Source organism: Bufo gargarizans, chromosome 9 (genome assembly GCF_014858855.1).
Source record: "Bufo gargarizans isolate SCDJY-AF-19 chromosome 9, ASM1485885v1, whole genome shotgun sequence".
Lineage (NCBI taxonomy): Eukaryota > Metazoa > Chordata > Amphibia > Anura > Bufonidae > Bufo > Bufo gargarizans.
Genome location: NC_058088.1, coordinates 103,212,355 through 103,356,533, shown reverse-complemented (window position 1 = coordinate 103,356,533; position 144,179 = coordinate 103,212,355). Strand labels below are relative to the sequence as shown.

At 44.8% G+C, this 144,179-nt stretch overlaps 2 protein-coding genes across 4 annotated transcripts in view; one reads left to right on the top strand and one right to left on the bottom strand.

Moving 5' to 3' along the window:
• Positions 1 to 11,397, bottom strand: part of ZC4H2 (zinc finger C4H2-type containing) — a 19,157-nt gene extending 7,760 nt beyond the window's left edge. For both annotated transcript variants that reach the window (XM_044306586.1, XM_044306587.1), the window contains exons 1-2: positions 11,238 to 11,397; positions 2,377 to 2,548 (exon numbers count right to left, since the gene is read on the bottom strand). In XM_044306586.1, the coding sequence (XP_044162521.1) occupies positions 2,377 to 2,548; positions 11,238 to 11,290 (225 nt within the window). In that variant the 5' untranslated portion in view covers positions 11,291 to 11,397. The remainder of the gene's footprint in view (positions 1 to 2,376; positions 2,549 to 11,237) is intronic.
• A 41,108-nt stretch (positions 11,398 to 52,505) lies between these two features.
• Positions 52,506 to 139,225, top strand: ZC3H12B (zinc finger CCCH-type containing 12B). 2 transcript variants are annotated; one of them, XM_044305621.1, is made up of 6 exons: positions 52,506 to 52,779; positions 128,787 to 129,600; positions 132,406 to 132,545; positions 132,857 to 133,091; positions 133,969 to 134,075; positions 134,697 to 139,225. In XM_044305621.1, the coding sequence occupies exons 2-6, from the start codon at positions 128,951 to 128,953 to the stop codon at positions 136,127 to 136,129; spliced, it is 2,565 nt and encodes an 854-aa protein (XP_044161556.1). In that variant the 5' UTR covers positions 52,506 to 52,779; positions 128,787 to 128,950; the 3' UTR covers positions 136,130 to 139,225. The 2 variants fall into 2 exon arrangements, with proteins under 2 accessions (XP_044161556.1, XP_044161557.1); XM_044305622.1 differs by lacking the exon at positions 52,506 to 52,779 and adding an exon at positions 107,317 to 107,344.
• The last annotated feature ends 4,954 nt before the right edge of the window (positions 139,226 to 144,179 follow it).

The window sequence follows — 144,179 nt, the reverse complement described above, 5'->3', positions numbered from 1 at the left end:
AATGTTGGAAAGTCCAGAACTGTGTAAACACATTATATCACCCGCTGATCCAAGGAGTGCTCTCAGTAAGAGCCAAAGGAATTCCAAGGAGGCATTTGGCCTTTCCACTCCATTGCTATAATTATCTCTTTTTTTTTGCTATTAATCTTTACCCCAAAGACAATAATGTTAATGCTGATAACCTGTACATGACACATGGCTCTGGGGCACACAGAACACAATACAGCTCTACACATGCACTTGAATGAAGTCATACAGTATCTAGTCATTTCCTTTAAGCGCAGACTGGTTCTGATAATGGTGTAAAATATGAAGTGAGGGTCCAGTTGGGGACTTAGGCCTCATGAACACAACCGTATCTGTTTTGTAGACCATGGATCTGCAGAACTTGGATACCAGCCATGTGAATTCCGCACTTTCCAAGGGTCCTATTCTTGTCCATAAAAAGGACAAGTATAGCACATGCGCCATCTTTTTTGCGGAACTGCCACACAGACATATGGATGCGGACAGCACATATTGAAATGAATGTATCCACATCCAATCTGCAAAAAACATGGATCAGATGTGGCAAAAAATATGGTTGTGTGCATGAGGCCTAAGAGCCTTGACACTTCCTTGTTTCCTGCTGTACATGACAAGGGTACGGCCACGTGTTTGGGTTTCTTGATGCAGTTTTGGAGTGAATAAAAAAAAAAAGTTATATCTGTCCTATACTTTCTTTTCATGATCCAATCATGACTTTAGATCCCCAAACTGCATCAAGAAACCTGAATGTGAGATCAACATGTACTGACCTAATCTGATCCCCCTCCTAGCTTACAGTGGTGTAGCGTGGGTTGCCAGAACCTGGGGCAAGCCAAAAATTGCACCCCCTACCAGCCTGTGGACATGCCCATTTTTACAGATAATGTAATAGATCAGTTGCAGTCCTATGTAACACCACAGATAACACTGATAACTCTCTGAATACAGATAACGTAGTAGATGTCAACTGCAGTCCTATGTAACACCTCAGATAACACAGTGATAACTCTCTGAGCACAGATAATGTAGTAGATGTCACCTGCAGTCCTATGTAACACCACAGATAACAGTAATAACTCTCTGAGTACAGAGAATGTAGTAGGTGGGTGTGAGGCCCCAGAATTCAGAACACGCACAGTGTGACCTGAAGTCTGGGGCCGGAATGTGGCAGGGTGGGCCATATTCTCAATCTCCTCCCCCAACCCTACCGTGAAACAGATATGTAGATGGAAATTATTATTACAGTAGAATACTGCACCATACCTGTTACATCCAGTGACGTCTCCTGTGATGTAGACTTTCCTCAACGTCTTTATTCAGAGATAAGACCGCCATGATACCTTCTTTCAGCCGTTCCTCACTTTAATATCATCCTCATTTTCCTGGTGTCTCAACACTGTCATCCTGCTGCCCCCCAATACTGTGCTATAGCCAGACAGATAGTCCCCCATTCCCCATAATATTATTCCCCCTGTATATTATAATGGCCCCCTCTGTATTAGTATTATTATTAATATTAATGACCCTCTCTGTATTATTATAATTAATGTAATGGCCCCCTCTTTGGTATTAATGTAATGGCCCCCTCTTTGGTATTAATGTAATGGCCCCCTCTTTGGTATTAATGTAATGGCCCCCTCTTTGGTATTAATGTAATGGCCCCCTCTTTGGTATTAATGTAATGGCCCCCTCTTTGGTATTAATGTTTTGGGCCCCTCTTTGGTATTAATATAATGGCCACTCCACTCTTATTAGTATGAGGTCCTCGGTCCTCCTCTCTCTGCTCCTCCCCCACCCCCATAGTGCCCCCAATACCTCTGCAATTAGGGTACGGTACAAAAAAAATACTTACCTCTCTCCATTACAGCTTGTGGCGTCCCAGCGCAGGCGGTCACGAACGCCTCACTGTGCCTTCCCGCAAGATCCGACACAGGAGGTCACAGTAAGGTAATCGAGTCCTGCGTCACTCTACTGTCTTATAGGCTTTAGGCCTAGTGGCCTGAAGCCTATGAGGCATAACGGAGGGGAAGTGAGGGTCCACGCTACGCCAAAGGTTTCCTAAGGAATCCATAGCTAGGCTCAAAAACGAATAGAAACCTGTCCAAAAAAATAGGTCACTGGTCTATCTATAATATAGCATGCATTAAAGTGGGTTTCTATTAGTAGACATTTATGGATCATTCAATGTTACGTGCCATGCACATGTACGGGTGGCTAACCCGCATTTCTTTTCAGTTTCTAAAGGCACATCCCAGTTTTTGGGCAAGTCCCAGCAGTCAGGCCTACATGTATGGATGAAGAGGTCTTCTTTGACAAACCATCACTGTATGTATGAAGTAGAGCACATACCACATTGATATCAGCATGTATAAGCCTCAGCTCTTCTACATGAGCCATTTTTTCCTGAAGTAGAAGATCCATTTCTTGCTTATACTCCTTCAGGTGCCTCTCCTCCGACTCCAGAGACTCAAACTCTGCTTTCAAGCGAGCCTTTATCTTCTCCATCTGAAGAGTCTTGTTCCTAAAGAAACAAATAATGCTGCAATTATCCTATGAAAGACCAGGTCTTAATAGATGGATCATAATAAAGTTGCTTCCCACCATAGTCACCTGGATGAAGCATGAGCTCACACTGGGGAGGATGTATAAAAACTAGCATTTCATAGGCCAATACTAATCTGAAGTATGTTGGAGCAAAGTGCACCACATTATTAACAGGTGAATGTCTGTCACATATTGGGCTAAGGAAATAAAACCTACACCTTATTGTTATTAATCTGTTTTTTGATGTTGTTAAAGCAGAATGTTCCCATGTTAAAACCAGGGCAGAACTTTCTACCTATGGTCACCTTTCAGGGGTTGGATAGGTGATAAATGTCTGAATATTTGGGGCCCAACGGCCTGGACCTCAAGTAACTACTAGTTTGAATGGAGCAGAAGTCGAGCAGGCACACCGCCACTTCATTCAACGTCTTTCCCATAGATTCTGAATAGAGGTATGGTGGGCATGCACAACTGCTGCTCCCTTCAAACTTCCCCTCATTGTGGTTGTGCAGTGAGGAGGAATTGGGGTACTCAGGATGCCCATTATAATGATTATGAGGGCCCCCCATCAATTTGACATTTATTACCTATTCTATGGATTGCTGAAAAATGACGACTGTGGGACAACCCTAATCCAGTAAAGGTATACACATCGCATCCAGCCAGAACAAGGTCAAAGAGAAGAATCAGACAATCTCAGAGCTGTATTAGTGGCCAGTAGTTTCTCCAAATATTTTATGGCAGAAGGAAAAGATAAAAACATTCTAGATCTTTTCCGGAAGACACTAAAAGAACACAGGTCTATAAAAAAGCCCATACATAGATCATTGTACTGGGGAAAGCAGTTGCACAATAGGAATTTGACTTTCTCTGGATGCTGCAGATCAGACACGTCGATTGGATATGACCCTAGGCCGCCAGTTCGGTATTACTGCTCTAATGAGTGGCCTGGAACAACTGCCAAAAGAGCACCATGGCCATGCTTCCCTTCACTCACAATTGAAGGGGTTATTCAACCCTTATAATGACCCCCCCCCCCCCCCCCATGCCCGGGCCCCTCATTTAAGTTATATTTAACCTGCTCCCCGACACCCGCATCGCTCCTGATCTCCCTGCACGGCCACTGCTGCATTTCCCCATCGCAGGGTTCAAAACATCCCGCGAAAGGGTGGCAGGTGGATAATCGGTGGACCTCCAATAGCAGGCTGTGACCGAGACGAGCCCCCCTTCCCGTATCAAAAGATGCGGCTGCGGACGTGCAGGGATCAGAAGTGGCGCGGGTGCCGGGGAGCGGGGTAAGTATAACCTATATGAGGGGCCGGGCATTAGGGGGGGTCATTTTAGGGGTTTGATAACCCCTTTAAACATTTTCACATTTTGGAACCACTGAGACCCCTTGTTGTAAATAAACCCAGTTGGAGAATAAATGAACTAGAGCAGGAATGGTACCTAATACTTGCATCGTTACACAATGTTGAGGCAGTTCTACCACATGCTGTTACTGTTGGAGAAGACCAAAAGAGCCTGAGCATATCAAGAACCGGAACATAAATCTGCAGCTGTCCAAACAGGCATAGTCCGAGTGTCGGCCACACACACAGTACAAACCGTACATGCGGTCTCGTTATGGTATGTATATTATGGAAGCTAAATGGTATATAAGGCAGACTTACAGCGGGGGGCATCAAGAAGTTGTACCTTTTTGCACAAGCACTATTTGCACATTTTTTTTTCTCCTTTTTGTGTTTTACAGATACCATGTCAGCAGGTACAGGCTGCTTTAGACATGCTTTGGCTTGGTTGTCATTTGATGTAGACAGCAGCCAGGGACGTGCTGGCGTATCAGCAGGGAGGCCGTCTGCAGCCCTATATGTTAGTTTGAAGTGGTTATCCCACAAATTCAAAACAGTTTTTTTTTTTAATGAACATTTCTAGAAGGCTTGCTTCCCTTTCTGTGGTTGGGCAGCAGCTCATCAAGCACCTACATCTCCCAGAATGCACTGCAAATCTCTTGTTAACCCCTTCCCCTCTGCATAGATTATAGTCCCTCACATATACAGTAGTCCCAGAGAAAAATATAGTATACAATGCCTCCACAATTCCCTTCTCTGTCTAGAGAGATGTGGCTATATGTTTCTATGAATTTAGAAGTAGGGATAGATGGATGGATGAATGAATGGTGCCTGGGCCACTTCACTATGAGATCACTACGGCACTGAGCTACTAGGAAGAAAGCTAATATGTTAGTCCACCACTGAATGCAGAAGTTGGACCAGAAGAAAGAAAATAGCAGGGACACGACCAGACAGGAAAATATAATGTACCCTGTACAAGAAAAAAATAAAATATATACCGTATTTTTCGCCGTATAAGACGCACCGGCGTATAAGACGCACCTAGGTTTTTGGGGAGGAAAATAAGAAAAAAAATATTTTTAACCAAAAGGTGTGCTGTGGGTTTGGTGGGTTTGGAACTAGGTGGTCTGTGGATGGCACTATTACTGGGGATCTGTGGATGACGGACACTGTTATGGGGGGATCTGTGGATGACGGACACTGTTATGGGGGGGATCTGTGGATGACGGACACTGTTATGGGGGGATCTGTGGCTTGCACTGTTACAGGGGGATCTGTGGCTGGCACTGTTACAGGGGGGGGGATCTGTGGATGGCACTGTTATACATGTGTCATCCACAGACCCTCCCCGCCCATAACTGTGCCATCCACAGATCCCCCGCCGCTCCAGTATACTAATATAATATGTCTTATTCAATTAATAGTTATTAAATATGCCTCTTTATTCCTAAAAGTACCTTAAATCCTAAGCGCTTCAGTACAATGCCGGCAGGCCGGGCAGCCGGCGCGGCGCGTCACTCACTGACGTCACTTGCCTGCGCCGCCTGCTTCATTCATAAAGTAGGCGGCGCAGGCACGTGACATCAGGGAGTTACGCTGCCGCCCGCCCGGCCTGCATTGTACAGATGCGCTTAGGATTTAAGGTACCATTAGGCATAAAGGGGCATATTTAATAACCATTAATTGAATATGACATATTTTATTAGTACACCGGAGCGGCGGGGCGGGCCTTTAGTACAGTGACTGCACCGCCCCGCCGCTATTGCCGGCCCCAGCTCCTCCTCCCAGTCCCTCCCCGAGTCCCCGCTCGCTTTACATCGCTGCCAGCGATGTAAAACTGACTGCATTCGCCGTATAAGACGCAGGGGCATTTCTCCCCCATTTTGGGGGAAGAAAAAGTGCGTCTTATACGGCGAAAAATACGGTATATATATATATATATATATATATATAATTTTATTTTTTTATTGGATGTATATTGCAATAATACTGTCAAGGCAATGCCCAATGCATTTAATAATAATACTTTTCATGGGATAAAACTTTAAAGGTATTTTGTTGAGATAAAACACTGATGGCTATTCTTCATTCATGTGATTGGGAAGGATCATACCCCACCAATCATATATTGATGGCCTGTCTATCTGAAAGGACAGACTGTTAGGGCTGTTTCCCACGAGCGAGTCCATTGCGGGAATCACGATCCATGTGTGAGTGTGATCCTCCGCTCTGGACTTGCAGGAGCGCACGGCATTATACTGATTTATAATGCTATGTGTGTGTCTCTGCATGGCCTTTTTTCCACAGAATCATAGTGACATAAAGCTGTCAGTATGATTCTGTAGAAATAAGGTCAAGCAGAGGCACACAGCATTATAAATCAGTATAATGCCGTGCGCTCCTGCAAGTCCAGAGCAGAGGATCACACTCACACACGGAGCATGATTCCCGCAATGGACTTGCTCGTGGGAAACAGCCCTTAGGGTTGTTTTACACGAGCGTATGCCGTGTGGGTAATCCGCTGCGTGAAAGAGTGCCAAGCCGCGCTCTGGACAGCAGAGACACGGAGCATTAACATGACTGATAATGCGCCGTGATCTTCTTACTACAAAATCACAGTGAGATAAAGTTGTCACTGTGATTTTGGAGTAAAAAGATCACAGACAGGCACGGAGCATTATCAGTCATGTTAATAGTCCGTGTCTCTGCTGTCCAGAGCGGGGCTTGGCTTTCTATCACGCAGCGGATTCAACACACGGCATCCGCTCGTGTGAAAGAGCCCTTAGGCCCCTTGCAGACAAGCGTGTCCGGATGAGTCCTGGTGCATTGCGGCAAACCCGTGCGAGTAGGTACGCAATTGCAGTCAGTTTTGACTGCGATTGAGTTCCAATGTTCAGTTTTTATCGCGCAGGTGCAAAACTGACTGTGGTACCCAGACCTGAACTTCTTCACAGAAGTTCAGGTTTGGGTTAGTTGTAGTGTAGATTGTATTATTTTCCCTTATAACATGGTTATAAGTGAAAATAATAGCATTCTGAATACAGAATGCATAGTACAATAGGGCTGGAGGGGTTACATTTTTTTTAAAATAATTTAACTCACCTTAATCCACTTGTTCGCGCAGCCGGCATCTCTTCTGTCTTCTTTTGTAAGGAATAGGACCTTTGATTACATCACTATGGTGATGGATCATGTGACGGACCATGTGATGAGCGCAGTGATGTCATCAAAGGTCCTATTCCTCACAGATAAAGACAGAAGAGATTCCGGCTGCGCGAACAAGTGGATTAAGGGGAGTTAAATTATTTTTAAAAATTTTAACCCCTCCATCCCTGTTGTACTATGCATTCTGCATTCAGAATGCTATTATTTTCCCTTATAACCATGTTATAAGGGAAAATAATAATGATCGGGTCCCCATCCCAATCGTCACCTAGCAACCGTGCGTGAAAATCGTACTGCATCCGCACTTGCTTGTGGATCCTTGCGATTTTCACGCAATCCCATTTATTTCTATGGGGCCTGCACCAAAATCCATATGCGTTACATGCAGAGGTCATGGATTTGTTGCCAGTTTTACCCTATGCAATGAAATTTCTGCTGCATGTGGACGAGTGCTGGTAAAGCATAAAAAAGCATTACTCGCACAGATCCTTCACCATTCCGCTGCCAAGTCCATTGGACCACCCCAAAAAAGCTGTCTGCAGATGAGGTACTGGCTTACTTAATATCTGAGTCATGTCTCAAGGCCTATTAAGAGGGTCAAACATTGACTTATAGGACAGTTGCCTTACATCTGGTGGCATTGGAGGCAGAGCTTGATAAGAGACCATTTGCATCCCTTTCTTCCCAGAATTCCAGATGAGCATGTATGGCCGATAAGTCTCCTCACGCCGATTAAGGTGTTCTCTCCCCAAAGAGTCATAGTACCCCCCAAATAGAAGAACAAGAAAGCGGAGAGAGGGGCAGGGGACTGGGCAGCACCGGTACAGGAGCAAGCAGGGAACCTGTGAGGTACATACTGCTATTTGACCACCTTCAGCACTATAGTACATCACAGAAACCCCCTTTAATGATAGAACTCCATTCAAAATACCTGAAAATTAACATTTTATAGGATTTGCTGTGCAGTATGGTTTACCATGTAAACAGTCCTGGATACATTTTGCCACTACTAGGTTATGTGAATATGACCTAATAGGATATATGGGAATTGATGTATAGACGACTTTGTAAAATATATGCACATACATAAAACTGAAAGCAAAAAGTAGAGCCTTGAGGCGATTCCCGCTGACTCTGGTATAGCCATCATAATGGGCCAGTGAATACTAATCAGTGAAAGCAGATGCACTGAGGGCCTTCTATTGTCCCAGATGCACTGACTCTTGACTCCCAGCCATTGTCTATGTACAACAGACAATTAGAAGCCAATGAAAGGGGTGAGTATCCCTTGACTGGCTGCATTGTGACAGAAGTGAATATACTCCCCCATTGCTCCAGTCAAGAATTAACCCCTTTAGGCCTCTTTCCGACTAGCGTGACGGATTAGGTCCGGATGCGTTCAGGGTGCGTTCAGTGAAACTCGCACCATTTTGAAAGCAAGTTCAATCAGTTTTGTCTGCGATTGCGTTAAGTTGTTCCTTTTTTTTCCGCGTGGGTGCAATGCATTTTAAGGCGTTTTTACGCTCGTGATAAAAAACTGTTGTTTACAAACAACATCTCCTAGCAACCATCAGTGAAAAACGCATTGCATACGCACTTGCTTCCGGATGCAATGCGTTTTTCACTGAAGCCCCATTCGTTTCCATGGGGCCAGGGCTGCGTGTAAAAAAACAAAATATAGAACATGCTGCATTTTAAAATGCAGAACTGATGCGTGAAATAAAACGCTCATGTACACAGACCCATTGAAATCAATGGGTCAGGATTCAGTGCGGGTGCTATGCGTTCACGTCACGCATTGTACTCGCTCGTGTGAAAGGAGCCTTAGTTGAAGTGACTTAACCCATTAAGTGAATTCTCCCACACATCAATGTATTTTTACTCTTTATAATAAATAATGGTATTTAGATACAATAAGGCCTTAGAGGTGAAACTGCACTACTGAAATCGCCCTCAATTAACTGACTATTTGGAAAGATTTATTAAAATGTCTTTGTTGTCCTTGGCAACCAATCACAGAGCAGCTTTCATTTCCCTAAGCATTATTAGAAACGAAAGCTGTGCTATGATTGGTTGCTATGGGCAACAAAGGCAGTTTCTCCTACAAAAGATTTTAGATGCTTGACAATTGTGTCTCCCTATTCCTAGAGTATATAGGGGGAGATTTATTAATCTCCCCACGGTCTTAATCTGTCCTGCAGTGGTGTGAGATCAGTCACAAAAGCTGAAACCACCTCCCACTGTTTTCAATGGACCTCCATACCGCCGTTCATGCGGCCGCTGATGACTTACGTGTTGCTTTCCAGACCACACCAAGAACGGACATGTCTGGAAGCAGATTCTGAACGGACACAATGGGAAACGGCGGTGGAGTCTGTGGGCGGTTTAGCTCCATTCAATGGGGCTAAACCACAAGGAGGGCCCTGGCGCTGAAACTGAAAAACCGAAGCAAAAACTGTCAAAATCCACTGTGTGAACCTAGTGTAATAATTGTGACCCATGTCCGATGTGCAGCTTTTTTCTGCTACACGTGTTATTAAAAGAATTGTGCCGCAAAGGTCACACCCACAGCCTGCCTCCTCCTGCACACGTTTTTGGAAAAGTGGCGGAGAAAGCGAAAACCAAATTTGCAGCTTTTCTATGTCAGAAAAAATGTCATAAAGACGTAATAAATCTCCCCTATAGTGTACCTTATAATACCGCTTCATTATTGTATAGGAGATGATCACTGATGGTTTTTCACGCCAGGAAACAGGCGTAAATTTTGCCGAAAAACATCCTCTGGCTGCAGTAATTTGTACGCCAGGTGCACAGACTGCCGTAGATACGCCTAATTTATGATGAGGTGCACAATTCCTCATAAATTAGACAAATCTTACAGCAGCGTAGGGGGAATCTAAGACTGGCGTAAAAATCCGGTCTTAGTAAATGACCTCCAATGATTCTCTAAGAGGACAAATGATCGCAGCGCTGATCCCGCGTTCCCATACAGCAGAAGCGATTGCTGCATGTAAACACCTTCCGTTTTTAACGCAAGTCCCATTCTCTTCTATGGAGCCAGAACTGCATGAAACACGTGCAATATAGAACATGCTGGGATTTTTCCTGAACGCAGATACGATGCGTGAACAGACCAATGTGCACAGACCTATTGAATTCATTCATTGGAAACGGGTTGTTTTATCAGGAAGCATCTGGATTTCCGTAAGACCCATCCAGCTGAATGTGACTGGTTTTCAGTTATAGAAATTTCTGCAACAAAATCCGCAGCATGTGAATGCGCCCTTAGGGCTCTTTCCATCCGGATGTGTGTAGTCAATGGATCCGGACTGAATCTTGACCCATTCATTTCAATGGGGCCGTGCACATTGGCCTGTTCACGCATCATCTCTGCGTTCACACAAAAAAATATCGCAGCGTGTTCTATATTGTGTGTTTTTTCATGGGGCTTGTGTGGAAAAAAAAAAAAAAGAAGGCATCTGGATACAATGAGTTTTTCACTGATGGTTGCTTGGAGATTTAGATTTACAGTATTCAGTTTTTCTTCACGCGAGTGAAAAAATAAATAAAACGCATGCAATCCAAATACAATATGGACATAAAAAACGCAATCGCAGAAAAAAACTGATGCTTTTTTCCTGAACAGATGCTGACACATCGCCCGCAGGAAAGATGCTTTAGAGTTATTTTTCAGAAAATGCTCTGAATTAGGCCTGAGAAATCAACATTGATCAAAATAAATAATAAACTAATAAACATATAAATAAAATATTCAAAACAATAAACATCAATGAATACAAAGTAAATTAATAAATATTCATTCATAAAAAATAACTATAAATAGAAATAATGGGAATAAATAGAAATAAATATACATTAATAAGCAGAAATAAATACATAAACGAAATTAATAAATACATTAATAGATAGTAAATAAATAAAAATAAATTAATGAATAAATACAAATAGCTGAAGAAGCCTGGGCTACAGGATGTACGTGGGGTGAAGGAGCTGAGTGCAGGTATACGATGCGGCAGCTGCCCCCCATGCCGGGGTGTCCTTGTCACCTAGGTGGAGGTAGGTGCACAGGGCTCATCACTACCTGCCGCTGCTCCAGAGATTAGAAGGAACAATGAGTGTCCTCACCTGATCTCCTTGATGCTCTCCAGCTTACACATGATCTCCTGCTCATCGCCCATACTCGGCGCTCTACAACACAACTGTGCTCCGAAACGCAGAAGAAAATCCAGCAAAACAATACAATGGACAGAACTGTAAGCGCAGGCTGCGATCCAGCAAGTGACGCTCCCAGGTGCTGCCGGGAAATGCAGTCCGCTCTGACATCTCCCTCCAGTCCGTGCGAGCCGGCGGGACTACATCTCCCAGAAGACACCGCGCGGCTCCTCTCCCCTCACTTCCTGCTGCCTCTCAGCCTTGAGCAGAATGTCCCAGGGTTAATCAATTTGCCTGAGCTAATGATGTGAAGGGGCTGACAGGAGAGGGGGGCGGCGGATCATCATATATTAGTCTTCCTAATGAGTGTGTGCGGCCCTGCAGGGGGAGAGTGTTAATGTCTTCCGTCATGCTTCACCGCTCCCCCCATTCATCACTGGCTTATTAGTGTGAGGGAAGAAGTGGATGGGCTAATGGTGGCATGGAGGGCACTTCTGGAGAGCAGTCAGTCGTGCGTGTCCTAGTAGGACTTGGCTGGAGGGTGTGAAGGTGGCGCCCTCTGTAAGATGGCGGATGGAGGTGCACTATGGACCCCTCCATGTTCTTCATCCTCTGTACAATTCCTGAGGTTTATTATTAGACTTCACTATGATAGGTATTAAGGCACCCGGAGCCTATCGTGCCCATACTGTACCCCCATGTGTCCAAAATTATATAGGAAGACATTGTTTTTCTAAATTTCATGGGGTTTCTAAGTGTGAAAGGTTGAACTTGACAGAGGAATGCTTATAGGAGGCCCACCAGTGCCAGTTTATGGTTGTAGGGGGCATGCCAGTGTGCGTGTTCATGCTTATAGGGGGTATACGAGTGCCAGGATATGGTGTACATGTTTATGCTTATAGGGGGTATACAAGTGCCAGCGTACAGTGTGCGTGTTCATGCTTGTAGGGCGTACCAGTGCCAGCGTACAGTGTGCGTGTTCATGCTTGTAGGGGCGTACAGTGTGCATGTTCATGCTTATAGGGGGTATACAAGTGCCAGCGTACAGTGTGCGTGTTCATGCTTGTAGGGGCGTACCAGTGCCAGCGTACAGTGTGCGTGTTCATGCTTGTAGGGGTGTACAGTGTGCATGTTCATGCTTGTAGGGGCGTACCAGTGCCAGCGTACAGTGTGCGTGTTCATGCTTGTAGGGGCGTACAGTGTGCATGTTCATGCTTATAGGGGGTATACAAGTGCCAGCGTACAGTGTGCGTGTTCATGCTTGTAGGGGCGTACCAGTGCCAGCGTACAGTGTGCATGTTCATGCTTGTAGGGGGTATACAAGTGCCAGTGTACAGTGTGCGTGTTCATGCTTGAAGGGGGCGTGCCAGCGTACAGTGTGCATGTTCATGCTTGTAGGGGCTTACCAGTGTATAGTGTGCTTGTCCATGCTTATAGGGGGCCTACTGATGCCAGCATACAGTGTGCTTGTAGGGGCTTACCAGTGTATAGTGTGCGTGTTCATGCTTATAGGGGCGTACCAGTGTATAGTGTGCTTGTTCATGCTTATAGGGGGTATACAAGTGCCAGCGTACAGTGTGCGTGTTCATGCTTGTAGGGGCGTACCAGTGCCAGCGTACAGTGTGCATGTTCATGCTTGTAGGGGTGTACAGTGTGCATGTTCATGCTTGTAGGGGCGTACCAGTGTATAGTGTGCTTGTTCATGCTTATAGGGGCGTACCAGTGTATAGTGTGCTTGTTCATGCTTATGGGGGTATACAAGTGCCAGCGTACAGTGTGCGTGTTCATGCTTGAAGGGGGCGTGCCAGCGTACAGTGTGCATGTTCATGCTTGTAGGGGCTTACCAGTGTATAGTGTGCTTGTCCATGCTTATAGGGGGCCTACTGATGCCAGCATACAGTGTGCTTGTAGGGGCTTACCAGTGTATAGTGTGCGTGTTCATGCTTATAGGGGCGTACCAGTGTATAGTGTGCTTGTTCATGCTTATAGGGGGTATACAAGTGCCAGCGTACAGTGTGCGTGTTCATGCTTGTAGGGGCGTACCAGTGCCAGCGTACAGTGTGCATGTTCATGCTTGTAGGGGTGTACAGTGTGCATGTTCATGCTTGTAGGGGCGTACCAGTGTATAGTGTGCTTGTTCATGCTTATAGGGGCGTACCAGTGTATAGTGTGCTTGTTCATGCTTATGGGGGTATACAAGTGCCAGCGTACAGTGTGCATGTTCATGCTTGTAGGGGCTTACCAGTGTATAGTGTGCTTGTCCATGCTTATAGGGGGCCTACTGATGCCAGCATACAGTGTGCTTGTAGGGGCTTACCAGTGTATAGTGTGCGTGTTCATGCTTATAGGGGACCTACCAGTGCCAGCATACAATGTGCATCTTCATGCTTTTAGAGGGATGTAGCAGTGTCAGCATACAGTGTGCGTCTTCATGCTTATAGGTGGCCTACTGGTGCCAGCATACACTGTGCATGTTCATTCTTGTAGGGGCATACCGGTGCCAGCATACACTGTGCATGTTGATTCTTGTAGGGGCATACCGGTGCCAGCATACACTGTGCATGTTCATTCTTGTAGGGGCATACCGGTGCCAGCATACACTGTGCATGTTCATTCTTGTAGGGGCATACCGGTGCCAGCATACACTGTGCATGTTCATCCTTGTAGGGGCATACTGGTGCCAGCATACAGCGTGCATGTTCATTCTTGTAGGGGCATACCGTGACCAGTATTACACTGTGCATGTTCATTCTTGTAGGGGCATACCGGTGCCAGCATACACTGTGCGTGTTCATTCTTGTAGAGGCATACTGGTGCCAGCATACACTGTGCGTGTTCATGCTTGTAGGGGCTTACCGGTGCCAGCATACACTGTGCGTGTTCATTCTTGTAGAGGCATACTGGTGCCAGCATACACTGTGCGTGTTCATGCTTGTAGGGGCTTACTGGTGCCAGCGTACAGTGTGCGTGTTCATGCTTGTAGGGGCTTACTGGTGCCAGCGTACAGTGTGCGTGTTCATGCTTGTAGGGGCATACCGGTGCCAGTATACACTGTGCGTGTTCATACTTGTAGGGGCTTACCGGTGCCAGCGTACAGTGTGCATGTTCATGCTTATAGGAGGTCTTCCAGTGCCAGCGTACAGTGCGTGTGTCCATGCTACTGCCATGTGCATAGATCTCTGTAGCTCATGTACACTGATGTATTAACTCCTTAATGACCAAGCCTGAAATAGCCTTATAAGGGCTTTTTCACCCCCCAGCGTAGCCGGATCAGTGAAGGGAACCATATATACCTGATCCCCACTGCTGGGTTTCGCCTCCTTCGCTCCTCCAGTGCTGCTACAGCTCCCAGGTCTTATGTCACCATCGGGGTGAAATACGGGTCACGTGGCTGCAGCATTGATGTGTCCCACATGCATGATGTCACTTGATCACGTGACACATGGGACATAAAATTATGGTGTGTTTTTTATAAATAACCCGATAAGTTAAATCTTCAGGTTATTACGGTCATGTGAATAATAGTGTGTTTTATACTAAATATTTTTTCATTATTTTTGTAGATTTTTTTTTATAACATTATTTATAAATCACATTATGCAATTAGTATTTTCAACTTTTATTGTAAACTTATGTATTGGCGTACTCCTGTATGCTGGTACATTATGCTCCATGTCCCTATGGCACAGGATGCAACCCTGTACTGTACTGTAATAACAGGATTTCGAAACAGACAGACCTGGGTGCTTTGTAGGTCCCCAGGGCAGGCTGCAGATGGTTCCCCCAGTTTCCAGTCGGGTCACTAGGAAACTAGCAATGCCACAAGACGTTGCTGCGGACTGTGGACCTGTCTATATGCTCTGTTAATGAAGGAATCCCAGTTTTTAGACAGCATGGAGAGTTTCCCGCAACCCTGCCAATCAGCTGTTTAAAGAGGCCTCGGCACTCGGTGAAGCAGCTTTCCAAGCACAGTACTGTACATTGTATAGAGACTGTTCTTGGTATTGTAGCCCAGGTCCATTCACTTGAATAGAGCTGAGCTGCATGTAGACTATGGCCCCTTTCACACGAGCGAGAATTCCGCGCAGGCGCAATGCGTGGTGCGAACGCATTGCGCCTGCACGGATTCCGGACCCATTCATTTAAATGGGTCTGTGTACATGAGTGGTGGATAGGCCATCAATATCTGACTGGGGGGTTCGACACCCTGCATCTTTGCCAATCAGCAGTTCTGCGATAGCTCAGTCACCTGAAGTTGGCACCAGAACATCACAGCTCTATTGTGTTGTATATGTAGCTGGTGAACAGGAGCAGCGCTGCGGTACCCACTACACAACGGACAGAGCTGTGACGTTCCAGCATCAGAGCTACTGCAGAACAGCTGGTCGTGTGCTGTCAGACCCCTGCCGATCAGATATTGATGGCCTATCCTCAGGCCAATATTAAAGTGCCAGAAAACCCCTTTAACATATTTAGCAGCTCATACATATGGATTTCCTAATAGGCTTCTTTTTTTTTTCAAAGATTACAAAAAATAAATACAAATCAGTATTGTCCCCTAGAAGTGTCAGTCTCTCCCTCAGAGATGGTGTCGGTATGTTGATAATTCTGTCCCATTGCTTCCACAGGAGAATATGGAGCATAAGCCCACCTATGTGAAAGATCCAGCCCATTGTATATAGCGTACCTCAACAGTTCAACTACTCAGAGAGAAAGAAGAAATACTGAAGCTGATCGTCTTTCGGTGGGAAAATGGGCAGGGGATGTTACAGTAAGGGCTCATTCAGACGACCGCAAAACTGTGCAACGGGTCCGGACCCATTCATTTCACTGGGGCCGCAAAAGATGCGGACCTCACATCATGTGCTTGTCTTCATCTGTAGTTCTGTTCCGTGGCCCGCAAGAAAGATAGAGTAAGTCCTATTCTAGTGCCGGCCATGTGCGGTCTGCAAAATGAGGAATGCACACGGTCGGCATCCGTGTTTTGCGGATCCGCAATTTGCGAACTGCAAATCACTACGGCCGTCTCAAATGAGGGCCGTAGTCCTAGTATGAGTACTTTCCAGTTCCCTACTTAGGGAGCCTCTTGAAAACTGAACTTGGACCACCCTGCTTCTTTCTGAATAGGAGGCTGCACACAGTGGGAAGCATTTCATAGTCATCCTCAGCTTCCCCTGCAATTAGAAAAACAATAGCAAGCACAGGAAATCACTCAAATGTGAAAAGGCTGGCACTGTATGTAGTCAAAGTGCAGCCCTTCCAGGTGCCCAGCAGGAAAATACCCAATTCACAGATGGAATGTGTCACGTGAGACAAAAGGCACAAGGTCGTCTTCTGCTCCGTTATGCTGATTTGTTCACGTTAAAGTCATATAGGTCCACTTTTCCTGGCATATTTTATAAGCAAACATTGGAATGGATCCCAGCAGAAATAGAAACCCTTGCTGGTCACAAATGGGAGCAAAAGGAACGGAAAAAAAGCAACTAAACTCTGATCACAGCTAGGAGAACGTGGAAAAATATCCCAAACCACAAACGGGACTTGGTCCCAATACAAGAAAAATGCTAAATAATAATAATCTTCATTACTATAGCGCCAACATATTCTGTGGTGCTTTACAATAAGGGGGTTCATGTACAAACCCTGCTCACAAGAGCTTATAATCTATGCAGAGATAGGGGTGGCACAGGAGGTAAAAGTACAATGGTCCGGCTATCGGTCACCAGCCGATATCTGTAGTGCTTTGATGATCAGTAGGGATGAAACATCCGAAGTCGATTCGCATAAAACGTAATTCTTAGGCTGAATGCACACGGCCATGAGCGGTCCGTGGTATCCCGGCCTGGATTCCTGCTGACATTGGTTGCTATGACGCCGTGCGCTTCATGCCGCCGCTGCACTACAGTAATACACTCGTATTGTGTATTACTGTAGTGAACGGCATCATAGCAACCAATGACGCCGTGCGCTCCTGCTGTCAGCAGGAATCCAGGCCGGGATACCACGGACCGCTCACGGCCGTGTGCATTCAGCCTAATACTGCGCGGCGCAGGAGCTCTGTACAGTATTAGAATGTATTGGCTCCAATGAGCCGAAGTTATTGCTGCGTGAAGTCTCGCGCAATAACTTCATAAATTAATTCGTACTGTAAAAAAACATTTCCCGAACTCGGGTTCGGTTCCAAGTGGTACTTTGGAACCTAACCTGAGTTCGGGAAATTGTTTTTTTACAGTACAAATTAATTTATAAAGTTATTGCGCGAAGTCTCGTTAGACTTCGCAAAGCAATAACTTCGGCTCATTGGAGCCAATACATTCTAATACTGTACGGAGCTCCTGCTCCGCGCAGTATTAGCACAAAGTTTTATGCAAATTGACTTTGGATGTTTTATCCGGAGTCGATTCGCTCATCCCTAATGATCAGGTTCAGAAGAATGGTGTTGAAGGTGTGTGTGGGGGGGCGGAGAAGAGTTAGATTAGGGGATGTTATAGGCCACCATAACAAGATGTGTTTTTAGGGAGCGCCTAAAATTGCGTTGTGAATAAACCCAATTGCTTGGAATAGGGTGTTCCAGAGAACTGGTGCAGCTCGGGAGAATTTTGGAGACGGGAGTGAGAGTCCAGATAGGATGGTAAGATGATGTAGGGGGTGCAGCACTGTGGGGGACAATGAACAGTTTAAATTGAATCCTATAGTGTATAGTCAACCAGTCCTGCCATTACTGGGAGAGATTACCAGGAATAGTATTTTTTTTTCTCCCCTACTCTGATCTCTACAGCCCCAATATGCACTTTAATTTGGGTTATTTTATACTGTATATTGTTCTCAATGAAGGTTATGTATTAGTGGTGATGGTTCTGTGATTACAATGAGAATTCTCCATTACTACATGATATTGGATCTACTGACGGGTGGCTGGTCAGATCTGTGATTTGATTGGAGAGGGGGAAGTTTAGTAAAACAGAATAGATCCCCACAGAGGGGGGCAAGAAAATATTCCCAAACCACAAACAACAACAGATCCTTGCATAGGGACCAGAGAATTCTTTCCAAAACTAAAGGCCCCTCTTTTCAGCAGGGCTGAATTGTCCAATTTTAATGCCTGATCCCTTTGTTCTCCTGGGAAGTAAGCCACCACTAGAGGTGTCCAGCAGCATCTTTTTCCTCCGTCCTCATTGAAAACACATGCATGCTTGGCCGAGACTAGCTTGTATGTGCATGGAGGAATCGGGCTGAGCTAGTAACCCTTTCGCTAACAGCGCCGTACATGTAGGGCGTTGGAGTGATGGGTAAACATGGCTCCCGCTCGCACGTGCAGGGGACGCCATGGCCGTGGTCAACACTCAAAAAACCAGCATCTTCCTGCGGCCAATGGAGCTGCCAGCAATTGACTTCTCTAATTGAAGTCTCTTTAGAAATACCCAGCATATTAGAGCTGCAATTCTTATGTTGGCCAGCAGGTGGCAGCCCAACATAAGAAATAAGCAATTCACATATTACCGTGCCCCTGTATGGAACATCCGAAGCCGATTCACATAAAACGTTGTTTCAATACTGTATAGAGCGAGCGCTCCGTACAGTATTAGAATGTATTGGCTCCGATGAGCCGAAGTTGTTACTTGGCGAACTCTCGCGAGACTTCGCATAATAACTTCATAAATTGATTTCTACCATTTGGAACTGAACCCGAGTTCGGGAAATGTTTTTTTTTTTTACAGTAGAAATCAATTTATGAAGTTATTACGTGAAGTCTCGCGAGACTTCGCAGAGTAATTACTTCGGCTCATCAGAGACAATACATTCTAATACTGTATGGAGCACTCGCTCTTTGCACTATTGAAACAAAGTTTTATGCGATGTGTTCTAGCCTCAAACACTGGCTACAGAAACATAAAAAAAGTTTAAAAAAATATATAAAAATATAAAATCAACCCTCTTTCCGTAGACAAAAAAAAAGAAATACATAAATAACTAAAGATATAAACATCATGGGTATCACCGCGTCCGAAAACACCCATACTATTAAAATATAAAAATATTTTTCCAATACGGCGAATGGCATAATGGAAAAAAAGTATCAAAATGGACGATTCGCCTTTTTTTCATCACTTCTTACAAAAAAAGTAATAAAATGTGATCAAAAAAGCACACACACACTCCAAAATGGTATCAATAAAACTACAGATCGTCCTGCAAAAAAAATGAGCCCCCCACACAGTAGATATAACCATAAAAAAAAGTCTTGGGGGGTCAGTATGTGGTGATTTATTTTTACAGTATTTAGACATAAAAAACCTTTGCATATGTGGTATTGTAATTGTACTGACCCAGAGAATGAAGGGCACAGGTCAGTTTTGCCGCAAAGGGAATGCTGTAGGTGAGGAATTGAATTTTTTTTTCCAATTCCACCCCATTTGGATTTTTTTTCCCGCTTCCCATTACATTGTATGCCATATTAAATGGTGGCACTAGAAAATGCAACTTGTCCCGCAAAAAACAAGCCCTTATATGTATGTGTGAAGTTATGGCTCCAGGAAGCTAGGGAAGAAAAATGGAAAAACGTATCCTAAGGGTTAAAGGTGTATGGGCAACATAACAATGGGGACTGATTCCAACAGAAAGGACCAGGCAATAGATCTAAAAACCAGAAACAGCACTCATCCCAGACTGATTGAAAAGGTTATCCGTGAGGTATAGATAATACTCACTCTTTTCAAGCTTTGCTTGTATTTTTCAGTCCCTTTATTTTTCTGACTGCAGGAAAGGACTCCGCAGTGTCAGTGGCATATTCCCATCTGGTCTGTAATGGTGACATAAGGATAAGGCTCCATTCACACCATGATATTTTTGTTCCACATCCAATCCCCATTATTGGTGGATTGGATGCGGACCCCTTCATTTGAAAGGGGCCGCTAAAGATGCAGAGAGAACACAGTGTACTGTCTTCATCTTTTGTGGCCCCATTGAAATGAAGGGGTCCGCATCCAATCCACCAATAATGGGGATTGGATGTGGAACAAAAATACATATGTGTGTTCTGCGGCTAGGGTTGCCACCCGACCAGTAGCTCACCGGCAAGGCCGGTATTTTAGTGGCCCTGCCAGTGGCGGTAATTTTTTTCTACCGGCAATATTAATTGCCAGTATTTTTCTTTACGGACCCATTGTGGGGCGCTCATTAGTACAGCCTTTACCCCCATCGCCACTTGTGCTCACCTCCTCCATTAGCTTGTGCTGTAGGGACCGCTCACTGCTGACTGGATGTAAAGGACAGGACCTGTGAGATCATCACCCTAGAGCGCAGGTCCTGTCCTGTGCTTCCAGTCAGCAGAAAGCGTTCACTAAGCAAATGGAGGAGTGTTTTTTTGTTAGTTTTTTTGCAAAAGCAGAGAAGGGGCATTTTTCTTACTGGGGGCACTAATGGGGCGTTCATCTCTACTGTTGGCACTCAGCTCGGACCTTTGCCTGACTGCAGACCCAGGTATGTGGACCTTTAATGAAACGATCTGAGTACCCCTGCTTTAGGATATAGTGTCTCCATTTTCATTATCCATCTAGTCTCATATTGTAGCAATCTCAGTTTATATTCTGCCAGAGTAGTTCCTTAATGCAATCCAGCACTAGCCATTTTAAATCATGTCATTTATGTTGCATTTCATAGCAAAATTGTTGCAACAATGTGGTTTCGCTATACTTGTTTTCCTTTGTTTCACCTGCATTTCCATATATTGTCTAATATTAGATTTATGCTCGTTTAATTGTACCTTTATTTCTCTTTTTGTGTGTCCGATGTACCATAAACTTCATGGACATCGAATGCCATAAACAACATTTTTGTCATACATTTAAAAAAAATGGCGCATTAGGATTTTATATCCCTGTCTTGGGTAATATATTGAATCTCCTTTTAAAATGGAGTTGCAGTTAGTACAGGATAACAGTAGCCGGAAGCCAGTTTACTGGCGAAACGGCGTTGGGTCAGGAGGCGGCTGAGAGTTCGACACACCATTCAGGGTATGCTCATAATCTTTTTTAATCACCAAGTCTTTTTATCCTCATATTTGCCTCGATTGTCGCATTGTTTGGGGCTTATTATTCTGAGGTGTCTTGGTGTTTACCATCTTGTATTCTTTTCCCTGCTCCTTGGTGTGCTGACCTCTCGGGCCCCCCTTGGGTCCTGTTCCTCATGTTTGTGTTCCACCTTTGTGCTGCCTTTTACCATCATGTCTGTATTTGTTATGTGTTATCAATAAAGCTTATCGATTTTCACTTTGTGAAGATTTTGGTTCAATTTTTTGGGCGACATATTAAAATCAATGGCTACGTGTGCTGTCTGTGTAGAGCTCTCTAAAGGCCTAATAGAGCAGGTTCTGGTTGGGCATGTTTATGCTATAAAGGTTGGCAGAACATGCTGAGAGTTGTAGTTCTACAACAGTTGTAGAGCCACAAGTTGCAGATGACTTCTCTAAAGTAACATATGGAAAGTGGAATAGATGCCAAAAAAAAAGGGTAACTGCTTTAGGCCTCATGCACATGACCATATGTATTTTGTGGTTGGCAAAATACGGATCCCGACCGTGTTGCATCCGCATTTTTTGCAGACCTATTTACTTTAATGGGTCCTTGGTCCACCAAGACCAAGTATAGGACATGTTCTACCTCATTGCAGAATGGACACAAGGATGCTGAAAGAACATGGATCATGAAGTCAATGGCTTGAATAGGTCCAAGATCCGCAAGATACAGCAAAAGATAGGACTTTTCTTTTGGGGTGTGGAGGCACGGACCCCCAAAGCCCACGGAAGTGCTTTGTAGTGTTTCGTGGGCTTCCGATCAGTGTCTCTGCTCTGAGAAAGATAGGATATGTCCCATCTTTAGCCGCATCTTACAGATCGTGGACCCATTCAAGTTTGCATCCACAGCACGAAGTGCAAACGGCCTGTGCCTGTATATTACCCAGTGCCCGGTCTGCAATACGGCACAGAGCTTTTACGTTCGTGTACATGAGCCCTTAGGGTATACTGACATCCACAATTCGTCAGTTGTACTGCATGTGTGCACCTTGTGTATCTTACCTGTGGATTTTAGAAAGTTGTTGCAATAAATAAAAGTTGTTTTATCCAGTGGCTGGAAACCTTCTTCTCTTTGAAGTAAATGGGTTCTGGTCCTCTCCGTCATAACGGAAACCAGACGGATCCGTTATGCGGCCCATAGACTTCTATTATGACGGAATGCAAAACGGAATGTCTCTTAAAGGCTTTCCGTTATGAATTGCGTCATAGAATTACTTTATGGCCCGGGGTAACGGAACCCATATCGGAATTGTAATAAAACCTGAACTCGAACTTGTAAAACACAAGTTCGCTCATCCCTACTGATGACCTATCCCCTGGATAGGTTATCAGGATCTGATTGCTGGGGGTCCAGCACCCAGGACCCCGCCGGCCTTCTCGCAGGTTACAAAGCACAGCGCCATACATTGTAAAGATAATATACATTGTATATTCACTTCTTTGGGGTTGAGTTGCGCCTTGGCCATGTGTCCAATGAACATGACATCATATGGCCTATGGAACGCTGTGTGAAGGCTGCATCGCTACTGCTGGTCAGCGGGGGTCCCGGATGTTGGATCCCCACCAATCAGATACTAATCCAGAGGATAGTTCATCAGTATTTAAGTCTCGTAAAAAAACTTTTAATACATAACCTCCACGATGGCCTTACAAAAGATCCTCTGTATGTAATTGATGGGCCCTGCTAGAAGAAACCGAACTAATAGGCTGTGACACCTTTTTCACCACGCTTTTAACCTCTGCACAACCTAACTGAAGCAAATTGATTAATTTGTAGTACAAAAAGTAGACGTAACCTTTATTTAGTCAAATGTTTGTACTAAATAATTAGAAAATTCCAGGGTTTCTAATGAAATACAAAGGAGGGGGTGAGCCGTGTTACGTGAAGGCACAGCTTAAATTTAATAGCCCAGTTGATGCAGAGGGCTGTGTAAGGTATCTGCTCTGTGCGGCAGGTTGGTTGCCATGCAACAGACTCTGGAGAGACGCGGGCACTAACATGGTGAGGTAGAAGAACGCTGGTGATCGCTCAGGATCATCACACATGGTGCAGATCAGAGATTGAAAATACACTGTAGTGACCAACCCAAAATGCCCACATTACTGTGTGGCCAACGGCCCATTGTGCAGCCGTTCCGTGCATTGGGGACCGCAATGGGTGAATGGGTCCGCATCCGTGATGCAGGGTGCATACGGCTGGTGCCCATGTATTGTGGACCCGCTGTATGCTGGCCACAATACAGCAAAGGCCGTGTGCATGAGGCCTAATTGTTAGAAACAGAATTTTTTTTTAAATGCAGAAACATGAACTAATGGGGTAATTTATCAAACTGGTGTAAAGTAGAACTGGCTTAGTTGTCCCTAGCAAGCAATCAGATTCCTCCTTTCATTTTTGACAGCTCCTTTGGAAAATTTAAAGTAGGAATCTGATTGGTTGATATGGGCAACTAAGCCAGTTCTACTTTACACCAGTTTGATAAATGACCCCATAACTCTTTGTTAAAGGGCATCTGTCATCAGATTTGTACCTAGCTCACTTGTTGAATGTGCACTTGGCAGCTGAAGACACCTGTGTTGGTCCCATGTTCACATACAGTGGATATGAAAAGTCTACACACCCCTGTTAAAATGTCAGGTTTCTGTGGTGTAAAAAAAATAAATAAGACAAAGATAAATCATTTCAGAACTTTTTCCACCTTTAATGTAACCTATAAACTGTACAACTCAATTAAAAAACAAACTGAAATCTTTTAGGTAGAGGGAAGAAAAAATATAAAAATGAAATAATATGGTTGCATAAGTGTGCACACTCTTAAACTAATACTTTGTTGAAGCACCTTCTGATTGTATTACAGCACTCAGTCTTTTTGGGTAGGAGTCTATCAGCATGGCACATTTTGACTTAGCAAGATTTGCCCACTCTTCTTTGCAAAAACACTCCAAATCTGTCAGATTGCGAGGGCATCTCCTGGGCACAGCCCTCTTCAGATCACCCCACAGATTTTCAATCGGATTCAGGTCTGGGCTCTGGCTGGGCCATTCCAAAACTTTAATCTTCTTCTGGTGAAGCCATTCCTTTGTTAATTTGGATGTATGCTTTGGGTCGTTGTCATGCTGAAAGATGAAGTTCCTCTTCATGTTCAGCTTTCTAGCAGAAGCCTGAAGGTTTTGTGCCAATATTTACTGGTATTTGGAACTGTTCATAATTCCCTCTAGCTTTTCTAAGGCCCCAGTTCCAGCTGAAGAAAAACAGCCCCTTGGCATGATGCTGCCACCACCATGCTTCACTGTGGGCATTGTGTTATTTTGGTGATGTGCAGTGTTGTTTTTGCGCCAAACATATCTTTTGGAATTATGGCCAAAAAGTTCAACCTTGGTTTCATCAGACCATAACACCTTTTCCCTCATGCTTTTGGGGGACTTCAGGTGTGTTTTTGCAAAATGTATCCTTGCTTGGATGTTTTTCTTCGTAAGAAAAGGCTTTTGTCTTGCCACTCTACCCCATAGCCCAGACATATGAAGAATACGGGAGATTGTTGTCACATGTACCACACAGCCAGTACTTGCCAGATATTCCTGAAGCTCCTTTAATGTTGCTGCAGGCCTCTTGGTAGCCTCCCAGACCAGTTTTCTTCTCGTTTTTTCATCAATTTTGGAGGGACGTCCAGTTCTTGTTGTGCCATATTTTCTCCACTTGATGATGACGTCTTCACTGTGTTCCACGGTATATCTAATGCCTTAGAAATCCTTTTGTACCCTTCTCCTGACTGATACCTTTTAACAATGAGATCCCTCTGATGTTTTGGAAGCTCTCTGTGGACCATGACTTTTGCTGCGGGATGCGACGAAGACAATTTCAGGAAAGACCAACTAGAGCAGCTGAACTTTATTTGGGGTTAATCAGAGGCACTTGAAATGATGGCAGGTGTATGCTGACTCCAATTTAACATGATTTTAAATTGATTGCTTAATTCTGAACACAGCTACAACCCCAGTTATAAGAGGGTGTGCACACTTATGCAACCACATTATTTTATTTTATTTGTTTTGTTTTCTTCCCTCCACCTAAAAGATTTCAGTTTGTTTTTCAATTGAGTTGTACAGTTTATAGGTCACATTAAAGGTGGAAAAAGTTCTGAAATTATTTATCTTTGGCTCATTTTTTTTACATCACAGAAACCGGACATTTTAACAGGGGTGTGTAGACTTTTGATATCCACTGTATGCCCACATTGCTGAGAAGAAGTTTTAATATATGACGTTGCCATTACACCTACAACTGCAGCGCCCTCTCCTCTTTGATTGAAAGGGCTAGGCATAATGCTGTTTTCACTGCCTGGCCCTGTCAATTAAAGAGGAGAGGGCGCTGCAGTTGCACAGAGAGCAGAGCCTCTAGGTGTAATGGCAACACCTCCGTTGCTCCTAGAGGCTCATTTGCATATATTAAAACTTCATTTTCTGCTAGAGATGAGTGAATTTCATATTTTGAAATTCGTTCACACTTCGTTTGGTGGTTAACCCCTTAGGGACCCATGATGTATTGGTACGGCATGGTTCCCGAGTCCTTAAGGACCCATGACGTACCGGTACGTCATGTGTTGTTCCGATCACCGCCACCTGGCGGGCGGTGATCGGAACAAGGTGCCTGCTCAAATCATTGAGCAGGCACCTCGACCAAATGCGCGGGGGGGTCCCGTGACCCCCACGTGTTGGCGATTGCCGCAAACCGCATGTCAATTCAGACCTACAGTTTGCGGCTTTTACCTGGTGTGGTGGTGGTGCCATCTGGCATGGAAGGCAGCGCAACGCCTTCCTGAGGCATCTGCGCTGCCTTCCGGTGATGAGCCTGTGAGATCCAGCCCCCTGGATCTCACAGGCCGGAAGCTGTATGAGTAATACTCACTGTATTACTCATACAGCCAATGCATTCCAATACAGAAGTATTGGAATGCATTGTAAAGGATTAGACCCCCAAAAGTTCAAGTCCCAAAGTGGGACAAAAAATAAAGTGGAAAAAAAGTTGAAAAAATAAAGTTTCCCCCAAAAAAGATTTAAAGTTTCAAGTAAAAATAAACAAAAACGTAATTTTCCACAAATAAAGTAAAATAAAATTGGTAAAACATAGGGGGGAAAAAAAGTATACATATTAGGTATGGCCGTGTCCTTATCGACCGTCTCTATAAACATATCACATGACCTAACCCCTCAGATGAACACCGTAAAAAATAAAAACTGTGCTAAATAAACAATTTTTTTGTTACCTTACATCACAAAAATTAATTTTGCCCACCAAAATAGTACCAATCTAACCGTCACCTCATCCCGCAAAAAATGAGCCCCTACCTGAGACAATCACCCAAAAAATACAAAAACTATGGTTCAGAATATGGAGACACTAAAACATGATTTTTTTTGTTTTAAAAAAGCTGTTATTGTGTAAAACTTACATAAATAAATAAAAAGTATACATATTTGGTATCACCGCGTTCGTATCGACCGGCTCTATAAAAATCACATGACCTAACCCCTCAGATGAACACTGTAAAAAATAAAAACTGTGCTATTTTTTGTCACCTTACATCACAAAAAGTGTAATATCAAGCAATCAAAAAGTCACAAGCACCCCACAAGCACCTGCAATAAAACCGTCATCTCATCCTGCAAAAATCATACCCTACCCAAGGTAATCGCCCAAAAACTGAAAAAATTATGGCTCTCAGACTATGGAAACACTAAAACATGATTTTTTTTTGCTTCAAAAATGAAATCATTGTGTAAAACTTAAATAAATAAAAAGTATACATATTAGGTATCGCCGCATCCGTGACAACCTGGTCTATAAAAATATCACATGATCTCACCTGTCAGATAAATGTTGTAAATAACAAAAAATAAAAACGGTGCCAAAACAGCTATATAGAGCAACCAAAAATCATATGTACCCTAAACTAGTACCAACAATACTGCCACCCTATCTCGTAGTTTCAAAAATGGGGCCACTTTTTTTTAGTTTCTACTCTAGGGGTGCATCAGGGGGGCTTCAAATGGGACATGGTGTCAAAAAAAACCAGTCCAGCAAAATCTGCCTTCCAAAAAACGTATGGCATTCCTTTCATTCTGTGCCCTGCCGTGTGCCTGTACAGCTGTTTACGACCAGATATGAAGTGTTTCTGTAAACTACAGAATCAGTATTGAGTTTTGTTTGGCTGTTAACCCTTGCTTTGTTACTGGGAAAAATTGATTAAAATGGAAAATTTGACAAAAAATTGAAATTCTGAAATTTCATCTCTATTTGCCAAACACTCTTGTGGAACACCTAAAGGGTTAACTAGGTTTGTAAAAATCAGTTTTGAATACCTTGAGGAGTCTAGTTTCTTAGATGGGGTCACTTTTATGGAGTTTCTACTCTAGGGTTGCATCAGGGGGGCTTCAAATGGGAAATGGTGTAAAAAAAAAACGTCCAGCAAAATCTGCCTTCCAAAAACCGTATGGCATTCCTTTCCTTCTGCGCCCTGCCGTGTGCCCGTACAGTAGTTTACAACCACATATGGGGTGTTTCTGTAAACTACAGAATCAGGGCTATAAATATTGCGTTTTTGTTTGGCTATTGGACCTTGCTTTGTAAAAGTAAAAAAAAAATATTAAAATGGAAAATCTGCCAAAAAAGTGAAATTTTGAAATTGTATCTCTATATTCCATTAATTCTTGTGGAACACCTAAAGGGTTAACGACGTTTGTAAAATCAGTTTTGAATACCTTGAGAGGTGTAGTTTCTTAGATGGGGTCACTTTTATGGAGTTTCTACTCTAGGGGCTTCAAATGGGACATGGTGTCAAAAAAACCAGTCCAGCAAAATCTGCCTTCCCAAAACCGCATGGCATTCCTTTCCTTCTGCGCTCTGCCGTTTTCCCGTACAGTAGTTTACGACCACATATGGGGTGTTTCTGTAAACAACAGAATCAGGCCTATAAATATTGAGTTTGGTTTGGCTGTTAACCCTTGCTTTGTAACTGTAAAAAAAAATATTAAAATGGAAAATCTGCCAAAAAAGGGAAATTTTTAAATTGTATCAATATTTTCCATTAATTCTTGTGGAACACCTAAAGGGTTAACAAAGTGTGTAAAATCAGTTTTGAATACCTTAAGGGGTGTAGTTTATAGAATGGGGTCATTTTTGGATGGTTCCTATTATGTAAGCCTCGCAAAGTGACTTCAGACCTGAACTGGTCCCTAAAAATTGGGTTTTTGAAAATTTCTGAAAAATTTCAAGATTTGCTTATAAACTTCTAAGCCTTGTAACATCCCCCAAAAATAAAATATCATTCCCAAATGATCCAAACATGAAGTAGAAATATGGGCAATGTAAAGTAACAACTATTTTTGGAGGTATTACTATGTATTATAGAAGTTGAGAAATTGAAACTTGGAAATTTGCCATTTTTAAAAAAATTTGGGCAAATTTGGTATTTATAAATAAAAATGATTTTTTTTTTAACTTCATTTTACCAGTGTCATGAAGTACAATATGTGACGAAAAAACAATCTCAGAATGGCCTGGATAAGTCAAAGCGTTTTAAAGTTATCAGCACTTAAAGAGGACCTTTCACCTGGAAAAACAATGTGAACTAAGTATGCTGACATGTAGATTGGCGCCCGAGGATCTCAATGCACTTACTATTATCCCCGGGCGCCGCTCCGTTCTCCCGCTATGCCCTCCGGTATCTTCACTCTGTAAGTTATAGTAGGCGGTGTCTGCCCTTGTCCTGTGGGTGTCTCCTTCTCCTAGGCTGCAGCGCTGGCCAATCGCAGCTCACAGCCTGGGAGGCTTTCCAGGTGAAAGGTCCTCTTTAAAGTGACACTGGTGTCACCGCCAGATCTCTGAGAAGTTCTGATAGACGTTCTTCAGTACCTCCTGCATGATCTTTTGTTTTGCTTTCGCTTTGACATCTCTCCTCCCTCTCCCCGATGTCATCTATTAGCAGTGATTGCCTCCCTATATATCTCCTCCCATACTGCCTCACTTTGCGGTTTATACAACTTCCTGGATTGTGCTCATGCTAGAGGTTTCAACTGCTGCGTCTACAGATAAGTCTGTTCCTTGATTTGTGTTTTCCTGTTGGCTTGATCCTAGGTGACCCTGGCTCCCTCTGTATTAAGTGTAGGGAGCCGGTGGTGGTGCCCCCTCACTATTATAGGGTGTTCAGGTGTCATACAGTCGAGGCACGAGGGCATGCAATTATCTATTATAGAGATCTTTGCATGGGCTGAGAAGTCAGGGAGAGCTTCAGGGCTATAATAGGGCTCACCCTTTTGTTCCTTAGTTTTGGATCAAAACATTCGGATCCTTATTTGTAACTTCTTGTTTTCTGTTACACCATCCGTGACAACTGGTCAGATTTGCAAAAAGTCCAGAAGGTGAAATAGGGCTGAGTCCTTAAGGGGTTAAAGGTGAATTGCATTATGGATTCCGTTATTCATTCCATCATAATAGAAGTCTATGGCCTGCATAACGGATCCGTCCCATTTACGTTATGCAGGGAAATAATGGCATTCCATCATAGAATTGCGTTATGGTCCGTGGTAATGGAATCCATAACGCAATTCACCTTTTACCAGTAAACGAATCGCAAACTAATTTCATAACTGGAAATTCGCTCCTCTCTAATGACTACTAATGGGATCAGTCGTTTTGACAAAAATACAGTGTTGTGTGCAGCAGCATTTTTTTCCATTAAAAATTCACATCATCCTAAGGCCTCTTTCACACGACCATTTTTTTCCCCCTTTTATGGGCCGTTTTTTGCGTTCCGTATATGGAACCATTAATGTCAATCGTTCCGCAAAAAAAACGGAATGTACTCCATATGCATTCCGTTTACGAATTTATGTTTTTCAGTTTCATTGAAAGATAGAACATGTCCTATTATTGGCAGCAAATCACGTTCCGTGGCTCCATTCAGGGAAATGCATCCGTATGTCTTCTGTATCCATTCCGTTTTTGAAAATGTTATGCCCAGCCCAATTTTTTCTATATAATCACTGTATACTGTATATGCCATACGGAAAAAACGGAACAGAAACAGAAACACAACGGAAACAAAAAACGGGACAACGGATCCGTGAAAAACAAACCGCAAAAAAATGAAAAATCCATACGGTCGTCTGAAAGAGGCCAAAGGGTGCGGTCGTGTGGGGCTTGCGATGCGGATGCAGATTTCAAAACATTGTAAAGAGTGAAATCCACCCAAAAAATATAATAATCACTCAAATAATTGACATGCTGTGGATTTCTAAATCAGCCCGGCATTTCCACACGAAAAAAAAAAAAGCTATGAGTTTTTGTCTAATCTCATTCACCTTTCTGGTACTGTTTTTCTGCACGGAAATGTGCACTGAAAAAAAAACTCCCTAAAAAAAACACAAGTGGAAATCTTTCCATTATACCCTATATCTGTATAGCTTCCACACTTGGTTTTGGCTCACAATCACTGATCAATCACTGACTGCATGAAAGTAGTCTAAGGCCCCTTTCACACGGGCGATTTTTCCGTGCGGATGCGAAGCGTGAAGTGAACGCGTGGCACCCGCACTGAATCCTGACCCATTCATTTCTATGGGGCTGTGCACATGAGCGGTGATTTTCACGCATCACTTGTGCGTTGAGTAAAAATCGCAGCATGCTCTATATTGTGCGTTTTTCACGCGACGCAGGCCCCATAGAAGTGAATGGGGCTGGCAGAAAAACGCAGTAAATCCGGATACCATGCGCTGCGTTGCGTTTTTCACGCTTGTAACTAAGCAACACTTCAGAATTTAAAGACTGGAAGTAGGCGTTTTTTAGCGTCTGTCTGCGTCTATCTGCGTCAGTTTGGTGTCTGAGAAGAGGGAGAAAGTTTGCTGCCAAACTTTTCCAGCCCTTGCGGAGTGAAAAAAAAAAAAAGCCCAAATCACCACACGTCATTGACGTAGAAAAGCTGATAGTCCTGGTGCAGGAGAGGCCCTGCATCTGGGATCTTCGGGCTGCCGAGTACCAGGACCGCTACAAAAAGGATGCTGCCTGGTCGGAAATTACCCAGGAACCTTTTGCCCCAATCTGGGAGAAGACACAAGGCCCGAGTAGAAGGAATTTAAGTAAGTACATAATGTATACCATGTTTGAGCCTTTCAGTACTCCCTAGTATATAGACGTAGTTATACGTTATTGTTCCTAATATATAGGCGTTAATTGACAATTTTTTATGAATAGATGTAAATATTGATACCTGTTCCTTTCATGTCTTTTTGTATTACCAGATGAGGAGGTCAAGAATCGTTGGCGGAGCTGCAGGGACCAGTTCCGCAAAGAGATGAAACATCGTGGGCGGAGCGGGTCTGGTCCCCCCAAGAAAAGGCCCTATCTTTTCAGGGAGCAGCTGATGTTCCTGCGCGATGTTATGGAGCTGCGTCCGTAAGTTCATTTTATAGTCATACTGAAATGGTCATCTGAGTAGTATTTATGGTATAGACATATAGGTTACAGATGTAGCAGGGTAATACACATGCTTTATGTGACATGTGATGCTAACTAAATGCTTATAAATGCATTATGCAATAGCTTATCGTGCCATTTTGCTTAAAGATAACATGATTATTATAGACATTCAAGTTAAAGGGATTCTGTCACCTCCCCTAAGCCAAAAAACGATTTTAAAGCAGCCATGAAGCACAGCTTACCTGGATTAGGCTGTGCTCTTTTATCTTGAAATCCGTCCAGCAGTTAGTGCAAAAAACGACTTTGATTGATATGTAAATGAGTCCTAAATGTGCCCAGAGGGGCGTTTTGTTCCCCTTAGAGAGCCCAGTACCGCCCCTCTTACAGTGCCCAGCCCGCCTTCCTTGTACTATCTAACCGCCGCCTCCAGCCTGCCACAGCCTCTCCTCCCCCTCCCTCACGCCGAACGAACTCTCGCACAGGCGCAGTACCCACTGAGGGCTGCGCCTGTGCGATCAGCAGGAGACTGAAGGCAGCAGCTTCATCTTCGTCACTGGGCATGCGCCGAGCCCAGTGACGTCCGATGCTCGCTCTTCCCTCAGTCAGCAGACGAAGATGAAGCTGCTGCCCTCAGTCTCCTGCTGATCGCACAGGCGCAGCCCTCAGTGGGTACTGCGCCTGTGCGAAAGTTTGTTCGGCGTGAGGGAGGGGGAGGAGAGGGAGGAGAGGCTGTGGCAGGCTGGGGGCGGATAGACAGTGCAAGGAAGGTGGGCTGGGCACTGTAAGAGGGGCGGTACTGGGCTCTCTAAGAAGAACAAAACGCCCCTCTGGGCACCTTCAGGACACATTTACATATCAATCAAAGTCGTTTTTTGCACTAACTGCTGGACGGATTGCAAGATAAAAGAGCACAGCCTAATCCAGGTAAGGCTACTTTCACACTAGCGTTCGGGGCTCCGCTTGTGAGTTCCGTTTGAAGGCTCTCACAAGCGGCCCCGAACGGATCCGTACAGCCCCAATGCATTCTGAGTGGATGCGGATCCGCTCAGAATGCATCAGTTTGGCACCGTTTGGCCTCCGCTCCGCTCAGCAGGCGGACACCCGAACGCTGCTTGCAGCGTTTTCGTGTCCGCCTGGCCGTGCGGAGCCAAACGGATCCGTCCAGACTTACAATGCAAGTCAATGGGGACGGATCCGTTTGACGTTGACACAATATGGTGCAATTTCAAACGGATCCGTCCCCCATTGACTTTCAATGCAAAGTCAGGAGTCCCCATCAGATCGGAGTTTTCTCCGATCCGATGGTATATTTTAACTTGAAGCGTCCCCATCACCATGGGAACGCCTCTATGTTAGAATATACCATCGGATTTGAGTTACATCGTAAACCTCAGATCCGACAGTATATTCTAACACAGAGGCGTTCCCATGGTGATGGGGACGCTTCATGTTAGAATATACTGAGAACTGTGTACATGACTGCCCCCTGCTGCCTGGCAGATGCTGCCAGGCAGCAGGGGGCAGACCCCCCCCTCCTCCTGTAATTAACTTATTGGTGGCCAGTGCGGGCCCCCCTCCCTCCCCAGTATTAAATATTACCAGTGCGGCGGCCTCCCCCTCCCTCCCTCCCCAGTATTAAATATGACCAGTGCGGCCTCCCCCTCCCTCCCCAGTATTAAATATTACCAGTGCGGCGGCCTCCCCCTCCCTCCCTCCCTCCCCAGTATTAAATCTGACCAGTGCGGCCTCCCCCTCCCTCCCTCCCCAGTATTAAATATTACCAGTGCGGCCCCCTCCCTCTATATTTATTGGTGGCCGGGGGCCAGTGCGGATTCCAAGTATTGTGAGCAGTGCGGCCTCCCCTCTCCCCCCCTAATTAAAATCACCCCCCCCCCCCCATCATTGGTGGCAGCGGAGAGTACCGATCGGAGTCCCAGTTTAAATCGCTGGGGCTCCGATCGGTTACCATGGCAACCAAGACGCTATTGCAGTCTTGGCTGCCATGGTTACTTGGCAATAAATACAAGCATTATACTTACCTGAAGAGCTGCGATGTCTGACCGGCCGGGCGCTCCTCCTACTGGTAAGTGACAGGTCTGTGCTATAGGCAATGCGCCGCACAGACCTTTCACTTACCAGTAGGAGGAGCTCCCGGCCGGTCAGACATCGCAGCTCTTCAGGTAAGTATAATGCTTGTATTTATTGCCAAGTAACCATGGCAGCCAAGACTGCAATAGCGTCTTGGTTGCCATGGTAACCGATCGGAGCCCCAGCGATTTAAACTGGGACTCCGATCGGTACTCTCCGCTGCCACCAATGATGGGGGGGGGGGGTGATTTTAATTAGGGGGGGAGAGGGGAGGCCGCACTGCTCACAATACTTGGAATCCGCACTGGCCCGGCCACCAATAAATATAGAGGGAGGGGGCCGCACTGGTCATATTTAATACTGGGGAGGGAGGGAGGGGGAGGCCGCACTGGTCATATTTAATACTGGGGAGGGAGGGGGGGCCGCACTGGCCACCAATAAGTTAAATACAGGAGGGGGGGGGGTCTGCCCCCTGCTGCCTGGCAGCATCTGCCAGGCAGCAGGGGGCAGTCGTGTACACAGTTCTCAGTATATTCTAACATGACGCGTCCCCATCACCATGGGAACGCTTCTGTGTTTAGAATATACTGTCGGATCTGAGTTTTCCGAAGTGAAAAATCAGATCTGAAATAAACAGTTATGCAAACGGATCCGTTCTGAACGGATGCAAGCGTTTGCATTATAGGAGCGGATCCGTCTGTGCAGACACCAGACGGATCCGCTCCTAACGCAAGTGTGAAAGTAGCCTAAGCTGTGCTTCATGGCTGCTTTAAAATCGTTTTTTGGCTTAGGGGAGGTGACAGAATCCCTTTAAAGAGTGTGTGTGTTATTCCTGCTAAATCTGTACTTATAATGTAACTAAAGTATTGAAATTTCAACATATGTTTATGCATTTTCTACTGTTTTTAGAACTGAAGACAACCTAGAGGAGGAAGCTGATGAGTCGGGCCCACACCAATCAGGTGCATGTGAGGAGGACACCACATCAGCCCAGCCTGAAAGTGGAGCTGGACCAAGCTCAGCACCATCAAGGCCTCCTGCAGCATCTGGTGGCGAGTCCCCCACCTCCCCTCTGGCTCTACCCAGCAGGGCCGGACGACGGGCAATGCCTCCTGCCGAGTCTAACATCAATTTGCAAGTTCTAGATTATTTATCTAGAGCACGGCAGGAGGATCATCACGACATGTTTGCCCGTAGTCTGGCCCATTTTATGCGTCAGCTACCTCCAGAACGACTACTGCGAACCAGAACTGCATTAGAAATAGTCCTGGAGGTAGCTAATCGCCCCCAAGAGCCGACAGAAATGTTTGACGCGCTGGAAAGCCTGCGTTGTCATGGCAACATATTTAGCCCCCACCACCCCGCAGGTAGTCAGCCCTCACAGGGCCCCCAACAATTTCAACCCCAAAGGGATCCCTATGGACCACCAATTGCCCCATATGTGCCACAGTTTCAGGGGGAACCCTGTTACAGTCAGCAGGGCCCATCGTCCAGCCAACCTGGCCCAAGCCAGTACTCTGGACCACCTTCCCAGACACAATTTCATGGACCCCAATATCAGGGCCCATCGTCCAGCCAACCTGGCCCAAGCCAGTACTCTGGGCCCCCTTCCCAGACACAAGTAACTGGACCCCAATATCAGGGCCCATCATCCAGCCAACCTGGGCCTAGTCACTACTCCGGGCCTCATTCCCAGCACCAAATTTCTGCCCCTCATTATCAGGGAGCCTCGTCGCCATCAAGACATTATGTCAATTTATAATTTATATTTGTTCCCTGTTTATTTTTTTGGGAAATATAGTGTGAAATAAAACACGTTTATTTTTCAAGTTTATAATTGTTAACTTTGGTGTTTATTTGGCACAAACACACACAATACAATATAGATTTATGATTTGTGGAAAACATCATTAGCCACAAAAGATCCATACATTTTAAAGTTTTTATTCACAATCTGTAAACACACATTCATGTATTGGTTCTTTGGCCTATAATTGAAGAACTTTGGAGGGTGCGCACGGAGCTCAGCGTACAAGCCAAAAAAGAGTCCTTTGCTGGGCCTCTGCGAAAGTATAGGATGCACCCACATACGCTTCTTCCGCGGCTCCTCCTCAATCATTTCTGGCTGCTCCCCAAAACAACGGGACACCAGCCAGTGCAAAAACACATGGTCAGTTGATGACAGGGTGAAAGTGGACATCCTGCAAAGGATAATCCAATAACAAAGACACGTCAACCACACAAAAACCACTCCACCACAAAAAATGGAGCTGTCCAACAAAACACTGCATGCTGGGGCTATTTATATTGTCTTTGCATTACAGGTGAATCTAGTGGATGGATCAGTTTTTTTTCACGCGCGTGAAAAAACGCATGCCACGCGCGCGTGAAACGCGACGCAATCGCATAGTCAAATTACAGCACTCGCTAGAAAAATCGCAAGCTTTTCACTGAACGCATCCTGAACGCATCCGGCCAAAAAACATGACGCCCGTGTGAAAGAGGCCTAAGGGTACGACTACGCGGCACAGTTGTGTCACAGTTGACTTTTTTTTAACTAATAAAGAACGTACTGTTTATTCGCTCTGCATTGTTAATGGTCACATGGTATTGAAGGTGCAGTCTCATTAGTTTAACATCTGCACAGTACTCAACTGTATAGTCATACCCTAAGGCCTCTTGCACACAGCCATGTGTCCCCCGTGGCCGTATTGCGGCCAGCATATGGTGAGTCCACAATACACGGGGGACTGGACGTGTGCATTCCGCATCATGGATGCGGACCCATTCACTTGGATGGGTCCGCAAATCAGAATATGCGGTGCAGAACGGAAGCACGGAACGGATCCCTACGGAAGCACTACGGAGTACTTCCGTGAGGTTCAGTTCTTCCGTTGCGCAAAAAGATAGTACTTGTTCTGTCTTTTTGTGGAACGGACAGATCGCGGACCCCATTTAAGTGAATGGGGTCGCGATCCACATGCAGCAGCCCCATGGTCGGTGCCCGTGAATTGCAGACCGCAATTTGCGGTCCGCAGCACACGTTCGTGTGCAAAAGGTCTTAGGCTGTGTGGGCTATTCTGGAGATAGGTGCAGGTCTCACCTCTAGGGGCTGCACCTATCTGACTTTGATGGCATATCCAAGCATGTCTGAGATGAGACAACTTTATTAAGAATAGAGAGGTCTGCAAAAGAATCTCTTTAATGGGGTTTTACCATAGATACAAACCACGTGTGAGCCAAAATGCGTTCAATGTGCGTTTTTTCCATCCGGAAATAGTGCCAATCTAACCGTCATCTCCTCCCGCAAAAAAGATAACCAACCTGAGACAATCGCCTAAAAACTGAAAAAACTATGGCTCTCAGACTATGGAGACACTAAAACATGATTTTTTTTGTTTCAAAAATGATATTATTGTGTAAAATGTCACTAAAAGTGCAACACCAAGCGATCAAAAAGGCGTATGCCCCCCACAATGGTGCCAATCTAACCGTCACCTCATCCCGCAAAAAATGATACCATACATAAGACAATCACCCAAAAAATTTTAAAAAATAATGGCTCTCCGACTATGAAGACACTAAAACATGTTTTTTTTTTGCTTCAAAAATGATATTGTGTAAAACCTAAATAATAATAAAAAAAAGGATACATATTAGGTATCGCCGCATCCATAAGAACCTGCTCTATAAAAATATCACATGACATAACCCCTCAGGTGAACACCGTAAAAATAAAACCGGAGTCTAAAAAAACATTTGTTTTGTCAGCTTAAGTCACTAAAAGTGCAACACCAAGCGATCAAAAAAGCGTAGGCCCCCCACAATGGTGCCAATCTAACCGTCACCTCATCCCGCCAAAAATGATACCATATATAAGACAATCGCCCAAAAAATAAAAAAAACTATGGAGACACTAAACATGTTTTTTTTTTGTTTCAAAAATTATATTATTGTTTAAAACCTAAATAAATAAAAAATTAAACATATTGGTACCCCTGCATCCGTAAAAACCTGCTCTATAAAAATAGCACATGATCTAACCTGTCAGATGAACGTTGTAAACAATAAAAAATTAAAAACGGTGCCAAAACAGCTATTTGTTGGCAAATTTTCAATTTTAATCAACTTTTTCCCGTAACAAAGCAAGGGTTAACAGCCAAACAAAACTCAATATTTATTGCCCTGATTCTGTCGTTTACAGAAATGCCCCATATGTGGTCGTAAACTGCTCTATGGCCACACGGCAGGGCGCAGAAGGAAAGGAACGCCATATGGTTTTTGGAAGGCAGTTTTTGCTGGACTGGTTTTTTGACACCATGTCCCATTTGAAGCCCCCCCGATGCACCCCTAGAGAAGAAACTCCAAAAAGTGACCCCATCTAGGAAACTACACCCCTCAAGGTATTCAAAACTGATTTTACAAACTTTGTTAACCCTTTAAGTCTTCCACAAGAGTTAATGGCAAATGGAGATGACATTTCAGAATTTCTATTTTTTGTTACTTTGCCTCACAATATGTGTAATATAGAGCAACCAAAAATCATATGTACACTAAAATAGTACCAACAAAACTGCCACGTTATCCCGTAGTTTTCCAAAATGGGGTAACTTTTTTGGAGTTTCTACTCTAGGGGTGCATCAGGGGGCTTCAAATGAGACATGGTGTCTAAAAACCAATCCAGCAATATCTGCCTTCCAAAAACCAGCAGTTTACGACCACATATGGGGTGTTTCTGTAAACTGCAGAATCGGAGTAATAAATGTTGAGTTGTGTTCGGGTGTTAACCCTTGCTTTATTACTGGAAAAAAATTATTGAAAAGGAAAATCTTCCCAAAAAGTTAAATTCTGAAATGTTATCTCCATTTTCCATTAAATCTTATAGAACTCCTAAAGGGTTAATAAAGCGTGTAAAATCTGTTTTGAATACCTTGAGGGGTGCAGTTTCTTAGATGGGGTCACTTTTCTGGAATTTCTACTCTAGGGGTGCATCAGGGGTTCTTCAAATGGGGACATGGTGTAAAAAAAAAGGCCACCAAAATCTGCCCTCCAGAAACCATATGGCGTTCCTTTTCTTGTGAGCCCTGCCGTTTGGTCATACAGCAGTTTACGACCACATATAGGGTGTTTTTATAAAATACAGAATCGGGGCAATAAATATTGAGTTTTGTTTGGCTGTAAAAAAAAGGATTAAAATAGAAAATTTGCCCAAAAAATTTAAATTCTGAAATGTCATCTCCATTTGCCAATAACTCTTGTGGAACACCTAAAGGGTTAACAAAGTTTGTAAAATCAGTTTTGAATACCTTGAGGGGTGTAGTTTCCAAAATGGGGTCATTTCTGGGTGGTTTATATTATGTAAGCCTCAAAAAGTGGGTTTTAGAAATTTTCTGAAAAATTTCAAGATTTGCTTATAAACTTCTAAGCCTTGTAACGTCCTCAAAAAATAAAATGGCATTCACAAAATGATCCAAACATGAAGTACACATATGGGGAATGTAAATTAAAAACAGTTTTTGGAGGGATTACTATGTATTATAGAAGTAGAGAAATTGAAACTTGGAAATTTGCAATTTTTTTTAACTTTTTGGTAAATTTGGTAATTTTTTTATAAATAAAAATTATTATTTTTTACTCCATTTTACCAGTGTCATGAAGTACAATATGTGACTAAAAAAACAATCTCAGAATGGCCTGGATAAGTCAAAGCGTTTTAAAGTTATCACCACTTAAAGTGACACTGGTCAGATTTGCAAAAAATGGCCTGGTCCTTAAGGGGTTAATAGCATTAATTTATTTGCAATGCGCTAAGTCACAGCAATAACAGTTTTTTCAGTGCATTAAGGCCTCATGCACACGACCGTTGTTTTATTCCGTGTCCGTTGTGCCGTTTTTCGTGATCTTCTGCAGACCCATAGATTTTCAATGGGTCCGTTAAAAACTCGGCTAATGCACCGTTTGCCATCCGCGTCCGTGATCCGTGGTTCCAATCTGTCAAAAAAATATAACCTGTCCTATTATTTTCGCAGACCCATTCAAGTCAATGGGACCGCTAAAAAACACGGAGGCACACAAGATTGTCATCCGCGTCTGTTGTTGTGTCCGTAGTTCCGTTTTCCGTGATTTTCTGCGGACTCATTTCAATGGGTCCGTGGAAAACTCGGCTAATGCACCATTTGTCATCCGGGTCCGTGATCCGTGTTTCTAGTCCGTGAAAAAACACAGAGGCACACAAGATTGTCGTCCGCGTACGTTTTTTTCCTATCATTTGCATGGCAAACTTGACTTAGATTTTTTTTTACTTTCCTTCATGTCTGGTGATCCTCCAAAATAAAGGAATACACACGGAAACAAAAACAGACACGGATCACGGAACAACAGAACCCCTTTTTGTGGACCGCAAAAAAATACTGTTGTGTGCATGAGGCCTTAAACTGAGACTTTTGAAATCTGCTTTTAGCAGCCAAGAACCATGTAAATGTTGTGGATCAGAAGGAGGGTGGCTGGGCCGGCTCAGCTTTGAAACTAATTTTAGAAAGTCTCCAGACAGAACTTTGATTCAGAGGACTTAGGGCTCTTTCACATCTGCGTTATTGTCTTCCGGCATAGAGTTCCGTCGTCGGGGCTCTATGCCGGAAGAACCCTGATCAGGATTATCCTAATGCATTCTGAATGGAGTGAAATCCGTTCAGGATGCATCAGGATGTCTTCAGTTCAGGAACGGAACGTTTTTTGGCCGGAGAAAATACTGCAGCATGCTGCGCTTTTTGCTCCGGCCAAAAATCCCGAACACTTGCCGCAAGGCCGGATCCGGAATTAATGCCCATTGAAAGGCATTGATCTAAACATTGTTTCGGCGCATTGCCGGATCCGACGTTTAGCTTTTTCTGAATGGTTACCATGGCTGCCGGGACGCTAAAGTCCTGGCAGCCATGGTAAAGTGTAGCGGGGAGCGGGGGAGCAGCATACTTACCGTCCGTTCGGCTCCCGGGGCGCTCCAGAGTGACGTCAGGGCGCCCCACGCGCATGGATCACGTGATCGCATGGCACGTCACCCATGCGCATGGGGCGCTCTGACGTCATTCTAGGGGCGCCCCGGGAGCCGCGCGGACTGTAAGTATACCGCTCCCCCGCTCCCCACTACTACTATGGCAACCAGGACTTTAATAGCGTCCTGGCTGCCATAGTAACACTGAAAGCATTTTGAAGACGGATCCGTCTTCAAATGCTTTCAGTACACTTGCGTTTTTCCGGATCCGGCGTGTAATTCCGGCAAGTGGAGTACACGCCGGATCCGGACAACGCAGGTGTGAAAGAGGCCTAATATGGAGTGAAAGGGTAAATATTTACATGTGGCAGATTTTTTAAAGAAATTTCTGCCACTGAAAATCAGCGGCTGAGCGGGTATTTTTGAAGGTAAGCTCTTGTATTTCTGGAATCCCTATACACATGAAAGGGACAGAAATACGGTGTATGCAACTATATATTTTTTTGTTTTAAAAACCCCAGCTCCAGGTGTTAGCTGAAAACATAGCATGGAGGACACACAAGCACCTTTTTTGCTACTGGCATTTTTCTTAATTAGGTGGCTTTTGTCTTTCTGAAGAATGAAATCTGCACTGAGAATCCGCACAATTGACAAGCGGCAGATTTCAAAATCCGCATCACAGGTCAATTTCCACATGGAAAATTTCCGCACCGTGTACATGAGATTTTGAAAATCTCATCTATTCTTTCACACGAGTGAGTTTTCTGTCCGGATGTGACATGTGTTCTGAACGGATAGCGTCCGGACTGAATCCTAAACCGTTCATTTTAATGGGGCTGTGCACATGAGTTTTTCATGCGTCATCTCTGCGTGTTCTATTTTCACGCAGCCCTGGCTCCATAGAAGTGAATGGGGCTTGTGTGAAAAATGGATTGCATACGGATGCGATGCTTTTTGGTTGCTCGGAGAAGTGGATTGTTCTTCACACATGCAAAATGCATCAAAACTGATTGTATCCGTGACGCAAAATACACACATCGCACACAATCGCAGACAAAAGTAATTGAACTTGAATGCACTGCTGCTACGGCCGGTGATTGGCTGCAGCAGCCACATGACCTGTGCCAAACCGGCTAGTCATTGGCTGCAGAGGCCATGTGGCCCACGTCAAACTGGATCTTGATGCGGGGAGACCCGAGATCTGCAGAGGTGGGAGAGAAGAGGGGACTGAACCCACCAGCAGGGTTCAGGTTAGTATGATTCCCTCTGCAGGTCTGGCCATGCTGGGGGGGGTCAGCCCAAAAGGCCCCCCCGAGGTGAACAACCCCTTTAATTTTGTCTCATTTTTAAAGAAGTGTATATCCATTTGTTTATTTAAAGGGGTTTTCCGAGACTCCGGTCGATCAGCTCTTTGAGAAGGCAACGGACCTTCTCTAAGCTTTTCGTAGGCCATGTGACGTCACGTTCATCAGTCACGTGGCCTAGGAGCAGCTCAGCCCCATTGAAGTGAATGCGGCTGAGCTGCGATACCAAGCACAGGCGCTATACAAAGTACGGAGCTGTGCTTGGTGAGCTGTGAGGAGGCTACGGTGCTCACAGGAGAGCCGGTGCCTTCATAAACAGCGGATCAGCGGGGGTCTCAGGTGTCGGACCCCCACTGATCAGATACTGATGACCTAAGCAGAGGATAGGTCATCAGTTTAAAAAGTCTGTAGACAAAGCCTCCCGAAAACAGGTAATAATGGCATTCCCAGACTTTAGCTGAAAGATTATGGGGAATAAGAGTTATTTTTACCTTTTTTTTTTTCCAATTGGCCGTATTTTTGCTCTCTGGCTTTTTTTTTTTTCTTTAAATGCAATATGCTGAAGCTTTTGGCATTTTTTTTCAGGTGTTTTTTTTACTCTTAATTTTTTTAAGAGAAAAAAAGACACCATTTACACATTTGCTCTGCAAAAAATTGCTACTAAACTAATGTAAAAACAACCTGTATGCAGTATGAAAAAAGATGCCAGACCAAATTTATGTTTGTAGAGGCCATGAAGTAATGAGCGTTGAACACTTGTTCTCAAGTGGCGAGGACGGCATAAAAACGCCTGTGCTACAAAATGTTATCGCACGGTTGTTTAAAAAGTCACAAAACGGGTGTAGGCATCTAAATAAATGACCCCCATTCAGGAGCTGTCATTCATCAAATAGCTACCTCTGTCGACTGATTCCCAACTCCCCATACACATCCACATTCAGTTCAGCCGACCGTGTATGTGTATTCAATGCCCATACGATGCACCAAGGTTTCAGAGGAGGGAAATAAATAACATTTCATCAGAGCTCAGCTCAGACCCCCCATGTTAATCAGACCTCAGCTCAGAGCCTCAGTCAGACCCTCAATGTTAACCAGACCTCAGAACAGACTCCCAATGTTAGGCTACTTTCACACTAGCGTTCTGCTGTCCGCTCGTGAGCTCCGTTTGAAGGAGCTCACGAGCGGAGCAGAACGCTTCCGTCCAGCCCTGATGCAGTCTGAATGGATGCGGATCCGCTCAGACTGCATCAGTCTGGCGGCGTTCAGCCTCCGCTCCGCTCGCCTCCGCACGGCCAGGCGGACAGCTGAACGCTGCTTGCAGCGTTCAGCTGTCCGCCTGGCCGTGCGGAGGCGTGCGGATCCGTCCAGACTTACAATGTAAGTCAATGGGAACGGATCCGCTTGAAGATGACACCATATGGCTCAATCTTCAAGCGGATCCGTCCCCCATTGACTTTACATTGAAAGTCTGAACGGATCCGCTCAGGCTACTTGCGCACTTAGAAATTTTTCTAAGTTATTAATGCAGACGGATCCGTACTGAACGGAGCCTCCGTCTGCATTAATATGATCGGATCCGTTCAGAACGGATCCGATCAAGCGCAAGTGTGAAAGTAGCCTTAAACTGACCCCTAATTAGACCTCAGTGTCAATAAGGCCCCAATTCAGACCTCAGATTAGACCCCCAATGAAACCTTCGATCAGATGCCCAATTTTTATAAGACCCCCCAATCAGACGTCCATGTTAATAAGCCCCCATGTGAAGCATACTTCAGATCAGACCTCCATGTTAATAAGTCCCCCATATTCATAAGACCTCAGATCCAGCAGAGGATCTCAAAACAGAGGCAAAATGCTTCCATTTTGTCTCCATTCATTGTCAAGGGGGACAAAACAGAACAAACCAGATCAGGATGTCTTTCCGTTCCGGTTTGTTCTGTTTTTGACTGCAGGCTGGAGTTTTATGTCCGCTCTGCGAAACTGAACAAATTGAATCTGGCATAAAAAATATATGTAAATCAATGGTGCTGGATCTGTTTTTTTACCCAAAAATACGGATCCTGCACCCATTGACCTACAATGATTTTAATGCAGGATCCTTTTTTTTCTGTTTCTATTTAACACAACCGGATCCGGACAAAACGGATGCATGCGGTTATATTAAATTAAACGGAAGTGTTTTATTCGGGTTTTAAGATCCTGTGCTGGATCTCAAAACCTGAATAAAAAACGCTCATTAGTATTTGCCCCATTAGATGCAATGACATTTTCTCCCCACTTTTGGTCGGAAATAAGTGCGTATTTTAGGGTGAAAAATACAGTAATTTTGCCGATCCTTCTCTCCACTGTCATCTATTGGGGAAGAGTCAGGAGTTCCCCCCACATATTAGACTGTTAGCCAAACTCGCCTTTCACAGCAGGTTCGGTCGGCAATACACTCGTGTGTATGGCAGCCTTTTTTAAAGACATTTGAGGGTCATTTACTAAAGCCAGTTTGGTGTAAAAAAAAAAAAGGCGATTTTGTTGCTCAGGCGTGTTTATAACATCCTTGCCACTGGAGAGTGATGAGTAGGGTTAAGTATTTGAATCGCAAATTTTAATCGAGAATATCGCCACTTCGAGAATTCCCAAATATTTAGAATATAGTGCTATATATTTGTATTCGCGAATAGTGTTGAATATTCTAATCGCAAATTTATCGCGAATATATTACATTGCCGATTTTCGCAATCAAGTAAACAATGACTGGAGATCACGAATTATCAAATTTGCAAATTTATGGTGAATATTTGGCCAAAAATTCACTAAATATTGCGAATTCAAATATTGCCTAAGCCGTTCATTACGAGCGCGCGGCGGGGGCCAGGCCATCTCCCCAGGCAAATTTACTAACCTTTATGTTGGGAAAACAGGCATAAATGATAATGGAAGTAGATTTCACTCAAGGTGCATCTTCCAGCAGGCCATGCGCCTGGTCATATATTAGGCGAATCCTCAGGCAGCACAGGGGACATCAGTATTTGATAGATGACCCCCATTGTTTTTCAAGGCTTGCATTTTTTATATAGAAAAGTATGTATCCCCAGTAGGAAAAAAATACATTGGCAAAAAACGCAGCACACATTACCACTTGTGTTTTCTCGGGATGTCAATGAGACAGAGCACCAGAAAATTATAGAAAGATGCCACACCCGAAACATATCCCCCAAAAAAGTCATTGACCCTCACAGGTCAAACAATGCCACCACAAAAAGAAAAAACATGTTGGTGTTGCATTAGTAAACCTTATACACTTCAATGCAACATGGGGAGCTGGCGTTTTTTGCCTAAAAAATGCAGCAAAAAAAAACATTAGTTAAAAATGCAAACCGGCTACAAAGCACCAAAAACAGACTATCTGGCATCACCCTCAAGAGTGCCCGTCAGATATCCTGAATGTCTGTTTCGTCAGTTCCTCTGTTATAACTCCTGACTATTTCTGAATAAACTCACGACTGGTGGTTATTGTGCGCTTACGAAGGCTGACACTGTCCGAACATGTTCTATATTTTTGCAGATGGAACGGATAAACGGATGTGGACAGCACATGGTGTGTTGTCCGCATTTTTTGCGGCCCCGGTGGAGTAAAGGGGTCAACATCCAACCCGCAAAAAATGAGGATCGGATGCGGACCAAAAACACGTTCATGTGCATGAGCCCTAGCAGAGGAACGACACAATGCAGTGTTAGGGCTCATGCACATGATTTTTTTTCCATGTCCATTTCCGTTTCTTTTGCGGACCGTATGCGGAACCATTCATTTTAATGGGTCCACAAAAAAATAAACTCAAGGTACTCAGTGTGCATTCAGTTTCCGAATGTCCGTATTTCCGTTCTGAAAAAAAATAGAACATGTCCTATTATTGTCCGCATTACGGACGAGGATAGCACTGTTCTATTTAAAAGCCAGCTGTTCCGTTCCGCAAAATACGGAATGCACGCAAACGTCATCCGTATTTTTTGCGGACCGAAAAATACATACAGTCGTGTGCCTGAGCCCTTAGAAGATGCTGTAGAATTGTTACTTCACGGGAAGTGTAAGGATTTACTATAACAGACATGTCAGGAGAGGTGACAAGAAAAGGGAGAAACAACAAAGACAAATGCCAAACCCACCACCGCTCCCATTTTTACTAGTCAGAACAGAGACAGGGCGGCATAGGTGGGGAGTCACTATGAACGTATTTAAGTTTTTTTCATGACTTAGAACCAGAAAAAAGCAGTCTTCAGAGGTGGACTGAATTTCCATGGGCCCACCGGACAATATGATTCTGAGGGCCCACCCCCTGTGTATACCGGACATTTTCATCTCTGCACATGCAGGACTTATCATCAAGATGGATATAGTGGGATATCGGATGGTTATTGGTTCTGAGGTGAGCTCCAAATGAAATTGCCTCCTGCTAGTCCTTACGTCCCCTGTTTTATTAGGAGTTCATTATTATTGGGTCCACTAGAGAATCCTCTGGTGGGCCAGTCTGGACCATGGCTGTCATGGATCGGGGTGAACCAGTCACTTTGCATATTTTCCTAATCCCTGCTTGAACCTGTTCTAAGCAGAACTTTATTATTGGATAATTTAGTGAAACTTTTAGCATTTTAGATATACCACTAAGGCCTCTTTCACACGGGCGTCACGTGTGAGGGCCGAATAGGATGTGGGTGCGTCGTGGGAAAATGCACGATTTTTCAGTGCGAGTGCAAAGTGTTTTGATGAGTTTTTCACGCGTGTGAGAAAAATCGGCATGTTTGGTACCCAGACCCGAACCTGGACTTCTTCACAGAAGTTCGAGATCGGTGTTGTGTAGATTTTATTATTTCACCTTATAACATGGTTATAAGGGAAAATAATAGCATTCTTAATACAGAATGCTAAGTAAAATGTCCATAGAGGGGTTAAAAATAATAAACAAATGTAACTCACCCCATCCAGTTGGTCGCGTAGCGGATCTCCTCTTCTTTCTTCAGGACCTGGCTAAAGGACCTTTGATGACGTCACTGCACTCATCACATGGTCATCACCATAGTGATGGACCACGTGATGGACTATGTGATGAGCGCAGTGACGTCACCAAAGGTCCTTTTTTCCCAGGTCCTCAAAGAAGAAGAAAAGACGAGCCGGGCTGCGCAGATGGATGAGGTGAGTTTAATTTTTTTATTTTTTAACCCCCCCCCATCCCTAATTTACTTAGCATTCTGTATTCAGAATGCTTTTATTTTCCCTTATAACCATGTTATAAGAGAAAATAATAAAGATCGTCACCTAGCAACCATGCGTGAAAATCGCACCGAATCCGCACTTGCTTGCGATTTTCGCGCAGCCTCATTCACGTCTATGGGGCCTGCGTTGTGTGAAAAACGCACAATATAGAGCATGCTGCGATTTTCACGCAACGCACAAGTAATGCGTGTAAATTACCGCTCATGTGCACAGCCCCATAGAAATGAATGGGTCCGGATTCAGTGCGGGTGCAATGCGTTCACCTCAAGGTTTGCACCCGCGTGGAAAACTCGCCCGTGTGAAAGAGGCCTAATGGCTGTTTCACATAAGTGAGTCTATTGCAGTAATCATGCTTCGTGTGTGAGCGTGAACCTACATTCTGGACTTGCGGGAGCGCACGGTTTTATCATGATTTATACCACGTTATGTCAGTATGATCCTGTATCAGTAAGGTCAAGCAGAGGCACACAGCATTATAAATCAGTGTAATGTCGAGAGCCCCTGCAAGTCCAGAACAGAGTGTGATTCCCACAATGGACTCGCTCGTGTGCAACAGCCCTAATGCTGAATATTTCAGTGGGGCATTAAAGGGGTCTTTTCTACAGACCCCCACAGTGTGGCTAGACCCGGGATAATTAATTTTTCCCTAATTAATCCCCTCCGCTGGGTTCTGGTTCCATCGCTGCCCCATCGACTCTGCATCAGCATGCTGTTTGACGCAGGTCATGTGACTGCTGCAGCCAATGATTGACTGTAGTGGCGACATCATCCATGTGTCATGTCACTGGGTCACATGATGCATGCATGACCCACAGCCACTTCTAGCAGCAAATTCAGAACATGAAAAGTTTTATTATTTTGGTTTCTGACACGGATAAAGCCTCATTATAGGGATAACACACAGTACAGGGATAATGCACATAGTGATACCATCATAGTGAGATAACTGGTGATGTCACAGTACAGGGATAATGCACATAGTGATATCATCATAGTGAGATAACTGGTGATGTCACAGTACAGGGATAATGCACATAGTGATACCATCATAGTGAGATAACTGATGATGTCACAGTACAGGGATAATGCACATAGTGATATCATCATAGTGAGATAACTGGTGATGTCACAGTACAGGGATAATGCACATAGTGATACCATCATAGTGAGATAACTGGTGATGTCACAGTACAGGGATAATGCACATAGTGATATCATCATAGTGAGATAACTGGTGATGTCACAGTACAGGGATAATGCACATAGTGATATCATCATAGTGAGATAACTGGTGATGTCACAGTACAGGGATAATGCACATAGTGATATCATCATAGTGAGATAACTGGTGATGTCACAGTACAGGGATAATGCACATAGTGATACCATCATAGTGAGATAACTGGTGATGTCACAGTACAGGGATAATGCACATAGTGATACCATCATAGTGAGATAACTGGTGATGTCACAGTACAGGGATAATGCACATAGTGATATCATCATAGTGAGATAACTGGTGATGTCACAGTACAGGGATAATGCACATAGTGATATCATCATAGTGAGATAACTGGTGATGTCAGAGTACAGGGATAATGCACATAGTGATATCATCATAGTGAGATAACTGGTGATGTCATAGTATAGGGATAATGCACACAGTTATGTCATCATAGTGAGATAACTGGTGATGTCATAGTACAAGGATAATTCACACAGTGATGCCATCAAAGTGCGATAACTGGTGATGTTACAGTACAGGGATAATGCACATAGTGATACCATAGTAAGATAACAGGCATAGTGATGTCACAGTACAGGGATAATACACATAGTGATGTCATCATAGTGAGATAACTGGTGATGTCACAGTACAGGGGTAATGCACATAGTGATGACATCATAGTGAGATAACTGGTGATGTCACAGTACAGGGGTAATGCACACAGTGATATAGCATAGGCAGAACTTAAAACGTACACATGATTTCACAGTACAGGGATAATCCTGTGAATTCACAGCAAAGAAATAACACAAAAAGCAATGCCCCATCCAACATCCATAGTAATCACTAACTATACCTTATGTCTGTGGAGAAATAGGCCCCTTATTTGTCGGGCCCCATAGCAGCAGCCTGCCACCCTGGTAGTCATGCCCTTGCCTGTACCTGGTTTTGGCTTATAAACACTGATGAAAATCACTGATCAAACACTGACAGTGTGAAATCAGTCAAAGGCTCATACACATACATGGTCTCGGAAGCCCATGGTGACAATATAAAGCGCTTCTGTGGGATTTCGGTCCGTGGCTCCGCACCGCAGAAGAATAGAACCAGACCTCCCAGGTGTCCCTTTTTTGACCCAAGTCCCTCTGCTCCATAAATGTCCCTCTTTTTGATCTGAGGTATAATACACTGCAAAAAAAAGTTGCCACCAAAAATATTTGGTTGGACCGCCTTTAGCTTTGATTACGGCCCGCATTCCCTGTGGCATTGTTTCGATAAGCTTCTGCAATGTTTAATGTTACCTACATTTTTCACCAAGATCTTGCATTGATGATGGTAGAGTCTGACTGCTGCGCAAAGCCTTCTCCAGCACATCCCAAAGATTCTCAACTGGGTTAAGGTCTGGACTCTGTGGTGGCCAATCCATGGGTGAAAATGATGTCTCATGCTCCCTGAACAACTCTTTCGCAATTTGAGCCCGATGAATCCTGGCATTCTCATCTTGGAATATGCCAATGCCATCAGGGAAGAAAAATTCCATTGATGGAATAACCTGGTCATTCAGTATGTTCCGGTAGTCGCTGACCTTCTTCGTGGAGCACATACTGTTCCTGAACCTAGACCTGACCAACTGCAGCATCTCCAGATTATAACACTGCCCCCACAGGCTTGTACAGTAGGCACTAGGCATGATGGGGGCATCACTTCATCTGCCTCTCTTCTTACCCTGATGCGCCCATCACTCTGGAACAGGGTAAATCTGGACTCATCAGACCACATGACCTTCTTCCATTGCTCCAGAGTCCAGTCTTTATGCTCCCTAGAAAATGTAAGCCTTTTTTTCTGGTTTGCCTCACTGATTAGTGGTTTTCTTACGGCTACACAGCTGTTCAGTCCCAATCCCTTGAGTTCCCTTCACATTGTGCGTGTGGAAATGCTCTTACTTTCACTATTAAACATAGCCCTGAGTTCTACTGTTGTTTTTCTTCGATTTGATTTCACCAAACGGTTAAGTGATCGCCGATCACGATCATTCAGGATTTTTTTCCTGCCACATTTCTTCCTCGAATACGATGGGTCCCCACTATCCTTCCAGTTTTTAATAATGCGTTGGACAGTTCTTTACCGAATTTTAGCAGTTTCTGCAATCTCCTTAGATGTTTTCTCTGCTCGATGCATGCCAATGATTTGACCCTTCTCAAACAGACTAACATCTTTTCCACAACCACGAGATGTGTCTTTCAACTTAAGAAATGAGAAGCAACTCATTGCACCAGTTGGGGTTAAATAACTTGGATAATCGCCCATACAGTAATTATCCAATAGGAGGCTCAGAACTATTTGCTTAGTTCAATCCAGGTGGCAACTTGTTTTTTGGGCAGGCAGTGTATGTACAATGTTGATGTGTACTATGTTAGAGCCTGTCTTGTAGATTATTTCATTATTTGATGCAATCTGGATTTTAGATATTTCTATTTTCAGATCATTTTTTGCCCTATTTGGTAAGAAAATTAATTATTGGTGTATAGATATGCAGGAAAATTGGATCTTTTACACAATGGACTAAAAGTGTCCTCTAGTTGGTTGGTATCTATGCAGAACACGTCCTATTTTTTACAGCGCGGTCCGTTTGGTTGGTATCTATGCAGAACATGTCCTGTTTTTTACAGCGCGGTCCGTTTGGTTGGTATCTATGCAGAACACGTCCTATTTTTTACAGCGCGGTCCGTTTGGTTGGTATCTATGCAGAACACGTCCTGTTTTTTACAGCGCGGTCCGTTTGGTTGGTATCTATGCAGAACACGTCCTATTTTTTACAGCGCGGTCCGTTTGGTTGGTATCTATGCAGAACACGTCCTGTTTTTTACAGCGCGGTCCGTTTGGTTGGTATCTATGCAGAACACGTCCTGTTTTTTACAGCGCGGTCCGTTTGGTTGGTATCTATGTAGAACACGTCCTGTTTTTTACAGCGCGGACCGTTTGGTTGGTATCTATGTAGAACACGTCCTATTTTTTACAGCGCGGTCCGTTTGGTTGGTATCTATGCAGAACACGTCCTATTTTTTACAGCGCGGTCCGTTTGGTTGGTATCTATGCAGAACACGTCCTGTTTTTTACAGCGCGGTCCATTTGGTTGGTATCTATGCAGAACACGTCCTGTTTTTTACAGCGCGGTCCGTTTGGTTGGTATCTATGCAGAACACGTCCTGTTTTTTACAGCGCGGTCCGTTTGGTTGGTATCTATGCAGAACACGTCCTGTTTTTTACAGCGCGGTCCATTTGGTTGGTATCTATGCAGAACACGTCCTGTTTTTTACAGCGCGGTCCGTTTGGTATCTATGCAGAACACGTCCTGTTTTTTACAGCGCGGTCCGTTTGGTATCTATGCAGAACACGTCCTGTTTTTTACAGCGCGGACCGTTTGGTTGGTATCTATGCAGAACACGTCCTATTTATTACAGCGCGGACCGTTTGGTTGGTATCTATGCAGAACACGTCCTGTTTTTTACAGCGCAGACCATTTCTTGTGGACCAAAGTGAATGGGTCCACAAACAGCATGCACATGGGCAGTGCCCATGCCACACTGGGTCTGTTTTGACAGTATGGTCAAGTCACTTCTCTTTACAGAAAGACCACAAAAGCCAGCATTTTGGCGTCATTTATTTTGACACATCTGCTCGGTGACCTGTGACATGACACTAGATCCCGTCCTATGGCACACTGATGCACCGCGCAGTGCCGCCTCCACACGCTAGGTGTCGCTCCGCTTCAGTTTCACAGGCCCGGCTGCCGTTGCTAGGAAACCTGGAGCGGGCGGTGTGTGGGCAGCTGCAGGCAGCGCTGGGGAGCGGATACCTCGGGCACGGGCTGCTCGGTGAGGGGGAGCAGCAGGGCCTCGATGAAGGCCGCTTCCAGCGTGTGCCCGCCTCTCCAGGGTTTGGCCGAGGCCTTTCCGGCCTGTGTCGTGCCTCGTATTATGGAGGATAACGGACCCGTACTGCAGCGTCGCATCCAGACTCCCTCATGTGCCGGGCGCCGTGCCTGCGCCTCTGCCCTCCGTCTACAGCAAGCCCGGGGATGAAGAGCAGCAAAGAAAGGCCGCGGTGAGTGTGGTGTGGTGGGGCACCTGCTAATGCCGCCTCTGTGCCTTCTACCTGCACCTTGCATGGCTAGGCTGCAGGGCGCCCCCTACATGCCTGCTCCTAGAAAGCCCCCATAAGATTACTCAGCTGAACTTTGTCACCCCCGCTTTTCCTACATTGGTATGTGCCATTGACTTTTCCAGCCTGTGTCCTGATCCAGGAAGAGTCAATAAGGGGGGGAGGGAATCATACTCACTACTGTCACTTGTAGGAATTGGTACCTTTCTGTTTATTGGTGAGCGCCATGTTCCGTTAAATGTCACCCTATCCTGACAGATGTGGTCCCGGCTCCTCTTGTAGGTGAGGCCTGGACGCTACTTTTTCTGTTCACAATGAGGCATGCCAGTTTTCTTGCCTATTTCCACCACTTCATGGATGCTTTTGCAGCAGGCCCCCATCATGTTTACTTCCCATACAGGTTACCCAGTTAAGATGTCATGTGATTGATCACCCTTTTGCCAATGACTTTTTACCCAGTGTCCATCCTCCTCCCCTTTATTTCTTCATATCACGGTTAGGCGCTGTTCATACCTGGAGCCTTCATTGCAGTTCTGGTAGGCCAGACACGGTGGCACAGTATGCTGCACTATTGAGTCTGGTAAAGTGGCAGGCTTCCTCATGAGAACCCATTGGCGTGTCTGCTAGGCGTCTTGAAGATTGCCTGCTGAGAGCACAAGTTAAAGGGGTTGTCCCACAAAAAATATTCTAAATTTTTAAAACCAGCACCTGGATCTCAATACTTTTGTAATTGCATGTAATTAAAAATTTTGTATAGGCAGAAAGTTATTCAATAAAATGTGTCTTATAGCGCCACCTGCAGTTTTTTTTTCTTATTTCTTTGTCCTGCTCACTGAGATGGCCGCACATGCTCAATTCCAGCCTTCAACTGCATCCCCCTGAGCTGTGATAGGGAGCGCTGAGACACGCCCCCTGAGCTGTGATAGGGAGAGCTGAGACACGCCCCCTGAGCTGTGATAGGGAGCGCTGAGACACGCCCCCTGAGCTGTGATAGGGAGCGCTGAGACACGCCCCCTGAGCTGTGATAGGGAGCGCTGAGACACGCCCCCTGAGCTGTGATAGGGAGCGCTGAGACACGCCCCCTGAGCTGTGATAGGGAGCGCTGAGACACGCCCCCTGAGCTGTGATAGGGAGCGCTGAGACACGCCCCCTGAGCTGTGATAGGGAGCGCTGAGACACGCCCCCTGAGCTGTGATAGGGAGCGCTGAGACACGCCCCCTGAGCTGTGATGGGGAGAGCTGAGACACGCCCCCTGAGCTGTGATGGGGAGAGCTGAGACACGCCCCCTGAGCTGTGATGGGGAGAGCTGAGACACGCCCCCTGAGCTGTGATAGGGAGCGCTGAGACACGCCCCCTGAGCTGCAGCAGAAAAGACACTCCCCTTGAGCTGCCAGCTTGATATACTTGATATAAATCTAACGCAATGAATGTGGAGATCTCTGGATCCATGTGAGGTACAGGGCTGGTTCTAGGTTTGTTAGAAAGAGACTGTTGTCTACTACATGATTTCTGATACAAAAATTCCAAATGGGGTAGAATTGGAAAAAAAAAAAGCAATTCTTCCACCGTTTTACTGGTTTTGTTCCCACAGCGTTCTGTTCCCACAACAATAGATATGCTATAGGTTTTTTATGTCTAAATAGTGTAAAAATAAATGTAAACTTAGAAAAAAAATAGTTTTTTTACATCACCATATTCTGACCCCTATAACGTTTTATAGTTATAAAAAAGTTATATCTACTGAGCTGTGTGGGGGCTTATTTTCTGCAGGACAATCTGTAGTTTTTATTGATACCATTTTGGAGCATGTGTGACTTTTTGATCACATTTTATTAAATTTTTGGGGTAAGAGAAGCAATAAAAAAATGATTGGCCATTTTGACCCTTTTTTTCGTTACGCCATTCGCTGTATTAGAAAAATATTTGTACATTTTAATAGTACAGGCGTTTTCGGTCGTGGTGATATCCATGATGTTTATATTTTTTGTTATTTATGTATTTTTTTTTATTATACAGAAAAAGGGGATGATTTAAACTTTTGTATTTTTTTTTTATATATATTAAATTTTTTTTTTTTTACTTTTTTGTAATGATGTTGAAGCTCGTATTTGAGTGTCCAAATCCATTTTTTTTATTTTGAACAATCATGTATATTTAAAATGCATTTATTACTGACTATTGCTCATGTCTTATGTTGGCCTGCTCCTGGTGGCCAAAATAGGAATTGCAGCTTCAGTGCCCTCAGCCTCTTCAGCGAGGCTGAACGCATAGAACCCAATTACCGGCATCATCATTGGCCACAGAGGAAGCCGGTAAAACCCTTTAGATGCCATGATCTCACTTGATCACAGCATCTAAAGCTTTAATTAGCCGCGGGTCTCTGCTGTTTGAAACGCCGGAGACCTGCCGTCCATGAAGCCTGCTGCACGTGCGATTGGGCGCCATTTTTGCCTATCGCAAAGATGTACAGGCTAGTGCTGGTACAGTGTTGCCCCTGCTCCTATAGAGGCTCCGTTCTCCCACCTCTGGCCGGAAGCGGAATGGCTTATGGCTCATGCACACATTTTCTTTCCGTGTCTGTTCCGATTTTTTTTTTTCTTTTTTTTGCGGACCGTATGTGGAACCATTCATTTCAAAAGCGTAAGGTACTCCGTGTGCATTCCGTTTCCGTATGTCTGTATTCCTGTTACGCAAAAAATAAATAAAAAAATAATGTCTTATTTTTGTCCGCATTACAGACAAGGATAGTACTGTTCTATTAGGGGCTAGTTGTTCTGTTCTGCAAGATACGGAATGCACACGGACGTCATCCGTATGTTTAGCGGATACGTGTTTTGCAGACTGCAAAATACATACGGTCGTGTGCATGAGGCCTTAGTCTAAAGTTGATCAAAATGAAGAATTTCAACCAAAACAAAAATTAGTCGGTTGCAATTTAACAACAAACAGTCATTTTAGCGGACGATGATAAAACATTATCATCTGAAAAGAAGAAGTTGGCCACGTGCAATATTTTCGCCTGATAGTCGGATAAAACATCTTTTATAAAAAATAAAAGAAATGATTTTGTGAGCGAAAGATCTTTCTTTAAAAGAATGCTCAAAGACGGGTCTTTCACCGTCGCCCGATTTCACAGTATGGGCAGTTTGAACAACCATAATGGCCAATATGGACTAAAGCGTGTCTGGCCGTGTCTGTGATATGTATGGTGCATGGCTAGACACAGTCACTATGCGTTTTGTGGACAAGAATAGCTTATTCTATCAGTGAGAAAATTACGGAAGGTATCCATCTTTTACGTATCTGTGGACCGAAATACGGGCATGACCGCGTGCATGAAGCCTAACGTCTTTTCTTGTTGCCCTTGTAGCACAATGCGTTCTCTTTATAAGTGGCCTAGATACCACAGTATGTTACGTTTCAGCCTTAAAGGGGTTATCCAACCCCTAAAATGCCTGGGCACCTCATACAGGTTAGGCTACTTTAACACTGGCGTTCAGGGCTCCGCTTGTGAGTTCCCGAACGGATCCGTCCAGCCCTAATGCATTCTGAGTGGATGCGGATCCGCTCAGAATGCCTCAGTCTGGCAGCGTTTGTCCTCCGCTCAGCAGACGGACACCCAAACGCTGTTTGCAGCGTTCAGGTGTCCGCCTGGCCGTGCGGAGGCAAACGGATCCGTCCAGACTTACAATGTAAGTCAATGGGGATGGATCCGTTTGAAGTTGACACAATATGGCTCAATTTCAAACGGATCCGTCCCCCATTGACTTTCAATGTAAAGTCTGGACGGATCTGTCTGAGCAACTTTCAAACTTAGAATTTTTTCTAAACTATAATGCAGACGGATCCGTTCTGAACCGATCCCATCGTCTGCATTATATGAGCGGATCCGTCTGTGCAGACCCCAGACGGATCCGCTCTGAACGCATGTGTGAAAGTAGCCTTATCACCATCGCTTGATAAAGATCCCACTGAGTGGATTGAAACGTTGCTGTATTTCTGGTGAATAAAACTCACTTTTTTTGGATGTGACGTGGAATTTATCATATATATATATTAGAAAAGGTAGAGATATCCAGCTCCAGAATAGTGCAAAAATCATAGCTTTATTTGCGGTATTATAATCTTCAACATACAGGACAAGTTCAGTTACGCGTTTCAGACCATGAACAATTTGCAGCCCTTCCTCATGACAACAGTGTCATGAGGAAGGGCCACAAATTGTTCATGGTCTGAAACGCGTAACTGAACTTGTCCTGTATGTTGAAGATTATAATACCGCTTATAAAGCTACGATTTTTCACTATTCTGGAGCTGGATATCTCTACCTTTCCTATTATACAAATCACTGCATCCAGGTGCGTCATCCATGCTCAGCTAGTGGAGGGGAATATACAATGCATCTGGAAAGTCTTCTGACCCTCTCACTTTTTAGCGCTGGGGGCCACCCATTTCTCTTGATCATTTTTTAGATGTTTCTACATCTTGGTTGGAGTCCATTTGTGGCAAATTTAGTTGATTGGGCATAATTTGAAAGGATCTTACTGCTGACAATGCAAAAACCAAGCGGACCCATTTAAATGAATGGTTCTGCATATGCAAAAAACCCGTAAAGGACACGTGCGTGAGGCCTAAAACAAAGAACCCAATGGTCACTCTGACTGAGATCCACAGATCCTGTGTGCAGAGGGGAGAAACTTCCAGAAGGTCAACCATCACTGCAGCACTCTACAAATCTGGGCTTCATGGCCAAGTGGTCAGAAAGAAGCCTCTCCTCAGTAAAAGACACATGGAAGCCCGCCAAACTATCTGGTCTGATGAAACCAGGATTGATTTTTTTTTTGCCTCAATCCTAAAAGCGTCATGTCTGGAAGAAACCAGGTGCAGCATGGTGGTGGCAGCATCTTGATGTGGGGGTATTTTTTTTAGCATCTGGGACAGAGAGATGGGTCAGAGTTGAAGAAAAGCTGAAAGTATAGAAATATTCTTAATGACAACCTGATCCAGAGCGCTCTGGACCTCAGACCGGGCCAAACGTTCACCTTTCAACAAGGCAATGACCCTAAGCAGACAACACAGGAGTGGCTTAGGGACAACTCCGTGTCCAGAGCCCTGACTTGATCTAAATCAAACATCTCTGGAGAGACCTGAAAATGGCTGTCCACTGATGGTCCCCATCCAACCTAACAGAGCTTGAGGGTATCTGCAGAGAAGACTGGCAGAAAATCCCCAAATGCAGGTGTGCAAACCTTGTGGGCATCATACCCAAGAAGACCAGAGTCTGTGATCACTGCCAAAAGGGGCTTCAACTAAGTCCCGAGTAAAGGGTCTGAATATTTATGTCAATGCAAGATTTTAGCTTTTCCTTGTCAATAAATTAGTGAAGATTTCTACCATTCTGTTTTCACTTTCTCATTATGGTTGGGAAAGCTGGAGGCCACAACATAAAATGTGAAAGGGTGTGAAGACCTTCCGCACGCAGTGTACATGTATGTACTTGGACAACTACTCGTTTTATTTTTGTGCACTGATGTCTATATATATTAAAGGGCTTCTGTCTCCCCATTAAACCGTTTTTTTTTTCCTTTACTAATAATCCCTACACTGCGATCTCATCATACATAAGCTAATTAATGATTTTGGTTCAGTAGAATTTCTTAAAAATCGATTTTTATAATATGTAAATTACCTTGCTACCAGCAAGTAGGGCGGCTACTTGCTGGTAGCAGGCGAATCCTCCGATGGTAATGACGCCCCCTTTGCTTGTTGATTGACAGGGCCAGGGAACGGGATAGTTCTCTGCCGGCCCTGCCTGTTTTGATTCAATATCTTGCGCCTGCGCCGCTGCCGTACCTCTCTTCAATCTGCGCAGGCGCACTGAGAGGCGGCCACTCACTCGGCCGCTCGCTCCTCAATGCGCCTGCGCCGGGTGTAGATGTGACGTCATCGGCGCAGGCGCATTGAGGATGGAGCGGCCGAGTGAGTGGCCGCCTCTCAGTGCGCCTGCGCAGATTGAAGAGAGGTACGGCAGCGGCGCAAGATATTGAATCAAAACAGGCAGGGCCAGCAGAGAACTATCCCGTTCCCTGGCCCTGTCAATCAACAAGCAAAGGGGGCGTCATTACCATCGGAGGATTCGCCTGCTACCAGCAAGTAGCCGCCCTACTTGCTGGTAGCAAGGTAATTTACATATTATAAAAATCGATTTTTAAGAAATTCTACTGAACCAAAATCATTAATTAGCTTATGTATGATGAGATCGCAGTGCAGGGATTATTAGTAAAGGAAAAAAAAAAAAACGGTTTAATGGGGAGACAGAAGCCCTTTAAATCTGTTTTCCCATGGAAAGCGGAGCTGCCCACCACCTCCACTATCTGCGTGCCCATCCTGCCCTCTGCACTGGGGACTGAATCATAGTCACGCTCCCTGCATATGTAACCCAATTGTGCGAAGTCACAGAGTCTTGTCCTTACAACTTATGTGGGTGGCAGGAAGAGGAGGAAGCAGACAGAGAAAGCAGCAAGACCTGGGCTGAGGCCATTAACTCCATCAGTCCTAGAAGGTCAAGTTGCTTTGGAGAAAATACTTCCCCTGAGTTATTTCCCTGCCCACCCTTATTCCTTCCCAGAGGAGAAACAAATAGTCTCTGAAATAAGACACATGGTGTTAACCCCTTCAGGTCTGATGGTTCTCTGGATCAGGCCGCAGTGGTGACAAAGAAGTGAAGTAACTAAATAACCATATGTTTGTTACTGATATTGTAATAAGGACTCCAAATATAAAAGGCGGTTCCCAAAACTAACAGCTAACGTTTATAACCTTCCTATAAATGTATATATATATACACACACATAAATGACCAAAGTTCCTCATTTATCATGTATTCTGAATAAAATAGATGCCCTATCAGAATGTCCCATGCAGAACGGAGGCTTCCCAAACCTACAGAAATAATCCTTGTCCTCAGTTTACGCACTTGCTTGCGACCTTATTTTTTTTTTTACCGCATTTGATCTGCATTTTTTGTGGATTTGTTCATGTCAGTGAGATAGCAAAACACGAGTCCCACAAAAAATTGGACATGTCCTAATCTTGTCTGTTTTGTGGACAAAACGTAGCATTTTGACAATGGGGCCCACGGAAATTGTGGGATGCACACGGCCGGTATCTGTATTTTATGGACCTGCGATTTGCAGACTGTCATGTGCATGAGGCCTAAAGTTAACCCAAACGTACGCATCCAGCTGCTTTTATTTTGGACAGTAATGGCTGCAGCAGTCAACCAGTAGCGCTTACATATTCTCAGAAGAATTAGAGGATTATTTTATATGGTAAATTTTTCTAGGATTTAGGGGTCATGCACACAAGTGTAAGCCTCCGTGCCCTTATTGCGGACCACAAACAGCGGGTCTGCAATACCCGGGCACAGGCCATGTGCCCTCTGTGCTGTGGATGCGGACCCATTGTCTTGAATGAGTCTGTGATCCGCCAGATACGACTGAAGAGAACTTCATCTATCTTTTGCAGAACAGAGGCACGGATTGGAAGTCCAATCAAAAAAAGAGTTCCATTTTGATCATATAAAAAAACAAAAAAACAAACCTAAAATTATGGGTAAAGCTGGCCATACACGTAGTTAGCTGTTGGTTGGGACAGCTACTTCTCCCCCCACATCCAGATGCACACATATATGTAAGGCGCTGCCAAGTTCACCTCCGGCGACTGCTCGTCTTCCCTGACGACAAAAAGGCATGGTGAAATTCATCATGTGGGGGTCCACACCGCAGGTTAATCTCCACGTGCATGTTTCTGCAGCATATGCACACAAAAAAACATTGCTGCCCCTGAAATTCCATGCGCTCAAAAATCCTATTCTGAGCGGACACCGAACGGACCCCATTATAGTCTATGGGGTCTTTAGGCTCCGCTACTCTCAGTTAGGTCTCAGTTATCTGCAGAATCCATCATTTCCGTTCTCCTGCTCCTCAACGGAGCCGGAGAACGGAAAGGAGAAACGGTGATGTGAACGAGGTTTACACGAGCGAGTTTTCCATCAGGATGCAATGCGTGTTGTGAACAGATAGCGTCCGGACTGAATCCTGACCCAGTCATTTCAAGGGGTCTGTGCACATGAGTTTTTAACGCATCATCTCTGCATTCAGGAAAAATCGCAGCATGTTCTACATTGTGAAGTTTTCACGCAAATCTGGCTCCAATAGAGTGACTGGGGTGTGAAAAACTGAAGGCGTCCTGAGACAAGGCGTTTTTTAGTTGCTGGAGATGTAGATAGTTATTCTTCAGTTTTTCTTCACATGTGAAAAACACATCAAAAGCTGTATCATTGCTAAAACTGAAACACTGAAAGAAATCGCAGGAAAAAAACGGATTAAACTTGCCTGAAAACCATCAGTTTTTCTCTGAACAGATCCTGACTCATTCCATATCGCCAGTGTGAAATAAGCCAAAGGTGATCTGCAACACGCATCGCATCCGGATGGAAAACTCACTGGTGTGACAGAGGCCTAATGGTGCGGCCACACGTTCAGTAATTGTAATGCAGGAGTGGATCAGTATTAGGGCTCTCTCACACACGTGCGGGTAATCTGCTGCGTGAAAGACAGCCAAGCCCCGCTCCGGACAGCAGAGACATGGAGCAGTAACCTGATTAATAACGCTCCGTGCCGCTCTGTGACCTTTTTTACTACTAAATCACGGTGACAACTTTATCTCATTGTGATTTTGTAGTAAAAAGATCAGAGAGGCAAAGAGCATTATTAATCATGTTACTGCTCCGTGTCTCTGCTGTCCGGATCAGGGATTGGCTGTCATTCACGCAGAGGATTACCCGTACAGCATACGCTTGTAGGAAAGCACAGATACAACTTATCCTTTTTTTTCCCCTCTTATCCACTTCTGGTTTTTGCTTCAACAACAACATCAAAAAACCTGAATGAGTGTCTGTACCCTAAGGCCTCTTTCATGCGGGCGTCGCGGGTGAGGGCTAGATGCGTTCAGGGTGCATTGCGGGAAACCCATGCGAGTAGGCACGCAATTGCGTTCCAATGTTCAGTTTTTTCCACGCGAGTGCAATGCGTTTTGCAAGCGCGTGGTAAAAAACTGAATATGGTACTCTGACCTGAACTTCTTCACTGAAGTTTGGGTTCTATTAATTTTATTATTTTCCCTTATAATATGGTTATAAGGGAAAATAATAGCATTCTTTAATACAGAATGCTAAGTATAATGTCAATTGAGGATTAAAAATAAAATAAAAACATTACTCACCCCATCCACTTGATCGTGCAGCCGGTATCGTCGGAACACCAAACCCGAACTTCAGTGAAGAAGTCCGGGGTTGGGGCTAGGTACCAACATTTCAGTTTTTTACCACGCGTGCGCAAAACGCATTAAAACGCTTTGCACTCGTGCGGAAAAAACTGAGCAACGCAATCGCAGACAAATTGTGTGCAAACTCACACAGGTTTCTATGAACCTGCCCACAACGAATCCGGCACGCTCGTCTGGAAGGGGCCTTAGGCCCCTTTCACACGAGCGTTGCAGGTTGGGGCGTTCAGGGAAAATGGTGCGATTTTGACACTAAAACAAGTCAGTTTTTGCTCCGATTGCGTTCCATGTTTGCGTTTTTTCCGCGCTGGTGCAAAACATTGTAAGGCTACTTTCACACTAGCGCTTGATCGGATCCGTTCTGAACGGATCCGATCATATTAATGCAGACGGAGGCTCCGTTCAGTACGTATCCGTCTGCATTAATAACTTAGAAAATTTTCTAAGTGCGCAAGATGCCTGAGCGGATCCGTTCAGACTTTCAATGTAAAGTCAATGGGGGACGGATCCGCTTGAAGATTGAGCCATATGGTGACCTCTTCAAGCGGATCCGTTCCCATTGACTTACATTGTAAGTCTGAACGGATCCGCTCGCCTCCGCACGGCCAGGCGGACAGCTGAACGCTGCAAGCAGAGTTCAGCTGTCCGCCTGTCCATGCGGAGGCGAGCGGAGCGGAGGCTGAACGCCGCCAGACTGATGCAGTCTGAGCGGATCCGCTCCATTCAGACTGCATCAGGGCTGGACGGAGGCGTTCGGGTCCGCTCGTGAGCTCCTTCAAACGGAGCTCATGAGCGGACCGACGAACGCTAGTGTGAAACTAGCCTAATGCATTTTGCACGCTCGTGAGAAAAATCGGCATGTTTGGTACCCAGACCCGAACCCGGACTTCTTTACAGGTGTTGTGTAGATTGCTATTATTTTCCCTTATAACCATGTTATAAGGGAAAATAATACATTCTTAATACAGAATGCATAGTACAATAGGGCTGGAGGGGTTAAAAATAAAATAAAATAAAAAATAATATAACTCACCTTAATCCACTTGATCGCGCAGCCCGACTTCTCTTCTTTCTTCATCTTTGCACAGGAATAGGACCTTTGATGACGTCACTGCGCTCATCACATGGTCCATCACATGATCTTTTTTACCATGGTGATGGATCATGTGATGAGTGCAGTGAGGTCGTCAAAGGTCATTTTCCTGTGCACAGCAAAGATGAAGAAAGAAGAGAAGTCGGGCTGCGCGATCAAGTGGATTAAGGTGAGTTATATTATTTTTTATTTTTAACCCCTCCAGCCCTATTGTACTAAGCATTCTGTATTAAGACAGAAAACCATGCAACCGTGCGTGAAAATCACACTGCATCCGCACTTCCTTGCGGATGCTTGCGATTTTTCACGCAGCCCCATTCACTTCTTTCAACGTGAAAAACACAGAATATAGAACATGCTGCGATTTTCACGCAACACACAAGTGATGCGTGAAAATCACTGCTTGTGTGCACAGCCCCATAGAAATGAATGGGTCCGGATTCACATCACGCATTGCACCCGCGCAGAAAACGTTCTCGTGTGAAAGGAGCCTCACAGTGTCACACCGGTCAGCAGTGGTATTGATGATGCTCATCTCCATTCACTTCAGTAGTGCTAGGCTGTAGTAACTGAGACAACCCACAGACCAGGACAGATTTCCTGTGTTGTTGTTTTTTTTTATTATTTTTTTTATTTAACTCCTTTTAAGACCTTCTTCAAAAACATACATTTTGGTTTTACTCCCCCCCCCCCAGAAATCAAGCTTTTTTGTTATTTATTTTTATTTTTTTCCCCATTTTTAATTGCATTTTAAAAGCAAATAGTGCAGTAAGGACAGATAAGGCCGTCTAGTTTTCCTTGGCTTCTTGCTGAGCATCTTCGGTATCAGATCCCCAGCACCCCACACATAATGCTGTGAGTCATCCCCGTGCTCCCATAGTACTTACTACCTGACAGATGAGTCATTTCTGCACCGAGCCGGTGGCACAGAGGACGCTCCGCACGTTTTCCCTCCATTGAGCAGAGCACACACCACAGATGCATGTCTTATTATGTTACTGAGACATGTCAGACATTCTCTGACAGCTGCACTTTGCACCAAGACGTCTCCGCTGCAGGATGTGTATTCCTTCTGTCTGATTCAAGTAGTTCCACGTTATTAGGGACTAGAGATGATCATATTTTGAAATTCGTTCACACTTCGTTTGTTGGTAAAAGGTGAATTGTGTTATGGATTCCGTTACCACGGACCATAGCGCAGTTCTATGGCATTCCGTTATTCATTCCGTCATAAGTCTATGGGCTGCAAAATGGCTCTGTCCCGTTTCCGTTATGCAGGAGAGGACTCCTTTAACCAACAAATTGTGAACGAAATTCTCTACTAATGACCTATCCTTTGTACTAAAAAAGCAAAAAAATAAAATAAAATCCGCTTGGTAAGCAAGAGGGTCAGATGGCCTGGTGTGGACCTGGTTAATGACACTGGGACTGTGGTTCCTGTAATGATGAGTAATGACCACAAGGTTGTTCCTCAGCTTCTCTCTAGTGACATCAGATGGCGGTCTGTCTCTTGTGCTCCTCGCTACGAGAGTTTCCGTGCTCAGGAGTGACTGCTGGAGCTAAGGGCGGCTTTACTCTTGATAAATAATGATCTGGAGATAAGTGGATGTGGACTGCGAGTAATATCCAGCGGTAGGTACTGTCCACCAGGTGTAGCTTTACGTGCAGCTCTCGCTGTGGTAGGCCTGGTGAGCTCTATATGACGACCTTATAATAGGAATTCTTCACGGGGCTGACGTGGTGAGATGGCAGGGCCGCCCCCAGGCTGTATGGCTGCCTTTGCCTTACTGTGTTTTAGGGCCCCTAAATAAATATACCCTTCTAGATCTGTGTTCCGCTGCACACCTCTTAAAGGGGTATATCCAGAGTTTGATATTGAGGACCTATCCTCAGTATAGGTCAAATCGGAGGGGGTCCGACACCCAACACCCCCGCTGATGATCTGTTTGAGGAGACAGCAGTGCTCTTCCCAGGCCGGAGACGCCATGTGGTCTAGGAGCAGCTCCGTTCCATTCAAGTGAATGATTTGCAATACCAAGCTCAGCCACTATACCATGGATGGCGCTGTGCTTGGTAAGCTGGGGATAGGTCATCAGTGTCAGAATCTCGGAAAACCTATTTAGTAATTGTGGCCCATTGTGGGCAGTCAGTGCCCAGAACTGAAGCCTGTACCAGCTAGGAGACGGAGTAGATGTCATGTATGCATAAACTGTCTCTGTGAATTGTGTCTATGTGACATGTTCACACCATGTGACCAGTGTGTGTGTGTGTGTATATACAGACGTGGACAAAATTGTTGGTACCCTTTGGTCAATGAAAGAAAAAGTCACAATGGTCACAGAAATAACTTTAATCTGACAAAAGTAATAATAAATTAAAATTCTATAAATGTTAACCAATGAAAGTCAGACATTGTTTTTCAACCATGCTTCAACAGAATTATGTAAAAAAATAAACTCATGAAACAGGCATGGACAAAAATGATGGTACCCCTAACTTAATATTTTGTTGCGCAACCTTTTGAGGCAATCACTGCAATCAAACGCTTCCTGTAACTGTCAATGAGACATCTGCACCTCTCAGCAGGTATTTTGGCCCACTCCTCATGAGCAAACTGCTCCAGTTGTGTCCGGTTTGAAGGGTGCCTTTTCCAGACTGCATGTTTCAGCTCCTTCCAAAGATGCTCAATAGGATTGAGGTCAGGGCTCATAGAAGGCCACTTTAGAATAGTCCAATTTTTTCCTCTTAGCCATTCTTGGGTGTTTTTAGCGGTGTGTTTTGGGTCATTGTCCTGTTGCAAGACCCATGACCTGCGACTGAGACCAAGCTTTCTGACACTGGCTAGTACATTTCTCTCTAGAATTCCTTGATAGTCTTGAGATTTCATTGTACCCTGCACAGATTCAAGACACCCTGTGCCAGACGCAGCAAAGCAGCCCCAGAACATAACAGAGCCTCCTCCATGTTTCACAGTAGGGACAGTGTTCTTTTCTTGATATGCTTCATTTTTTCGTCTGTGAACATACAGCTGATGTGCCTTGGCAAAAACTTCGATTTTTGTCTCATCTGTCCACAGGACATTCTCCCAGAAGCTTTGTGGCTTGTCAACATGTAGTTTGGCATATTCCAGTCTTGCTTTTTTATGATTCGTTTTCAACAATGGTGTCCTCCTTGGTCGTCTCCCATGTAGTCCACTTTGGCTCAAACAACGACGGATGGTGCGATCTGACACTGATGTTCCTTGAGCATGAAGTTCACCTTGAATCTCTTTAGAAGTCTTTCTAGGCTCTTTTGTTACCATTCGGATTATCCGTCTCTTAGATTTGTCATCAATTTTCCTCCTGCGGCCACGTCCAGGGAGGTTGGCTACAGTCCCATGGATCTTAAACTTATGAATAATATGTGCAACTGTACTCACAGGAACATCTAGTTGCTTGGAGATGGTCTTATAGCCTTTACCTTTAACATGCTTGTCTATAATTTTCTTTCTGATCTCTTGAGACAGCTCTTTCCTTTGCTTCCTCTGGTCCATGTCGAGTGTGGTACACACCATATCACCAAACAACACAGTGATTACCTGGAGCCATATATATAGGCCCAATGGCTGATTACAAGGTTGTAGACACCTGTGATGCTAATTAGTGGACACACCTTGAATTAACATGTCCCTTTGGTCACATTATGTTCTGTGTTTTCTAGGGGTACCATCATTTTTGTCCATGCCTGTTTCATGAGTTTATTTTTTTACATAATTCTGTTGAAGCATGGTTGAAAAACAATGTCTGACTTTCATTGGTTAACATTTATAGAATTTTAATTTATTATTACTTTTGTCAGATTAAAGTTATTTCTGTGACCATTGTGACTTTTTCTTTCATTGACCAAAGGGTACCAACAATTTTGTCCACGTCTGTATAACTGTGTAACTGTTTATATACGCTGTGTGTTGGTGTGCCTATAATATATATATATATTTATATTATAGGCATACCCACACACCTATGTTGTAGAGCAGGCCCCTTTACTTTGCAGATATAATGTACCCTATCCCACCGCACAGGTTGCATATCCCTAAGGCTGGCTGCTTACCATGGAATATTTCCCCGCCACTGCCATGTAAATGCTGTGCCAGTCCTTGCCACCCTGCACTTCCTGTCCTGGCTTGATATACTAGGAAAGGGACGCTCAGCTAATCACGGCCCTAGTGGCTGACTGGATGGGCAAACTGGAGCACCAGCGAAGATTAGGGCACTTTCACACTTGCGTTGTTGGATTCCAGCAGGCAGTTCCGGCAATCTGCATGCAAACGGATACCAGATGCAGATCCGTCTCACAAATGCATTGCAATACTGGATCCGTCTCTCCGGTTGTCATCCGGAAAAACTAATCCAGTATTTATCTTTTTCACATTTTTAAAGGTCTGCGCATGCACAGACTGCAAAACCGGATCAGTTTTTCTGGAACACTTGGGGCTGGATCCGGCATTAATGCATTTCAATGGAAAATAATGCCGGATTCAGCAAGTGTTCCATAATCTTGGCCGGAGAAAATACCGTAGCATGCTGCGGTATTTTCTCCGTCCAAAAAACGTCCAAAGACTGAACTGAAGACATCCTGAACGGATTGCTCTCCATTCAGAATGCATTAGGATAAAACTGATCAGTTCTTTTCCGGTATTGAGCCCCTAGGACGGAACTCGGTGCCGGAAATGAATAACGCTAGTGTGAAAGTACCCTAATTAGTAATGCTTCATTATTTTTAACATGTTCTGGACTTTTTTTTTATAAAAATGATCAGAGGAAAACCTCTTAAATGCTTGAGTATTTGTGTAGCCTAATGAATTATTATTTTTTAATTTTTTGGGTCAAACCATTTCTTGTTGGACTAGTTATATATATAACCGAACGGAGGATTAAAGAGGTTTTCCGACATATTGCTACTGATGAGTATCTGATTGGCGGGGTCCGACACCCAGGACCCCCACCGATCAGCTGTTTGAGAAGGCGGCGGTGCTCACAGTAGCACTGCAACCTTCTCACAGCTTTCCCTAGACCAAGTGACGACACGTTCATTGGCCACATGGCCTCGGCTGAGTGAATGGGGCTGAGCTGTGATACCAAGCTAGGTGGGCCTGCAGAAGTGACAGAGCCATGAAAGGTTCTGTCACGTCTCCGGCTCGGGGGAGGAGCAGTGACAGAGCCGTTCCAGAGCCAGGGGCATTGCTAGAACGCTGTCACGAGGGTGTCAAGAGCCACGTCTGACTCCGTTATACCCGGGGTCAGGAAGTCGCAGCGGGTGGCTGCGCGCTCTATGTCTAAAGATCACGGTGTTTCTTAGTGTTTGTTTTCTGTGTTTGCCTTGCTATCCTTTTTGTCTCACTCAGGGATCCGTAGCTTCTCCTCCTCAGCTGTTTCTTGTCTGCCACTCCCAAACTCCTTATATTCTCCTCTCACACTTCTCTTGTTGCCAGTTATAGAGCTTCCTGCCTGGACATCTATACTGACCCACTGGAGCTGAGAATCTGGTTGTTGTTCCAGAGTGCTTCCCTCCGGATCCCTGTTGGGCTTTTGTTGTCTCCTGTTGTTGCCCACCTGGGATTATATGTTTAGTTTGTATTGTCTGTCCTCCCCTTGGTGTTTTCCTCTAGAGCTAGTGGTGCGGACTAGTGTTCCCACCGCCCTGTTCACTATCTAGGGCTCATCCTAGGGAAAGCCAGGGTTTTAGGCACGTGATCGGCGTACGGGTGAGGAACCCGTCTAGGGACGACAGGGCAGCCAGGTGCCAGACGCAAGGTGAGTCAGGGGTCACCACCTTCCCTCTCACTAGGGCAGGGCCTCCCTCTTTTCCTCCCTCCGTGTCACGTATGTGACAGTTACGCCGATCGTGATATTATAACTGGCCCTTATTTTTTGAGAAAAAAAAAAAAAATATATATATATATTTAATTTTTTTTTTCTCTACTTAGAATCCAATATGGATCCTATTGCTGCTTTGGCAAAACAGCTTCAAGGCCTGTCTTTGGAGGTGGCAGGATTGAAGGCGTCTGTCCTCCAACAGCAGCAGCAAATGCAGCAGACCGTAAGCCCAGCGGTTGCTATGGGTAACCAGGTTGTTACAGAACCCAAGGTTGTTCTTCCTGACAGATTCTCTGGGGGAAGGGACAAATTTGTGTTGTTCCGTGAGGCCTGCAAATTATATTTTAAGCTGCGCCCTTACTCCTCAGGTAATGAAGAACAGCGGGTGGGGATTGTTATTTCCCTGCTTCAGGGGGACCCGCAATCCTGGGCGTTCTCGTTACCCCCTGGTTCCCAGGCTCTCCGGTCAGTGGAGGGATTTTTTGGGGCTTTGGGTCTCATATATGATGACCCTGACCGAGTCGCCCTGGCTGAGTCGAAGTTACGGAGACTTCTACAGGGAGATCGGCCGGCAGAGGAATATTGCTCAGAGTTCCGTAGGTGGGCTACGGATACTCAGTGGAACGACCCGGCTCTCAGGAGTCAGTTCTGCTCTGGGTTATCTGAAAGGGTTAAGGATGCGCTGGCGCTGTATGAGACCCCCCTTTCCCTTGATGCTGTTATGTCCCTCTCTATCAGGATAGATAGACGTCTTAGGGAGAGATCGAAAATTCCTGAGCAATCGGTAACCTCTCCCAAGCAGCAGTTAGTCTGTACGGACTTGGATGAGCCTATGCAGCTAGGAGGAACTTCTCGTCAGGTCCGTCCTCCTGAGGTTCGCCGTAGGTGGGGGGCTTGTTTTTTCTGTGGGGGGAAGGGTCATTTCATTAATGTCTGTCCCTCCTTTCCCAAAAACAAAAGACCGTCGGAAAACTACTAACCCCAGGCTGTGCGGAGGATGTCAGCCGGGGGGTATACGTTTCCTCCATACGAACATCTCAATTTGTGTTGCCAGCGGTTATTGTTTTTGGTGTTAAGACGGAGTCTATTTCTTTTTTTCTAGACAGTGGTGCAGGGGTAAATTTGATAGATGCCCATTTTGCCCGCACTATGGGTTTGTCTCTCTGTACGCTGCAGAGACCCATTCCCATATTCGCTATTGACTCTGCTCCTCTGTCTCAGAGAAACCTCACTCACGTTGTCCATAACTTACATCTTCGGGTAGGGGACCACCATAAGGAGCGTCTTTCATGTTACGTTCTGGAGGGCCTTCCCTCTCCTGTGGTATTGGGTCTTCCCTGGTTGGTAGCGCACAATCCAGTGGTGGATTGGCAGGCCAGGGAGATATTGGAGTGGAGTGAGCATTGCAGAGAGAATTGCTTAAATAACAATTGCTTAATCGCCTCCATAGCTTCCCTACCTACATTTATTTCGGACTTTGAGGAAGTTTTTTCTGAAAAGGGTTGTCAGAAGCTACCACCTCATCGTCCTTATGATTGCCCGGTTAACCTGATTCCCGGTGCAAAATTACCCAAGTCCAGGTTGTATAATCTTTCGGGTCCCGAGAGACAAGCCATGAAAGATTATATCTCCGAGAGTCTGGCCAAGGGACACATCAGACCCTCTTCTTCACCCGTGGCTGCAGGGTTTTTCTTTGTTAAAAAGAAAGATGGGGGCCTGCGTCCTTGCCTAGATTTCCGTGAGCTAAACCGGATAACCGTCCGAGACCCATACCCTCTTCCTCTCATTCCTGACCTTTTTAATCAGATTGCGGGTGCTAGGTGGTTCTCCAAACTTGATCTTAGGGGGGCCTACAATCTGATTCGTATCAAGGAAGGGGATGAGTGGAAGACAGCTTTTAACACCCCTGAGGGGCATTACGAAAATTTAGTCATGCCTTTCGGTCTGACCAATGCCCCTGCTGTCTTCCAACATTTCGTTAATGATATTTTTAGTCATCTCATCGGCAGGTTTGTAGTCATATACCTAGATGATATCTTAATTTATTCGGCTGATCTGAAAACACATGAAGTACATGTCAGGCAAGTACTGCAGGTCCTACGGACGAATAAATTATATGCGAAAATTGAAAAATGTGTCTTCGCCGTTCAGGAAATACAGTTCCTGGGATATCTATTATCTGCTTCAGGTTTCCGTATGGATCCTGGGAAGGTCCAGGCAATTTTAGATTGGGATCTTCCTGAGAACCTTAAAGCTCTACAACGGTTTTTGGGTTTCGCAAATTTCTACAGAAAGTTTATAAAAAATTATTCAGTGATCGTTAAACCCCTTACTGACATGACTAGGAAGGGGACTGATTTTTCTAAATGGTCTGACGCCGCTAAAATTGCATTTTCCTCTCTAAAAGAGAGATTTACCTCGGCACCTGTCCTAATTCAACCTGATGTCTCCCAGCCTTTTATTGTTGAAGTTGATGCGTCGGAGGTGGGAGTGGGGGCTGTATTGTCTCAGGGTCCGTCTCCTGGCAAATGGCGTCCTTGCGCTTTCTTTTCCCAAAAATTATCTGCAGCAGAAAAGAACTATGATATTGGAAATAGGGAACTGTTGGCGATTAAACTGGCGTTTGAAGAGTGGCGTCACTTCTTAGAGGGAGCAATCCACCCCGTCACGGTAATTACGGATCACAAAAACCTTCTGTACCTAGAATCGGCTAAGCGTCTCACCCCTAGACAAGCTAGGTGGTCGCTATTCTTTACCAGATTTAACTTTGTAATCACCTATCGTCCTGGGGCAAAAAATACCAAGGCAGACGCATTGTCTCGTAGTTTCCCTGGAGGGGGTAATGTTAGTGATCCGGTACCTATTTTACAAAGAGGAGTGGTTGTCTCGGCTGTACACTCTGTTCTAGAGGGAAAGGTGTTAGAGGCCCAGGGGGACGCCCCGGCCTCTTGCCCCTCAGAGAAATTGTTTGTACCGTTAAACCTGCGTCTTGAGTTATTGAAGGAACATCATAATTCGGCACTTGCTGGGCACCCAGGTAGTAAAGCAACCTTGGAGCTATTGTCTCGTCGTTTTTGGTGGCCAAGGTTGCGTCAGGATGTAGTAGATTTCGTGTCTACTTGTTCTACTTGTGCACGCGCAAAAGTCTCTCATACACGTCCAGCAGGGTCTTTATTGCCACTTTTCATCCCCAATAGACCATGGACACATCTATCAATGGATTTCATCACTGACTTACCTTTGTCTGCGGGTAAAACAGTTATCTTGGTAGTAGTAGACAGGTTTAGCAAAATGGTACACTTTATTGCGCTACCCGCACTTCCTAATGCTAAGACTCTTGCTCAGGTGTTTATCAGTGAAATCGTGAAGCTTCACGGGGTCCCTTCCGATGTGGTTTCGGATCGGGGAACCCAATTTATTTCTAAGTTTTGGAAAGCTTTTTGTACCCGTTTAGGGGTACACTTATCCTTTTCCTCAGCTTTCCATCCTCAGTCGAATGGACAGACTGAGCGTACCAACCAAAACCTAGAAACATATTTAAGGTGTTTTGCGTCTGAAAACCAAGAGGTGTGGTCATCATATTTACCGTTAGCCGAGTTTGCCATAACTAATTGCCGTCAGGAATCCACTGGCAAGTCACCATTTCTTGGTGCATACGGTTTTCATCCCCAATTTTGTACTTTCAAAGAGGGGGGGTCTTCTGGGGTTCCCGAAGAGGAACGGTTTTCTTCATCTCTTTCATCGGTATGGCAGAAGGTGCAAGCTAACTTGAAAAATATGAGTGGTAAATACAAATGCATGGCCGATAAGAAACGGTCGCCAGGTCCGGACCTAGGAGTGAATGACTATGTGTGGTTGTCTACTAGGAATATTAAGTTGAAGGTTCCCTCTTGGAAACTGGGTCCTAGGTTCATTGGTCCTTATAAAATTGTAGCCGTCATTAACCCTGTGGCTTTTCGCCTGGAGCTACCTCAGACTTTTAAGATCCATAACGTCTTCCATAAGTCGTTGCTCAAGAAGTATGTTCCACCTCTAGAACCATCACCGCTGCCACCTCCTCCTGTTGTTGTGGATGGTAATCTGGAGTTTCAAATATCCAGAATTGTTGATTCTCGTCGGGTCCGCCGCTCTCTTCAGTATCTGGTGCATTGGAGGGGTTACGGTCCCGAGGAAAGAATGTGGGTTCCAGCGTCAGAGGTAAACGCCAACAGGTTGATTCAGGCTTTCCATGTCTCTCATCTGGAGAGACCTGGTCCTGAGTGTCCGGAGGCCCCTCGTGAAAGGGGGGGTACTGTCACGAGGGTGTCAAGAGCCACGTCTGACTCCGTTATACCCGGGGTCAGGAAGTCGCAGCGGGTGGCTGCGCGCTCTATGTCTAAAGATCACGGTGTTTCTTAGGGTTTGTTTTCTGTGTTTGCCTTGCTATCCTTTTTGTCTCACTCAGGGATCCGTAGCTTCTCCTCCTCAGCTGTTTCTTGTCTGCCACTCCCAAACTCCTTATATTCTCCTCTCACACTTCTCTTGTCGCCAGTTATAGAGCTTCCTGCCTGGACATCTATACTGACCCACTGGAGCTGTGAATCCTGGTTGTTGTTCCAGAGTGCTTCCCTCCGGATCCCTGTTGGGCTTTTGTTGTCTCCTGTTGTTGCCCACCTGGGATTATATGTTTAGTTTGTATTGTCTGTCCTCCCCTTGGTGTTTTCCTCTAGAGCTAGTGGTGCGGACTAGTGTTCCCACCGCCCTGTTCACTATCTAGGGCTCATCCTAGGGAAAGCCAGGGTTTTAGGCACGTGATCGCCGCACGGGTGAGGAACCCGTCTAGGGACGACAGGGCAGCCAGGTGCCAGACGCAAGGTGAGTCAGGGGTCACCACCTTCCCTCTCACTAGGGCAGGGCCTCCCTCTTTTCCTCCCTCCGTGTCACGTATGTGACAGTTACGCCGATCGTGATAAACGCTCAACTCTGCCAGCAGCCCTCAGAGGACCCCCTTTCTGATTGCGTTGTCAAACTGGGAAGGTGAGGGGGGCCCTTTCCATGCCACATCAGCAGCTAATTTGCCTAAACCACCTAGAGGTACGGGTAGTAATGTGCTGAGAGCAGGAGTGTGCACTAAACAAATTGCTGTGATCACATTAAGGCCTCGTTCACACCAGGCAGTGCCTTCCGGCCTGATTCTGTCCAGAATGCACTGCATTGTGGGCAGGAGGGGCGTAGTGGTCTGTTGAAGTGATTGGCACCATAACCATGCCCAACGGCTGTAATGCGATCGGCTGCAAAGGATCACAAGGCACATTATGCCTGCGGTCCATTCCAAAGCAAGCAGCATTTTGACCAGACCTCAGGCATAATTGTGCCTTGCGATCCCGTGCATCCGATCGCCTGCGGCTGTGGCTACGGTGCCATTCACTTCAATGGCTCGTCACGCCCACTCCTGCCCCACAACATAGTGAGCCGGCCGCGATCTAGTGCATTCTGGACAGAATCATCCGGTGTGAACGAGAACTAAACTTAGTCATTTTACACCACGAAGACTGGAACGCAAGCCAGCCTCCTCCAGGCAGAAGGAAGCGTGGCGGTGCATTGAAATAGGGTTTTGATTTAAAAAAAAAAAATTGTATCAGGACAAGTAGATCGAGTCCCCAATTTAGTCCTTCGACAAGTTTTTTTTTTATTTTATTTTTTATTTCCACACCCCTGGATCATAGAACTGAAGTCGATTCAAATACTTACGATTTATAGCTGTATCCGTGCAGCATTTAAATGTATTGGCTCCGTGGAGTAAAACTTTGTTTTGCCCGAAGTCATGTGAGACTTCAGTTAATTCCAATTTAAAATAGCAATCCGAAGTGGGCTTTGGTTCTAGCTGGTACCTTGGTACCAAAGCCCAGTTCAGATTCCTATTTTAAATAGTTTTTCAGTATGCAGATATAGATACGGTAGTAATTCACCGAAGTCTCACGCGACGGAGCCAACACGTTTTAATGCTGTATGGACACAGCATTGAAATGTAAGTATTGGAACAAATAGACTTTGGATCCATGACCCATGACCCGAAGGTTGATTCGCCCAAGCCTAATCCTGTGGATAGGTCGTCAGTAGTAAACTGTCATACACACAGTCAGATTATGGCTCCAAACAATGGTGTGGCTGCCATATAAATATATGGGGTCCTGCTGTGTTCTGTCTGTACAGCTCGGATGGCGCTGGCGTGCCTATGTGTACTGACTGATGCTTGTTTTCTTGTCCCCAAAATATGAATGGGTCCCAACAGAGAATCGAGGGCAGACTCGTCCTCCTGATGAGGTCTAATCCATTCTGACAAGAATGCCAGGGTGTGAAGACATCAGACATTTTACCTTAGAAGAAGTTCTCTGTCAGCCGTGCTGCATTGGAAGCCATCATTATGTGGGCTGAGCCAGTCATTATCGCGCTGCTGAACCTGTATTCTGCCTTTCCATCAATGGAACATGAGTGCAGTCTGAGACCGGTGTCTATGGGTTTATACTGAAATATTCACTTCTCACGTGTCTGCAAAAGGCTGATATGGCAGAGTTGTTGGAGACTGGTTTAGAAGAGTGATGTAGCAGAGCTGAGGTAGCGGTGTACTACAGGCTGAATAACCAGGTGGCATCCTGCTGCTTGAACCAGGTCTAGATAACCCGGTGGGGTTATGTCATAGGTGTGTACTGGGTTGCTATGACAACCCCAATGCACAGGAGAAGAGACTGGACCTGTCGGAGGAGCGGAGTGAGGCAGCGCTGGATCCGGGGCAGGTCGGTAACACCAATGGTGTTTTCGGGGCAGTATGTGCATCTTGAGCATGTCTCTGTTAGGCCTCATGCACACAACTGTGTCCGTATTGTGGTCTGCCAACCACAGATCCACAAAATATGGATAGCCTGACCAGACACCCCATTGATTTCGTGGGTTTCCACAGGCCCCCAATTCTCTTGAACGGTGGGGGCTCCAGTGGTAGGACCCCCATCAAACTCTATAGGTATCCTCTATAATGTAGATAGGGCATAACTTTAAGAGCGTCTGTCAGCATTTGTACCTGTGACACTGGCTGACCTGTTACATGTGTACTTGGCAGCTGATAGTATCTGTGTTGGTCCCATGTTCATATATGTCCTCTTTACTGAGAAAAATGATATTTTAGTGTATGCAAATGAGCCTCTAGGAGCAACGGGGGCGTTGCCATTACACCTAGAGGCTCCGCTTTCTCTGAAACTGTTGCACCCTCTGCACTTTGACAGGTGTGATGATGTTTTTGCTGCTTCGTCCTAGCAAATTGTAGAGAGCACCGCAGTTGCAGAGAGAGTAGACCCTCTAAGTGTAATGGTAACACCCCCGTTGCTCCTGGAGGCTCATTGGCATATAGTAAAACATAATTTTTTTCAGCAATGTTGGCACATATGAACATAGGACCAACACAGATGCCTTCATCTGCCAATCGCACATGTAACATGTCAGCCAGTGTCATAGGGACAAGTCTGCTGACAGATGCCCTTTAATATAACCAGAATACCCCTTTAGAGGGAGTCTGTCACCTACCTGCCACGATTTCAGCTGATTTATAAATCTGTGTGGGACACAAGTACATGACTGTTACCTTGAGTCTCCAAATGAATGCTTGTGACATCTGCAACTGAAATCCGGCGCCTGCGCAGTATACTGCCCATTGTGGGCACAGGCATAGTGATATGCTGGGCGTCAGTTAAGTAACCTCCAGATTTCAGCTGCAGAAAAAGGTTGATGTTACCAGGTGACCAGGAGGATACACAGGGGGGAGTTTGGCGCGAGTAAGGCCGGGGGGTTTGGGCTATTTGCAGCAGTTTAACTCGTGGCCAGTAGGTGACAGGTTCCCTTTAAGGAGCTTGTACTGTTCAGAGAGCCTTCTGTTTTTTGTACCTGCTGAAAACAGATGATGGGTGGAGGTGCGGGACCTCCACTAATCTGATATGATGACCTCCCCTGGGAGGCTGGAAACACCCGTTTTATTTTATCTTTTTCTTCTTGTTTTTTTTTTTCTTTTTGTTTATTTATTTTTTTGTTATTTTTCTTTTTACAACGTACAACATATGAAGATAATTTTTCAGAATGATAACAAATGTGCTTTCCCTTTTACGTGGTGGAGAAAGGCGTGCTGCGCTTATTGATGTAAAGTTTGGACTATAGAGCGCAAAAATGATGTACTCTGCATGATGTTATCTGTCCTAGGAGTCAGTCGTGACTCTCATGAAAAGAAGTATTTAGGTAGAAAGGTTTGGTTGCTAAGCGCTGGGCGTCTGCGGCGTCCCCCTCCCGCTCCCAGCTCGTAGTGTCTATTATTGAGATAACGCTACTTCCATTGAGGTGGCGCGCGGCCTGCTTTGCCATGGCTGTGCCATTCATGTCTTTCTGCAGAATCAAATGGGATTTTTGGAAATATTGTGTCTGTGGACGTCACTGCTGCATTCATGGCTTTGGATGCTGACCTTCTTTTAAACGCTCTCCCTTTTGGCGACTTTGTTGCAGGTCTTAGTGCTTATTGCTGTCATATTACAGTGCATGAAAGCTTGCACAGTCATCACAAATATTATATTTTGTATTCTGCCCTACCCTTAAAGGGGTTTTCCCATATCAGACAATGGGGGCATATCGCTAGGATATGCCCCCATTGTCTGATAGGTGCAGGTCCCACAACTGGGACCTGCACCTACAATGAGAACGGAGCGGGGAAATGAACAGAGGGTGCACTGCGCATGCGCAACCGGCCTACATTAATTTCTGTGGGGCCGCCAAAAATAACCAAGCGCTGGCTCGGCTATTTCTGTCTGCCCCATAGAAATGAATGGGAGCATGGTCTGCGCATGTGCGGTGCACTCCCATTCACTTCTATGGAAGCAGCGCTTGGTGGTGGACAAATCAGACATCCGGGGTCCTCCAGCCACAGATTCCCAAGATGGGAATACCCCTTTAATAGAAAATCGGCTATAACTACGATAATGGCATACTTGTAAATAACATCTCTTCCCTCTATTCAGCCTCCTCCAACATACAGTCCCATGTAAATAACCTCTCGCCCCTCCAACATACAGTCCCATGTAAATAACATCTCTCCCCTCTATTCAGCCTCCTCCAACATACAGTCCCATGTAAATAGTATCACTGCCCTCCCTTCAACCTCCTCCAACATACAGTCCCATATAAATAACATCTCTCCCATACCTTCAGACTCCTCTAGCATACAGTCCCATGTAAATAACATCTCTCCCATACTTTCAGACTCCTCTAGCATACAGTCCCATGTAAATAACATCTCTCCACTCTATTCAGCCTCCTCCAACATACAGTCCCATGTAAATAGTATCAGGGGCTGATCAGAGGCTGGGGGCTGTTTTTTTGGACTTTTGGTTGGTCAGTGGTCACAAAATAAATGTGTTATTTAATTAATTGTTCTAATTGGTATCGGTGAGTACTTAAATAAGAGTATCGGTACTTGTACTCGGTCTAAAAAAAAATGGTATCGGGACATCCCTACTATAAACCACTTGTTCTGGTACAGAATTAGCCCTGTAATGTTTTTGTTGTTACTAGAAGTCAATTGACTAGTTACAGATACCCGAAATGGTGAAAAATGACATATAAAAGTATAACAATTAACGTCTCCTTGTGACTGCCTGGCTGCCCCCATACAGTATAACGCCTCCTTGTGGCTGCCCCATACAGTGTAACGCCTCCTTGTGGCTGCCCCATACAGTGTAACGCCTCCTTGTGGCTGCCCCATACAGTGTAACGCCTCCTTGTGGCTGCCCCATACAGTATAACACCTCCCTGTGGCTGCCCCATACAGTATAACGCCTCCCTGTGGCTTCCCCATACAGTATAACGTCTCCTTGTGGCTGCCCCATACAGTATAACGCCTCCTTGTGGCTGCCCCATACAGTATAACGCCTCCTTGTGGCTTCCCCATACAGTATAACGCCTCCTTGTGGCTGCCCCATACAGTATAACGCCTCCTTGTGGCTTCCCCATACAGTATAACGCCTCCTTGTGGCTGCCCCATACAGTATAACACCTCCCTGTGGCTTCCCCATACAGTATAACGCCTCCTTGTGGCTTCCCCATACAGTATAACGCCTCCTTGTGGCTGCCCCATACAGTATAACGCCTCCTTGTGGCTGCCCCATACAGTATAACGCCTCCTTGTGGCTGCCCCATACAGTATAACGCCTCCTTGTGGCTGCCCCATACAGTATAACGCCTCCTTGTGGCTGCCCCATACAGTATAACGCCTCCTTGTGGCTGCCCCATACAGTATAACGCCTCCTTGTGGCTGCCCCATACAGTATAACGCCTCCTTGTGGCTGCCCCATACAGTATAACGCCTCCTTGTGGCTGCCCCATACAGTATAACGCCTCCTTGTGGCTGCCCCATACAGTATAACGCCTCCTTGTGGCTGCCCCATACAGTATAACGCCTCCTTGTGGCTGCCCCATACAGTATAACGCCTCCTTGTGGCTGCCCCATACAGTATAACGCCTCCTTGTGGCTGCCCCATACAGTATAACGCCTCCTTGTGGCTGCCCCATACAGTATAACGCCTCCTTGTGGCTGCCCCATACAGTGTAACATCTCCTTGTGGCTGCCCCATACACTGTAACATCTCCTTGTGGCTGCCCCATACAGTATAACGCCTCCTTGTGGCTGCCCCATACAGTATACGCCTCCTTGTGGCTGCCCCATACAGTATAACGCCTCCTTGTGGCTGCCCCATACAGTATAACGCCTCCTTGTGGCTGCCCCATACAGTATAACGCCTCCTTGTGGCTGCCCCATACAGTATAACGCCTCCTTGTGGCTGCCCCATACAGTATAACGCCTCCTTGTGGCTGCCCCATACAGTATAACGCCTCCTTGTGGCTGCCCCATACAGTATAACGCCTCCTTGTGGCTGCCCCATACAGTATAACGCCTCCTTGTGGCTGCCCCATACAGTATAACGCCTCCTTGTGGCTGCCCCATACAGTATAACGCCTCCTTGTGGCTGCCCCATACAGTATAACGCCTCCTTGTGGCTGCCCCATACAGTATAACGCCTCCTTGTGGCTGCCCCATACAGTATAACGCCTCCTTGTGGCTGCCCCATACAGTGTAACATCTCCTTGTGGCTGCCCCATACACTGTAACATCTCCTTGTGGCTGCCCCATACAGTATAACGCCTCCTTGTGGCTGCCCCATACAGTATAACGCCTCCTTGTGGCTGCCCCATACAGTATAACGCCTCCTTGTGGCTGCCCCATACAGTGTAACATCTCCTTGTGGCTGCCCCATACACTGTAACATCTCCTTGTGGCTGCCCCATACAGTATAATGTCTCCTTGTGGCCCCAAGTGTTTTTTTCTTCTAAATGGGCATTTATCGCAATATATATCGTTATCGCGATAAATTTCTTAATATTGTTATCGTGAGAATATTTTTGATATCGTCCAACCCTAGTGTGCAAGCATGACCACCACTGATGAATTGCAGGATGGTCGTAACCATGGAAACGAGCAGTTTATAATGGGATGGGAAAAATAAATCCAGCCAGCAAAGGAGGCAATATGGACAATCGCAATACATTAGTATTAACTTCTACATGATAAATGCCATTTGCGGACGTGAGACAACCCCTTTAAATAGCCCTAAAGCGACCTCTGATTGCATCCTCTGCTACATTGATCTGTATGTGTACAGCAAAATGAGAATAAATACCTTTGACTTTTAAAGGGATTTTCTAGTTTCACAATTGACTTCCTTGAGCAGGTTACGTAAGGATAAAGCATGTTCAGTGACCTCACCACGGGGTAGTCCCAAGTATTCTAGTATCCGGCACCTCCCCGGACCCTGTTATTATCTGCAGAGATGTGTGTTAGGGTCTATTCACACGTCCGTTTTTTCTTTCCTGATCTGTTCCGTTTTTTGCTGAACAGATCTGGACCAGATCTGGACCCATTCATTTTCAATGGGTCCTGAAAAAAAATCAGACATTGTGCTGTCTGTTTTTTTTCAGGACCCATTGAAAATGAATGGGTCCAGATCTGGTCCAGATCTGTTCAGCAAAAAACTGAACAGATCAGGAAAGAAAAAACGGAAGTGTGAATAGACCCTAAATATGTACATTGTATAAAGTAAGGCGCCTTCACACGCGGCAGACGTTTTCTGTGACTGAGAATCCGTTCCATTCATCCTGATGGGGCTCGCAGAAATGCACAAGCTTCTAGCCGAACACGAATGAATGGAACTGATTCAGTCAAAGGGTAACAAAATGTGCACCATGTGACGGCCCCCCAATAATCCCACGTTCTGATCAAGCACCTACCACTATACTGTAATGTGTATCTATCCTGCTGATAGTTTGTTTGCCTCCTCCCCATTACTCCGGCTGCCATTAAGAGGAGCTCCTTTCTGAATAGTCGGGGGGCATAACATCTACTAATGTTTAAAAGATAAAATGCTCAAAAGCCGGGAAGACGATAATAAAATAAGTTAAAAGGATTTTCCGAGATCTGTGAGAAGGCTGCGGCACTACTGCGAGCGCTGGTGCCTACTCAAACAGCCGTTCTGTGGGGGTCCTGGGTGTGGGACCACCCACCGATCAGATACTGATGACCTGTCCTGAGGATCGGTCATCAGTATGAAAATCTCTGAAAACTCCTTTAAATTCACCTGTTCAAATGTCTGCTGTCCGAATCCGAAAATGTGGATTCAGACAGAAGGTATCCGTATTTCACAGATCCAAGATTTGCAGACCGCAATAGGGACACACGAAGCCTTAATGGGGTTTTCCCTGTACCTTAAATGTTGTAATACATTCCCTTTAAAACAGTTTAACAGCTTTGTAATGGAGTGTAATTAGAAATCTTACATCATTTCTGAACCACGGTTCACACCTTGTGGAGCGCATGTGCCAATTCCAGGAAGTGTGAATGAATTTCGTCACGGAGAAGATCCGCGCAGTTGGCTGCTTCTCTTCTCTATACAGCTCTCCATTGCTCAGAAGGAAGTCTTTTTCCCTAGCTGATATATACTGCGCCTGCTTCGCCTCGTCCACAGACTTCTATGGGCTCTGTGGACTTCAATAATGTGAGGCTGAGACCTATGTCTTAGGGTTCATGCACACCATCATTGGGGCTTTTGCGGTCCACAAAACACAGATATCGGCCATGTGTGTTCCACATTTTCCGGAATGTCCCGCTCACTGTAGAACTGTCCTATCCTTGTCCGTAAAGCGGACAAGGATAGGACATGTTCTATTTATTTTCATGGTCACAGAATGTACATACGGATGTGGACAGCACGTGGTGTGCTGTCCACAACTTTTGTAGCCCCATTGAAGTGAATCAGATGCGGACAAAATAAGCGGTCGTGTGCATGAGCCCTTAGGGCTTGTTCACACGGATGTGCCGTGTATTGTGGTCTGCAAATTGCGAATCTGCAAAACATGGATGCCGTCCGTGTGCCTTCTGCAATTTGCAGAACTGAACAGGAGGCCCATTTATAGAAATGCCTTTTCTTGTCTGCAAAACAAACACGAACAGGACATGGGGCCACGGAATGGAGCAACGGATGCGGAGAGCACATGGAGTGCTGTCCGCATCTTTTGAGGCCCCATTGAAGTGACTGGGTCTGCACCTGAGCCGCAAAAAATGAAGCTCGAATACGGAACCAAACCACGGTCGTGTGAATGAGCCCTTAAGCAGAACAATGGGGATGCAGGCTGGCCATGTGGGCATTTACCATGAATGGGGCTGCGCTGTAGTGAGTGACTACACCTATACCCCATTAATATATTATCCAAGTATAATTTCTGAGGGGAGAAGGCAACGCAGAATTACATTTAATTATTGGTATGTGAAAATGCTCTTTAAAAGGATATTTCCACCTTGCGGTCCCATATTCTCTCCAGAACAGAGATCTTCTGATCCCAGTCCCACCTGATGAGATGGCTCTCTTCTTTCACTTTTTAAGGCCACGTTCACAACTCCGGTGAACACTTCTGGCGGGCTTTTCCAACAGAGAACCGCCTGCCGGAGTTGACTGGATCCTGCATTGCCGGATTCCTATTGACTATAATAGTATCTGGCAGTGATCCAGCATAAATGCCGGGTTTCGGCCAAACAAAAATTGTTGCACACACCTGTTTTGGGCCCGGCCAACAGCTGGCGTTTGTCCCTGATGAGGCAGTCGGATTCTCGTGCCACAGATGTGAACACGGCCTTATGAGTAATATTTTCCTTCTGAATGCAGTGGCTGGTGTCCTGCCACCAGGTGGATCAGGGGACCACTGTTCTAGAGAAAGGTGCGGGTCCCACCTCCTTAGGATGTGCCATAAACGTCCAAGGTGGGAATATCCAACAAGGTGTAAGAACATGACGCTTACAAATGTAATCTTATATAGACACGGACAGCTAAAAGAAAGGTTCTCAAAAATTCCCAGCAAGTCAAGACAATTCTTGCTTTGCTCGGTGTGCTGTTTCCAGCAGAGCCCATGCCAGTTTTACTTTCACTGACTGAGTAAAAGATTAGAGAAGTGTCCTCTTTGAAAAGCCCAGAATTACCAGTTTGGTCTTCCAGCGAACCCCCCCCCCCCCCCCCCCCTCCCATTTTCTCCCTTAAGAAAAAGCTGTTTAGATTTCCACCACAAATTAAAAAAAATCCCCTCCACAAATAAAAAAAATTCAATCATTTCAGCAAATTTAAAATGATATTTCTGAATGCGGAGGCCCAGCTGGGAGCTCAGCTGAACACTAGAACAGGGGTCACAAGCCCACCATTCCTCCTACGGCTGTGCAGTTTGAGTGTGGCAGTGGTAACGCAGGTACACCTCTGCTCCATTCATAGGGCCAGATTTATCACGACTCTGACAGCTCACTCCACTTTCACATGTGGCTAAAGTCAGTTTTAGCCAAGTCAGATTTATGATCGGCCCTTTAAGGCCTCTTTCACACTTGCGTTGTCCGGATCCGGCGTGTACTCCACTTGCCGGAATTACACGCCGGATCCGGAAAAACGCAAGTGTACTGAAAGCATTTGAAGACGGATCCGTCTTCAAAATGCGTTCAGTGTTACTATGGCAGCCAGGACGCTATTAAAGTCCTGGTTGCCATAGTAGGAGCGGGGAGCGGGGGAGCAGCATACTTACCATCCGTGCGGCTCCCGGGGCGCTCCAGAGTGACGTCGGAGCGCCCCATGCGCATGGATGACGTGCTATGCGATCACGTGATCCATGCGCGTGGGGCGCCCTGACGTCACTCTGGAGCGCCCCGGGAGCCGCACGGACGGTAAGTATGCTGCTCCCCGCTCCCCACTGCACTTTACCATGGCTGCCAGGACTTTAGTGTCCCGGCAGCCATGGTAACCATTGAGAAAAAGCTAAACGTCGGATCCGGCAATGCGGCGAAACGACGTTTAGCTTAAGGCCGGATCCGGATCAATGCTTTTCAATGGGCATTCATTCCGGATCCGGCCTTGCGGCAAGTGTTCCGGATTTTTGGCCGGAGCAAAAAAACGTTCCGTTCCGGAACGGAAGACATCCTGATGCATCCTGAAGGACGGACTGTCCATTCAGAATGCATTAGGAAAATCCTGATCAGGATTCTTCCGGCATAGAGCCCCGACGACGGAACTCTATGCCGGAAGACTATAACGCAGGTGTGAAAGAGCCCTAAGACTGTAATAAATGTGGTTTGACGGTTGCAGTTTATCTGTCAGTAAACAGCTTTACAAAATTCGCACATCCTTACGAAAAAGTTGCATGTTCTATTAAAAAGTCTCATAAGATAAGCATGGTCCTCAATTGAGTGAAATTGCGCATTTTTTGGGGACTTTTTTTGCGACTTTTTAAATAGTCCCAATAGTAAATCTGTCTAGAGATTCATTTACATAAGAAAACACGCCCACTTTCAGAAAACTGGCGAGCATAGTGCAGAGCAGAAAAAAGTCGCAAATTTGTGCGCAGTTTTAGCGTTTGCGCATTTTTTTGCGACTTTTTCACTCCATTATTCTGACTTGAGCTAATGATAAATCTGGCCCATTGTCTTTAGGGGCTGACGGACGTTCCAACATCATTTTAAAGCTCAATATCAGAAAAACAGAGGTCTAATCACACAATAGATATATTAACTAAGTAATTGCTATAGAGTAATGGAACTCGCCCTCTCCATATGGGGATGAACGATTGCTACTACGATCATTCATCCCATACATTTTCCTTGTGTGTTTTTGTGGCACTCTACCCTTTGTAAATAGGGATCTGCTGCTGACAATCATTGATAAGACCCCCTGCATGGCCACTGAGCACAGAAAGAGAAGAGATTTAAGTGAATAAATTACAGGCGCTGAATCATTCCCGATAAACCTGTAGAGCAATCTGCTCAGCTCCTCCTGCTCTATAATATGTTTGCTTGGTGACAGGTTCCTTTTAATTTTAACATTGACAATTTATTTATTTGCTTACCTTTCCACATTACATAATCATAATTAGACCTATTACACATAGGAGAAAGCCGTAATCGGAGAGGTTCCCCATAGACTCTGCCGGGAACACAGTGGAAATGGGAAGGGAGCAGACAGTAGTATGACAACTTATTAATCAAAGGGGTTCTCCAGGATTTTGATATGGATGGCCCACCCTCAGTCAGCTGTATGACGAAGCTATAGCACTCTTCCTAGGCCAGTGATGTGCCGTTAATCGGACACGTGGCCTAGGCATAGCTCACTTCCATTCAAGTGAATTTGGCTGAGCTGCAATACCAAGCACAGCCATTATCCAATGGACAGCGCTGTGCATGGTAAGATGTGAGGAGGGTGTTGGATAGGCTATCAACATGAAAATCTTAGAGAACCCCTTTCATTTTTCATATTTCATAAACACTTTAAAAAAAAAAGTGAAAAACATAAATTACACACAAAAAATGAACACTGTACATAAAGAAAAGTAATTTACATGATACCTTCTGACTACCCATACACCTTTTAACAGTGGGCACTATCAGGGCTTAGTGGAGGGGGCAGCTTAGCTCTCAATAGCAACTGCAGGATCTAAGTGGTTTAGAGCAGTTGTCCCCAACCTTTTTTGCACCAAGGACCAGTTTCATGCAAGACAATTTTCCCAGGAAGGGGGCAGGGCTTAAATTTTTTTTTCTGTTAGGAATTTTTTTATATTTTAATACTTTGGACTTTTCAGACGTGGCGATATGTAATATGTTTATTTATTGTTTATATATTAGTTTTTTTTATTTTATTATTATAACTATTTCCCCCCTTAGGGGCTAGAACCTGGGATCTTTTGATCCCTTGAACTATTCACCCTAATAGAGCTCTATCAGGGTGAATAGGACTTCACACTCTTCCTGCTGCCCTGTGCATAGTGCACATAGTGAACTTACCATGGCAGCCAAGGCTTCAGTAGCGTCCTGGCTGCCATGGTAACCAATCAGTACTCCAGGATTACACTGCTGGGCCTCCGATCAGAAGCTGCCACTGCACCACCAATGAGGAGGAGGGGAGGCGGTACCCTGTGGACACTGCCACCAATTTTGATACTGGGGCGGGGAGGTGGGCTGCACAGCGCCACCAATGTTTTTAATACTGGGGGGGGGGGGTGGAGCACTGCACCACCAATGATAATTAACCTTTGATACAGCAGGAGGCGGATGCGGCAGAATCACATAACCAGCACCCGACCTCTGACAAGGAGTTGCAATCAGCGGCAGTTAACCCCTCAGGTGCCGCACCCGCCTCCTGTATCTGTAAGAGGACCTTTCCTGGGTATTATGGCTATTATATCTGGGCGCCACTTTGTTCGCTCGCTGTGCCCCGTTACCGTCTCCCACGCTGTATGATAATTACTATTATCGGAACACCAGGGAGAATACATCAGCTTCTCTCCCTGGGCGTTCCTTCTCCCTGACTGTAGCGCTGTTCAAGCGCAGCGCAGAGCGTCACAGCCAGGAAGAAGGTGAGTTGTTGTTTTTTTTTTTTTTTTTATTCTCCCTGGCTGTGACGCTCTGCGCAGTGATTGTACAGCGATACAGCCAGGGAGAAGGAACTCCCAGGGAGAGAAGCTGATGTCTCCTCCCTGGTGTTCCGATGCTAGTGATTAGCATACAGCGCAGGATATGGTAACTGGGGTCACAGCGGGCGAACAGAGCGGCGCCCAGATATAATAGTAAGTGCAGGGAGATACCTGGGAACCGCTCTACATGTCCTGCTACTTAGTTAATAAAGTCCGGACCCATGAAAGGTCCTCTTGTTAATTATCATTGGTGGCACAGTGGTCACAGTCCCTTCCCTCCTCCGCCCAATGTCTCCTCATTGGTGGCAGTGACTGGCCGGCATCACAGTTGGAAGGAAGGAACGCTCCTCTGTAATCTTACAGGTCCTGGGCCGCAGCGGTTGGGGGCTGCTGGTTTAGCGAAAGGGAAGTCTGTCTCCTATTGGCACTTTGCGAATGAGATTGTGGGGTGCTGATGTCTTCACATGGAAGCCTGGGGTCAAATGAAGGCCCCAGTCCTGCCTACAGTGTATCTGTATCAGCCTGTACTTCTTGTCTGCTGGTGACAGTATAGCACTGACAGTATAATACTCTGTACTGCATAAGCAGGGCAAGGTATTCTACAAGCAATCAGAAGATCACCTGTTAAAGTCCCCTTTTCCCCAAGTAAATGATAAAAAAATAATAATAAGCTTTTCAATTAATAAAATAAATCCCCACCACATATTTGGTATCGCCGTGTCCGTAACCACCGCTACAAAGTTAATATGCAATTTATCTTGTATGGTGAAAACCGTTAAAAAATGACAGAATTACAGTTTTTTTTTTTTTTTTTTATTAGTTGCCAAAACAAAAAATGTTGTGCACCCCAAAATGATACCAACAAAATTTAGAAGTCGTCCCACAAAAATCAAGCCTTCACATAGCTCTGTATAACAAAAATGAGAAAGTTAGGGGTCTCGGGATGCTGCGATGCAAAAAACATTTTCTAGGAAGGCGACGAAGAAAAAAATGAAAAAACTGCTTGGTCATTATGGGCCAAAACAGGCTGGTCATTAAGGGGTTTAAGAGACACTTCCAATAAAAAAAAGGGGGGGGGGGTAATTTAATAGTCGGCTAAAACTATTTTTTGGGGGTTATTTTTCTTTTTCCTTTTAGTGGTACTATGCCATTGAAAATTAAAGGGGTTTTCCAGAAGGCCCTCTCCACTGTAGTTTCTGCCAGCTGCCCAAAACCTCTGATTGGTGGGGTGCCGGTTGTTGGACCCCCACTAATTTGATATTGATAACCTATCCTGAGGATAGGCAATCAGTATCTATGTACCGGAAAACCCCTCTAAATACAAAATACTATCCTTTTGTAGCAGTCAGCACAAATGATAAGACCGTCTATGTAGGTAAGTAGTCCATGTCTGTTTACTGCTGCTGTAAGGGGCAGGTGTTATCTGAAGAGTAATCCTCATGATAACAGTATGTGTAGAATTGGGATGACTGTATAATAGCTCTGTTTTCTCTTGATAAGCCTAGATGAAGAGATCTACACAAGCTTTGCACTTGAGAGTGTAATGTAATTGAGGCAGTATAGGGGGACTCTCACTGGTTGCTGAGAGAGTTAAGCAAGGCTGTTTGCCATACGAAGGGCTGTTTCAGACTAGCGCGCCCTGTGCGGGAATTGTGCTCCGTGTGAGCGGGATCCTCCGTTCTGGACACTGCTTTTTTCACAGGAGAGCAAGACATTATACTGATTTATAATGCTGTGTGCCTCTGCAGGACCTTACTGCTACAGAATCATACTGACATAATGCTGTCTGTATGATTCTAGCTGTAAGGTCCTGCAGAGGCACACAGCATTATAAATCCGTATAATGTCTTGCGCTCCTGTGAAAAAAGCAGTGTTCAGAACGGAGGATCGCGCTCACACATGGAGCATGATTCCCACACAGGGCGCGCTAGTCTGAAACAGCCCTAAAAGTTCAAAGAGGAAATAAGAATCAGGAAGGAAGTAGAATACAAGGAGCGGCTTCAAAAAGTTATATCCAGAAAACTATCCACCCATTTTTTAATAAAAAAAAAATATTTACATATAAGTTGAGAAATGCTTTTTATTTTTATGCAAACTATGTTTTTAGGGCACCCTGTTTGATGCACCATTGCTCCACCATATCGCACACAGGGGGTTTCTGTCTCTTGTACATTTGACAGGCCCTGATATAAACAGGGGATGCCATGTGCATGAATGGAGAGGTCCAGCCCACGGTGCAACCGAAAACCTCATTTGCATAACAATAAAAGAAGTCAGGATTAGGCTACAGTGAAAAACGGACGTGCGGCAGTTTTCTTTACATCAAAAAATAGAACATGTTCTATTTTGTTCGCTTTCACTGACCCACAGCCCCCATACAATTGAAGGAGACCACTTTTAACATCCCTTTCTTAGATTTTAATGGATGTTTTTTTTCTTTTTCTCTGTCATGTGGAAGTAGCCTTAGAGGACCAGATTGTCACAAGGAATGTTTTGGGCCCTTTACCCTATGGTATGCTTACCGTGAATGGGGCAGGCGTGCCTTGTAATTCACACTCGTGTGCCTACTACAGCATTGACCTTTTTATAGCGGTATAATGTGCATGAACATGACTTGTGAATGTACGGTATGCTACTTTCACTTCCTTTTTCACATCTGTTTTGTACTTGTGAACTTTATTCAACAATTTTTGATGTGACCCTGCGGTTGTATTATAATTTAAGGGGTTTTCCATGCTCCTGATGTTGATGACCTATCCTCTGGATAGGTCATCAGTATCCAGTTAGTGGGGGTCTGACACCCTCGCCCCCACCAATAAGCTCTTCCCTGCAGTCTCCGGTACCAGGACTGCATTTGAGTTGTAGTGTCTGTGCCAGGATACTGCAGCTCCGCTCCCACTCAAGTGAGTGTATGTTTTACTCCTTTTTTTTTTATTTAATACCGTTGTAAGCTGTTTTTAAAGATGTATGCGGTTGGATACCTCTTTAACTAACTAAACGCACCTTTACATGCAGTGATTTTTTTGCAGTGATTTTTTTTTTTTAAAGTGGTTTAAAAAATTGTTGCTAACGATCTCTTATACGTTTTTTGTCCTGTGATGGCTGCAGTAGCACGGAAATAGCGCCATAGCAGTGAGCCATCTGAGCAGACATTTCCTGCAAGTTGAGAGGGGCACGAAGCAGAGACATTGGGGGGCAGTGAGGCGCTGAGATGAGTATTGACTTATTATTTAACACTATGGAGAGCTTTTTTTATGGTACCACACTATAAGGAAAAAAAGAAATTCGCAAATGAAAACACACTAGTTTACTTTTAGTACCATATTAAAGCCGCACAAAAAAATATACGGTATATATTTAGCTAAAGGGGTTGGATAATTAAAAAATCTTAGAGAAACCCCTCTTACTCCTAGCAGCACCCCCGCCAATCAGCGGCTGCAGCACTTCAGTGAGCACTGCTGTCTTCTCACAGCATTCTAAGCACAGTGCCATTTATTTTATAGTGGCTGTGCTTGGTATTGCAGCCCAGGCCTATTTATTTGAGTGGGACTGAGCTGCACCTAGGCTATGTGACAGATGAGCGTGACCTCTCTGATCTAGGAAGAGCCCCTTTCCCTCACTGGAGCCGCCCCTTCAAACAGCTGATCTGCAGGGGTTCCTGGAGACAGACCCCCCCCCACAGATGCTGAGGATAGGTCATTAGTAATGTACTCCCTAAGAACCTTATCAAATAAGCCGCAGCAGAAACTGAAGAGCATGGGAAAGGGGTGAATATGACAGAGCTGGTCTGAGATTAATTTTTTTTTTTTCAAACATCCCCTTTAAAGTATAAAACAAAAACATCCCATTTTTAAATTTAGTTGTGGCAGTCAGGCATTTGAAGGCCTTGGTCCTGAAAGGGTTAATTTATCTCTATAGCGGTCGGTTCCCTGTTACCCCTCAGGCCCTCTTTCACATGGGCGAGTTTTCCCGCGCGGGTGCAATGCGTGAGGTGAACGCATTGAACCCGCACTGAATCCGGACCCATTCAGTTCTATGGGGCTGTTCACATGAGCGGTGATTTTCACGCATCACTTGTGCATTGCGTGAAAATCGTAGCAAGCTCTATTTTGTGCATTTTTCACGCAACGCAGGCCCCTATAGAAGTGAATAGGGCTGTGTCAAAATCGAAAGCATCCGCAAGCAAGTGCGGATGCGGTGCGATTTTCACGCTCGGTTGCTAGGAGACGATCGGGATGGGGACCTGATCGTTATTATTTCCCCTTATAACATGGTTATAAGAGAAAATAATAGCATTCTGAATACAGAATGCTGAGTAAAATGGTGCTGGAGGGGTTAAAAAAAATATATAATAATTTAACTCACCTTAATCCACTTGTTTGCGCAGCCGGCATCTCTTCTGTCTTCATCTGTGAGGAATAGGACCTTTGATGATGTCACTACGCTCATCACATGGTCCATCACATGACCCATCACGTGGGTTTGCCGCAACGCATCCGGATACGCTTGTGTGAAAGAGGCCTTATACAGAGCTCCATATTCACTGAATAGACATGGAATTAAATGATAATATGTTGACTCCCTGCAGCCTCCACTAGAGGGAGCTCAGATCTTTACTGCATACATTTGTGCGTTCATGTGCAGTGTGACGACTGTAAGTTGCTAGTCAGTCTTTTACCTGCTGGCACAAGTTTAGTATCCGGAATTGATCTGTAATCATTTTCCTTGACGGCCACTGTGTAATCCCTAAGCAGATTCCAGGCATAGGACATGCATTCACCTGCTGAGTACAGCCAGGATTGGTGGACACATCATACTGACGAAGATCTGTCCAGCCCATGTGAACTAGTGACGGCCATGTAAAATGATGGCAAACTACACCACACCTGCAAATGATTTTGTGCTGATCCTGAGCTGAATGAATTCTCCTCCACCTCCACAGAGAGAAAAAAGCTAAATTGTGAGTTGTCACCAGTGTGCAGTGCATTGTGGGAGCTCAGATAAGTGCACATAAGCCACTGACAGTTTTCAGGGGTGGCTAGCAGAAAATGTGAGATACAAATGTAATAAAAGTCAGTATAAAACTGAATAGAGGATAGCTGCCGTCCACAGAATAGATCAGCAAAAGGATATCCCGCGGCACAAAAGACCATCCGATGGTAAGGTTCAGATTTCAGAAATATATTTAGCAGGTGGTACAACGTGTTTCAGGGACACGGTCCCCTTCATAAGGTACAGACTGCTTATACACAACATTACACGTTACACATACATATACACCCTAAAAACTGCCAAAACCATTGGGGGGGGGCAGGGGGGCGGTACTAGTCCTGCCTTAATGTCGATGGTCGGAATACAACTGGTAGTTTTCATTTTACTAATAGTATATTAAAGAGGTTGTCCGAGTGCTTTACCATGCACTTACTCCATCTGTAGTTGCTCCTTTCTCAGATTTCAGAGGGTCACATGACCTGTGATGTCAGCATTTCACCCTGCTCTGATGATGATTCCTGCACAAGCATGAGAGAGCAGATATGAGTCTGTACAGACTTCATTGTGCTGACCACACCCCCCTGCACTGCCGCTGCTGCTTATTGCTCTCTCCCTGGATTCTTAACCCCTTCAGCAGCACAGACTCGGGGCTGAAGGCTTTACTGAGTAGCTGCAGGCAGTGAGGAGACAAATGCTGGGCACAGGGGCTGACAGAGGAGTTCTGCAGAGCGTTGCACAACAGGTAGGGGGAAGATCCTGTGTGTATCAGCAGTGTCATTGTACAGCTGGGACCTATAGTCCTACACATACAACATGCTGCTGAGTCTCCCAGCAGTCAGACATGTCGACTCAGAGATTGTTATTGCAGGTAAACAAAGTGCCAGAGAAATGAGGGGGAAACAAAATATATACAGTACAGACCAAAAGTTTGGACACACCTTCTCATTCAAAGAGTTTTCTTTATTTTCATGACTATGAAAACTTGTAGATTCACACTGAAGGCATCAAAACTATGAATTAACACATGTGGAATTATATACATAACAAAAAAGTGTGAAACAACTGAAAATATGTCATATTCTAGGTTCTTCAAAGTAGCCACCTTTTGCTTTGATTACTGCTTTGCACACTCTTGGCATTCTCTTGATGAGCTTCAAGAGGTAGTCACCTGAAATGGTCTTCCAACAGTCTTGAAGGAGTTCCCAGAGATGCTTAGCACTTGTTGGCCCTTTTGCCTTCACTCTGCAGTCCAGCTCACCCCAAACCATCTCGATTGGGTTCAGGTCCGGTGACTGTGGAGGCCAGATCATCTGGTGCAGCACCCCATCACTCTCCTTCATGGTCAAATAGCCCTTACTTTCAAAGTTTTCCCAATTTTTCAACTGACTGACTGACCTTCATTTCTTAAAGTAATGATGGCCACTCGTTTTTCTTTGCTGCTTTTTTCTTGCCATAATACAAATTCTAAGTAAAGAAAAACGAGTGGCCATCATTACTTTAAGAAATGAAGGTCAGTCAGTCAGTTGAAAAATTGGGAAAACTTTGAAAGTAAGGGCTATTTGACCATGAATGGAGAGTGATGGGGTGCTGCACCAGATGACCTCACCTCCACAGTTACCGGACCTGAACCCAATCGAGATGGTTTGGGGTGAGCTGGACCGCAGAGTGAAGGCGAAAGGGCCAACAAGTGCTAAGCATCCTTGGGAACTCCTTCAAGACTGTTGGAAGACCATTTCAGGTCACTACCTCTTGAAGCTCATCAAGAGAATGCCAAGAGTGTTCAAAGCAGTAATCAAAGCAAAAGGTGGCTACTTTGAAGAACCTAGAATATGACATATTTTCAGTTGTTTCCCACTTGTTTGTTATGTATATAATTCCACATGTGTTAATTCATAGTTTTGATGCCTTCAGTGTGAATTTACAATATTCATAGTCATGAAAATAAAGAAAACTCTTTGAATGAGAAGGTGTGTCCAAACTTTTGGTCTGTACTGTGTATAAATATCTATATCTATATATATCTATATATATATATATATATATCTATATATATATATATATATATATATATATATATATATAGAATTTTTTTTTTTTACCTAAAACTTAACTCTGTTATACATTGCTGCCCATCAGATTTACAGTGCCATATATATATATATTTTTTTTTCATAACTCTGACAACCCCTTTAATATTTTTTTACAAGGAGGGGGATGATGGGTGTTGGTGGAGTGGTGCAAGGATTAAAAGTACTCAGGCGATGCCCGGTATCTGCCGGAGTGATCACCGCGTTCAGCGCGATCATGTGACTCGGAGGAGCGGTCACGTGATCGCTGTAGCCCAGCAACAGGACGCTAATACGGCTGGTCGCTGCTAAAGTGTAGGTCCTCGGAGGAGCAGACGCGTGATCAGAGTGGCGGGCACATGACCGCCAGTAGCCCAGCTACAGGACGCTAATATGACTGGTCGCTGCTAAAGTGTAAGTCCTGCTCAGAGATGGATCGCGACAGCCGAAGTGATCCATCCTGGCGCTACTCTGACAAGATTATAGGGGGCATACATGGGTTAGCATGCAAATAGTTGGCAAAGATGCCTATATACACTACAAATTACCTGGTGGGCATGAGTACAATACAATAAGGCCTCTTTCACACTACCGTTTTGGTTTTTTTTTGTTTTGCGGGCCGTATACGGAACCATTAATTTCAATGGGTCCGGAAAAAAAAACGGAATGTACTCCGTATGCATTCCTTTTCCGTTCCGTTGAAAGATAGAACATGTCCTATTATTGCCCGCAAATCGCGTTCCATGGGTCCGCAAAAAAAACCAGAACACATACGGAAATGCATCCGTACGTCTTCCGTATCCGTTCCGTTTTTGCGGAACCATCTATTGAAAATGTTATGCCCAGCCCAATTTTTTCTATGTAATTACTGTATATGCCATACGGAAACACCGGAAACAAAAACGGATCTGTTAAAAACGTACCGCAAAACACTGAAATAGCAATACGGTAGTGTGAAAGAGGCCTAAGAAATTAAAAAGACACTATATGGGCACTGTATAGTAAAATAAGCAGTGTAAGAAAGTCGATGATATAGAACCAGGATGAGGTATTTGGGGGATAAAATGTGGGGAGCTGGATATGGGGTGTGAGTATGGTGGAAAAAATGAATGGTCAAAAAGGCATATACAGAGGAGTTACTTTGGGTAATGGAATCTGGTGAAGAGAAGGACTAGGGGGAGGGAGGTGGATGGTTGTGATGGGAATTATGGCATTGGAGTTTAGCAATGATGTTGAATAAAGGTAATGGGGCCGTATGGGTTTAGGCAGTTCAATTTGTAAATCCAGAACATTTCCCATCTTCTCAGTCTGGATGATATACCCGTTGGTTTTAACCTGCTGTATGGGAGTTATGGAGAACCCAAAGAAAGAGCCTTGGTGATGAACTGTAGCCTTTCTGGAGACACTATGTTGGATAAACTTCTCTTTAGAGTCCATTCACACGTCCGCAATTTTGTTCTGCATTTTGCGGAACAGAATTGCGGACCCATTCATTTCTATGAATTGCAATCAAGCTTAGGCATTTTCTATTAAGTGCCGGCGATGTGTGAATGAACCCTTAACGTTTGATCTATGTTTATTCAATCTATTACGGAGGGTTTGGATAGTGCCCCCTATATATTGTAGGCCACAGGGGCAGGGGATTAGATAAATGATGTTGGCAGGAGTCCCCATTGGGGCCGCAGAAAGAGGACCTACAGCAGGGGCATTTGGGTTGATTGCATCTGAGGCTGTCTCGTGTGCTTGCTTGTTCCAGTTGTCTTTTCAATTTGCTTGGAGCAAGTAGATTCTTGAGAGGCCCTTCTGAATGTGAGGGGGGTCCTTTGGGTAGGCTATTGTTCAAGAAAGAGTCCCTTTTACAGGATATGCCATGTTTGGAAATAATTTTCTTAATGTCATTGTGGTGGCTGTTATAGGTGGTTATAAAAACAGTGTTAGGCCTCATGCACACAATTGTGTTGTTCTTTGCGGTCCGCAAACCGTGGATCTGCAAAAAACGGAAGCCGCACGTGTGCCTTCCGCAATTTGCGGAATGGAACGGGCAGACCATTTTAGACATGCCTATTCTTGTCTGCAAAACGGACAAGAATAGGACATGCTATATTTTTTTGGCGGGGCCTCAGAACGGAGCAACGGATGCGGATAGCACACGGAGGGCTGTCCGCATCTTTTGCAGCCCCGTTGAAGTGAATGGGTCCGCAAAAAATGCGGCTCGGATGCAGACCACAAAAACTGTCGTGTGCATGAGGCCTTATATTGTTTTGTGATGTTGCCCTTAGTGGGATTACTGGTTTCTGCTTTCGGATCTGCCTGTGTGAGAGGCTCTCATTTTTTTTCCACCATACTCACACCCCATATCCAGCTCTCCTCTCCGCATTTTATCCCCCCCCCCCCCAAATACCTCATCCAGGTTCTATATCATCCACTTTCTTAGGCCAATTTCACACAACCGTTTTTTTTTCTTCCGTTTACGGTCTGTTTTTTTGCGTTCCGTATACGGAACCATTGATTTCAATGGTTCCACAAAAAAAACGTAATGTACTCCGTATGCATTCCATTTCCGTTCCGTTGAAGGATAGAACGTGTCCTATTATTGCCGGCAAATCACGTTCCGTGGCTCTATTCGAGTCAATAGGGCCGCAAAAAAAATAAATAAAATGGAACACATACAGAAATGCATCCGTATGTCTTCCATATCCGTTCTGTTTTTGCAGAACCATCTATTGAAAATGTTAAGCCCAGCCCAATTTTTTCTATGTAATTTCCATACGGAAAAACGGAACAGAACCAAAACAGAAACAAAAATGGAACAACGTATCCGTAAAACTGACCTCAAAACACTGAAAAAGCCATACAGTCGTGTGAACTAGGCCTTACACTGCTTATTGTACTATACAGTGCCCATATAGCGTTTTTTTTATTTCTTATTGTACTGTACTCATGCCCACCAGGTAATTTGTAGTGTATATAGGCATCTTTGCCAACTATTTGCATGCTAACCCATGTATGCCCCCTATAATGTTGTCAGTGTAGCTCCACGATGGATCGCTTCGGCTGTCGCGATCCACCTCTGAGCAGGACCTACACTTTAGCAGCGACCAGCCATATTAGCATCCTGTTGCTGGGCTACGGTGGTCACGTGCCCGCCGATCCGATCGCGTTGAACTCGGCGATCACTCCGGCAGATACCGGGCATCGCCTGAGGGCTTTCTATCCTTGTAAACTGTCATTTTTAATTCAACACCACTCCACCAACGCCCATCATCCCCCTCCTTGTAAAAAAATATTAATATGCTATTATTTTAATTAAAAAAACTACCAGTTGTATTCCTACCATTGACATCCAGGCAGGACTAGTATCGCTGATCTACTTACCTTCTGGGGGACTCCAGGCACCCCCCACTAGAAGTACCTGCATCCTTAGCTGCATACTTTACCCCTCGATGAGTCTACACTAGAGTTGTGAGCCTCCATACTTTACTACCCTATGGTGCGCCCATTTAGTGTTTCCTAGTCAAACAACTGTCCACAGATTAGGGCATGGGTGACTGCTGGACCCCCTAACAATCACTACATTCCCCCGGCTCCATGTATTATGTATTGGATTTATTGCTCCATTTCTCGCCTATTGCAGAGATGACACAGGACATCAGTATGGAAACCCCCTGTGTTATTCACTGACAGAAAGCAAGTGAAAATGAGATGTCTTGTGTAAGGTTTCTGTGGTTTGTGTTGGGGCCGTGCTATGGATAGGATTTGGGGGTTTCTTTCAGTTCGATGCATTGTTTTATCCTTTATATTTGAAGTTATTATTACTCTTGATTTTTCGGTCCGTAATCAGAGGTTTATGTACAAATGGCTCATTTTTCAGCCACTTGGACTCAATAAAAGTGATTTCATATGTAGTTCTTTTAGTCACATTTTAGTGCTTTTGTATGTGGTCAATACACCAGTCCCAGATAAGTGTTTTTTATGTCACTGTTTTTGTCTTTTAGGTGGCTTTTTTTCCTGCCTTTTTTTGTTTTCCTGCCTCCTTTTAAAAAAATGCAGCAAACTGAAGCTTTAGGCTGGGTTCACACGGGTGTTGCAGGTGACGTGCGGGAAAAGATGCGGGTGCGTTGCGGTAAAATGCGTGATTTTTCTCACAGAAGTTCGGGTTTGGGTTAGGTGTTCTGTAGATTTTATTATTTTCCCTTATAACATGGTTATAAAGGAATATAGCATTCTTAATACAGAATGCATAGTAAAATGTCCATAGAGGAGTTAAAAATAATAAACAAATTTAACTCACCTTATCCACTTGGTCGCGTAACAGGATCTCCTCTTATTTCTTCAGGACCTGGCTAAAGGACCTTTGATGACGTCACTGCGCTCATCACATGGTCCATCACCATGGTGATGGACCATGTGATGAGCGCAGTGACTTCACCAAAGGTCCTTTTCCTCCAAGGTCATCAAAGAAGACAGAAGAGAAGCCGGGCTGTGCGAACAAGTGGATGAGGTGAGTTAAATTTAGTTGTTTTTTTTTTTGGACCCCTCCATCCCTAATTTACTATGCATTCTGTATTAAGAATGCTATTATTTTCCCTTATAACCATGTTATAAGGGAAAATAATAATGATCGGATACCCATCCCGATCGTCTCCTAGCAACCATGCGTGAAAATCGCACCGCATCCGCACTTGTTTGCGGATGCTTGCGATTTTCTCGCAGCCCTATTCACTTCTATGGGGCCTGCGTTGCGTGAAAAACGCACAATATAGCGCATGCTGCAATTTTCACGCAACGCACAAGTGATGCGTGAAAATCACCGCTTATGTGCACAGCCCCATAGAAATGAATGGGTCCGGATTAAGTGCGGGTGCAATGCGTTCACCTCACGCATTGCACCCGCGCAGAAAACTCGCCCGTGTGAAAGGGGCCTTATCTCTTTCATTGTAAGGGTCCATTCACACGTCCGCAAAATGGGTCAGCATCCGTTTTGCAATTTTGCGGAATAGGTGCGGACCCATTCATTTTCAATGGGGTCAAAATGTGCTGTCCGCATCTGCATTTCCGGATTCGCACTTCTTGCGGACAAAAAAAGGCATTTTCTATGAGAGTGCCGGCGATGTGTGGTCCGCAAAATGCGGAACGCACATTGCCGGTGTCCTGTGGATCGGACGTGTGAATGGACTCTAAGGAAAAAGGCCAGAAAAATGCTCTGCACATACCCATTTAGAAAAAATGACACAAAATCTGCAGCAAAAAAACACAAGTGCGCTAAGAAACTCATGAGTGTATTTGGCGTTTTTGGACTGAAAAAAGAGCAGAATTCTTGTGTGAAAGCATCCTTAGAGAGGACGTGTGTTTTAGTAACCATCGGCATTCCCCATGTAATAACCGTTCTGGAGCATCAGTTCTTAGGACTCTATGATGTGCTGTTCCTTTATTAGGCCTCATGCACACGACCTTTTTTTTTTTAAGGTCCGCAAAAACGGGGTCCGTAGGTCCGTGATCCGTGACCGTTTTTTCGTCCGTGGGTCTTCCTTGTTTTTTGGAGGATCCACGGACATGAAAAATGAAAAAAAAAATCGAAGTCAAGTTTGCCATTGAAATGATAGGAAAAAACAGACACGGATCACGGACACGGATGACAATCTTGTGTGCATCCGTGATTTTTCACGGACCCATTGACTTGAATGAGTCCGTGAACTGTTGGCCGTGAAAAAAAAGGACAGGTCATATTTTTTTCACGGCCAGGAAACACGGATCACGGATGCGGCTGCCAAACGGTGCATTTTCCGATTTTTCCACGGACCCATTGAACGGTCGTGTGCATGAGGCCTTATTCCTACAAGCAGTTATGAATTGCTAGCGGTTTACAAGGAAGGTCCAAATGGGTGTTATGTCCAATCAGTGCTGCCAGTGTCAGACTGTGCAGGGATACACCCCAACCAGTAATATCCATCACGATCGGCTAGTTATTCATTCATAACTTCTAACGCTCACCAATTTTTAGCACTATTCAAAACTGACACAAAAAAACTGAACTACGGCTCCACTGAATAAAGAATCTTCTATTTACTTACATGGTGGAGGAATAATAAAATAATGGCGCAACATACAGACATATACAGAATAGATGATCCAGAATTGTTATGACTCGGGGAATGTAAGTAGTCACTAAAACAGACATGTCAGGAGAGGGGACAGGTGGTCATCACTGCGATGGTCAGTTTAAAGGTACCAGCCTCACAAGTCTAGCGGTCATGTCCATCAGACTCAAGAAAAGTGCCATGCCCTCATGCATTATCTATAGGAATGGCGAGGTAGCCCACCCTGCCACTTAAACTGTGCAGTTGCAGTTTGGCAGAGGAGTGATCACTTTAGCACTTTTGCCTTTTTCAGACTGAACAGGGCAGCGGGCACTGAACACCCAACGCCATGGAGGCCTGCTGTGGACTGTACAGTCAGTGACACACGGCATAGTTCCTTAATGGGGCATGCACTGGTGTTTCCCAAAGAGCTAAGACGATACCAGTGACGTAACTACTAGAAATGACTGCGTGGTGCCCAGGAGATGCCAACAGTGTGGTCTTAAAGCTATACATATTTCATCTATGTGCCCTCTGCATTTTTGCGTTTTGCACCCTCACCCTCTCCTGTCTGAGGTCGTACACACATCTGACAGTCTGTAGGTGATAAAACCCGTCCATTTCGTGAAGCCCTTTCTATTATTGAGAAAAATACGGCGTGCACAGGGAAGTTATCCATATTTTGCAGGTCCGTTGTCTGCAGACTGAAATCCGGACGTGGTTGTGTGCATAAGGGCTTGTTCACACGACCATGCCTTTTTTTTTTTTTTTGCGGTCCGCAAATTGCGGATCCGCAAAAAAACGGATGCTGCTTGTTTGCCTTCCGCAATTTGCGGAATGGAACAGGAGGCCTATTATAGAAATACGTATTCTTGTCCGCAAAACGGACAAGAATAGGATAGGACTCATCATTTTTGTGGGGCCACGGAACGGAGCAATGGATGCGGACAGCACACAGTCTGTCCACATCTTTTATGGACCCATTAAAATGAATGTCCGTATATGGACCGTATGCGGAACACAGAAACGGACTGTATGCGGAACGCAAAATACGTTTGTGTGAACGAGCCCTAAAGCTAAACTGCAGTATCTGACCGGTGAGGGTTGACGTTTAGGACCCTGCCCGAAGTCTGATATGAAGTGTTCAGTGTATTTTTTTAAAAAAACTATGCGCTGCTATATGCCGCTGAGGCCTGTGTTAGGCCGTGATACCCAGCACGGTCATGTTGTGTGGGCACTGTATTTTATCAGTGGCACCGTTTTGGGGAACCTGTCTTATCCTCAGGGGTGTCGGCTGATTGACGAGAAGGCCACGCTCCCTGCGAGTGCTGCCTTCCCTTCAGTGATTACCTGCTCGCCGTCACATTGTAATGAACTGGACGGCTTGTAATTACATTGCTCACCTCTGTTGTCGGTGAGCAGGTACACAATGAAGGGGGCGGGGACTTCTAAAAATGCTGATCTGGGGGTACCAGGTGTCGGACCCCCGCCAATCTGATATCAATGACCTATCCTGAGGATAGGTTGTCGATATTATAATCCCGGAAAACCCCTTTGAATTTATTCAGTACGTCAGTACGATTATGGCAGTACTAAATATGTGTAGGGTTTTTATGTTTTACTACTTTTGCACAACACTTTGAAAAAAATTATAATAATTTGACGCCATATTCTGAGAACCGTAACTAATGAAAAAAAATGTTTTTATCGACATTTCATGTGAGGGCTTGTTTTTTTATGTGAAGTGTTAAAGCTTTGGTTGGTGCTATTTTGGGGGTGCATACATTTTTTAGGACATTATGGACATAGTGATATCAATTATGCATACTCTTTAATTTCTTAATGTACAAATAATAAAGCATTTTAATGTGAAAAAAATATAGTTTTTTTCTATTTTTTTATTTTACTTTTATTTTAGTCCCTCTTGGGGACTCAAACGTCGATGAGCTTGATTGCTTATCTAAGACACTGCAGTACTTCTGTGTTGCAGTGTATTAGATATGTTCGCATAAGGCCTCTTGCCCACGAACGTAAGGGCTCCGTGCCGCGGACTGCATACGGCGGTTCCGCAATACACAGGTCACCAGCCGTGTGCATTCCACATCACGGATGCGGACCCATTCACTTGAATGGGTCCGCAAATCCGGAGATGCAGTGCGGAACGGAACCCCACAGAAGCACTATGGAGTGCTTCTGTGGTATTCTGTTCTGCAAAAAGATAGAACTTGTTCTATCTTTTTGCGTAACGGACAGATCGTGGACCCCATTCAAGTGAATGGGTCTGTGATCCGCATGCGGCTGCCTCACGGTCGGTACCCGTGCATTGCGGACCACAATTTGCGGTCCACAGCATGGGCATGGAACCCTTACGTTTGTGGGCAAGAGGCCTAAGGCTGCTTTGACATGTAGGTGTTTAGTGGCTTTTTGTACATCTCTTATTTGTTTGCTGCAAAATTGTAACCGTTTGGTTGCTGTGGTCGCCTTAGGCCTGAAGTCTGATGGCTGAACAATACAGGGCTGGAGTTCGCCAGGCAGATACCGTGCCCATACTGTAGTTCTCCAGCCCTGTACTATGCTGCCGCAGGATTTCAGGGCCAGGCATAGTTACGCCTACTGGCATTCAAAGCAGAGGGGGCGCACAGAAAGTGGCTGGAGCTTCAGGAGCAAGAGCAGTGCCCTTGTTGCACTGAGAGACTTATTTGCATAAACTACAAAGGCTTATTTCACATATTGCATAGTTGGGGGCCACATATCAACATGGGACCAAGTGTGATTCTTTAACACGTTAAGGACCCAGGACGAGAATGCTTGTCCTAAAAGGCCGGTACTTAGTGCCCCAGGATGAGTCCTCTTCCCCCCCCCCCCCTCCTGTTACTGACAGCCGGATCCCTGCTGCATCCGCCAGCAACGGTGATAACGCCGATGCCTGTGGATTAACCCCTCATATGCCGCTGTCAGCGCTAACCGCGGCATATGGGAGGTTTGCGCTCTCTCACCTCATCCCTGCCATGGCAGCCCCCAAGCCATTCCATGTACGGAGGCCTAAGAGGCCCAGCCCCCAGGCTGTGTCTCCTAGGCAACTGTTAGCGTCTTACAGTGTAAGACACTAACAGTATAATACAGCACAATACAGATGTATTGTGCTGCTTTGAAACAGGGATCAGACCCTGTAATGTTGAAGTCCCAGAGTGGGACAAATAATAAAGTAAAAAAAAAAAAAATAGTTTTACAAGAAAAAATTGTTTAAGAAAATAAAGTAAAAGGAAAAAAAAAAAAGGAAAAAGTAGACCTATTAGGTAACGCCGCATCCGTATTGACGGGCTCTATAAAAATATCACATGACCTAACCCCTCAGGTGAACACCGTGAAAATGATAAAATACAAACTGCTAAAAAAGCCTTTTTTTTGTCACCATACATCATTAAAAGTGCAACACCAAGCGATCAAAAAGGCGTATGCCCCCTAAAATAGGACCAATCTAACCTTCGCCTCATCCCGGAAAAAGTGTAGCCCCTACCTAAGACAATCTTCTAAAAAATAAAAAAAAACTATGGCTCTCAAACTTTGGAGACACTAAAACATGATTTTTTGTTTGTTTCAAAAATGCTTTTATTGTGTTAAATGTAAAAAATAAATAAAAAAAAGTACACAGATTAGGTATTGCCGCATGCGTAACAACCTGGTCTTTAAAAAATATCACATGACCTAACCCCTCAGTGTCAAGCCATTTTTTTTTTGTCACCTTACATTAAAAGTGTAATAGCAAGCGATTAAAAAGTCATATACACACCAAAATAGTGCCAATCAGTCATCTCATCCCGCAAAATATGATACCCTACCTAAGGCTACTTTCACACTAGCGTTCGGGTGTCCGCTTGTGAGCTCCGTTTGAAGGGGCTCACAAGCGGACCTGAACGCATCCGTCCAGCCCTAATGCATTCTGAGTGGACGCGGATCCGCTCAGAATGCATCAGTCTGGCAGCGTTCAGCCTCCGCTCCGCTCAGCAGGCAGACACCTGAACGCTGCTTGCAGCGTTCGGGTGTCCGCCTGGCCGTGCGGATCCGTCCAGACTTACAATGTAAGTCAATGGGGACGGATCCGTTTGAAGATGACACAATATGGCTCAATTTTCAAACGGATCCGTCTCCCGCTGACTTTACATTGAAAGTCTGGACGGATCCGTCTGAGGCAACTTTCACACTTAGAAATTTTTTAACATTATAATTAGTGTTGAGCGAACTTCTGTTTTAAGTTCGGCGTCTAAAGTTCGGCTTCCGGTTAGCGGAGAATCCTAATATGGATTCCGAATACTGTTGTGGTCCGTGGTAGCGGAATCAATAATGGCCGATTATTGATTGCGCTACCACGGACCACAACGGAATTCGGAATCCATATCGGGATTCTCCGCTAACCGGAAGCCGAACTTTAGACGCCGAACTTAAAACAGAAGTTCGCTCAACACTAATTATAATGCAGACGGATCCGTACTGAACGGAGCCACCGAATGCATTATGTGAGCGGATCCACTCTGAACGCAAGTGTGAAAGTAGCCTAAGACAGTCGCCCAAAAAATAAAACTATGGCTTTCAGAATATGAAGACGCTAAACATGAATTTTTTTTTTGTTTATAAAATGTTATTGTGTGAAACTTAAAGAAATAAAATAAAAATATTAGGTATCGCCGCATACATAAGAACCTGCTGTATAAAAATATCACGTGACCTAACCCCTCAGGTGGACACTGTAAGAAAAATAATAATTAAAAAACAAGTGTCAATGAAGCCATTTTTTGTCACCTTACATCACAAAAGGTGTAATACCAAGCGATCAAAAAGTCATATTCACCCTAAGGCCCCTTTCACACGGGCGAGTTTTCCGTGCGGGTACGATGCGTGCGGTGAACGCACTGCACCCGCACTGAATCCTGACCCATTCATTTCTATGGGGCTGTGCACACGAGCGGTGATTTTCACGCATCACTTGTGCGTTGCGTGAAAATCGCAGTATGCTCCTCTTTGTGCGTTTTTCACGTAACGCAGGCCCTATAGAAATGAATGGGGTTGCGTGAAAATCGCATGCATCCGCAAGCAAGTGCGGATGCGGTGCGATTTTCACGCATTGTTGCTAGGTGACAGTCTATTCACTGTATTATTTTCCCTTATAACATGGTTATAAGGGAATATAATAGCATTCTGAATACAGAATGCATAGTACAATAGTGCTGAAGGGGTTAAAAATAATAAAAAAAGTTAACTCACCTTCTCCTCTTGTTCGCGTAGATGCCGGTCTGTACTTTATCTGTGGGCTAAAGGACCTTTGATGACGTCAGATCACATGCTCCATCACCACGGTGATGGAGCATGTGATTGGAGCATGTGATCTGACGTCACCACAGGTCATTCAGTCCACAGATAAAGAACAGACCGGCATCTACGCTAACAAGAGGAGAAGGTGAGTTAACTTTTTTTATTATTTTTAACCCCTCCAGCACCATTTTACTCAGCATTCTGTATTCAGAATGCTATTATTTTCCCTTATAACCGTGTTATAAGGGAAAATAATACAATCTTCAGAACATCAATCCCAAGCCCGAACTTCTGTGAAGAAGTTCGGGTCTGGGTACCAAACATGCGTGATTTTTCTCACGCGAGTGCAAAACGCATGACAATGTTTTGCACTCGCGCAGAAAAATCGTGCATTTTCCCGCAACGCACCCGCCTCTTATCCGGGCAGAAAACATGACGCCCGTGTGAAAGAGGCCTAAAATAGTACCAATCAAACCGTCATCTCGTACTGAAAAAAATGAGCCGCAACATAAGACAGTAACTCAAAAAAATTTTAAACTATGGCTTTCAGAATATGGAAACACACAAAAAATTTTTTTTTTTAAATACTTTATGTAAAACTGAAACAAACAACTAAAACATGTAGTCATATTTGGTATTGTCGTGTCTGTAACAACTTGCTCTATAAAAATACCACATGATCTAACCTGTCAGATGGGCATTGCAAATAATAAACAATAAAAACGGTGCCAAAACAGCTATTTCTTATTACCTTGCAGCACAAAAAGTGTAATATAGAGCAACCAAAAATCATATGTACCCTAAACTAGTACCAACAATACTGCCACCTTATCTTGTAGTTTCCAAAATGGGGTCATTTTTTATGAGATTTTCTATTCTAGGGGCGCATCAGGGGACTTCAAATGTGACATGGCAGCTTAAAATTATCCCAGTGAAATCTGCCTTCCAAAAACCATTTGGCGTTCCTTTCCTTCTGCGCCCTGCCGTGTGCCCGTACAGAAGTTTAGGGCTACATATGGGGTGTTTATGTAAACTACAGAATCAGGGCCAGAAATAATGAGTTTTGTTTTGTTACTGGAAAAAATTGATTAAAATGGAAAATCTGCCAAAGTGAAATTCTGAAATTTCATCTCCATTTTCCATGAATTCTTGTGATCACCTAAAGGGTTAACAAAATTTGTAAAATCAGTTTTGAATACCTTGAGGATAGATCATCAGTTTAAACAAACTGCAGAACCCCTTTAAGGTGTTTATCTGACGGAAGTGCGGGGTACCATGCCTGGTCCTTAAGGGGTTAAAGATATCGCCTGTGATACGTGTGTAATTTGTATCGGGGGGAGGCACATGCCACTTATTCTGGGGGCTGTGGGGTTCCCTGTGATGTACAAAGTGCCGCAGGGTACAGGTAGGGCTTAGCGCCTGTTCACACCTGCCGTAACTTCTCCATGGCTCTGGTCACGTCTCTATGTTGGTGCCTTTGAGCCTCAGTTGGACCCCTTACTAGTGACGTATGACGAGCTTGTGCACTATTTCCAGGAGCAGCAGCTCTGTCTTCTCACCATTAGGGGCCGGAATCCCCCTGTAAGCGAGCGTCCTCGTCACGTGCAGCGCCCGGTCACATGACCGTGAATTTCCCGGCCGCTGCTGTGCGGGGGGCGGGGCCGGAGCTCGCTCCGCTGATGTCAGTACAGCAGTCCGCACTGGGATCGCCGGCAGACGGGAGAGCAGGTGAGGCTGGACCGGGGGGGGCTGCTCCTGAGGGGGCACCGGGGCGGTGGGCACAGCAGAGGGGGGTGCTACCAGCAGGAGATACTTTGTTTTACATGAACCAGGAAAAAACCTCTTTTATTTCTCCTGTGAGTGAGTACTCTGTGCTGTGGTGGGCACAAACTTATTCTGCCCACCGTCTAAGTGACCATGCCAGATCTGTGCCCGGCACACTTGGTATAGTCACCCCATCTTCTGAGGGATGGCAATGATAACTGAGCAGTGTAAAGACCATTCATTGTCCATCTTGTGCCCCCAGACAGTGCCTTTATCACTGGGAGTCCCATGGATCATGAGAACGAGGGGTCCGGTGTTTGAATGAAGCGGTGGTCTTTGTCTGTGGGACCGAGAGCGCTGCTGTCTCCATCTGTCCCTGAAACTTTGAATGGAGCAGGAGCAGCAGCGTGCATACTTGACCACCGCTCCTCTCACACAGGGGACTCCTGATCAATGGGGGTCCCAATAGTTGGATGGGTAGGTGATAAATGTTGGTGGGCGGCCAACCCCCTTTTAACATCGCTGAGGTTCTTCACCTGGACCCCGGGAAACGTCTCTGAGGATCATCTGTCAGGGGATCTGGATTCCTCCTGACTAATGGGGGTCCTTCAGACAAATAGTTTGCATTTACCCTTTACCTTTCAGCGCTCTCTGCCTCTTAGAGGATCCTCAGTTTGGAGGCGCACAGTCTAATACTTGGATATTGCCTTTTCTGTACCGGTCCGTAACAAAATCACTACAGGTAGAAGACGACAGCCCCCCACGTAGCCCTTCAGAAAAGCTAGGTGTACACAGAGGCCTAAAAGCAGTCAGGCTTTTCTTTTAAGGACCTTTGTAAGATGAGGAGGGTGGGTGGTGCGGAAGAGAAAACGCATCAGAAGGGCCTATTGATGTGTGAATGGAGCCTAACGCAGGTAAGGGCTGAAAGTACCTTTGTATTTCCTGCTTCTAGTGACTGTAGTGTGTCCTGCACACCAGTATGGATAGTCCTGTGCCACAGCGCAAGCCCCCATGAACACTGTCACCTCTATAGCAGCTTCTTCTTTTTGTTTTTTTCTATGAACTCCTTGGTGATTTCCAGCATATCCGTAGTATTTTCCGTTGCACTTTTAGAAGTATTTTTACCATTTCTTTAACAGTAAACAATTCTTAGTTTGTGTTCGACATGGAGGTCAGGGCTACACGGCGACCTGTGCCCACTTGACTTTTAGGCCTTTTGCCCACGAACGTAAGGGGCCTGTGCTGCGGACCGCATACGACAGTTCCGCAATACACGGGTCACCAGCCGTGTGCATTCCGCGTCACGGATGCAGACACGTTCACTTGAATGGGTCCGCAAATCCAAAGATACGGAATGGAAGCACGGTACCCTACGGAAGCACTACAGAGTGCTTCCGTGGGGTTCGTTCTGTGCTTCCGTTGCACAAAAAGATAGAACTTGTTCTATCTTTTTGCGGAACGGACAGAACGCGGACCCCATTTAAGTGAATGGGGTCGCAATCCGCATGCGTCAGCCCCACGGTCGGTGCCTGTGCATTGTGGTCCGCAGCACGGGCACGGAGCCCCTACGTTCGTGTGCAAGAGGCCTTTAAAGGATGGTCTAAGTCAGTCATGGCGAACCTATGGCACGGGTGCCAGAGGCGGCACTCAGAGCCCTCTCTGTGGGCACCCGCGTCTTGGAAAAAGTCTATGGGGTACCAATATGCTTTATGCTTTTCCTGCCATTCATCAGCACAGGACGCACTATGAACAGCACAGGCAGCGCACTGAATGTAGGCTATTAAGCTATTATAGCTAAATGATAAAGTACATGGAAGATATACTTTGTTGGTATTCAGGTTAAATTGCTGTGTTGGCACTTTGCGATAAATAAGTGGGTATTTGGTTGCAGTTTGGGCACCCGGTCTCTAAAAGTTTCACCATCACTGGTCTGTTAAACGTTGTATTCACTGTTCTTAACCCTCTCTGTCCCAGTGCTGCTACTACTGCGACCACCCTCCATTCTGGGCTTTGTTCTCATGACTGCAGCAGTGACGTGCCCATGTATCACATGTGATCGCTGCAGCCACTCACTGTGAATGCGGACATGTCATCAAGCAGCAAAGAGCTTCAGAGTAGCTGTAACTTTGTAATGGCTTCCCCGTCTTTTGCAAAAAAAAAAAAAAAAAAATTGTCACTTTGACAACCCCTTTAAAGGGGTTTTCCAAAATTATTATTATTAATCATAATATTATTATTTTTGTTTAGCTATTTTCAGGATAAATTATCAGTATCTGATTGGTAGAGGTCTGACAGGACCCCTGCCGATCAGCCATTGAAGAAGTCAGCAGCGCTCCTGTGAGCATTGCAGCCTTCTCTCTACATTCCCTAGGCCAGTGGCGCCACGCTCGTCGGTCACGTGGACTAGGCGCAGCTCCGCTTTATAGAGGTGAATGGGGCTGAGCGCCATACAATGTACGGCACTGTGCTTGGTGAGCTGTGAGGAGGCTGCGGTGCTCAGAACAACCGATCGGTGGGGGTCTCGGGTGTCTGACCCCCACTGATTGAGATCCTGATGACCTATCCAGAAGATAGGTCAAAAGTATAAAAATCCTGGAAAACCCCTTTAAGAACATAGACGTAATGCTTCCAGTCACACCTAAAGATAATGGATATTGGCACATTTGGATTTCTGCCTACTGTAGTGGCAACTTGTGAGTCGCAACATGCCCAAAATTCATGAGGTGATATCGTCATGCCACATTGTGATCTGGCGATCATACCTTACCAGTAGTGTGGCCCCTTCATCCTCGAGATCAGCGGGGGTCTCACAGGTAGCATGTCAACGTCGCCATTTAAAAAGCGATGGCATGTTTTGGGTATAAACAAGTTGCTTTAGGTCTACATGGATAAAGGACTTTTCCAGCTACGAGCACTGATGGCGTATCGATAAAGCCAAAGCACTGCAGCCTCCAGTGAAGGGGGCCGCCGCACCTTCCGCTTTTTCCCGCTGTAGTTTCCATCAGTTTCGCACATAATGAGAAGGTGTGAGTAATAAGGCACCTCCGTGTACTCCTGTAACACCTATGTGCTGGTGTAATAGACTGTGTGTTCCCTGTTCCTATTCAGCGTAAAAGTCCAGCAGTGTGTGCGGTAGGAAATACCGTATCCACAACAACAGAAGTAACAGACAGGTTCGAGGAAGTCACATGAAGAATGGCACATGTAAAATACACGACTTCCTCATTCATGCAGGCTGCAAGGACTTCAAGACGCGGGTCTCACTGTCACCTGGGGGCCTGGGGCACAGTCTTCTCAGCTTGTAGGTGGTCTTCTGGACGCTGGAATAAATCAGAATGGTTACTCCAAGATCCTCTCAAACCTTGTTTGGGGCATCCGATTCTGATTTTAGACCTTAACCCCTTAATGACCTAGACATTTTTTATTTTTTCAGTTTCGTTTCTTACTCCCAGCCCTCCCAAAGCCATAACTATTATTTTTTTTGTTTGTTCACATCGCCATACGGGGGCTTGTTTTTTGCAGGACAGGCTGTACTTTCTAATGGCATCATTTACAGTTGCATACAATGTAGTGGGAGGGGGGGGGGGGGGGGGGGGGAATTCCGCATGGGATGGATTCCACCAGTTTTATGGGTTTTGTTTTTACATCATTTTCTATGTGTTAAAACTGACCTGTTTTATTGTTTTTCTTGTGTTTTAATACTGAAAAAAAAAAGAAAAGAAACTTTGGGAAAAACTTTTTTTTTCTGTGCGTTGCCATATTCTTACCCCCATAATTATTTTTTTGTAATGTGTATGAAGCAGTGTGGGGGGGGGGGGGGGGCTTTTTTTGATCACTTTTTATTTATTTGTGGGAGCTGAAGCGGCTAAAAAACACTGAATCGGCCATTGTGACCTTTTTTTTTTTTTTTTCAATTTCGCCGTTTGCCATATGGGATAAATTATTATTATTATTTTTTTTTAATAGTATGGGCGTTTTCGCATGCGGTGATACTTATGGTGTTTATTTCTGTAATTGTTAATGTCCTTTTCTTTTGGGTAAATGGGGTGATTTGAATTACACTTTTCATATAGTTCCCCTAGGGGACTATAGCAGGCAGTCATTTGATTGATTGAGAATTATACTATGTTCCTATGGAGCCCTGCCACACAGGAGGACAGGGGCTGCTGCGCACACACATTGACTCCCCCAATCTCCGCCACTTCTGTTTTTTTGCGCCTCCAGATGCCGTGGTCACATCTGAAGGGTCAAAAGGTTTAAAACAGCAGGCATCTATCGCAGGCATCCATCCGGTGGCTATGGCACCTGCTGCACACATGAGCAGGCACCATATTTAAAGACCCGACCATCGACTTTGTGTGTGTGTGTATATATATATATATATATATATATATATATATATATATATATATATATATAATATAAGGCGGTCATGAACTAGTTAAAGATGGTGAGAAATGTTAGAGGGTAATTATTTTTTTGACAGAAGGAAATTGCATATCTGACCAGGTACTTGATGGAGAGTCAACCAAGGTGCATATAATAACAAGAAACCTTGGGATTGTTGGTTAGATTATTATGGCACCTAGTATAAGGCTACTTTCACACTCGCGTTTGGTGCGGATCCGTTCAGATAATACGACCGTCTGCATCCGTTCAGAACGGATCCGTTTGTATTATCTTTAACATAGCCAAGACGTTTTCTATTGTTCCAGATTGTGTCATAAAAAACGGATCTGTCCCCATTGACTTACATTGTGTGCCAGGATGGATCCGTTTGGCTCAGTTTCATCAGACAGACACCTGATGTACGCTGCAAGCAGCGTTTTGGTGTCCGCCTCTAAAGCGGAATGGAGATGGAACGGAGGCAAACTGATGCATTCTGAGCGGATCCTTTTCCATACAGAATGCATTAGGGCAAAACTGATCCGTTCACAAGCGGTCCAAAACGGATCTCTCAAACGGAAAGCCAAAACGCCAGTGTGAAAGTAGCCCAAGATGGAAGAGTCACCTCTCATCCCCATTAAGGGGTTTATCCCATGATGTAATAAAATAAAATCAGGCATCTTGTAGTACATGACAATCTCTTTCCAAGAAAGCTCTAACCAGCCCTGTACCTCACATGGATCCAGAGACCTCTCCATTTATTCTTCCAGTTGCTCTGCTAGAGATAAATCAAGCTGGCAGCTCAGGGGACGTGTCCTTTCTGTTGCAGTTTGAGGGGCGCGTCCTTTCTGATGCAGCTCGGGGGCGTGTCCTTTCTGCTGCAGCTCTCTCCCTATCACAGCTCAAGAGGCAGATAAAGAATGGAACTGAGCATGTGCGGCCACCTCAGTGAGGCATGCATTCACAAAAGTATTCAGATCCAGGTGCTGGTTTGAAAACTGCAGAATATTTTTTTGTGGAATCGCCCCTTTAAGCTGTGTTCGCCTTTCATGCTTTGTCATCTTTCTCAGTCATTTGGTTATTTTTTTTCTCCTCTTTGCGTGTGAAATGCTAAGCTCTTTGTAAACTGTTTTATTTCATTGCTGTGAGGTGGAATCTTTTTGTGGTTCTCTTCCTGATCTGCACATACTCTGCGCAGGACACTGGGCTCCAGATTGCGTGTCGTATAGATTGGTGCTTTTTATCTGTTACGAGGCTTGGACATGTTTCTCATCCTATTCTATGTACTCGCTATATTCCTTAGTTGTAAATTTGAAGATTACTGTTCCTTTATATGCTTTTGAATGAATCATGTTGTGTTGGTGCTAATGGTGTGACTGAGAGAGCTCCCGGTCCAGCCACTGAGACGCCATGACCATATCATCTGAGGGCTTAAAACTGCCAGGATCGGAGTTATCTCCAATCCCTTCCATTGCAGCAGATTGTCACCTGTAATACAGCAGCTGATACAGGTTGGGGGCACCTCCTGCTCCCACACCATCTCTGGCTGTACATTGACCCCACTGTGCGCTAATTGCAGAGCTGCAGCTCCTTAAGTGGCAGATGTCGCCAAGGGGTTAATAATCTGTTCATGCTGCACTTACATCATAGAGAAAATCAGGGCACACAGATTACACAAGTCTTGGTGATGTCAGCTTACACCTATGATACTGGAAATTAAAGTTCTTATGCAATAATTTCTAATTACAGCTCTTCTAGCAGCCGGCTCTGTCACTGTTCAGGATTACTAAAGTCATGTTGACACACTAAAACTCAGGCAGAAATGGATTTTATACTTCATTCATCCACGAGGGTTAATGAATGTGGAATTTATTTTACAGATCCACAGATCAAATAATAGTTTCTACTGTAGGCCACATATACATGGTGCATATTGTGTGCAGATTTTCTGTCTGGATAATGCGATATACAGTACAGACCAAAAGTTTGGACACACCTTCTAATTCAAAGAGTTTTCATTATTTTCATGACTATGACAATTGTAGATTCACACTGAAGGCATCAAAACTATGAATTATCACATGTGGAATTATATACATAACAAAAAAGTGTGAAACAACTGAAAATATGTCATATTCTAGGTTCTTCAAAGTAGCCATCTTTTGCTTTGATTACTGCTTTGCACACTCTTGGCATTCTCTTGATGAGCTTCAAGAGGTAGTCACCTGAAATGGTCTTCCAACAGTCTTGAAGGAGTTCCCAGAGATGCTTAGCACTTGTTGGCCCTTTTGCCTTCACTCTGCGGTCCAGCTCACCCCAAACCATCTCGATTGGGTTCAGGTCTGGTGACTGTGGAGGCCAGGTCATCTGGCGCAGCACCCCATCACTCTCCTTCATGGTCAAATAGCCCTTACACAGCCTGGAGGTGTGTTTGGGGTCATTGTCCTGTTGAAAAATAAATGATGGTCCAACTAAACGCAAACCGGATGGAATAGCATGCCGCTGCAAGATGCTGTGGTAGCCATGCTGGTTCAGTATGCCTTCAATTTTGAATAAATCCCCAACAGTGTCACCAGCAAAGCACCCCCACACCATCACACCACCTCCTCCATGCTTCACGGTGGGAACCAGGCATGTAGAGTCCATCCGTTCACCTTTTCTGCGTCGCACAAAGACACGGTTGTTGGAACCAAAGATCTCAAATTTGGACTCATCAGACCAAAGCACAGATTTACACTGGTCTAATGTCCATTCCTTGTGTTCTTTAGCCCAAACAAGTCTCTTCTGCTTGTTGCCTGTCCTTAGCAGTGGTTTCCTAGCAGATATTCTACCATGAAGGCCTGATTCACACAGTCTCCTCTTAACAGTTGTTCTAGAGATGTGTCTGCTGCTAGAACTCTGTGTGGCATCGACCTGGTCTCTAATCTGAGCTGCTGTTAACCTGCGATTTCTGAGGCTGGTGACTCGGATGAACTTAGCCTCCGCAGCAGAGGTGACTCTTGGTCTTCCTTTCCTGGGGCGGTCCACATGTGAGCCAGTTTCTTTGTAGCGCTTGATGGTTTTTGTGACTGCACTTGGGGACACTTTTTCAAAGTTTTCCCAATTTTTTGGACTGACCGACCTTCATTTCTTAAAGTAATGATGGCCACTCGTTTTTCTTTACTTAGCTGCTTTTTTCTTGCCATAATACAAATTCTAACAGTCTATTCAGTAGGACTATCAGCTGTGTATTCACCTGACTTCTCCACAACGCAACTGATGGTCCCAACCCCATGTATAAGGCAAGAAATCCCACTTATTAAACCTGACAGGGCACAGCTGTGAAGTGAAAACCATTTCAGGTGGCTACCTCTTGAAGCTTATCAAGAGAATGCCAAGAGTGTGCAAAGCAGTAATCAAAGCAAAAGATGGCCACTTTAAAGAACCTAGAATATGACATATTTTCAGTTGTTTCACACTTGTTTGTTATGTATATAATTCCACATGTGTTAATTCATAGTTTTGATGCCTTCAGTGTAAATCTACAATTTTCATAGTCATGAAAATAAAGAAAACTCTTTGAATGAGAAGGTGTGTCCAAACTTTTGGTCTGTACTGTATACGCCACTTTTAGGCATATATTTGTGTATACAGAGATGGCTGTCAATCACTGATAGGACCGCCTCCCAGACTCCAAAGCCCTGATTGAGCAGGAATTTAAATAAATGAAATACAAGTTTTACTGAATATTTTCCCACAAAACCATATATGAATCCACTCGGGTCATCCTGCTCTATACCATGCTGCCTGTAGCTTACTTTGCATTTTCATTATGACAGGTTCCCTTTAAGAAAAATGTCGCTGCCACATTTCGTATAATGTATATATTTATTATAGGGGTTGTCTAAATTATTAAAAACGTATTAAATAAAACACCTATGCGCACCAGTTAATCCCCTGCAGTTTCCAGCGCAGTAGCTCCACTCATCCTCTCCAGTCTGTAGCCAATCACTGGCCTCACCGATCTCGTGTCCTATACTACTTTGGTCAGTGATTGGCTGCAGTGTAGAAATGCTGTTGCTGCAACCCAGCGGTGCAGTCCCGAGCTATATCGGTGAAAACGGCAGGTGATTTAAAGCTGTTTTTTTCCTTTTAGTTTATGTGGCTTACTCGGACAACCCTTTGAAGGCTATGTACACCTTTGGGGGGGTCGGTGTTTTTTTTTTTTTAATTATTATTATTGCATTGTACTGATTTTGAGCTAAAAATCATTTTTTAAATTGGTCTTTATTACAAATATGGAGCCCTTTTTTCTGTACAGGGCTGGGATGCTCTAATAGAAGGATCTGAATTTTCTCTTTGTTTTGTCAGCCAGCTAATCTGATGGGCTCCTTATCTCTGACATTATAGACACTCATTATAGATCAGTCCTTATCTTACTGATAAGAATGTGGCTGAAATAAAGTAGTTTAGAGATAAGGGTTATTAGAGTGAAAGTGAAAAGTAGGATTCACACAGCTAAAGAGTTAACCCTTTGTGACAGAACAGCTCAATATTTTCAAGAAAGGCCAATTAAAAAGGGGATTTTTAGCCCAAAATGAATGAAATGCAATCATAAAAAAAACTTGCCTCCGAAGGCATCATATGTAAGAATGTCAAGAGTAGTTCATGTCCTACTGTAGAAAATATGGAGGATCCTAAATGAGTTTGGGGTGTTTACATTTTTTCAATCTGGGATTCTGTTAGAAATAAGAAAAAATAAATAAAAAATCTTTTGGCCGGTACCGGACAAAGTTGGCAGAAGTCATGTGACTGTCATACAATCGCTCCCATTCTATGGACGTTGTATTGATAAGACTGATGACAGCAGAGTTGAAAGGTGTTGGGGAAAAGCTCAGCCATAGGCTTCATGCACACGAACGTTGTTATGGTCCGCATCCGAGCCGCAGTTTTTGCCGCTTGGATGCGGAGCCATTCAATTCAATGGTGGCACAAAAGATGCTCCGTTCCGTGGTCCGCAAAAAAAATATAACCTGTCCTATTCTTGTCCGTTTTGCGGACAAGAATATGCAGTTATATCAATGGCTGTCCGCGCAGTTCCACAAATTGCGGAACACACACAGACGCCATCCGTGTTTTGCGGACTGCAAAACACACAACGGTCGTGTGCATGTAGCCATTTGGTGTATTACGGCCGTCAGATGTGTGACACAAGTCATGTAAATGAATTGAAGGCTCCTTAAAGCTGCTGTGAAGACAAATGGTGATTCACAGCAGACAGGTGAGTCAGGCACCATTGTTCGTGCTCATGACCGTGATCCCAGACACACATTTCCTACTTCAGTATATGAAAACCAGTCATTTATTGGAAACCGCGGCACTCCTTCATTTCTACACCAGTATATAAGATTGTAGCTGATCCCAGTGAGATGAACTAAAAGCGTGTAGTGTCCCCTCCATGTCATAGGCAATCGCTTGATAAAACGGTAGCAGCCTTATACAGCATGTCTGCCCGATCACTTTTATTCTCAGGTCTTTCTCAGTTTCGTCACCTGTTGGCACCTATGCATATGAACATCTCTACATGGCAGTGAAACCTAAGGCAACAAATCCGGTTCGTTTCCTCATGGGAACTTCCACACAAAAAAAGCAGCCGCAGTGTGATCTGATGACTCATACTAGCAAATATGAATGTGTTCATGAGACCTCACGTGGTGTGATGTCATCTCCTCCATGGCTGGTAACTGCATATCCTCATATATTCTGTCGTCTTTATCCACATTTGGTCAATTTTGCCACAGGATTGAGGTCCTTCTGATGGCTCAAGTCCAGTTTCCCTTGGGGAAACCATAGTGAGCGTCTCCTGTGTAAATTTTAATCCTTGTCCCATGCTAATCTGTTAAAGTATTCAAATATTTTAAAGGGGTTGTCCTTTTTTATATATGGCTGAGAGTGGGTTACCCTTGCTTATCTGCTGCCATTCTGATTCTTACTTGTCCCTGCTGCCCTCCACTGCCTGGTCCCATCTCCAATCCCGGGGTGCAGAGGTAACCTGCCAGAGCCAGTGGTTGGCTCAGCTGGCAGGGGAAGGGAGGAGCAGTGAGTAATGGGTTTTTTCTTACCCACTCTGAATAATTATGTTAAAATGTATAGTTTTTATAAAATTGAATCCCTTTACTCGTGAGCTGCTTTTTGCAGTGTCTGTTGGGGGTATATGTTGGAATTCCAGACATTTAACTCCAATGGACTGTGTAGTCCATAGTCCAATGGGAGTCCATAGGCTCTTGTGTATTAGAAACATATACTATGCAATATGTGCACAGTTTGGTGCTAAGAAAAAAGGGTGATATAGTCTTATAAATGCCCCAGAAAGGATTGTCAGATGAATACTGCAAAGGTCTTAGGGCAGTGATGGTGAACCTTTTAGAGACCAAGTGCCTAAACTGCAACCCAAAACCCAATTATTTATCGCAAAGTGCCAACACAGTAATTTAATCTGAATACTGAAAAATACCGGCCAAGTTGAAGGGGTATTCCCATCACATGCAGTGGGGGCATATCGCTAGGATATGCCCCCATTGTCTGATAGGTTGAGTCGGGAGAGCTGTGGCTGGAGGACCCCGGATTTCATAGAATTGAATGGGAGCGCACTGCGCACTGCGCACATGCGGCCCCTGCTCCCATTAATTTCTATGGGGCAGACGGAGATAGCCGAGCCAGCGCTCGGCTATTTTTGGCGGCCCCATAGAAATGAATGGAGGGTGGCTGCGCATGTGCAGTGCACCCTCCGTTCATTTCCCCGCTCTGTTCTCATTGTAGGTGCAGGTCCCAGAGGTGGGCCCCACACCTATCAGACAATGGGGGCATATCCTAGCGATATGCCCCCATTGTCTGAGATGGCAAAACCCCTTTAAGCTGTGGGTGTGTGGCTTAACACAGGCCCCAGTAAAATGAATGCCCCGTTGGCGGCCCCTAGTATTAAAAATGTCCCATTAGTGCCCCACAGTATTAATAATGCCTCAGTAGTGGCCCTCTGATATTAATAAAGCCCCCATTAATAGTAATGCCCCATTAGTGGCTCTCAGTATTTATAAGGCCCCCATTAGAGGCCCCCAGTATTAAAAATGCCTCAGTAGTGACCCCCAGTATTAATGGCCCCCAGTAAAATTAATCGCCCCATTAGTACCCCCTAGTATTACTTTTTTTCCATTAGTGGCTCCCAGTAATAATGGGGCCCCTAGTATTATTAATGTCTCCTTCCCCACTCTTAATAACAAAAAAACTCGCCACATCCCTTGGATTGCACCCCGGGGAACACTCGCTGCTCACTGGATGTGCAGCACAAGACCTCCGATCCAGCGTGATTACATTTTGCAGGTCCTGCTGCTTCCAGTCAATGCTGCAAAACTTTATCATGCTGGAGCGCAGGTCCTCACCCCAGCACCATCAGATGGATTAAAGGGAGTCTGTCACCACAATTTGCCCTTATATACCGCTTACACAGCGCTGTAGCACAACTATAGATCAGTCAGATGGTACCTTAGTCTTTTTGTTTGGATGTTCACCAGGGGCAAAAACGCTGTTTTATTCATATGTAAATGAGGGCTCGCAAGTGCCAGGGGTGGCGTTCGGGCTGTAAGTGCCCAGGCCGGTCTGTCTTCTTCTCACATAACCCCTCCCCAGCCTGCGGCTTTGCCTGCCTTGTAAGCCAGTGTACTGGACAAGATCCCGCATGCGCACTGTGATGTCCATTGTGGGCAGCAGCATCGCTCCATGCCGTGCGCATGCACCAGCGGGATTTCGGCCAGTACACATGAGGGCCATGACTTCTGTGTGCGTTTCACATCCATGTGTCATATACACAAAAGATAGAACATGCCCTATACTGTGAAGTCAATGGGTTCGCAACAAAAATGTGGCATGCACAATAACCGCAAAACGGCCACAGTCGTTTGCATGAGGCCTAAAGATGGCGTAAGCTTAGGCAGGCTGTCTAGACCTAGTACCCGATTTATCATAGGGTCTCAGCCTCTGATAACTCAGGTGCATGGATAGATCACTCTCTTTATACCCACTGTTGGTTGGCTTTCTTTTGAGACAGAATTCTGCCTCACAGTGGGGCATCTTAGCGCCCCCCCCCCCCTTTTTCTGCTAAGTCCTAGATCTGCGAAATTGCACCAATTTGCTCCACTTTTTAGACAGATTTTTGATGCAGACACATTAATAAATTTGGGCCACAATGCACCTGCAAAGTGCTGCGGATTTTCCACCCACAGATGCCTAGCGGAAAATCTGCACAAAATCCCCCATATTTACGTACGCGCAAGGGTTTTGGAGTAGGAAACTATGGGGGAGATTTATTAAACTGATTTAAAGTAGAACTGGCTTAGTTTCCTATAGCAACCAATCAGAATCCACCTTTTATTTTCCAAAGGTGCTGTGAAAAATGAAAGGTGTAATCTGGTTGGTTGCTCTGGGCAACTAAGCCAGTTCTACTTTACACCAGTTTGATAAATCTCCCCCTATGTCTTTCAAGAAGAGCCACATGCCATGATTTGAAGAGGTTTGACACATCTGACTGCAGTCCAGATAGACCAGGGCCGTCCTTCATCTTGAAAGATGACAAACAGTTCCACAACCAGTAACTTTCCTGCTGATGCTTCATCCTGAAAGTAATAGTAGAGCTGGCCACCCTTCAAGATACCAGCATCTACTTGCCTGAACCTGCCAATTTCAGTGGGACCTCCTAACAGTCTATGTGCATGAGGTTGTCCAGAGCTTTCTCATCAGCAAACATCAGGGGAAAGGATTGGCATGTTAGGAGAGAAGTCTTCACCAGACTTGTCTAACAATGGTTTATTCTCCCATATCCATTGAGAACACATAACCTGATTGTGTATGGGTCAATTGGGAGGAATAGCTGCCAGCCGAATGCCTATCATCAATATCTAATCACTGGGGTTCCACCTCCGGGCGCCCCTGCTGATCAGCAATGAGGCTGCGGCACTTTGTTGACCATCATGGCTTTCTCCTAGGCCTGTGATGTTGTGCCTTTCTCATGGCCTTTGTGCAGCTCTCCTGCAATACCAAGCACAGCTACGTTGTATGGCACCATACTTTCATCAGTCCTATAGAAATGAATTGTTTCGGTCACTTGGGGAATCCCGTTCTGGAGACTGGGATCCGCACCAATCTGACATTGGTGGCATGTCCTAGCAAAATGCCATCCATGTCTAAGATGAGACATCCCCTTTAAGCTCTAATACTGGGGTTATGGTTTCCATTTTTACAGGACCCATGACTAACCTGTTCCTTGGTGATCCTGTTGTGCCATCCTGGCCATTAAAGAGCAATAGAAACCAGATGGAAGAACTAGCAGAAGTTTGAGCCTTGGACTTTCTGACCTGCTTAATCATTACGTGTTCTGACACAGCAGCCATGCATTTTTAATTAAATATCACCATGTTAAAAAAGAGGAACATAAATCACAAAAACGTCTGTACTATTTTTGTGTCGCATCTGTCCCAGTCCTCGGTGGGTAAGCACAGGACAGTCACCTGTTTGAGGGTAAAGGAATGAATTAGGGCTGCAGCTAACAATTATTTGAATAATCAATTAGTTGTTGATTATTTCATTGATTTAACCACCTCAGGACCGCCGTACGCAGGATTGCGTCCTGGCGGCGGTCCTGCTCTTCTGGGTGGACGCATATACGCGTCCTCCCGCGAGAGCCGAGATTTCCTGTGAACGCGCGCGCGCTCACAGGAACGGAAGGTAAGCGAGTGGATCTCCAGCATGCCAGCGGCGATCGTTCGCTGGCAGGCTGGAGATCCGAATTTTTTAACCCCTAACAGGTATATTAGACGCTGTTTTCATAACAGCGTCTAATATACCTCCTACCTGGTCCTCTGGTGGTCCCTTTTGTTAGGATCGACCACCAGAGGACTCAGGTAGGTCAGTACAGTCGCACCCAACACCACACTACACTACACCCCCCCCCCGTCACTTATTAACCCCTTATAAACCCCCGATCACCCATGATCACCCCATATAAACTCCCTGATCACCCCCCTGTCATTGATCACTGCCCTGTCATTGATCACCCCCCTGTCAGGCTCCGTTCAGACGTCCGTATGATTTTTACGGATCCACGGATACATGGATCGGATCCGCAAAAAGCATACGGACGTCTGAATGGAGCCTTACAGGGGGGTGATCAATGACAGGCGGGTGATCACCCATATACACTCCCTGATCACCCCCTGTCATTGATCACCCCCCTGTCACTGATCACCCCCCCTGTAAGGCTCCATTCAGACATCCGCATGATTTTTACGGATCCATGGATACATGGATCGGATCCGCAAAACACATGCGGACGTCTGAATGGAGGGTGATCAATGACAGGCGGGTGATCACCCATATACACTCCCTGATCACCCCCTGTCATTGATAACCCCCCTGTAAGGCTCCATTCAGACGTCCGCATGCGTTCTGTGGATCCGATCCATGGATCCGTAAAAAATCATGCGGATGTCTGAATGGAGCCTTACAGGGGGGGTGATCAGTGACAGGGGGGTGATCACCCTGATTACCCTGATCACCCCCTGTCATTGATAACCCCCCTGTAAGGCTCCATTCAGACGTCCGCATGCGTTCTGTGGATCCGATCCATGTATCCATGGATCCGTAAAAAATCATGCGGATGTCTGAATGGAGCCTTACAGGGGGGGTGATCAGTGACAGGGGGGTGATCACCCCGATTACCCTGATCACCCCCTGTCATTGATAACCCCCCTGTAAGGCTCCATTCAGACGTCCGCATGCGTTTTGTGGATCCGATCCATGTATCCATGGATCCGTAAAAAATCATGCGGATGTCTGAATGGAGCCTTACAGGGGGGGTGATCAGTTACAGGGGGGTGATCACCCTGATTACCCTGATCACCCCCTGTCATTGATAACCCCCCTGTAAGGCTCCATTCAGACGTCCGCATGCGTTCTGTGGATCCGATCCATGTATCCATGGATCCGTAAAAAATCATGCGGATGTCTGAATGGAGCCTTACAGGGGGGGTGATCAGTGACAGGGGGGTGATCACCCTGATTACCCTGATCACCCCCTGTCTTTGATAACCCCCCTGTAAGGCTCCATTCAGACGTCCGCATGCGTTCTGTGGATCCGATCCATGTATCCATGGATCCGTAAAAAATCATGCGGATGTCTGAATGGAGCCTTACAGGGGGGGTGATCAGTGACAGGGGGGTGATCACCCCGATTACCCTGATCACCCCCTGTCATTGATAACCCCCCTGTAAGGCTCCATTCAGACGTCCGCATGCGTTTTGTGGATCCGATCCATGTATCCATGGATCCGTAAAAAATCATGCGGATGTCTGAATGGAGCCTTACAGGGGGGGTGATCAGTTACAGGGGGGTGATCACCCTGATTACCCTGATCACCCCCTGTCATTGATAACCCCCCTGTAAGGCTCCATTCAGACGTCCGCATGCGTTCTGTGGATCCGATCCATGTATCCATGGATCCGTAAAAAATCATGCGGATGTCTGAATGGAGCCTTACAGGGGGGGGTGATCAGTGACAGGGGGGTGATCACCTTGATTACCCTGATCACCCCCTGTCTTTGATAACCCCCCTGTAAGGCTCCATTCAGACGTCCGCATGCGTTCTGTGGATCCGATCCATGTATCCATGGATCCGTAAAAAATCATGCGGATGTCTGAATGGAGCCTTACAGGGGGGTTATCAAAGACAGGGGGGTGATCAGGGAGTCTATATGGGTGATCACCCCCCCCCCCCCCCCCCCCTGGTAAGGCTCCATTCAGACATTTTTTTTTTGGCACAAGTTAGCGGAAATTTTTTGTTTGTTTTTGTTTTTTCTTACTAAGTCTCATATTCCACTAACTTGTGTCAAAAAATAAAATCTCACATGGACTCACCATACCCCTCACGGAATCCAAATGCGTAAACATTTTTAGACATTTATATTCCAGACTTCTTCTCACGCTTTAGGGCCCCTAAAAAGCCAGGGCAGTATAAATACCCCACATGTGACCCCATTTCGGAAAGAAGACACCCCAAGGTATTCCGTGAGGGGCATATTGAGTCCATGAAAGATTGAAATTTTTGTCCTAAGTTAGCGGAAAGTGAGACTTTGTGAGAAAAAAACAACAAAAAAAATCAATATCCGCTAACTTATGCAAAAAAAAAAAAATTCTAGGAACTCGCCATGCCCCTCATTGAATACCTTGGGGTGTCTTCTTTCCAAAGTGGGGTCACATGTGGGGTATTTATACTGCCCTGGCTTTTTAGGGGCCCGAAAGTGTGAGAAGAAGTCTGGGATCCAAATGTCTAAAAATGCCCTCCTAAAAGGAATTTGGGCCCCTTTGCCCACCTTGGCTGCAAAAAAGTGTCACACATGTGGTATCGCCGTACTCAGGAGAAGTTGGGGAATGTGTTTTGGGGTGTCATTTTACATATACCCATGCTGGGTGAGAAAAATATCTTGGTCAAATGCCAACTTTGTATAAAAAAATGGGAAAAGTTGTCTTTTGCCAAGATATTTCTCTCACCCAGCATGGGTATATGTAAAATGACCCCCCAAAACACATTACCCAACTTCTCCTGAGTACGGCGATACCACATGTGTGACACTTTTTTGCAGCCAAGGTGGGCAAAGGGGCACCTTTCGGATTTCGCAGGCCATTTTTTACACATTTTGATTGCAAGGTACTTCTTACACATTTGGGCCCCTAAATTGCCAGGGCAGTATAACTACGCCACAAGTGACCCCATTTTGGAAAGAAGACACCCCAAGGTATTCCGTGAGGGGCACGGCGAGTTCCTAGAATTTTTTATTTTTTGTCACAAGTTAGCGGAAAATGATGATTTTTATTTTTTTTTCTTTTTTCCTTACAAAGTCTCATATTCCACTAACTTGCGACAAAAAATAAAAAATTCTAGGAACTCGCCATGCCCCTCACGGAATACCTTGGGGTGTCTTCTTTCCAAAATGGGGTCACTTGTGGCGTAGTTATACTGCCCTGGCAATTTAGGGGCCCAAATGTGTGAGAAGAACTTTGCAATCAAAATGTGTAGAAAATGCCCTGCAAAATCCGAAAGGTGCACTTTGGAATATGTGCCCCTTTGCCCACCTTGGCAGCAAAAAAGTGTGACACATCTGGTATCGCCGTACTCAGGAGAAGTTGGGCAATGTGTTTTGGGGTGTCATTTTACATATACCCATGCTGGGTGAGAAAAATATCTTGGTCAAATGCCAACTTTGTATAAAAAAATGGGAAAAGTTGTCTTTTGCCAAGATATTTCTCTCACCCAGCATGGGTATATGTAAAATGACACCCCAAAACACATTCCCCAACTTCTCCTGAGTACGGCGATACCAGATGTGTGACACTTTTATGCATGCCAAGGTGGGCAAAGGGGCACATATTCCAAAGTGCACCTTTCGGATTTCACCGGTAATTTTTTACAGATTTTGATTGCAAAGTACTTCTCACACATATGGGCCCCTAAATTGCCAGGGCAGTATAGCTACGCCACAAGTGACCCCATTTTGGAAAGAAGACACCCCAAGGTATTCCGTGAGGGGCATGGCGAGTTCCTCGAATTTTTTATTTTTTGTCGCAAGTTAGTGGAATATGAGACTTTGTAAGGAAAAAAGAAAAAAAAAGAAAAATCATCATTTTCCGCTAACTTGTGACAAAAAATAAAACATTCTAGGAACTCGCCGTGCCCCTCACGGAATACCTTGGGGTGTCTTCTTTCCAAAATGGGGTCACTTGTGGCGTAGTTATACTGCCCTGGCAATTTAGGGGCCCAAATGTGTGAGAAGTACCTTGCAATCAAAATGTGTAAAAAATGGCCTGCAAAATCTGAAAGGTGCACTTTGGAATATGTGCCCCTTTGCCCACCTTGGCAGCAAAAAAGTGTGACACATCTGGTATCGCCGTACTCAGGAGAAGTTGGGGAATGTGTTTTGGGGTGTCATTTTACATATACCCATGCTGGATGAGAGAAATATCTTGGCAAAATACAACTTTTCCCATTTTTTTATACAAAGTTGGCATTTGACCAAGATATTTTTCTCACCCAGCATGGGTATATGTAAAATGACACCCCAAAACACATTCCCCAACTTCTCCTGAGTACGGCGATACCAGATGTGTCACACTTTTTTGCTGCCAAGGTGGGCAAAGGGGCACATATTCCAAAGTGCACCTTTTGGATTTCACCGGTCATTTTTTACACATTTTGATTGCAAAGTTCTTCTCACACATTTGGGCCCCTAAATTGCCAGGGCAGTATAACTACCCCACAAGTGACCCCATTTTGGAAAGAAGACACCCCAAGGTATTCTGTGAGGGGCATGGTGAGTTCCTAGAATTTTTTATTTTTTGTCGCAAGTTAGTGGAATATGAGACTTTGTAAGAAAAAATAAAAAAAATAAAATCATCATCATTTTCCGCTAACTTGTGACAAAAAATAAAAAGTTCTATGAACTCACTATGCCCATCAGCGAATACCTTAGGGTGTCTACTTTCCGAAATGGGGTCATTTGTGGGGGTTTTCTACTGTTTGGGCATTGTAGAACCTCAGGAAACATGACAGGTGCTCAGAAAGTCAGAGCTGCTTCAAAAAGCGGAAATTCACATTTTTGTACCATAGTTTGTAAATGCTATAACTTTTACCCAAACCATTTTTTTTTTGCCCAAACATTTTTTTTTTATCAAAGACATGTAGAACAATAAATTTGGCGAAAAATTTATATATGGATGTCGTTTTTTTTGCAAAATTTTTCAGCTGAAAGTGAAAAATGTCATTTTTTTGCAAAAAAATCGTTACATTTTGATTAATAACAAAAAAAGTAAAAATGCCAGCAGCAATGAAATACCACCCAATGAAAGCTCTATTAGTGAGAAGAAAAGGAGGTAAAATTCATTTGGGTGGTAAGTTGCATGACCGAGCAATAAACGGTGAAAGTAGTGTAGTGCCGAAGTGTAAAAAGTGGCCTGGTCATGAAGGGGGTTTCACCTAGCGGGGCTGAAGTGGTTAATCAGGGAAAAACACCAAAATGAAAAAAAAAAAGGGGGTTTATATGATTTTACTTGAAAAATTATGTTCATAGGCGATATTAAAATAAACTGGATGCCACTGTTATGGGGGATCTGTGGATGGCACTGTTATGGGGGGATCTGTGGATGGCACTGTTATGGGGGGATCTGTGGATGGCACTGTTATGGGGGGATCTGTGGATGGCACTGTTATGGGGAATCTGTGGATGGCACTGTTATGGGGAATCTGTGGATGGCACTGTTATGGGGAATCTGTGGATGGCACTGTTATGGGGAATCTGTGGATGGCACTGTTATGGGGAATCTGTGGATGGCACTGTTATGGGGAATCTGTGGATGGCACTGTTATGGGGAATCTGTGGATGGCACTGTTATGGGGAATCTGTGGATGGCACTGTTATGGGGAATCTGTGGGTGGCACTGTTATGGGGAATCTGTGGGTGGCACTGTTATGGGGAATCTGTGGGTGGCACTGTTATGGGGAATCTGTGGGTGGCACTGTTATGGGGAATCTGTGGGTGGCACTGTTATGGGGAATCTGTGGGTGGCACTGTTATGGGGAATCTGTGGGTGGCACTGTTATGGGGAATCTGTGGGTGGCACTGTTATGGGGAATCTGTGGGTGGCACTGTTATGGGGAATCTGTGGGTGGCACTGTTATGGGGAATCTGTGGGTGGCACTGTTATGGGGAATCTGTGGGTGGCACTGTTATGGGGAATCTGTGGGTGGCACTGTTATGGGGAATCTGTGGGTGGCACTGTTATGGGGAATCTGTGGGTGGCACTGTTATGGGGAATCTGTGGGTGGCACTGTTATGGGGAATCTGTGGGTGGCACTGTTATGGGGAATCTGTGGGTGGCACTGTTATGGGGAATCTGTGGGTGGCACTGTTATGGGGAATCTGTGGGTGGCACTGTTATGGGGAATCTGTGGGTGGCACTGTTATGGGGAATCTGTGGGTGGCACTGTTATGGGGAATCTGTGGGTGGCACTGTTATGGGGAATCTGTGGGTGGCACTGTTATGGGGAATCTGTGGGTGGCACTGTTATGGGGAATCTGTGGGTGGCACTGTTATGCGGAGGGGGATCTGTGGGTGGCACTGTTATGCGGAGGGGGATCTGTGGGTGGCACTGTTATGCGGAGGGGGATCTGTGGGTGGCACTGTTATGCGGAGGGGGATCTGTGGGTGGCACTATATAGCATCTTATGCTATATGTGTCATCCACAGATCTCCCTGCCCATAACAGTGCCATCCACAGATCCCCCTCCCCATAACAGCCCCTGCCCCGCCACTCACAGCAGTAGACTAACTTAACTGGCAGTAACTTTTACTTGAACTCTAAATCAGCCCATCTTTATTACCTTACAATGAAGCTCCGGTAACAGGCAGAGCGGGCGGCGGCGTAACGTCACTCACTAACTCACGTGACTCGCCTGCTCCGCCCACTTTATGAATGAAACAGACGCTTCACGTGAGTGACGGTACTGGAGCTTCATTGTAAGGTAATAAAGATGCGCTGATTTAAAGTTCAAGGACCCGCGGGCATAGCAACGAATCGGCCAATTATTCGATAACAGGATTCGTTGACAATGAATCCAGTTATCGAATATTATCGATAACTTTGATTAATCGTTGCAGCCCTAGAATGAATGTGAATACACATGGCACATGTACCCTAAAATGGTGCTGTGAAAGAAAATACAACTCTTCCCACAAAGAACAATAGATGAAAACCTAAAAGTTATGGTTTTCAAAATGCATAGATGAAAATAAAACCATCCTGCGTCCAATACCCTTGGAGCAGTTATGTTAGAATTGTAAGGACTTTGTCACAAGCCTATTTATTGGTTTCCTTAATTTACCATGAAATGATACAAATAGGTTTCTGTCCATTGCGCTGACCCTCTTTCTTCTCTTCTGCAGGAATACGTTTTCTCTCTGTGCGTCTCAGAACATTGCAAGAAACTTGCATCCCTAAGCTGAGAGTGCCGTCGCAACGCCTGGGAGATGCCATCAATGACACATTATCCAAAACGTATTAAGTGAAAGAGGGGAGCTTAAAGATCTCTGGTCGTCTGCTAAACGTGATGACGGCCTGGTCCATGGTCAGAAAATTGGAAATGGAAAAGAAAAAGCCGTCCAAAGAAGAAAGGGCGGCTGCAAACGAGATGGACTACTCACAGGACCTTGGAGACTGCAGTGAATCTGATGAATGGACCAGCTCCGAGAGTGAAGCAGAACAGCAGGGAGGCAGAAGTGGAATTGGGAGTTATGTCAATACGCTTTTTCAAGGTATAGACATTGCAAGTAAGCCACACAGACAGCTTTGTAGGTCACCGTGTTTGGACCGGCCCAGCTTCTCACAGAGCAGCATTCAAGTTCTGCCGGAGCAGCAACCCAAGCTGGAAGATACCAAGAGTATCCGGGACAGGGAATATCAAGCGAAGATGGACTTTGCCCTAAAGTTGGGATACAGTGGGGACCAAATCCAAGCTGTCCTCAACAAACTGGGTGCAGACGCTCTTATCAATGATATCCTGGCAGAGCTGGTGAGACTGGGGAACAAGGGAGAATCGGAAACGCAGAGCAGCGGAGACGTGGTCAGTAACAACCTTGTACCCAGAGGCCCCTGTACCAAAGAGATCGCAAGTCCAGAACTATCTCTAGAAGATGAAGTTGTTGACAACACAGACAATCTCCGGCCTATTGTCATTGATGGAAGTAACGTGGCCATGAGGTTGGTTTCCAGATATATTTATCACAGGAAAAATGTAAAACCGTGTTCTTTCAGATAACTAATTTCTCTGCACAAAACCGTAATGTGGCCTACATGTTTACTTGTACTTACCATATGATTCTGCCGGGTATTTCTGTAGGATTCAGTATGACCGACAAAATCACATGCTGTACAATTACATCATTTAAGGGGGTTGTCCAGGACTAACTTAATGCTGACCTATCCTAAGATCTGCAGTAACTATGCACGCCCACTGCACAGTGGATGAAGCCATGTCGTTCCAGTGCCTGGATCCAGCAAATAGCTGGTTGGTGGGGGGTACGGTAAGTCGGACCCTGGCAATCTCCTATTGTTGACCTGTCCCAAGGATTGGTCATCGGGCATTTGGCCTTGTGATAACTCATCAGAGATGGAAAAGCACTGCATAAGAGTGCATTCACGCGACCGTATGTATTTTTCAGTCTGCAAAACGCAGATCTGCAAAAAAATACGGAGGACATCCGTGATGCATCCACTTTTTTTTTGCAGATCCAATGTCTGTAACAATGTCTATCCTTGACTGCAAAACGGACAAGAATGGGACATGTTGTATCTTTTTTTTGCGGGGCTACAGAACGGACATATGGATGCGGATAGCACACAGCGAGCTGTCCGCATGTTTTGCAGACCCGTTGAAATGAATGGGTCCACATCCTATCTGCAAAAAATGTGGACCAAAAATATGGTTGTGTGAATGGGGCCTAATACATATTCAGGATGACCTGCTTTTATGAGATTTACTTAAAAGGAGTTGTGAAACAGAAAACCATTAATAGAGGAAGGTCTTATGTTCAGGTTCCTCTCTTTGCCAGACTGGGGAACGTCTCTCACTCTGGAGGCATCACACAGGCAGCCCATTAATTTCAATAATCACTATAATGCTTCATTGTGGTGGCGCTGTAAGTCATTTGAACTTTCACTGCTCAGGTTCTCCACCGGTAATAGGCGATCACTCGGGGTCACTCTACTACCCGCTTATTGTTAAGGCACTCTTGACATGAGGTGGGGGCTTCCAAGCCGAGAACCCCTTTAAAGCTACAATCTGTGTGAATGATGGTTGCTTATTCTGATGTCCACCCAGCTGACATTTCTTGTCCTCCTTTGTCCGCTTTATGACATATATTTCACATCAGTGTCACTGGATGCATTTACGAACTACAATAATCGTAGAATTATGAAGACTTTGGGTTGCCTCAGTCAGACATATCAGATTTATTCACAAATCTGGTTGTGCTGCGGATTAGGATCCATTCAGATGTTCGTAGGTGTTTTGTGAAACACGGACACTGGCAATGTGCGTTCCACATTTCGCAGACCGCACATCGCCGGCACTATAATAGAAAATTCCTTTTCTTGTCCGCAGTTGTGGACAAGAATAGGACATGTTCTATTTTTTTTCTGGGAACGGAAGTGCGAATGCGGACAGCACATGGTGTGCTGTCTGCATCTATTCCAGTCCCATTGAAAACGAATGGGTCCGCACCCGTTCGGCAAAATTGCGGAATGGATACGGACCCAAGTTGCGGACATGTTAATGGACCCTAAAAAAGGATTTTCAGGACTTTGACCTCTCCTCAGCATAGGTCATCAGTATCAGATCAGTGGGTGTCTGACACCTGGCACCTCTACCAATCAGCTAATTCGTGGGTGTGCGAGGTGTCAGAGTCCCACCAATCTGACGATAGGTCATCAGTATCTAAGTACTGGAAAACCATTTTAAAGAAGTTTTCAAAGTTGAAAATTACCCCCAATGTCCCCCACATGGGCAAATATAAAAGGAACATCTACTCGAAGGAAATCTGTCACCAGGATAATTGCTATTGCAGTAAAGCCGTGGCCTAATAGCACGTAGTACCTTATTTCCAGATGTGCCTTTGTTCCAGCAATAAATGTTTTTATCCTCTAAAATCCAGTTATTTGGTATGCACATGAGCCAGTAAGGTGCCCAGAGGGGCGTCACTCTTGCGGGCAGGAGCCCACTAAACACCCCCTTGCCACAATGTGCCCACCCACCCCTCCTACGTCACATTCAAGCCATATCTCTGCCCCCCTTTTCCCTGCTCCCAGCATGAGGGTGGGCTTGGGCACTAGCAGGAGGTGTGCCTGGGCTCCTTCCTACAACAGTGATGCCCCTCTGGGCACCTTACTGGCTCATTTGCATACCAAATAAACTGAATTTTCAGAAGATAGAAAACATCCATTGCTGAAACAAAGGCACATCTGGAAATAAGGTACCAAGTGCTATTATCCTGGTGACAGATCTCCTTTAATGCTTCACTGTTTCCAGCACTGCAGCTCTGGTCTTCACCTTCCGTCTCATTCTCTCTACCACTGAGGCCAGAGATTGGCTGCAGCAGTCATGTGCAGCATAAAGCTACATCATTGCTGCAGCCTAGAAACAGATGGTGAGGACTGCAGCGCTGGAAATAGCAGGGACTAAGTGGGATTTCTTATTATTTTATCATATTTTGTGGCACTGGGGGAGGTTTCTTATAATTCGGACAACCCCTTTAAATTATGTTTCACATGAATGATGGTCTGTGTAATGAAAGGGTGTAGTTATGTACTCTGCAGGACAATGTACTCTCTGAGGAAATGTAAAAACCACAGATTTTTTTATTTATTTAACTTAACAACTTAACCCCTCACTGGACTAATGGGACGTTCTTCAGTGACTCATCATTTACACATTATGGAAAGTTTTGCTGTGTTTCGATACTGTGTCATGGGTGCATTTCTTAGCCTTTTCTTTTCTCATTCTTATAGCCATGGCAATAAAGAGGTCTTTTCTTGTCGAGGGATACAGCTGGCTGTGGAATGGTTTCTTGAGAAAGGACATAAAGATATTACAGTGTTTGTGCCTGCGTGGAGGAAAGAGCAGTCCCGTCCTGATGCCCCCATAACTGGTACTTCACCTTATTAGATCTCTGCGTGTTCGTAAGGCATTTGTCATAAGTGTGTATTTTACGTTATTAAATGGAGAACGTCAGAGAGCACTTTCCAAGATGAGATGCCCAAAGACTTCCACGTTTTGGAATGAAATCCCATTCCAACATTAATGAAAGGTGAAGTGTCATAGCTGCAGGAATCACTAGCAGGAAATCTTAGCGCAGAGAATGCGCATGCTGCGCAGTAAGTGACGTGTCTGTACAGAACCTTAGACCAATGCACAGTAGTTCCATTATGTCAGGTTGTTGATCTTGTTTTGTTCCCTTAGATCAAGAGATTCTCCGCAAACTAGAAAAGGAGAAGATTTTGGTCTTTACCCCATCCCGCAGGGTACAGGGCCGCAGGGTGGTTTGCTATGATGACCGGTTTATAGTTAAGCTGGCCTTTGACTCTGATGGCATTATTGTGTCCAACGACAACTACAGAGACCTACAGAATGAGAAACCCGAATGGAAGAAGTTCATCGAGGAACGGCTCCTGATGTATTCATTTGTCAATGATAAGTAAGTGTGAAATAAAATATTACACAAATAAATGGCAAGTTGCTCGGATCACACTTTTGTGTTTTAGTTTTATTTATTTATTTTAATTTTTTAGAACTATACTTTTTGTTAGTGAAAAAACATTATTCATAATCGGACAGTTGCTATGTCACTTTGCTTTTATTTATTTTTTATAAAGGTTGGAGATGGATTAAATTCAGTTGATTTTTTAATACAGCGTAGGGACAGGGATGTTAAACATTTTTGTAATATACTTTATTAGGGACAGGTGTTTCTTTGTACTAGAAAACTGGGCGTAAGGGGCTTTCTCAGCCAAGCTCCGAGTGTTGCTAAGGAGAGTCAGTCTTCAGCGATCTACTGAGTGCAACATACAGAGTCTTCCAGCCTGCGTATTGTCACTACCCCAGTTCCTGTGCCCTAACTATCACTGCCCATGTCCCTGCCTATCTGATGGGTTACCACGGCCATCTTCAGCGCCCAGTAGAATGCTGAAGACTAACTCTCCTTAGCAATGCACAGTTAAAGCTCTGGTAAGGAGACTCTTTACACCCTATTTTATTAAAAATAAACTCAGTTGCACAACAAAAAATATACTGTAAAAGAAAGTGTCAACCTGGCTGTAGACTCCTGTTGTGCACTAAACTCTTTAGGGAGACATCCAGTCTAAAATGAGGTCGCCTTTCTGTGGCAAATTAGATCAAAATGTAAAGATCCAGTTATTACAATGTTGGAAAGTTCCAGAAATAACTGTTAATGTAGTCACATATAAATCTTAGGCAAGTGTCCTTGAGTAAAGCACCTGTTCAGTTATATTAGGAGGTGCTGACTATCCACACATCCCTAAATGCCTTGTAACCAAAATGCCATTTGTTTCCAGGTTTATGCCTCCAGATGACCCTCTGGGAAGGCATGGTCCTAGCTTGGAAAATTTCCTGCGTAAAAAGCCTGTTGTACCAGAGCATAAGAAGCAACCTTGCCCCTATGGTAAGCTGAAGCAAAGTCATTTTATCATTTTTATTTTGTTGCTTTTTCATTATATTGTTGAAATGGTGAGCGTAGAGACTTCATAAAATGTGTTTGTTTTTTATCTTTAACTACAGTACTAGAAATGCAGAAAATCTACCCAAAAACAGACTGCATTCACACAGATGAGTTGTGTGGTCATGTCTGAGGGTCCTGGGTGCTTATATTTTTATTATGTGTTTATGACATGATGAGATGACTTGGCTACATGGAAAGATGACTAAAAGATCATGTTTTGGAGAAGACCACCCTCCATCTAGACCAGCTTTTTTGCAACTGACGTTTAGGTTCCCTATTTATGTGCCTATTGACCACCCTATAATAGGCCATTTTCACTGTGATCTTGGTTGGTCTCCTCTAAAGGTTTCAGTGTACAGTATATGACTTGTCATTTAGTTGTGCTAGACCTATAGACATCACAGATTGGATTTGTTTCATGAAATCTGTCTCAACATAATAAACTGGGACAATAATATTACATCTTAAACATTTCCTGGAAAAAGCCAACACAGCAGGAAGTAATAGGAACGTTATTCTTTCTATTACTAATGTTTCCTAATCTGTTCTTTTTGACTCCATTAGGAAAAAAGTGTACCTATGGGCACAAATGCAAGTACTACCACCCTGAGCGAGCGAACCAGCCTCTGAGGTCTGTGGCAGATGAGCTCCGTATAAGTGCTAAGCTGTCAGCTGTAAAGACAATGAGTGAAGGTGCTTTGGTTAAATGTGGAACTGGTCCATCTAATTGCAAGGCAGATGGGTTCATTGACACTAAACGTATAGCTCCCAAAAGACAGTCTGATCCAAGTATTCGTTCTGTAGCGATTGAGCCAGAACAGAGACTTTCAGCAGCCCGCAAGTCAGAGGCCAACTCTGTGCCATCACTTGTGTCTGCCTTGAGTGTTCCAACACTGCCACCTCCCAAGAGCCACGCTGTAAGTGCTTTGAACACTCGCTCAGCAAGTAGTCCAGTACCAGGATCATCACAATTCTCCCACCAGAAGTCCTCACTAGAACACATGGCAAGTGTACACTACCCGCCAATTTTGGTGACCAACAGCCATGGCAATTCAGTGAGTTACACTGAGGATTATCCAAAATATGAGTCCCTTGGAGACCATGGTTATTACTCGATGCTTAGTGACTTTTCCAACCTTAGCATAAGTAGTATGCACAACTCGGACTACTACCCCACTGAACAAGACCGGACAGGATTTTCCAGGAACTCCAGCCCATGTCCTGACAGCTGCATGAGCCACACTAGTAGCGATTCATACTCTTCTTACAGTGACCTCTATTTGGGGATCACAGAACAAGGTCCTGAGGAAACTATGAAGCCCCAAAGACCCCCACAGAGTAGGCTGCAGCCATTTGTACATGGCTATCATGAAGCACTTACTCGAGTGCAGAGCTATGGACAGGAAGAACCCATGCAAAGGCCTCGTAAGCAGTCATCGTCACATTTGGCTCTTCATATTCAACATCCTCTAGTAGGAGCAAGGTCCAGTTGCCCAGGGGATTATCCAGCGCCGGAGAGTATGCATCCCACTGCCAATTCCCAGCCTGGTAGAGCTTTAGTGATGACCCGAATGGATAGCATTTCTGACTCTCGTCTTTATGAAAGTAACCCAATGCGGCAAAGGAGACCACCATTGTGCCGAGAGCAGCATGCCAGTTGGGACCCTTTACCATGCCCCACAGACTCGTATAGCTACCACTCATACCCACTGAGTAATAGTCTGATGCAGCCCTGCTATGAACCAGTGATGGTAAGGAGTATGCCAGAGAAGATGGAACAGCTCTGGAGGTCACCACACTGGCCACTTATGGCCAGCGAACCCAGAGAGCAACACATCATTCCTGAGCATCAGTATCAGACATACAAGAACTTGTCCAACATCTTTCCACCAGGGGTGGTGCTCTCGGTCATGGAGAAAAACCCCCACGTGACGGATGCACAGCAGCTTGCAGCTGTCATTGTGTCAAAGTTGAGATCTGGTCATCACCACTGTTAATTCCCACCTATATCGTCTGGACAATAGTATCTATTGATCAAGTTGCCTGAATAAAACCTGGCAGTGTTCTACACTTTTTTTTTTTTGCTTACTTGGATGACCTAGCTGATAGTTTTCCGCCACCAAGTAATCCACGTATTGGACACTACACACTTTTACCGTATTTATTTTCTTTTTTTAAGCTACACTTTGTGATCTTTACAGCATTCCTGGAGGAGTGCATATTTTATTGTATAGATATATTTATCCCTGCTAAACCTGCATGACAGGTTAAACCTCAGTTCCTTGGGGGGTAAGGTCACTTGTTCCTATTCTTAATAAAGAGGATGGAAGGGTCGGTTCTGCTGCTCTGATGCTGGAGTTCCCAGCGCGTCATCAAAGCACATGAGATGCTTGCATTATGTTGTCTCTTCAGCTGTTCATAGAAGCACCGATTCATATTGTTAGCAATTATATTGCATGCCTCCTTGTGTACTTGCAGTTTGATTCAGTATAAATGTGTGTAGAGATAGGTGTCTCTATCTGTGTATAGTTTTATCTTGACCTAGTGATTTACAAATAGGGCGTCTTTGACTGCACAAAGACACTGAATTCCTGGCCACTTGGATCTGTTTGTACCGCACTACATCTTTTACAGACTGTATATGTACAGCAGGTATACGTTAGTCTTTTTGTTAGGTTCCTGCCATGACAAGTAGTCAGTCATCTGTCATACCTCCGTAATAGCCATATGCCTCTAAATGCCATCACTAAGTGAAGTGGTTTTGTGCTGGAAACATGAACTACGGCCTACTTCTTTTAAGGGGTCAAATTCAAATAATTTTTTAAAAGTTAGACTGAAATCCTACATGGAGAAACCCGAAATGTACTGATTTTGAACTGTAAAATCTTCACGTACCAGATACATCTACAAGGCTCCAGCTCGTGGGCCAGCAGCCTTCAGCCCTCTAACTGTTGTGGAACTACAGTTCTAGTAACTCTCCTCGAAGTGTATGGAGCATGCTGGGAGTTGTAGTTTCACAACCGCTGGAGTGTCAGAGGTTGCTCACCCTTGCTCTAGCTCTACGTCATGACCGTATCCACCACTGTGGAGAATTAGGTATGAATTAGGCTGGTTATTTTAGTCTATTTTAATAGACATGGCAGACTGCGGTTTGTATGTCGTCAGGAAAGGTGAGGAGAATGTCTCCTTGTAGAGCATCTCTTCTGACAATGAAGATGTAGTAGATGCATGGTGTTTTTTCTTTTCTAAATATAATTTTCATGGTTGATCGTTTCTGAAAAAGATTTGAAAATGTCAGTGATGTTAGGTGTGAGTCACCAGAGAGAGACAGCCATCATTATGTGACCTTTCTATTCCTTAGCTTACGAGAGGTGTAACTCACGTTCCCACTTCTTTCCAGCAGGTACTGGATCCATTTAGAGAAATGGGTTTCGCTCTATTGGGAAAAGGATTAGATTTTTTGGAGAAAACAACACTGCAGATCGCATTCCCTGGCCGGGTGTTTTCTTGGTTGTCTTTTGCTGCACTCAGGTTTCTGACCCTTAGCACTAATTTATTTAATTTTTTTTTAAGGAACCCATTGTATAATGTTTTAAAGATGTTGAGGCCGCTCCCAGCCAGATCCTTGCGCTGTGGACTTTAGTCGGCTTCAGTTTTTTTTCATGAAAGTGTAGAAGGGCCACACTTAGAGCCCTTTGTTTCTTCATGAGAAGGTGATAACTGCCTACACGTTTCTTACTGTGAAACAAACGGAACGTCAGGCTGCCGTCAGGGTTTTCTCTGGCTTTCTGAGGAACGGGTCTTCGGCTGCTCTAAATATTGTTCATCCCACCACGGAGTCTAGGTGGCAGCACTTTATTGCCCATATTTCATTGTAATATTGAAGTCAGGTAGAGCCAAAATGACCCAACTCTTTGAGAAGGCCACCTTCTTATCCAGACCAGATTTCAGTTCCACAACATATAGTGCATACTGGCCATCTCTGAGAAAACCACCCTCTAGAAGACCACTTGCCAATGCAATTTGAGGGGGATTGGTTGACACCATGAGGTTTCACCGTATTTTTTAAACATTTACAGGCTGTAAGAAGTACTACAAGGTTGTTGTGGTTTATAATCGTCTACCGTAGCCCGGCAGTAGTAGGATAGAGCCGCTGCAGGCTTGTCTCTCCAGCAGCCAAACACAATGCAGCTTTGACTACTCAGATTGTAATTATTATAAATGACTTGATCCTCAACGGATGAGATTTTCTAAATAAATGTCAGCATTGGATTCAGTCTGTGTGCAAGACATAGTGAATTATTTTTGCTGCAGAAATAGCCTGACATTCACAGCAAATACAGAGAGATATCTGTGATGATAGGGCAGGCTACATTGCTGGGGGGGAGGGGGGCGTTTGCTGTAGAATCCAAATCCATCAAAAATGTGCTGCATGGGCCCATGGCCTAAATATACAATCCCAGCGGTGCTGATAATGTATGTCAGCATGGATCAGAGTCTGTAGATTCTTGCACCAGGTTGTTTTTGCTGTTATCCATAAAATGCAGCAGTCTGCATCTCTATCATCATCAGGTATTTTTTTTTTTTTTTTTTTTTGCAACTGTCCCATTCAAGTTGAATCCATGTATATTTGTCAGAAACAACCACATATACTTGTATAGATCTGATTTTCAGTCCTAGAAATTTTGAATATAACCTAAGGGCCCGTTCACACTGCTTAACTTCGGGGGGGGGGACGGGACACAGTGCCAAAAGTCTTGCTGCGGTGGTGTCTGCCTCCCATTGGTGCTGCCTGTTCATAGTCCCTTCTTGGCACGGTGTGTGTGGACAGTCGCTGCTTGAAGCTGTCCATTCAATGAAGCTATGCCACTAGCGGGGTCCATCCGCAGTGCAGCGAAAAATCCACTGTGTGAACGTACCCTAAAAACAGCCGCATCAAGGGAGACTGATTTAAAAAGGCTGGTATTACCCAATGGGTACTTACATGTGTGTGTGTGCGTGCCCATTGCTGTACTCCCATATTGATTAGAGTAGCTGAGGGCACCTACCGCACCAGATTGTGAATTGCATTCACTATTTCTATCTTAACGCATTCAAATCCCAAGCCAATGAGCAGTCTGATGTCCGGTTGGATTAAGGGCAGCCGAAAAACCCGCCTCACTTGACCAGAATGGACCTTTTGTTTGTTGATACAAATTGTATCTTTTTTTCTTGATTGTATAAAAAAATGAGGAAAACGTGTGTAAATATATAAATGTACATATATGACCTAAGAGGGAAAAAAAACGTATATACCGACAAAAAGTGTAGAATAGTTACAGCGATGGATTTTCACTGCTATGTCTGTGACACTATGTGTCACTTTGTTGTAGTCCATGGTGTGGAAGCCACTTCACTGCCATCGTGCCTGCCGCCCTTTATGTGAGGTACCAGGAGTTACAGGAGCGGGCAGCAGTGAGGGGGTTAAATAACTCCTTTTATGACTGGGCAATGTAGTTTATAAAGAAACAAGACATTTTCAAATTCACTTTATTAGAAGTAAATCTATATATATATATATATCTTTAAATATCTCTGTACAGATGACGCACAGGTAACCTGCGCAAACATTACATACCTTGTCTTCTAGTCCTAAAGTGCCCTACTCCCCTGCCCACAGCGGAAGCAGCCATTTTGTAGGCCGCGTGCGGGTCCATGCAGCCTCTTCGTTAAATTCGTAGGCTGCATCTTCAAGCTGCGATTAGCAAAATGGCTGCCCCCACTGCGGGTAGACGGCAGGTACACTTTAACTTGATTTTATGTTCCTAAGTAGGAATCTTAGTATGGGCACTTGGTGTTTTGTAGTATTTTGTATAATGTGCACTGCAGAAAACATCAAGTCCCACTAAATGCTTGTGTGGCATTTGCTAATGTCTGTATCGTGAAACGTGCAGCGCTTGTAATTTTCTACTTTTCATGTGTTGTTTGCATGAGATGAAGTAAGTTTTTTGTTACGTACAGTAAGTTACTGACATGGTTAGGTCTGCATTGGGCCAGTCAGCAGGAGTTCAGTAGTCTCACATTTCACTCTAGTTCTTGACATTTTCTCGGTTGTAAGAAATGGTGAAGTGGATAAGCATCGAACGAGCTGAATTATTTTTACTGGTTGTCGGGTGGATATTCAAGCTTTGATTATAGACACTGGCGGTCATTTATCAAACTGGTGTAAAGTAGAAGTGGCTTGGTCGCCCACAGCAACCAATCAGATTCCACCTTTAATTTTCTAAAGGAGCTGTGAAAAATGAAAGGTGGAATCTGATTGGTTGCTATGGGCAACTAAGCCAGTTCTACTTTACACCAGTTTGATAAATTACCCCAACTGTGTTTCCATATGCCTTTTAATAGAACGTACTAAGCTAAAGAACTGCGGTCCTCTAGGAACCCCAAAAGTTTAGAAGTCACTACACTGAACGGCTATTTAATTAGAGACGTCCATCTAGTAGCATGTTGGACCTTCAGAACTGCTGCTATTCATCTTGGCATAGTTGTTCTGCATTAGTATTGACCTATGTGGACAAGATACTGTCGTTTCCTGCAATTGCCTCACATTAGATGATAATACTGTGAGTATGATTTAAGATTTTGGGTCTGTGAAGGCCAGAATAAAATCACCGTCATGTTCCTAGAACCAATTCATGACTATATGACCCTTGTGGCAGGGTAAATTGTCCTGCTGAAAATGTCCTTAAGCCAACAGCTGCAATGAAAGGCTGAACTTGGCTACAATGCTTGGGTCAAGCACTACTGTCCTAATATCCATCCATAGGTCCCAGAGGACACAGAGTGGGCCAGGAAAACATTCACCGATTTATGCTGATTGTACCAAACTCCCATCAGCAGAAGTCTGGATTCATCTGACCAGGCCATGGAAATACTGGCCCTGGCTAGTCTAGAAATGATGACCAAGCCTTGTTTAAAGGGGGATTCCAGGCTCCTGATATTGATGAAATATCCTCAGGATAGGTCATTAATATTCAATGTTTGACACTCCCACTGATGAACTGGAACTAGCACTTTGAATGGGACAGGAAGCACAGCTCTGTACATAGTATGGTGGCTGTGTGGGTTATTGGAGCTCAGCTTCCATTCAAGTGTATGGGAGCTGAACTGCAGTGACCCGGCACGGCCACTACATGTTGAGTGGAGCTGTGCTTCCTGTCCCATTCAAAGTGCTAGATGCTGCAGGGAACAGCTGATCGGTAAGATCCTTCCCAATTGGATATTAATGACCATTAATATCAGGAGCCAGGAAAACCTTTTTAAAGTCTCTTAGATCACTTCCCATTCTGCAGCGATGCTCTAATTATAAAAAGGAAGGTGTCACTAATTTGCACTGAAAGACCAGTTTATTAGAAATTGCTATAGGTGGTCACTCTATTGGAGTTCTCCAAAACATGTCCTTTTGAGGTTCCTTGAGGACTGAATTTGAGAAACGCAAAACTGGAGCCAAGAGCCGGATCCAACATAGCTTTCACCTCTTAATATTTAAAACTGTTGATGGCAGTGGACACCCCCTGTAAGCGTGCTGCTACACATGCAGGTTTTTTATGCAGTTTTTGAAGCCAAAACCAGGATTGGATAAAAAAAAAATATATATATATCATATCTGCCCTGAATACTTTCTCATCTGTTATGATCCACACCTGATTTTGGCTTCTAAGACTGCACAAAAAAGCCTGAATGTGTGGCAGTACCCCAATAGCAGCTGCTCCCAGGGTGAGTCATAAACTGTTAATGGGTTTGGGCTTTGTGCACTGTGACCTCTGTGTAATGGAAGCCAAAGCGCAGTGCAGCGGAGTGTGTGGGTTATACTGGGGCTGAAGAATAGGGAACCACCTAATGCACTGCTGTATTGAGGCATGATTTGTAGGTGAAGGCACAGACAACACAGTGAATGTAATTATATAAGATTTAGTAAATTGCTTTTAAGTAAGAAGATAACTATAAATGAGCTTTTTGATGACCACTTTATTTATTAGATGGGAAGGCTTGTACAATATATCCTCATTTTCTTGAGATGTTTACATTCATTACTGTATGGGCATGACTTCAGACTCTTACTCTCCTCCTGTAAGCCTTAAGTACAGTATTATGTGTAAAGCATTCCTGCCTCTGACCTCAGGACAATGATGTGTATATCGATACTTTGTCTCCCCCCACAAACAAAGAGAGAAAGGACATCTCCTGGAGTCCCCAAGGCCCACCTGCCGGTCATGATTTGAGGACATCCCACAGAATAAATACCTGAGGTATACTAGGGAAATCCTGGAAACATGACCGGCTGGTGGGCCCTGAGGACCGGCGTTGAGAAACACTGCTCTAAGTAACCACACTTACTGTTCTGAGTCAGCAGCAGGTGTTCTGTACATGTATTACTGTACTTTATAGGCAGCCGGTTCCCTTTAATTCACATATGTAGACGGTGGATGCAGTTTCATATTCTGAAAAAGCAGCTTAGAATTCTCTATAATAGGGATTCTCAACCTCCGGCCCTCCAGCTGTTGCCAAACTACAACTCCCTGCGTGGCCTAATAGCTGTAGGCTGTCCAGGCATGCTGAGAGTTATAGTTTTGCAAAAGCTGGAGGGCCGCAGGTTGGGCATCCCTACTCTATACTAAACATCGGCTGCATGAGATCCAGTAGTCAGGCTTTGCATTGCCCTGTTTATCCCATAATGCGGAATGTAAAATATCACTTTACCAGTTAATAAATTACTGCTTATTGGGGTGGAGTGTAATCTGGGTTAATCTGCTGCCTTAGCTTTCTCATTTTATATCATTTCCACTATCTGGAGTTAAATGAATTATTGCAGGTTTTCTTAGCCTGGATAAGTTGATAGACACCCGTACACCGCTCTACGGTTTCCTACCAGTCTGGTGACTAAAGTGTTACTGATGCTTTTAGTGCAGCCAAATAATTGTTCCTATGGAAAAATGCGATTTATATCCGGTTTTTAACTGCCTCTTTCTTCACATGAAATGCCTGTTCACTATATATATATATATATATATATATATATATATATATATATATATATATATATATATATATATGTATGTATGTATTTAAACTGTTTAAGTTGGCTAAATCTGCTATTTTCAGAGCATGTCCACCAAGCTGCAGCTCTCCCATATGTAAGATGCATATTGTTACTGTGTTTTGTAAATAGGATTGTATATTTGACCATTTTGTTGCTATGGTTTCCTTTGTTGATGTTCCTGATAAAATGTGTCTAATGCACCCAGATTATCGTACTGTATGATGATATCAGTCAAGTCTACATCAAGCCTGTACCGTGCTGCTCAGAACCACCCTCCGCAGTACTAACATGTGGACAGATGTTTCCTTGAATTGTTTGATATGTCTGCATTTTTAGTAAAGAGACTTTTGTATTTTAGTTTTGAGTTATGTTGTAGATGAAAATAATGGGGGTAATTGTCTGAAAAAAGGAACGCATTGATATCAGATTTGAGAAGTCAGCAATCAGTTTGCAAAAAACATGCAGTGCCTGTAGGGTGTTTGAAAATGTCCTATTGGCAAACATCTGGATGTGGCATTTTTTTGCTGACAAAAAAAAAAAAAAAAGACAAAAAAGCCTATGCATTCAACCAAGTTTTTTGGAGCCTCAAAATTGGCTCCAAAAAACATTCATTTCAGTACCTTTTTTATTTTTTTAACATGTGGAAAAAAGCTGCAGCATGGAGTATCCCACTGAAATGAATAGGAAACATAAAAAAACAGCTAGTAATTGGCACAGCTCTGCGTCAAAAACCTCAAGCTGAAAATGTTGCTTTGTATTGAAGTTAAATACACATTGGTTAAAAAAAAAACACACAAAACAAGTTTTTTTTTTATAGCTTAAGCACGGAAAAAAAGATTTTGCAATGTTTTTCAAAATCAGTTTCGAACTGGCCCCCAGTGTTCATGAGGAGCACTCTTCCCCCAACCCTTTAACTAGTTATTGACTGCACATACCAGTGGCTGAGGGACACAGTGTAAGAGGTATTC

Coding starts and splice junctions, on each gene's coding strand:
- ZC3H12B (XM_044305621.1), top strand. CDS start 128,951: ATGACGGCCTGGTCCATGGTCAGAAAATTGGAAATGGAAAAGAAAAAG. Junction 133,092..133,968: donor TATTCATTTGTCAATGATAA/GTAAGTGTGAAA, acceptor ATTTGTTTCCAG/GTTTATGCCTCCAGATGACC. Junction 134,076..134,696: donor GAAGCAACCTTGCCCCTATG/GTAAGCTGAAGC, acceptor TGACTCCATTAG/GAAAAAAGTGTACCTATGGG.